Source organism: Hemitrygon akajei, chromosome 2 (genome assembly GCF_048418815.1).
Source record: "Hemitrygon akajei chromosome 2, sHemAka1.3, whole genome shotgun sequence".
Taxonomy (NCBI): Eukaryota; Metazoa; Chordata; class Chondrichthyes; order Myliobatiformes; family Dasyatidae; genus Hemitrygon; species Hemitrygon akajei.
In genome coordinates, this window is record NC_133125.1 from 194,127,427 (window position 1) to 194,251,712 (window position 124,286).

At 48.7% G+C, this 124,286-nt stretch overlaps 1 protein-coding gene across 1 annotated transcript; it reads left to right on the forward strand.

Annotated features, from left to right (window-relative positions):
- Nucleotides 1-24,404: 24,404 nt before the first annotated feature.
- LOC140721852 (uncharacterized) lies at nt 24,405-100,662 on the forward strand. The gene is made up of 14 exons (XM_073036668.1): nt 24,405-24,453; nt 26,308-26,831; nt 26,910-27,005; nt 27,423-27,656; nt 28,365-28,387; nt 28,484-28,602; nt 38,592-38,814; nt 85,788-85,887; nt 86,470-86,841; nt 87,815-87,910; nt 88,327-88,560; nt 89,264-89,286; nt 89,383-89,501; nt 99,960-100,662. The coding sequence occupies exons 1-14, from the start codon at nt 24,405-24,407 to the stop codon at nt 100,490-100,492; spliced, it is 2,745 nt and encodes a 914-aa protein (XP_072892769.1). The 3' UTR covers nt 100,493-100,662.
- The last annotated feature ends 23,624 nt before the right edge of the window (nt 100,663-124,286 follow it).

Here is a 124,286-nt window from a genome sequence, read left to right on the forward strand (position 1 = left end):
GTGGGAAGAGTGTGTGGGTGATGGGCAGATGGAAAGGGTGGGAGGAGTGTGTGGGCGATGGGTAAATGGAGAGGTGGGGAGGAGTGTGTGGGTGATGCGCAGATGGAGAGGGTGGGAGGAGTGTGCGGGTGATGGGCAGATGGAGAGGGTGGGAGGAGTGTGTCGGTGATGGGCAGATGGAGAGGGTGGGAGGAGTGTGTGGGTGATGGGCAGATGGAGAGAGTGGGAGGAGTGTGCAGACGATGCGCAGCTGGAGAGGGTGGGAGGAGTGTGTCGGTGATGGGCTGATGGAGAGGATGGGGAGGAGTGTGTGGGTGATGGGCTGATGGAGAGGTGGGGAGGAGTGTGTGGGGGATGGGCAGATGGAGAGGGTGGGGAGGGGATGTGTGGGTGATGGGCAGATGGAGAGGGTGGGGAGCAGTGTGTGGGTGATGGGCAGATGGAGAAGGTGGGGAGGAGTGTGTGGGTGATGGGCAGATGGAGAGGGTGGGAGGAGTGTGTGGGTGATGGGCAGATGGAGAGTGTGGGGAGGACTGTGTGGGTGATGGGTAGATGGAGAGGGTGGGGAGGACTGTGTGGGTGATGGGCAGATGGAGAGGGTATGGAGGAGAGTGTGGGTGATGGGCAGATGGAGAGGTGGGGAAGATTGTGCGGGTGATAGGCAGATGGAGAGGGTGGGACGAGTGTGTGGGCGATGGGCAGATGGAGAGGGTGTGAAGAGTGTGTGGGTGATGGGCAGATGGAAAGGGTGGGAGGAGTGTGTGGGTGATGCGCAGATGGAGAGGGTGGGAGGAGTGTGCGGGTGATGGGCAGATGGAGAGGGTGGGAGGAGTGTGCAGACGATGCGCAGCTGGAGAGGGTGGGAGGAGTGTGTCGGTGATGGGCAGATGGAGAGGGTGGTGTGGAGTGTGTGGGCGATGGGTAAATGGAGAGGTGGGGAGGAGTGTGTGGGCGATGGGTAAATGGAGAGGTGGGGAGGAGTGTGTGGGCGATGGGTAAATGGAGAGGGTGGGAAGAGTGTGTGGGTGATGGGCAGATGGAGAGGGTGGGAGGAGTGTGTGGGTGATGGGCAGATGGAGAGGGAGGGGAGGAGTGTGTGGGTGATGGGCAGATGGAGAGGGTGGGGTGGAGTGTGTAGGTGATGGGCAGATGGAGAGTGTGGGGAGGAGTGTGTGGGTGATGGGCAGATGGAGAGGATGGGGAGGAGTGTGTGGGTGATGGGCAGATGGAGAGGGTGGGGAGGAGTGTGTGGGTGATGGCAGATGGAGAGGTGGGGTGGAGTGTGTGGGTGATGGGCAGATGGAGAGGGTGGGGAGGACTGTGTGGGTGATGGGCAGATGGAGAGGGTGGGAGGAGTGTGTGGGTGATGGGCAGATGGAGAGGGTGGGGAGGAGTGTGTGGGTGATGGACAGATGGAGAGGGTGGGAGGAGAGTGTGGGTGATGGGCAGATGGAGAGGGTGGGGATGAGTGTGTGGGTGATGGGCAGATGGAGAGGGTGGGGAGGAGTGTGTGGGTGATGGGCAGATGCAGAGGGTGGGAGGAGTGTGTGGGTGATGCGCAGATGGAGAGGGTGGGAGGAGTGTGTGGGTGATGGGCAGATGGAGAGGGTGGGAGGAGTGTGTGGGTGATGGCAGATGGAGAGGTGTGGATGTGTGTGGGTGATGGGCAGATGGAGAGGGTGGGAGTAGAGTGTGGGTGATGGGCAGATGGAGACTGTGGGGAGGGGTGTGTGGGTGATGGGCAGATGGAGAGAGTGGGAGGGGTGTGTGGGTGATGGGCAGATGGAGAGAGTGGGAGGAGTGTGTGGGTGATGGGCAGATGGAGACGGTGGGGTGGACAGTGTCGGTGATGGGCAGATGGGGAGGACAGTGTGGGTGATGGGCAGATGGATTGGGTGGGGAGGAGTGTGTGGGTGACGGGCAGATGGAGAGGGTGGGAGGAGAGTGCATGATGGGCAGATGTAGCAGGTGGGGAAGAGGGTGTCTGCGATGGGCAGATGGAGAGGTGGGGAGGAGTGTGTGGGTGATGGGCAGATGGAGATGGTTGGGGAGGAGTGTGCAGACGATGGACAGTTGGAGAGGGTGGGGAGGAGTGTGCAGGGGATGGGCAGATGGAGAGGGTGCTGATCATTGTGGGTTATGGGCCGATCAACAGTGTGGGGAGAGTTGTGGGTGATGGGCAGATGGAGAGGGTGGGAGGAGAGTGTGGGTGATGGGCAGATGGAGAGGATGGGGAGGAGAGTGTGGGTGATGGGCAGATGGAGAGGTGGGGAAGAGTGTGTGGGTGATGGATAGATTGAGAGGTGGGGAGGAGTGTGCAGACGATGGGCAGTTTGAGAGGGTGGGGAGGAGTGTGCAAGGGATGGGCAGATGGAGAGGGTGCTGATCATTGTGGGTGATGGGCCGATCAGCAGTGTGGGGAGTGTTGTCGGGGATGGGCCGATGGAGAAGGTGGGGAGGAGTGTGTGGGTGATGGGCAGATCGAGAGGATGGGGAGGAGAGTATGGGTGATGGGCAAATGGAGAGGTGGGGAGGAGTGTGTGGGTGGTGGGCAAATGGAGAGGTGGGGAGGAGTGTGTGGGTGATGGGCAGATGGAGAGGTGGGGAGGAGTGTTGGGTGATGGGCAGATGGAGAGGTGGGGGAGGAGTGTGTGGGTGATGGGCAGCTGGAGAAGGTGGGGAGGAGTGTGTGGGTGATGGGCAGAAGGAGAGGTTGGGGGGAGTGTGTGGGTGATGGGCAGATGGAGAGGCTGGGGAGGAGTGTGTGGGTGATGGGCAGATGGAGAGGCTGGGGAGGAGTGTGCGGGTGATGGGCAGATGGAGAAGGTGGGGAGGAGTGTGGGTGATGGGCAGATGGAGAGGTTGGGGGGAGTGTGTGAGTGATGGGCAGATGGAGAGGGTGGGGGTGGAGTGTGTGGCTGATGGGCAGATGGAGAGGTTGGGGGAGTGTGTGGGTGATGGGCAGATGGAGAGGTGGGGTGGAGTGTGTGGGTGATGGGCAGATCTAGAGGTTGGGGAGGAGTGTATGGGTGATGCGCAGATGGAGATGGTGGGGAGGAGTGTGTGGATGACGGGCAGATGGAGAGGGTGGGGAGGAGTGTGTGGGTGATGGTCAGGTGGATACGGTGGGGAGGAGTGTGTGGATGACGGGCAGATGGAGAGGGTGGGGAGGAGTGTGTGGGTGATGGGCAGATGGAGAGGTGGGGAGGTGTGTGGGTGATGGGCAGATGGAGAGGCTGAGGAGGAGTGTGTGGGTGACGAGCAGATGGATCAGGAGGAGAGAGACGATTAAACAGGAAAAGTGACATAGGGAGCGACTACCAGAAGTTTGAGAAATCGATGTCAGGTTGCCGGCCACCCTGGTGGAACATGAGGAGCCGTTCCTCTAATTTATGAGACAAATGGAGCCGGGATCTCTACATTGAATCAGATTATGTCGTGGTTTTTCGTGCTTTATAAATGACCAGGAGACGCAGAAGATTCTTCAAGAAGGGTTAAACTTTAATTTGCAAATCAAAGCTGAGACAGTCATTGAGCTGGTCGCTGATTGCCCCTCGATCCTCCCTCGGACACGGCAGCTTTTATAGCAAATCTCCAGTTGCATACTGCACGTACATCATGTCCCTTTTGTTCCTATCAATTGGCTTAATCATGTTTTAATCTATAGCTACCTCTCATTAACACACCATTGTCTTCTACATTCCTAAGATTTCATTCTACTAAATTGAGCACATGCATAGAAAATAATAAACTCAGAACTGAGCAATGTTCTAATCTACATCTCTTAGCTACCTTTCTTTAACACACCATTGTCATCTTAAGACTGCAGTCTCCTACCAAATTGGGTACATGCATAGCAAATAAGAAACTCAGAACTGAGCAATGTTCTAATCTACATTTCTTTAGCTGTTTAGTTACCTCTACATTCCTAAGATTTCATTCTACTAAATTGAGTACATGCATAGCAAATAACTGACTTCATAGTTAAAGTTTATACTTTTATACTCCAATAATATTCAGTTTAAGACCATAAGATATAGTGGAAGTAGGCCATTCGGCCCATCAATTCTGCTCTGCCGTTCAATCATCGGCTGATCTGATTCTTCCAGTCATCCCCATCCCCTGCCTTCTCCCAATACCCTTTCATCCCCTGGCTGATCAAGAACCTATCGATCTCTGCCTTAAACACACCCAATGACTTGGCAACCAATTCCACAGATTTACCACCCTCTGACTAAAGTAATTTTTCCACATCTCAGATCTAAAAGGACGTCCTTCAATCCTGAAGTCGTGCCCTCTTTGTTGTAAACTTCTTTCGATCTGCCCAATGCAAAGACACCATGTACTATGGTGAAAGTAACTTTAACTCTTTATTAGCAAGTTACCTGAGAGAAACCTCCTTAAGCACTCTGTCTAGGGGGCTGCTTCGAAGGTCTCTCTCCTCTGAAGCAAATACAGTTCTTTTTATACCATGCAGTCATTACACAGATACATAGAGAACATAGAATAGTACAGCACATTTCAGGCCCTTTGGCCCACAATGTTGTGCCAACCCTCAAACCCTGCCTCCCATATAACCCCCCACCTTAAATTCCTCTATATACCTATCTAGTAGTCTCTTAAACTTCACTAGTGTATCTGCCTCCACCACTGACTCAGGCAGTGCATTCCACGCACCAACCACTCTCCGAGTGAAAAACCTTCCTCTAATATCCCCCTTGAACTTCCCTCCCCTTACCTTAAAGCCATGTCCTCTTGTACTGAGCAGTGGTGCCCTGGGGAAGAGGCGCTGGCTGTCCACTCTATTTATTCCTCTTTAATATCTTGTACAACTCTATTATGTCCCCTCTCATTCTCCTTCTCTCCAAAGAGTAAAACCCTAGCTCCCTGAATCTTTGATCATAATCCGTACTCTCTAAACCAGCCAGCATCCTGGTAAATCTCCTCTGTACCCTTTCCAACGCTTCCAACTGGACACAGTACTCCAAGTGTGGCCTAACTAGAGTTTTATAGATCTGCATCATTACATCGCGTATCTTAAAATCTAGCCCTCGACTTATGAAAGCTAACACCCCGTAATCTTTCTTAACTACCCTATCTACCTGTGAGCCAACTTTCAGGGATCTGTGGACATGTACCCCCAGATCCCTCTGCTCCTCCACACTACCAAGTATCCTGCCATTTACTTTGTACTCTGCCTTGGAGTTTGTCCTTCCAAAGTGTACCACCTCACACTTCTCCGGGTTGAACTCCATCTGCCACTTCTCAGCCCACTTCTGCATCCTATCAATGTCTCTCTGCAATCTTCCACAATCCTCTACACTATCTACAACACCACCAACCTTTGTGTCGTCTGCAAACTTGCCAACCCACCCTTCTACCTCCACATCCAGGTGGTTAATAAAAATCACAAAAAGTAGAGGTCCCAGAACCAATCTTTGTGGGACACCACTAGTCACAACCCTCCAATCCGAATGTACTCCCTCCACCACGACCCTCTTCCTTCTGCAGGCAAGCCAATTCTGAATTCACCTGGCCAAACTTCCCTGGATCCCATGCCTTCTGACATTCTGAATGAGCCTACCTTTCTGAATAAATGTGTCATCCAGTCAGGATGGTGGAACTAGGGGAGGTTTTTCTGGTGAGGGACACTGAAGTTGTGCTTGGGGCTTTTGTTCGGGGGTAGATGAAGAGAGAAGATTCTGGAGAGAACAGGTCGTGAGATTCGATCCGGTGCCGGACCGTGATTCGATAATCCGGTGCCGAGACCGATTGAGGATAGGTGAATATGGTGAAACGTTGAGCTCCAACTTGTGAACATTTAACTGTTTAATTAAAACGGCCCTTCTCTTTTTGTTTTTCTTTACTAACCCTTTAGTTAAGATTCATAAATATATTTCCTTTATTTGAATGCAGTGTACTTTCGGTTACTCCGTGGCACTAATATCTAACAGGGCAGCAAGGATGGGGGGGGGGGGGGGTGGGAAGGTGTACCAGAGTGATTCCCCACAACTCCTGCTGGACAGTGGGGAGCGGCGAGTGTGCACTTGGCATCTGTTGACACACTCCGTCCCGACTGGGTGAAAGCAGAGAGTGAGAGCGAATAACTGGAGCAATTCCGCCCCCTGCTGGCCATACCGGGTATGAAGAAAATGATATTTAAGATTCATTGAGCAAACACGAGGAAATCTGCAGAAGCTGGAAATTCAAACAACACACAAAATGCTGGTGGAACACATCAGGCCAGGCAGCATCTATAGGAGAAGCACTGTCGACGTTTCGGGCCAAGACCCTGATGAAGTTAGTCCTGACGAAAGGTCTCGGCCCGAAACGTCGACAGTGCTTCTCCTATAGATGCTGCCTGGCCTGCTGTGTTCCACCAGCATTTTGTGTGTGTTGTTTAAAGATTCATGTTATTTTCTGCTTCAAGTCAAGTCAAGTCACTTTTTATTGTCATTTCGACCATAACTACTGGTACAGTTCACAGTAAAAACGAGACAACGTTTTCAGGACCATGGTGCTACATGAAACAATACAAAAACTGCACTGAACTACGTAAAACACCACAAAAACTACACTGGACTACAGACCTGCCCAGGACTGCGTAAAGTGCACAAGACAGTGCAGGCATTACAATAAATAATAAACAAGACAATAGGCACAGTAGAGGGCAGTAAGATGGTGTCAGTCCAGGCTCTGATATCTTTTTAAATTGACATGTCGCTTGCCGAAGTGGGCCGTAAGGTCGGTCAGAACAAATCGAGCATTCGCACAATAAAGCAGAAAGAAGCTGAAATTTTTCATCCTGCATATTATTTAGCTCAGAATGACAGACCATACTCTGATCACTTTGGCTTATTGGAGCTTCAGTAAAAAATGGCATTGACATTGGAATGGGACTGCATTCCCACACTGGTGCTACAGAGATAATTAATCGCAGAACCATTAATATGAAAAAGCAAATTTGCCAGCATATCAAGCAGATAAATGACAAATTTTCTGTTGTCATTGATGAATCAAGAAGCCTGAGCATTGAGACTGTCCTAATAGTTTATTTGAAATGTGAAAGTGATAAGGAAGGTGATCCCCATTTTCTGTTTTTAGATCTCATTGAACAGCCTGATCAGAAAGCTGAAACTATTGAACTGTCTCAATAACCATGGGTTTGATGACTCTTACTTGAAACAGAACCTTGTAGCATTTGCTAGTGATGGGGTGAGTGTAATGCTTGGTGTCAAATCTAGTGTTGCTACAATTCTCAAGGAACATTACCCTGATGTGATAATTTGACCCTATCTTAATCACAGATTAGAACTTGCAGTAGGTGATTCTGTGAGAGAAGTTCATGGAATAAATCATTTCCAATCATTTAATGGACAAATTGTACTCTGTTTACAGTAGATCACCTCTAAATCAAAAGGAACTGTCTGAATGTGTCTCTCAAGTAGAACAACACATTTGCAAATCTCACTGTTGTGGAGGGAAGGAGTTGTGTTTACAGTTGTGTGTGTGGGGAGGGGTGATCCGATGGATGAATGGAGAGATTACGGGGTGTTGGGAGGGTTTACACACATGACTGGAAGAGGTCGGATCAGACAGGTCACTGGGCCTGACTAATCTGTGGAAACAGAATCAGAATCAGGTTAATTATCTCTGTTATATATGATGTGAAATGTGTTGCTTTCAGCAGCAGTGCAGTGCAGAGACATAACATCACTATGAATTATAAAATAAATAGTGCAAGTGAAGGAATAATGGGGGAATTAGTGGGAATCTGTGTGTCATCCCCGGCACAAAGAAGATGGTTGTGGTGTTTGGAGCCGATCATCTCAGCCACAGGACATCTCTGCAGGAACTCCTCAGGACAGAGTCCTCGGCCCAAACACCCTCAGCTGCTTCCTCAACGACCTTCTGTCCAAGGTTATTTTTCATATTAATGGCTCTGCAATTAATTATCTCTGTAGAACCAATGTGGGAACCCTTCCTCAGACATCACTGCCTGACACTGTGTGGTGTGATTGTCACTTGCCACCTATCAGCCCAAGCCTGGATATTGTCCAGGTCTTGCTGCATTTGTGTTGTGGGCTGCTTCATTACCTGAGGGGTGGCAGATGGTGCTGAACATTGTGTCGTCATCAGTGACCATCCCGACCTCTGACCTTACGATGGACAGGTGTCTCCAGTGTTTACTCACCCCATCCTCATTAGATCCTGTTGTTGCTCCACCCCTTCCCCACACCCGTTTCCTCTGTTATCTCCCGTCTTTCTTTCCGTTCGTGAGGTAAGGTCTCGGCTTGAATCATCGACTGTACATCTCTCTTATCACACGCCGCTTGACCTGTTGAGATCCTGGGGCTCGAGGTGTCTGAGGATCGGAAGAGTGTGAGACGGACCGGGACCCGGAGGGATCTCCCTGACACCGGGAAAAGGTTCACAGACTGGCCTCGTGTGCTGGGATCGGAGGGATTCACATCGGGGAGACATTACTGGAAGGTGGAGGTGACGGGGAATTGAAACTGGGGTCTGGGCGTCACTGCAGAGTCTGTGGAGAGGAAGAGATTGGTCACATGGAGTCTGGAACCGGATTCTGGATCATCGGGCGGGTTAATGACGAGATGTGAGTTTTCACCACCCCTGAGTCCCGTCTCCCTGCCGATCCTATCCCTAGGAGGGTGGGAGTTTATCTCAGTTATGAGTCCGGGACAGTTTCGTTTTACAACGCAGAGACCAAGTCCCATCTCCACACCTTCAGTGGGAATAAATTCTCTGAAAAACTTTATCCTTTCTTCTGGACTATCTATAAAAAACAGTGGCTGAGAATCTGCTCCGGTTCCGCTCCGGGTCTGTAAACGGGTCGGGTCCGGGACCGGAGTCAGGAGTAATTCAGTGTAAATATAAATGTGCGGAGAGTGAAATAAACACGATGTGAGAATTATCGGTCCATTAATTTTAACTCGTTCACCACATCCGTCAACGGAACACAAACACTGCGGATTCAGCAGCAGCCGCGGGCGGCGGGTCCTGAGCTCCCCGGCTCCCCTGGGTGGTAAAGTCCACCAGGACTGACAGGGTAACTGGGGTAAGTGGTGGTGGTGCTGATTGGAAGAGGGAGGTCAGGGTGAATCTTGGGAAAACAGACCATGTAGTGGTGGTAACACACAAAGCACCTGGGTCTCCCAGTGTGTCCGGTAACATCTATTGAGGGAAATGGGCAGGTGAGGGGTGGATCCAGGTGAGGGGGTGGTAGGTAGATCAGGGAGGGTGGAAGTGTGTTAGGAACTGGGAGGTGAGAGGTGTCAGTGACAATAGGGTGTTGGGGCTTGTGGATCAGGAGGAGAGAGATGATTAAACAGGAAAAGTGACAGAGGGAGCGACTACCAGAAGTTTGAGAAATCGATGTTGATGCCGTCAGGTTGCCGGCCACCCTGATGGAACATGAGGAGCCATTCCTCTAATTTACGAGACAAATGGGGCCGGGATCACTACTGAATCATATTCATTTTAAGACCATAAGATATAGAAGCAGAAGTTTCGCCTTCTATAGCTTCTTCCATTCGGCCCATCAAATCTGCTCTGCCATTCAGTCAAGGGCTGATCCGATTCTTCCAGTCATCCCCATCCCCTGCCTTCTCCCGATACCCTTTGATCCCCTGGCTGATCAAGAACCTATCGATCTCTGCCTTAAACACACCCAATGACTTGGCCTCCACAGCCGCTCGTGGCAACAAATTCCACAGATTTACCACCCTCTGAGTAAAGTAATTTCTCCACATCTCAGATCTAAAAGTTAACTCTTTATTAGCAAGTTACCTGAGAGAAACCTCCTGAAGTTCTCTCTCTAGGGGGCTGCTTTGAAGGTCTCTCTCCTCTGAAGCAAATACCATTCTTTTTATATACATGCAGTCACGTACACAGATACATGTGGGTTCACCCCCTTAGTTTCTGTACAGATGAGTATTGTTAACTTTCCTCTTGTCCTAGAATCCCCTACCATGAGAAATAACTTTACCATTACTAATCTGTTCAGGCTTTTTGACATTTGGAATGTTTCTATGAGATCCCCCTCATTCTCCTGAACTCCAGGGAATAGATAGATAGATAGATAGATACTTTATTCATCCCCATGGGGAAATACAGCCCAAGAGCTGCCAGACATTCCTCATAGGGTAACCCTTCCATTCCTGGAATCATTCTCGTGAATCTTCTCTGAACCCTCTCCAATGTCAGTATATGCTTTCTAAAATAAGGAGCCCAAAACTGCTCAAAATACTCCAGTTGTGGTCTCACGAGAGCATCAGAGCCTCAACATCGCATCCCTGTTCTTATATTCTATACCTCTAGAAATGAATGCCAACATTGCATTCACCCTCTTCACCACTGACTCAACTTGGAAATTAATCTTTAGGGTATCCTGCACAAGGACTCCCAAGTCCCTTTGCATCTCTGCATTTTGAATGATCTCCCCCTACTTAAATAATTGTCTGCTCATTTATTCCTTCCACCAAAGTGAATGACCATACACTTTCCAACATTGTATTTCATTTGCCACTTCTTTGCCCAATCCCCTAAACTATCTAAGTCTTTCTGCAGGCTCTCTGTTTCCTCAACACTGCCCACTCCACCACTGATATTTGTGTCATCGGCAAATTTAGCCAAAAATCCATTGATCCCATAGTCCAAATCATTGACATACATCGTAAAAAGCAGTGGTCCCTACATCGACCCCTGTGAAACTCCACTAGTAACTGGAGGGCAGCCAGAATAGGATCCCTTTATTCCCATTCTCTGATTTCTGTCAATCAGCGAATACTTCACCCATGCTGGTAACTTCCCTGTAATTCCATGGGCTCTTATCTTGCTTAGCAGCCTCATGTGCGGCACCTTATCAAAAGCCTAAAAATCCAAGTACACCACAGATCCTCCATCTCCTTTGTCTACTCTGCTTGTAATTTCCTCAACAATTTGCAGTAGGTTAGTCAGGCAGGATTTTCAGGTGCAACGTGTCCTTTTTGTACAGGTCGTTCCTCCCCCAGTGATCCAGGAACCCGATAACCTGCCCGCTTCACCAGTCTCTCAACCACACATTAATATGCCTGTTCGTGCTATTCTTGTGCTCATTACCACTTGACACAGGCAGCAATCCTGAGATTACTACCCCAGAGGTCCTGCTTTTCAGCTCCCTACCCAACTCCCTGAATTCTCTCTTCAGGGCCTCCTCCCTTTTTCTACCAGTGTCATTGGTACGAACGTGTACCAAGACTTCTGGCTGGTCACCCTCTCCCTTCAGAATACTCTACTCCCGATCCGAGACATCCCGTACCCTGGCACCTGGGAGGCAACACAACATGCGGGTATCTCTATCAGGCTGACAGAGCCTCCTGTCTGTTCCCCTCACTATGGAATCCCCTCTGACTACCGCATTCCTCATCTTCTTCTCTCCCTTCTGCACCACAGAACCAGGCTCAGTGCCAGAGACCCGATCACTGTGGTCATCCTCTGTCAGGGTCACCCCCCTCAACAGCATCCAAAACGGACCCAGTATATAACCAGGAAATGCTGGAAAAACACAGCAGGTTGGTCAGGATCTGTGGAGAGAGGAACAGGCTTCACGTTCCACGTCGGTGACCTGTCCCGGAATTGATTCAAATACTGCCTGCTCTGTTGTGGGTTTCAAGTAATTTCTGTTTTGTTTTAGTTCTTCCAGCATCTGATTGAAGAAAAAATGGGAGTGCAGTGTAATTTCCTCCGGAAGGGGGATAAAGGAGGAGGAATGTGATAGGAGAGGGGAGTGGACCATTAGAGAAATCGATGCTCAGGTAGAATCAGTAGATTTAAATTGTCAGGCAAATATCTTTGACACTGAAACGGGGGATCTTGATGCAGCAGAAGATTGTGAGGTGTTGGATACACTGGGATTACTCAAACACGGATGCAGGAAAACTTCCTGACTTCCCCCCTGTACAGCCCTGCTCTGATGTGAGGTCCCACTCTTCCTAATGAGACTAATGGAGGTGACAGCACACACACCGGCCCTTCGACGTAACATGTCCCTGACAACCAAGGTGGCTTCTTCAGCACGTCCCATTTGACGGCATTTGGCCAGCATTCCTCTAAACGTTTTCAATCAAGAACTTGTCCAAAAGTCTGAAAAATGTTTCAGTTCTATCAGCGTCTACCCTTTCTTCTGGCAGCTCATCCCATTTACCGACTGTTGTGAGTGAGGAAACAGACTCGATAGGTATCACAGACAAGAAGTCTGGATAGACAGTCTTCGTAGTAAAGGATTTTATTTACAGAAGGCAAACGTGGGAAAATGGCTACAGGAAAGTACACACACACACACACACACTCACACTCACACTCACACACACACACACTCACACTCACACACACACACACACACTCACACTCACACTCACACTCACACACACACTCACACTCACACTCACACTCACAATACGATACCCGCCCCCCTTGACTTGTGCAGGCACGGCTCTTCTGCTCAGGGACAATACTCACACTCCAACCCTATTCAATGCACAACTCACCGACAGCTGGGTGGTCCCTCGGAGACAGCAAAAATGACAGCGGCTCAAGCACACGTGGCTTCCTTTATAGTGCAGCAGGACTGGTGAGTCCAGCCCAGGTAATTCACAGAGAAGCCAAAGGCTCGGTGCCAGTCGGGTTAAGCTGATTACAAAGGCTAATTGCCCGAGGCCAAGTACAGGGCTAATTAAAGGAGCCAATGGTCAGGTGTGCATTGTTGGGCGAGGAGGGGTCAAACTTTGATTGGCAGGTGGTGTGTCTTTCGACCAGGTAATTGGCAGGTGACAGTCACGACCCCTCCAATACACCAACCACCGTCTGTGTGGAAAATTTGCCACTCAGGTCCCCTGCTAATCTTTACCGTCTGACCTTAAATCTATATCCTCTAGTTTAGACTTCCCTCCCCTGGGGAAAGACCGTGACCATCAACCTCATCACTGTCCTGCAGGATTTCATCAGTCACAATAATGTCAACCCTCACAACACACACAAAATGCTGGTGGAACACAGCAGGCCAGGCAGCATCTATAAGGAGAAGCACTGTCGACGTTTTGGGCCGAGACCCTTCGTCAGCACTAACTGAAAGGAAAGAAAGTAAGAGATTTGAAAGTAGTGGGGGGAGGGGGAAATGCGAAATGATAGGAGGAGACTGGAGGGGGAGGGATGAAGCTAAGAGCTGGAAAGGTGATTGGCGAAAGTGATACAGAGCTGGAGAAGGGAAAGGATCATGGGACGGGAGGCCTTGGGAGAAAGAAAGGGGGAGGGGAGCACCAGAGGGAGATGAAGAACAGGCAGAGTGATGGGCAGAGAGAGAGAAAAAAACAACTAAATATTGTCAGGGATGGGGTAAGAAGGGGAGGAGGGGCATTAACGGAAGTTAGAGAAGTCAATGTTCATGCCATCAGGTTGGAGGCTCCCCAGCCGGTAGAAAAGGTGTTGTTCCTCCAACCTGAGTGTGGCTTCATCTTGACAGTAGAGGAGACATATGCCTTACGAGCCTGACTGAGTTCTTTGGAGATGTAACAAAACACATTGATGATGCTAGAGCAGTGGATGTAGTGTGTATGGATTTCAGTAAAGTATGATGGAGCTGGCTGAGTTTACAACTTTCTGCAGCTTTGTGTGCCTGGACCTGTGAACAGCCTCGACCAAACAACCATCACGTTCCCGTCTGATCCCATCAGCATTCACCTCGATCCAATCCCAGCAAAGTGACCATCTCCATATTTCTAACTCCTACCAATAAACTCTCACTGGCCGTTCCCCACAAGGATCTCTCTAAGTGCTGTGGTGATGTTCTCCCTAATCAACATCACAACTCCCCCTCCTCTCCGTCCCCCACTTCTGTCACGTCCTTTGCATCTGGAGCACAGTGAGGTGGTTTTGATCTTATTCAATGGGAGAGCAGGTGTGAGGGGCTGAACAGCCTCCTCTTGCTGCTATTTCTGATGTTCAGAGCAGTGAACAGACTGACCGAGGGGGCATTGAAGGGGTCGGGGAATAAACAGAGGTGTAGAACTGGAGGGTGGTCCCCAGTAAAGAGACACCTGACAAGTGAGCGGCTTTAAAACTGAGTCTGAGTCTGTAAAGGTTCAGGATCAGCCTGTCCTTGTTAGAGTGAAGGGCAAGACTGGAGGGATGAGGGAACCCTGGCTGACGAGGGTTATTGAGGCTCTGGTTCAGATGGAGTCGTAATTCAGGGGAAACCAGCTGGGGTCCTTGAGGAGTAGAAGGGGTGTGGAGAACACTGCAGAGAGAAAATCAGGAGAGCAAAAGGGGACACGAGATAGATTTAGCAGGTCAGATAAAGGTGATTCCAAACAGATTCTCTGTGAGTCTGTGGGAAACAAAAGGGTAACTGGTGAGGGAATATGTCCCTTGAAGGATCAGTGTGGTCATCTCTGTGTGGAGACACAGCAGATGGGTGAGGTCTGAAATAAATACTTCTCATCTGTATTTACTGTGGAGAAGGTGATGGAAGCTGGGGAATTCCGGGAGGAGAATCCTCCGGGGATTGTGCCGGAGGATTGGCGTATTGCTCATGTGGTTCCATTGTTTAAAAAGGGTTCTAGAAGTAAGCCTGGCAATTATAAACCTGTCAGTTTGACATCAGTGGTGGGTAAATTAATGGAAAGTATTCTTAGAGATAGTATTTATAATTATCTGGATAGACAGGATCTGATTAGGAGTAGCCAGCATGGATTTGTGCGTGGAAGGTCATGTTTGACAAACCTTATTGAATTTTTTGAAGTAGTTACGAGGAATGTTGACGAGGGTAAGGCAGTGGATGTAGTCTATATGGACTTCAGCAAGGCCTTTGACAAAGTTCCACATGGAAGGTTAGTTAAGAAGGTTCAGTCGTTAGGTATTAATGCTGGAGTAATAAAATGGATTCAACAGTGGCTAGATGGGAGATGCCAGAGAGTAGTGGTGGATAATTGTTTATCGGGATGGAGGCCGGTGACTAGCGGGGTGCCTCAGGGATCTGTTTTGGGCCCAATGTTGTTTGTAATATACATAAATGATCTGGATGATGGGGTGGTAAATTGGATTAGTAAGTATGCTGATGATACTAAGGTTGGAGGTGTTGTGGATAATGAGGTGGGTTTTCAAAGCTTGCAGGGAGATTTATGCCGGTTAGAAGAATGGGCTGAACGTTGGCAGATGGAGTTTAATGCTGAGAAGTGTGAGGTTCTACATTTTGGCAGGAATAATCCAAATAGAACATACAGGGTAAATGGTAGGGCATTGAGGAATGCAGTGGAACAGAGAGATCTAGGAATAACAGTGCATAGTTCCCTGAAGGTGGAGTCTCATGTAGATAGGGTGGTGAAGAAGGCTTTTGGAACGCTGGCCTTTATAAATCAGAGCATTAAGTACAGAAGTTGGGATGTAATGTTAAAATTGTACAAGGCATTGGTAAGGCCAAATTTGGAATATTGTGTACAGTTCTGGTCACCGAATTATAGGAAAGATATCAATAAATTAGAGAGAGTGCAGAGACGATTTACTAGGATGTTACCTGGGTTTCAGCACTTAAGTTACAGAGAAAGGTTGAACAAGTTAGGTCTCTATTCATTGGAGTGTAGAAGGTTAAGGGGGGATTTGATCGAGGTATTTAAAATGTTGAGAGGGATAGATAGAGTTGACGTGAATAGGCTGTTTCCATTGAGAGTAGGGGAGATTCAAACGAGAGGACATGATTTGAGAGTTAGGGGGCAAAAGTTTAAGGGAAACACGAGGGGTTATTTCTTTACTCAGAGAGTGATAGCTGTGTGGAATGAGCTTCCTGTAGAAGTAGTAGAGGCCAGTTCAGTTGTGTCATTTAAGGTAAAATTGGATAGGTATATGGACAGGAAAGGAGTGGAGGGTTATGGGCTGAGTGCGGGTAGGTGGGACTAGGTGAGATTAAGAGTTTGGCACGGACTAGGAGGGCCGGAATGGCCTGTTTCCGTGCTGTGATTGTTATATGGTTATAGGTAAAGGAACAGCAGTAGAGATTCCGAGCAAAAAATTCCCGTTAATTCAAAATGAGATCACGAAATGAGAATACGAATGTCCTGAAACATACCGACATTACAAAGGAGGCTGGCCAGCTTAAACACAGAAACCTGAACAAATCCCGGGGTCTGATCCAGTGCATCCTCTGTCATGGTGGGAATCCAGGGAAGAAATTGCTGGGCCCCGGGCTGTGATATTTCAAACACTGAGCACAGAACAGTACAGCACAGGAACAGGCCATTCTGCCCACGCTCTCTATGCTGACCAGGATGTAACCACATTTGCCCGCAAAAGATCCATATCCTCCATTCGCTGTCTGTTCATTTCCCTGTTTAAATGTCTGATAAATATCACGATCGTATCTGCTTTCACCACTCCCCATCCCAGCCGAGCATTCCAGGAAGATACCACTCATTGTGTCCAATAACATGTCTTGAACATCCCGGTTCAATTTTGACGATCTTACTTTAAAGCTTTACCCTTCATATAGTGCCCTCGGGGAGATTACACTGACTGAGACTGTCTCAGAATTAGAAGAGGTGGTCTCACAGGGTATTGACAGGGTAGAGGCAGGAATGATCTTTCTCCTGGATGGGGTGTGGAACCAGGGGTCACAGACTCACAATCAGAGGTCGCCTCAGCAGGACAGAGATCAGGAAAAATTCCACTCTCAGTGTGTGGTGAATCTGTGGAATTCTCTACAAAATATTTCTGGATTTAAGAGGAACAGCAATGATGGGATGGTGCAGGAAATTGTCACTGAGGTCAGTGATCAGCCATGTTCTGAGTGAAGGGTAGATCAGGAGCAAGGGGCCGAATGGCCACAACTGTTCCTGTTTCTCAATTTCTTGAAACACAAATCGATTTTGGGTCTTTTAATTTTTTGGTCTTCAGTCTGTTGGATTACACAGGGGAGCGGTAACCAATGCACTCTGTGTAGAGCATCCTCTGTACCCCGTGTTGACTGTATTCACTCCACTGTCCCCAGTGTTTGTAACAGGATGCAGAGTTTGTTGTATTCATTGTTTTTGTATCCAGTGAGAAACACGTCTGTGTAAACACCCGGGACACTTTACTGCATTTACACAGCGACTGTACCTAAATACCAGTTGTTGTTGTTGTTGAATGCTGCGTCCACAACAGCTGTACATAGAACATTGAACAATACAGCACAGGAACAGGCCATTCAGCCCACAAGTCTGTGCTGAACATTGTGCCGATTCAATCTCATCCCATCTGCCTGTACGTGGTCCACAACCCTCCATTCCCTGTCTGTTCATGTGTCTGTCTGAATGTCACTGAAATGTTGTTGTTGTATCTGTTTCCACCACCTCCCCTGACAGCACGTTCCGGGCACCGACCATTCTGTGTAAAAAAAAACTTGCCTCATCAATCTCCTTTAAACCTTCTCCTCTCACCTGTCGTATTTACACCCTGTAGTATTTGACATTCTCACGCTGAGGATAAAGAGACTCTGACTGTCTATCATGTCTGTGTCAGTTGGTGACTGTTTCCTCGACAGCTGCTGAATCACTGTGTTCCAAGACTTCTGTACCTTGTGATCCCCTCAGTGTGTGAGGACCCCTCCCTGGTAAGGAGAGGGAGTGTGGACTAGACAAAGACTGCTGTAGCGTGTCAAACAACTACGTAGCGTGGCAAAGGGATGGCTGCGATTCACGGTGCAGGACCGCCACCTGCTGCTCGATGCCGGTACTGCAGGGGGAACTGAGAGTCAAGGTTAAATTTATCATCAAAGTACATATATTGTTGTCCCCATATAGTGTCTTGAGATTCATTTTCTTTCAGGAAAAAGTATGCAATAGACATTAGAAAAAAAAACTATGTTTAAATAAAGTCTGGCAAACAACCAATGTGTAAAAGAAGACAAATCAAGCAAACAAAAACAATAAAAATATAAATAACACAGAGAACATGAGATGTAGAGTCTTTGAAATCGAGTCTCTAGATTGTGGAGACAGTTCAGTGTTGTTATGAACAGCTGTCCACGCTGGTTCACGAACCTGACTGTTGTAGAGTAATAGGACTAGGCCATCCGGCCCATCGAGCCTGTTCCGTCATTCAATAAGATCATTGCTGATCTGTCCATAAACTCAGTTCCATCTACCTGCCTTTTCCCCATAACCCTTAATTCCTCTAGTATGTAAAAACCTATCGAACTGAATCTTACATATATTTAGTGAAGAAGCCTCAACAGATTCCCTGGGCAGAGAATTCCACAGATTCACCACTCTCTGGGAAGAACAGTTCCTACTCATCTCTGTCCTAACTCTTCTCCCCTGAATCTTGAGGCAATGCCCCCTAGTCCTAGTCTCATCTACCAATGGAAACAACTTTCCTACTTCTATCTTATCTATCCCTTTCAAAATTCTGTATGTTTCTATAAGATCCCCTCTCAATCTTCTGAATTCCAGAGAGTATAGTCCCAGGCGACTCAATCTCTCCTCAAAGGTTAACCCCTTCATCTCTGGAATCAACCTGGTGAACCTCCTCTGTATTACCTCCAAAGTCAATATATCCTTCCTCAAGTATGGTGACCAGAATTGCACACAGTACTCCAGCTGCGGCCTCACCAGGACCCTGTATAGTTGCAGCATGACCTCCCTGCTCTCGAATTCAATCCCTCTAGCAATGAAGGCCAACATTCTGTTTGCCTTCTTAATAACCTGTTTTACTTGTAAGCCAACTTTTTGCCATTCATGCACAAGCACTCCCAAGTCCCTCAGCACAACAGCATGCTGCAATCTCTCACCATTTAAATAATAATCTGCTCTTCTATTATTCCTTCCAAAGTAGATGATCTTGCATTTTCCAACGTTGAATTCCATCTACCAGACCTTGGCCCACTCACATGACCTATCTATATCACTCCTCAGACTCTCCACATCCTCTGTACAATTTGCTTTTCCACTCAGCTTAGTGTCATGAGGGATGCCTCAAAGCACAGTGTCCTGGTGAATTCTGACGGGCATACATCAGGACTTTGCGTTGAGGATGCCCCAAAGCGCAGTGTCCTGGTGAATTCTGACGGGCATACATCAGGACTTTGCGTTGAGGATGCCCCAAAGCGCAGTGTCCTGGTGAATTCTGACGGGCATACATCAGGACTTTGCGTTGAGGATGCCCCAAAGCGCAGTGTCCTGGTGAATTCTGACGGGCATACATCAGGACTTTGCGTTGAGCGATGCCCCAAAGCGCAGTGTCCTGGTGAGTTCTGACGGGCATACATCAGGACTTTGCGTTGAGGATGCCACAAAGCGCAGTGTCCTGGTGAATTCTGACATGCATACGTCAGGACTTTGCGTTGAGGATGCCCCAAAACGCAGTGTCCTGGTGAATTCTGACGGGCATACATCAGGACTTTGCGTTGAGGATGCCCCAAAGCGCAGTGTCCTGGTGAATTCTGACGGGCATACATCAGGACTTTGCGTTGAGGATGCCCCAAAGCGCAGTGTCCTGGTGAATTCTGACGGGCATACATCAGGACTTTGCGTTGAGGATGCCCCAAAACGCAGTGTCCTGGTGAATTCTGACGGGCATACATCAGGACTTTGCGTTGAGGATGCCCCAAAGCGCAGTGTCCTGGTGAATTCTGACGGGCATACATCAGGACTTTGCGTTGAGGATGCCCCAAAGCGCAGTGTCCTGGTGAATTCTGACGGGCATACATCAGGACTTTGCGTTGAGCGATGCCCCAAAGCGCAGTGTCCTGGTGAATTCTGACGGGCATACATCAGGACTTTGCGTTGAGGGATGCCCCAAAGCGCAGTGTCCTGGTGAATTCTGACGGGCATACATCAGGACTTTGCGTTGAGGATGCCCCAAAGCGCAGTGTCCTGGTGAATTCTGACGGGCATACATCAGGACTTTGCGTTGAGGATGCCCCAAAGCGCAGTGTCCTGGTGAACTCTGACGGGCATACATCAGGACTTTGCGTTGATGATGCCCCAAAGCGCAGTGTCCTGGTGAATTCTGACGGGCATACATCAGGACTTTGCGTTGATGATGCCCCAAAGCGCAGTGTCCTGGTGAATTCTGACGGGCATACATCAGGACTTTGCGTTGATGATGCCCCAAAGCGCAGTGTCCTGGTGAATTCTGACGGGCATACATCAGGACTTTGCGTTGAGGATGCCCCAAAGCGCAGTGTCCTGGTGAACTCTGACGGGCATACATCAGGACTTTGCGTTGAGGATGCCCCAAAGCGCAGTGTCCTGGTGAATTCTGACGGGCATACATCAGGACTTTGCGTTGAGGATGCCCCAAAGCGCAGTGTCCTGGTGAATTCTGACGGGCATACATCAGGACTTTGCGTTGAGGATGCCCCAAAGCGCAGTGTCCTGGTGAACTCTGACGGGCATACATCAGGACTTTGCGTTGAGGATGCCCCAAAGCGCAGTGTCCTGGTGAATTCTGACGGGCATACATCAGGACTTTGCGTTGAGGATGCCCCAAAGCGCAGTGTCCTGGTGAACTCTGACGGGCATACATCAGGACTTTGCGTTGAGGATGCCCCAAAACGCAGTGTCCTGGTGAATTCTGATGGGCATACATCAGGACTTTGCGTTGAGGATGCCCCAAAGCGCAGTGTCCTGGTGAACTCTGACGGGCATACATCAGGACTTTGCGTTGAGGATGCCCCAAAGCGCAGTGTCCTGGTGAATTCTGACGGGCATACATCAGGACTTTGCGTTGAGCATGCCCCAAAGCGCAGTGTCCTGGTGAACTCTGACGGGCATACATCAGGACTTTGCGTTGAGCATGCCCCAAAACGCAGTGTCCTGGTGAATTCTGACGGGCATACATCAGGACTTTGCGTTGAGGATGCCCCAAAGCGCAGTGTCCTGGTGAACTCTGACGGGCATACATCAGGACTTTGCGTTGAGGATGCCCCAAAGCGCAGTGTCCTGGTGAATTGTGACGGGCATACATCAGGACTTAAATGCATTTATTTTAATGCTAGGAGCATTGTAAGAAAGGTGGATGAGCTTAGAGCACAGACTGATACCTGGAAATATGATGTTGTAGCTATTAGTGAAACATGGTTGCAGGAGGGGTGTGATTGGCAACTAAATATTCCTGGATTTCGTTGTTTCAGGTGTGATAGAATCGGAGGGGCAAGAGGGGGAGGTGTTGCATTGCTTGTCTGAGAAAATCTTACAGCAGTGCTTTGGCAGGATAGATTAGAGGGCTCGTCTAGGAAGCCTATTTGGGTGGAATTGAGGAATGGGACAGGTGTAGTGACACTTATAGGGGTATATTATAGACCACCTAATGGGGAGCAAGAATTGGAGGAGCAAATTTGTAAGGAGATAGCAGATATTTGTAGTAAGCAGAGGGTTGTGATTGTGGGAGATTTTAATTTTCCACACATAGACTGGGAAGCCCATTCTGTAAAAGGGCTGGATGGTTTGGAGTTTGTAAAATGTGTGCAGGATAGTTTTTTGCAGCAATACATAGAGGTACCGAATAGAGAAGGGGCAGTGTTGGATCTCCTGTTAAGGAATGAGATAGGTCAGGTGATGGACATGTGTTGGGGAGCACTTCGGGTCCAGTGATCACAATACCATTAGTTTCTATATAATTTTGGAGAAGGATAGGACTGGACCCAGGGTTGAGATTTTTGATTAGAGAAAGGCTAACTTTCAGGAGATGCGAAAAGACTTAGAAGGAGTGGATTGGGACAATTTGTTTAATGGGAAGGATGTAATGGAGAAATGGAGGTCATTTAAAGGTGAAATTTTGAGGGTACAGAATCTTCACATTCCTGTTAGGTTGAAAGGAAAGGTTAAAAGTTTGAGAGCGCCATGGTTTCCAAGGGTTATTGGAAACTTGATTCGGAAAAAGAGAGAGATCTATAATAAATATAGGGAGCATGGAGTAAATGAGGTGCTCGAGGAATATAAAGAAAGTAAAAAGAATCTTATGTAAGAAATTAGAAAAGCTAAAAGATACGAGGTTACTTTGGCTAGTAAGGTGAAAATAAATCCGAAGGGTTTCTACAGTTATATTAATAGCAGAAGGACAGTGAGGGATAAAATTGGTTCCTTAGAGAATCAGAGAGGACAGCTATGTGTGGAACCAAAAGAGGTGGGGGAGATTTTGAACAATTTCTTTTCTTCAGTATTCACTAAAGAGAAGGATATTGAATTGTGTAAGGTAAGGGAAACAAGTAGGGAAGTTATGGAAACTATGAAGAAAAAAAGAGGAGGAAGTACTGGCACTTTTAAGGAAAATAAAAGCGGATAAATCTCCGGATCCTGACAGGATCTTCACTAGGACCTTGAGGGAAGTTGGTGTGGAAATAGCAGGGGCTCTGACAGAAATATTTCAAATGTCATTAGAAACGGGGATGGTGCTGGAGGATTGGCATATTGCTTATGTGGTTCCATTGTTTAAAAAGGGTTCTAAGAGTAAATCTAGCAATTATAGGCCTGTCCGTTTGACGTCAGTGGTAGGTATATTAATGGAAAGTATTCTTAGAGATGGTATATATAATTATCTGAATAGACAGGGTCTGATTAGGAACAATCAGCATGGATTTGTGCGTGGAAGGTCATGTTTGACAAATCTTATTGAAATTTTGAAGAGGTTATGAGGAAAGTTGACGAGGGTAAGGCAGTGGATGTTGTCTATATGGACTTCATATAGACCTTTGACAAGGTTCCGCACGGAAGGTTAGTTAGGAAGGTTCAATCGTTAGGTATTAATATTGAAGTAGTAAAATGGATTCAACAGTGGCTGGATGGAAGATGCCAGAGAGTAGTGGTGGATAACTGTTTGTCAGGTTGGAGGCCGGTGATTAGTGGTGTACCGCAGGGATCTGTATTGGGTCCAATGTTGTTTGTCATATACATTAGTGATCTGGATGATGGGGTGGTAAATTGGATTAGTAAGTATGCAGATGATACTAAGGTAGGTGGTGTTGTGGATAAACAAACAGGTTTTCAAAGCTTGCAGAGAGATTTAGGCTAGTTAGAAGAGTGGGCTGAATGATGGCAGATGGAGTTTAATGTTGATAAATGCTACATTTTGGTAGGAATAATCCAAATAGGATATACATGGTAAATGGTAGGGCATTGAAAAATGCAGTAGAACAGAGTGATCTAGGAATAATGGTGCATAGTTCCCTGAAGGTGGAATCTCATGTGGATAGGGTGGTGAAGAAAGCTTTTGGTATGCTGGCCTTTATAAATCAAGGTATTGAGTACAAGAGTTGGGATGTAATGCTAAAACTGTACAAGGCATTGGTAAGGCCGAATTTGGAGTATTGTGTACAGTTCTGGTCACCAAATTGTAGGAAAGATATCAACAAAATAGAGAGAGTACAGAGATGATTTACTAGAATGTTACCTGGGTTTCAGCACCTTAGTTGCAAGGAAAGGCTGAACAAGTTAGGTCTTTATTCTTTGGAGCATAGAAGGTTGAGGGGGAATGATAGAGGTATTTAAAATAATGAGGGGGATAGATCGAGTTGATGTGGATAGGCTTTTTCCATTGAGAGTAGGGGAGTTTCAAACTAGAAAACATGATTTGAGAGTTAGGGGGCAAAATTTTAAGGGTAGGACGAGGGGGAATTTCTTTACTCAGAGTGGTAGCTGTGTTGAACGAGCTTCCAGTAGAAGTGGTAAAGGCAGGTTCGGTATTGTCATTTAAAGTAAAATTGGATAGGAATATTGACAGGAAAGGAATGGAGAGTTATGGGCTGAGTGCGGGCCAGTGGGACTAGGTGAGTGTAAGCGTCGGCACGGACTAGAAGGGCCGAGATGGCCTGTTTCCGTGCTGTAATTGTTATATGGTTATACGGTTAAATATTGCAACCTGCAGGAGCCCCGACCTGACTTGAGGGTCCTGACTTCTGTAAGATCTCACTGTTGTGGAGGGAAGGAGTTGTGTTTACAGTTGAGTGTGCGTGGAGGGGTGATCCGATGGATGAATGGAGAGATTATGGGATGTTGGGAGGGTTTACACACATGATATGAAGAGGTCGGATCAGACAGGTCACTGGGCCTGACTAATCTGCGGAAACAGAATCAGAATCGGGTTAATTATCTCTGTTATATATGATGTGAAATGTGTTGCTTTCAGCAGCAGTGCAGTGCAGAGACATAACATCACTATGAATTATAAAATAAATAGTGCAAGTGAAGGAATAATGGGGGAATCAGTGGGAATCTTTGTGTCATCCCCGGCACAAAGAAGATGGTTGTGGTGTTTGGAGCCGATCATCTCAGCCACAGGACATCTCCGCAGGAACTCCTCAGGACAGAGTCCTCGGCCCAAACACCCTCAGCTGCTTCATCAACGACCTTCTGTCCATCGTAAGGTCAGAGGTCGGGATGGTCACTGATGACGACACAATGTTCAGCACCATCTGCCACCCCTCAGGTAATGAAGCAGCCCACAACACAGATGCAGCAAGACCTGGACAATATCCAGGCCTGGGCTGATAGGTGGCAAGTGACAATCACACCACATAGTGTCAGGCAGTGATGTCTGAGGAAGGAATCTCTGGGAATCATGAGAATTGGGGAAATTGCTAAATATTCAAACTAGCTGCCTTACCATTTGGGAAATTATAGTGGTTAGACCAAGGGAGAAGGTGACTGAGAGGTGACGATATGACAGTCAGGTCAGTGATTAGACAGTGGACGTGTTCAGTCAGCAAGGTGAAGCTCACTGGATCAAAGGTAAACAGGTGGAGGTCGGATTGCAGACCACGGCAGGAGAGTTTATCATCAGATAAGGAGAGTCATGGCAGGAAAACAGGGTCAGAAATGAAGACAATGAATGACAGAGAGCATTGGGAAATGGTTGTCAGTCAGATCGAGAGACACCACATAGAAAAAATCAAAGGCCAAATATTACAGAGAAATGTAGGTTTCTGATGATTTTTTGTGAAATCCACATGTCACCATTGTATAACAGGAACCCGTACGATTATTGACTCAGTGGAGTATCTTTGAGTATATCAGAGATATCTTTGACCTCTGACCTTACGATGGACAGAAGGTCGTTGATGAAGCAGCTGAGGGTGTTTGGGCTGAGGACTCTGTCCTGAGGAGTTCCTGCAGAGATGTCCTGTGGCCTGAGTATCTGGAGATCTTTGATCTTCGAAGTGTTCCCTGATGTCCACTGTAACAGGGTCTGAATAAACTGACTTGTTCCTGAAACTCCCCACTGTTGTCTGGCAGGTTCTTTCTGTGCTGCTCCATCTGAACCATATTTAAGTGGGAGACTGGTCCCCACACCCACAATCCAACCCCCAGTCCCTCTGTCCCTCGAGCTGCTGTTGTGGACGCTGCCTGATGAAGACTGTCAGACTCAGCGACGTGGAGATTGCAGAGCAACACACTCAAAATACTGGAGGAACTCAGGGGGTCAGGCAGCAGCTGTGGAGAGGATAACAGTCCTCGTTTCAGACCGAGACCCTTGAGTGCTGTTTATTCCTCTCCATATGCTGCCTGACCGGCTGAGTTCCTCCAGGATATTGTGTGTGTTGCTCTGGAATTCCAGCATCTGCAGAATCTCCTGTGTTTGTGAGTGGAGATTCCAGCCCAGTGCCCCTGCTCTCTGGGGCTGACGGGGTTTAGAAGACAGGCGGGGAAATCATTTCCACACGTGGGCCCTGTTCCGAACAAGTGAGACCAGACCTTTGGATCCGGGCAGTATGTGGTGAAGTCAAGAAGGGAAATGGAAATCAGGAGTTGAATGTTTTCCACACTGTGACGTGCAATGTCCAGTCCTGTGGTGATTCCTGCAGACACATCTTTGTCATCGGCACAGCATCAGTCTCCTCACAGCAGATTCCCTCCACATCCCGTGTCCCATACCATTAACTGATTTAATAGTTGCTATAAATTTACATTATTCATTGTTTTTACACTTCAGTCTCTCTTTAGTCCTCCAGCTAAACGAATCGTGCTTTTGGAGGAACACCGAAGGTCAGGCAGCAACTGTGGAGAGAAATGGGCAATTGACATTTCGCGTAGAGAACCTTCGTCTGGACTGTCTCAACCCGGAATATCTTCTATTTTTCTCCACAAATGCTGTCTGACTCGCTTAGTTCCTTCCAGACTCTTGCATTTACAGTCTCTGTGTCTCTCTTTTCAGGACTTGCCCTTTCAGTTCTGCCGTAGACTGAACCAAGCTCTTCTCTCCGGCTTTATCTATGTTAGACTTGTTTAATGTGTTTCTGATCGCTGTTGTGGAAATGAACACGATTCCTGTTTCACTGAAAAGGAACATTCATTCCCCAGACTGCAGCGCCCCTAGTGGTCATTCCCGGGACCGCAGGAGTTCAGCAGCTCCCCGAAAGTGAAAGGATCCTGAACCAGGAAGTACCGGGAGTTAACATGGCTTCGAAAGGACAGGTCGAGAGTTGGACCGAGGAGGCAATTTGTCCCATCTGCCTGGATTTCTTCACAGACCCGGTTATATTGGAGTGTGGACACAACTTCTGCCGCTCCTGCATCACACGGTGTTGGGAAAGGGAGGAGAGAAACTCCTGCCCGGAATGTAGAGAGGAGTTTGCGGACCGCACCCTCAAGGTCAATCGGGCCTTGGCAAATCTGTCTGAGAAAGCTCGAAAACTAAACCTGAATCCGAAAGAGAAGGAAAGTAAACTTCACTGCGAGAAACATGGGGAAGAACTGAAGCTGTTTTGTGAGACGGACGAGACACTGATCTGCCTGATCTGTGCGACTGCGCGGGAACACAAGTCTCACAACTTCATGCCGGTTACCGAAGCCGTTGAAATCTACAAGGTAAAACTAACCAGGTTTTGATCAGCTGTTTACTTAGTTGCATATTTTGGTCTAATATCTTTACTCTCTGATTCCCAGGGTCGGGTTAAATCTTCCTTAGACTCTCTCACTGAAAAGAAATCAGACTTCGAGGAAATGGAGCAACAACAGAAAGAGAAGATTTCTGGAGTTCGGGTGAGAATTCCAGAGCAGAATTTGCAAATTCGCTGTGTAGTTTTGTTCCCTTTAATGCAGAATAGCAGAATATCGCAGCTCCAGTAACCTGGGATCGATCCTGACCCCTGGAGCTGTCTGCGTGGAGTTTGCAGGTTCTACCCGTAACCAGTACCTTCCTTTAGCCGACATTGCATGGTTGAACGGTAAATTGGCGACTGTAATTAACCTTGTGACATTGGGTGGTCTGTGAATCCCGTCGGAGTTAGTGGGTCAGAGACGGAGTATATGTTTCAGGGAGACGTGGGGGAATGTGATGGAGGGGATTGTTCTAGGAAGCAGCAGAGACGTTAATGGGCTGAATGGTTACCTTCAATGTCAGAAGGAAATACAAAAAATAGCCTCAAATATTAAACTAGCCTCTCCTTTCATTGACAGGAACAGTCACACAGTCTTCAGTCCCAGATCACATCCCATTTTGCTGAACTGCGCCGGGTTCTCACTGAGAAAGAGCAGCGTGCGCTCCGAGATCTCAGGGAAGAAGAGGAGAGGATTCTGAATCCAATGGAGAAAAATCTTCGAGAGATTCAAGAGAATTTAAATTCCATCCAGGAGGAAATCTCAAAGTTACAGGAACGGATGGATAAACAAGAAAATATCACATTCCTCACGGTGAGAGATTTCAGTTTGTTTCTGTAAAAGTGCACCATCAGAAAATGATGCATTCTATCACAAATTCTGTAGTTGGAAACTGATTTCCACCAGTCAGGACATCCTGACTGTTCAGAATTGTCATTGTCCCAAACCGGCCTCCCACAACATCTGTACATCACAGGACAGTCTGCAACCTTCTCGGGAATGGGTTACTCTGATCAGAGCACTGAGCTGGTGGTCGTTTCTGTGATTCCCACGTATAATATCCCCTGAGACTCAGAGTAACACCCAGTTACAGTCACAGGCTGTGAGTGTGTTTCTGATATTCTCTTCACCACATTTCTTGTGGGATTTATTAACAACCAACTGATGCTTTATCTCTGACTTTTGGTCTCACACAAGGAGAAACATTTTCTCCACTCCCACCCCATCAAATCCATTTGGAATACTAAATTCCTCCATCTGATCCTCCCTGACATCGTATCCAGATAAAAATACACAACCTGTCCAGTCTCTCCTGTAAGTTCCATCCTCTCAGTTATGGTATAAATTTCATAAACATTCCTTGTACTTTCTCCCGTGGTTCTCCTCTTTCTCCATTCGTTTCAGTGGGAGAGAGTTAAGTGAGAATTTTCAGCAGCTTGTAATAACTTGTCTCAGATTCCTGCTGTTCGGATGCCGATGGTCAGTCTCAGTCAATTGAGATCTGTGTTTGATTTATTTCAGGAGGAAGCTCGTCGGAAGAGGAGGTAGGACATGGTCTTTACTGAAACTCTGTGTGGATTTGTAAAATAGTTCAAATATCACTGATGTTCAGTTTATAACCAGATGTATAATATTTACAGGATTAGTGATGATGCCCAGACATTGTCAGTGACAGACGGTGCCCTGCTGGTTGAAAAATTCTATCACCCCTATTTGTTCGACACAGCATTGGGAGAAGCGTTTGACGGCATTAATCGAGGTAAAACATACAGATTCATTCCGGCACCAACTCCACCTGCCGGGAGGCATCACTGCCACATGGTCAGCTGGAGATGTCAGAACCTTGAACACACCGAACCAGGGGCAAATATACAAACAATCCACTGGTCGAATCACTGCATCCTGATCCCATTTGCACTGGACAAACAAACCAATGCACGGGTTTGAATCCTGACATGGTAGCTCTGGAATTAATATTCCATTAATGTCATTAAAGAGGATAAAATCTGGTATCACTGTGGTGACGGGGATTGTCAGAATAATACACCAGTCCTTCGAGCCTCTCACCCTGTCTGACCTGTCCGTGACCGCAGTCTGATTGACTCAGCTCTGCCCCCTGCTGGACTCGCCAGTCTCACTGTTGTGATCAAACCACCACATTGAGACTGAGCCCAGACACACCAACCAGCTTTAACACTGGTGGACACAGCATAACTGGTCTGGCAAATCTCCCTCACACACATTCTCAAGAAGGTTCAGCAGATTGTAGTCAGAGTCTCAACATTGCACATTGTTAATCCCCTCAGTAACCTGGAAACTATTCTCTTCAGACACAGTGAATGGTTTCTATTTGAACAATTCACACACGTGTCACACATTGTCAACACACACTGGACATGTGAAGACACACTGTAACATCCAAATAGTTCAATATGCACACTCACCTTCATTGTGTACACACACTCACTGATATTTACCACAACCAACACACACGCACACAATGATACATTGATATATTGATAATATGCAAATGCACCATCGGAGTGGGACACATTGTCAGAGACACAGACACATTTCCGTGTGTTTGTCCCATATCCTTCTAACCATTGCCTATTGTTGTACCTGTCTAAATTGATCTTATAATATTTTAATTTTACCTCTTTCTACGGCTTCCTTTGGCAGCAAATTCCACACGTACCCACTTCCCTCACCGTGAGGAAGTTGCCCTGCAGATCCCTTGAAAAACTTTCCCCTCTCACCTTCAATCTCTGCCCTCTAGTTCTGGACTCCCCTGGAGTTCCCTGGTGTGACCTTCCAGCCCTTCTTACGGCAGCACCTGAGCCACCCTCCCGTCTTCCAGCAGCTCACCTGTGGGGAAATGTGAAGCAAATATATCTGCCAGAGTCTCTGCAAATTCATCCTCTGTCCTAATGGGGGGCTATGGGGAGAGGGTTTGTGGGAAAGGAGACCCTTAACACCCATATTCATCCCCCTTCACCTTCTGTTTCCATCTACACACACAGTTCACCACAGGCTTTCCACCCCTCCCCCATCTGGTCCTGGTTCCATCTGCCATTCATCTCTCCCCTAATGGTTCCCATTGTCATAAACAGGAAAAAGTCTGCAGATGCTGGAATTCCAAATCAACACACACAAAATGCTGGAGGAACTCAGCAGGTCAGACAGCATCTGTTGTAATGAATAAACAGTTGATGTTTTGGGCTGTGATCCTTCTTCAGGACTAAAATTGAAGTGGGGGGGAGATGCCGGAATAAAAAAGGTGGGGAGAGGGGTGAGAGGCTAGCGAGAAGGTGATAGGTGAAGCCGGGGGGGGGGGGGGGGAAAGTTAAAGGGCTGGAGAAGAAAGAATCTGATTGGAGAGGAGAGTGGACCATAAGAGAAAGGGGAGGAGGGGACCCAGGGAGTAGTGACAGGGAGGTGAGAAGAGGTTAAAGGCCAGAGTGGGGAATAGAAGAAGAGGGGAGGGAGGTGAGAAAAAATTTACCTGAAGAGGAAATCAATATTCATGCCATCAGGTCAGAGGCTACCCCGGCAGAATACAAGGTGTTCTCCTCCATCCTGAGGATGGCCTCATCTTGGCGCAAGAGGTGGCCATGGACCGACATTTTGGAATGGGAATTAAAATGTTTGGCCACTGGGAAGTTCCCCTTTGGGCAGATAGAGTAGAACCTCCTTTAGTGATCAGATTCCAGTACAGGTTAGCCTTTGTGCTCCTGTTTCTCACCCTCCCACAGCTGTCTCGACCTTCCCATCTCCCAAACTTACCTGCAACCCCGCTCCGACTAGCGATCAAAACTTTCACTGTGTTGGTCTCCACCTGTCATTCACTTCCCAGTGTCTCCCAACTCCACAGTCCACACTCCCCACCCTTCCGCTACCTGGAACAAGCTGCCTGCCATCTTTCACCAATCTTCAGTCCACAGTCACTTCAGACTCCTGTCTCATCACTCCCCTTCTCCTCTGCTCAATCTACACCCCTCATAACCTTATATATTTCTGTCAGATCACCTCCCAGTCTGTTTACCTGCATTTGGCCCTTATCCTTCTAAACCTCCCTGTCATCATTTCTCAGTCCCAGGGCTCAGCTCCTCTTCTGTGCCAGTTCCACAGGGCCCTCAATTCCCCCGTGTTACAGAAGATGATCGACTTCATTTTCTACCACATTACAGAAGCAAATGTGCTGCAGGTCCTAAAATGCAGAAGGGTCGATAAATCCCCAGGTCCTGATCAAGTGTATCCCAGGACATTGTGAGAAGCTCAGGAAGAAATTGAGAGGCCCTTTTGGAGATATGTGTGTCATCGATAACTACGGGTGAGGGGCCAGAAGACTGGAGGGAGACTAATTTTGAACATTTGTTGAAGATTGACTGTAGGGAAAAACCTGGGAAGTACAGACCGGTGAGCCTAAAGTCAGAGGTGGGTTCATTAATGGAGGGGATTCTGAGAGACAGGATCTACATTCATTTGGAAAGGTGAGGACTAATCAGGGAGACCCAGCTTGGTTTTCTGCATGGACGGTACGGTAGCATAGTGGTTAGCACAACGGTTTACAGTACCAGTGACCCGGGTTCATGTCCCGTCACTGCCTGTGAGGAGTTTGTACGTTCTCCCTGTGACCGTGTGGATTTCCTACGGGTTCTCCGGTTTCACAGTCCAAACCCGTACCGGGTGGCAAGTAAATTGGTAATTGTAACTTGCACTGTGGGGGTTTCCTTCAGGTTCTCCGCTTCTTCCCACAATCCAATTAACCCGTTCTAAATCAGGGATTGCTGGGTGGTGGGGGTCATTGTAACTTGTCCCATGGTCAGGCTCGGATTAAATCAGGGGTTGCTGGGTGGTGGGGGTCATTGTAACTTGTCCCATGGTCAGGCTCGGATTAAATCAGGGGTTGCTGGGTGGTGGGGGTCATTGTAACTTGTCCCATGGTCAGGCTCGGATTAAATCAGGGGTTGCTGGGTGGTGGGGGTCATTGTAACTTGTCCCATGGTCAGGCTCGGATTTAATCAGGGGTTGCTGGGTGCTGGGGGTCATTGTAACTTGTCCCATGGTCAGGCTCGGATTAAATCAGGGGTTTCTGGGTGGTGGGGGTCAAAGGGCTGGAAGGGCCTATTCCGTGCTGTATCTCAATAAATAAATTACAGCTGATGAAAGTGCAGTAGACATCGTCTCCATGGAGTTTAGCGAGGGATTTGACAAGGTAGCAGAGAGTTAGATCACATGGGAGACAGTACGATCTGGAATAGGATACAGAGTTGTCTGGGTGGAGTCCTGTGACCAGTGGTTGTGCTGCAGGGATCGGTGCTGGGTCCACTGTTTTTCATCATTCATATGAATGATTTGGAGAGAATGTAGGTGACGTGTTTAGTAGGTTTGTGAAGGACTCTAAAATTGGTGGTTTCATGGACAGTGAAGAGGTTATTTATTTATTTAGAGACAGTGTGAAACAGGCCGTCCCAGTCCAACGACCCGCTCCACCCAGCACCCCAACTATTTAAAACCAGCCTAATCATGGGGCAATGTACAATGACCATTTAACCTACAAACCGTTATGTCTTTGTATGTGTAACCCCTGGGTCACCTCAGGCATCGCTCAAACTCGTTCTAGTCTAGGGGGAGCAGCCTTCGGCCCCGCCAAACTGGGTAATCAGCTGGTGTGGATGCTGTGTGATGTCCCCGCCTCCCCAAAAAACACAGACAGTACACCTTATGCGATTAAATGAGTACAATTTATAAAGATTACTATAACTAAGCGATTACTAACGATACAGTATATATGAATAAGAGAGAAAAAAAGAAAAGGCGCCAAACTTATCAAAGTCCAAACCACTTCGTGCACAACCGTTGGAGCTCAATTACTGAAGTCTTCTGGTATTCGATCCCCTCCGACTTCCTCGACCCGCCTCCTGGGACCCCCACGGTGATCGACCAGTCGCTCCACACTCCTCTGTCTCCGTCTCCTCTCCTCACCGAAAACCTTGGGCCGGGGACCCCCGCTCGGGGTCCGTACCGTCGCCCAGCTTCCAGCACCCCGTCCTCTCTCTCTCACTCCATCGCGCCGACTCCCCAAAATCCCCGCCAACAATCAGTTTATAGTCCCAAACAAGCTTCCAGCACTTATCATAACAAAGACGCTAGCATTCCTACTATTAACACAGGCGCCAGCATTCCTACTTGTAACAAAACAAAGACGCCATTTTGATTACATACACAGTAACAAAGAAAAAGAAAAAAAACCCCCGTTACACTCTCCCCCCACCAAATAAAAGTCATGTCCTCATGACTATTAGATAACTCGTCACCTTTCCTGCCAACACACCATAACCCAAACACCAGCAGTGACATCTCCTCCCCACACAGTAAACCTCACGCCCTGTTCCTTAGGCGCTATATAGGCCAACTATCTGGGCGTTCCCAAACCCTTCTGAGACCTCCGTACCCCCCTCACCTAAACCCTTAGGCTAGGACACAGCTGGGGATACCTTGGGTCCACTACCAACTCCTCTTTCAATCTCTCACTCATACCCCACACTGCACACAGCTAACCCTCCCCACTACACCTGACTCAGTGGAAGAAGGGCCAAAGGTCTCTTCCTCAATCGAGGGAAAGTCAGCAAAAGGCAGCATGTACCACACATCCAGCCATCAGCCTTTGAATCCGTATTCATCCTCATTTCTTTGATCGGTAGCTGCTGTTTGATCTTCTCCAAACGGAAACACGTGACCTGCACTGCTCCTGCAGTCTCTTCAGCCTCCTGCAATTTAGATTATCATCTTCTCTGGCCCCTGGCTCAGCAGTTCTGACTCCTGCATCCCAGCCATCTCAATCTGGAATGCAGTTACTCCAACAGCTTCTTCCACCCCGACCTGAAAAGCAGCAGTTAAAGATTGGTCACCCTCCAGTTCAGTATTCACTGCACTTCTCTCCAGCTTCTTTTTTTTTTCTCCTCATGACTTCTTCCAGATCAACCTTCAGGTTTTGCACTTCATTTGAACTGTCGATGGTCATCTTCAGGTTCCCTTCAAGCTACCGCTTCCCCCTTCCGAGATTTGTCCGCAATTTCTTCACCTCCGCAAACTCCCTTCTCCAGGCTCTGTTCGCTGTGGCCCTCAGTCACACAACTTTCTTCGTTCTCTCCAACTTGTAAGTCTTTCAAATGGTTCCAGATCACTCTCTCCGGTCTCTCTGTCTTCATTTCAAACTTGATTCCGTAGAGACAGACACTCACGAGCTGCGACCTTCGCCAGCCCTGGCACGTGTCCAGAAAACACTGTAACTCTGTAGTTCTCAGCCGCTCCAGCAACGACCTCACTTCATATTCTCCTGAGGCAAATCCAAATACCAGGAGATCATCCACATACGTCAAAATTCCAAACACCTCCACACCCCATGGTCTTCCACATGCCCTGCAGGAAGGTTGCAAGGGCTCCGGAGATACCCTGTGGTTTCTTTTCGGACCGGAAAGACTCCTAGGAAACTTTTAACCGCCGTCTTCTCCTTGGCGGCCTCGCTCATTGGGATCTGGCAACATCCACTCCTCAGATCCAGCACCTTAAACCTCTTCGCACCACTCAGATAGGCCATCGCCTCTAGGGCCCAATATAATCCACACACACGCTGCCTACGTCTGCCACGCTGTAGGGGCCAGTCGCCGCAACCTCTGCCTCACCGAGGTGTCTTCAGCAGTCAACTCCCCTCCCTGGTGGTATTTCGCAGCGTCCACTAAGAGGGTCTCACCCTCAGATACTCCTCCAGGCCATACCACCACCGGCTCTCGTTTGAATTCGGTATTGGCCCAATGCTGCTACACACGTCCGCACAAGCAGCTCGAAACTCTGGGTGCATCGATAATGCCTCCAAACAGCTCTCACCCGCCTCCTCCAGGCAGGCCCCCAAGCGCACCAACAGGATATTGGTTCTCTCCATAACCGAAACGCTGCCCGTCTCAACAGTGTCCGGACACATCAGCATTAACGATTCACGAACCTCAGTCACCTCCACATTTGCCTCTAAGAAGTCCATTTTCACTGACCAACAACCGTCGTCTTTATAATCACCGGCACTGGTACCCCAAATCTCCAGTGCCGTCAATGTCATCAAGGGTAAAGGCTTCCAAAAGCGGTTATAAAACAAACTGTACAGCAACTTAACCGGTGCCCCGGTGCCGAGGATGGCTTTAACTTGACTTCCATCCATCCGTAACAACACCTGAGTGCGTGGTCCCTCTAAGCCTTCAGGAATAGGGTCTGTTCCTTGCGGGAGTTCCTTGGTACATTGCTGGGAACGTGCTCCCCCAGAGACCCCAAGCCGTTCCCCCACTGGGCCTCCTCTAAGTTTCCCGACATCTCTCGAATCAACGGAACAACTGATCCCCTTGACAGATCCCCCTGTCTCCGCAAGCAATTTATCTGCCCTCCTAACCAAAAGGGATACCCTAAAAACTTTCCACCAATCTCCTGCCACGGATATGATAAGCCCCCCAGCTGCGGCATTTGACTTCCAGTCGAACCACACGCATTTTCCCACACTTTCCCAGAACTGGCAGCTGTCACTTCGAGGTAATTGCGCCCGACAGTTCTAACAAAGCTACCAGCCCGCCTACTCAAACTTTCAACCAATCCCTGTTGCTTTCCCTCAGCCAAGCACTGCCACTCACCCAACAACTGAGCGGTCTGCTCCGCCCATGTCTCCGCCCCTTTAGGGCTGGACGTTATTCCAACAACCGGGCGGAGCCCACCATAGTTGAAACATCCCAACCTGTCACTCCTCACTCTCCAAACAGTACGGACAACCCATGGTACCACCACCATTTCGTCAGCGCTAGTCGGAACTCGAACAACGACCCCCGGGCTACCAACAGCAGCCACCCCACCCAACACACATGCAGAGATAACCGGCAATCGCACACCCACAAAGGCACACCAGCTCTTCGCCGCAGACACAATTTAAAGAGGGCGATCACACAGCTTCCACAGAAATCAATCCCGGACGAGCCCCCACAATGTAACCCCTGGGTCACCTCAGGCATCGCTCAAACTCGTTCTAGTCTAGGGGGAGCAGCCTTCGGCCCCGCCAAACTGGGTAATCAGCTGGTGTGGATGCTGTGTGATGTCCCCGCCTCCCCAAAAAACACAGACAGTACACCTTATGCGATTAAATGAGTACAATTTATAAAGATTACTATAACTAAGCGATTATTAACGATACAGTATATATGAATAAGAGAGAAAAAAAGAAAAGGCGCCAAAATCAAAGTCCAAACCACTTCGTGCACAACCGTTGGAGCTCAATTACTGAAGTCTTCTGGTATTCGATCCCCTCCGAACTCCTCGACCCGCCTCCTGGGACCCCCACGGTGATCGACCAGTCTCTCCACACTCCTCTGTCTCCGTCTCCTCTCCTCACCGAAAACCTTGGCCGGGGACCCCCCGCTCGGGGTCCGTACCGTCGCCCATCTTCCAGCATCCCGTCCTCTCTCTCTCACTCCATCGTGCCGACCCCCCAAAAGCCCCGCCAACAATCAGTTTATAGTCCCAAACAAGCTTCCAGCACTTATCATAACAAAGACACTAGCATTCCTACTATTAATACAGGCGCCAGCATTCCTACTTGTAACAAAACAAAGACGCCATTTTGATTACATACACAGTAACAAAGAAAAAGAAAAAAACTCCCCGTTACATATGAATGTCACAGAGTGATAGAAACGAACAGCACAGGCCCTTCAGCCCATCTGGTCTATACCGAAGCATTTAAACTACCTGCTCCCATCGACCTGCACCGGGACCATGGTCCTCCAACTCCGACCATCCATGTACCGTCCAAACTTCTCTTAAATGTTTAAATCAAGCTTGCTTGTACCACTTGGGCTGGCAGCTGGTTCCACACTCTCACAACCCTCTGAATGAAGCAGTTTCCCCTCATCTTCCCCTTAAACTTTTCATCTTTCACCTTTAACCCATGACCTCTAGTTGTAATCCCACCCAACCGCCATGGAAAAAGCCTGCTTGCATTTACCCTATCTATACCCCTCATAATTTTGTATACCTCTATCAAATCTCCTCTCAGTCTTCTATGTTACAGGAATAAAGTCCTAAACTATTCAATCTTTCCTTATGACTCAGGTCCTCCAATCCCAGCTACATCCCTGGAAATTTTCTCTGTACTCTTTCAAACTTGTTTACATCCTTCCTGTAGGTAGGTGACCAAAACTGTACACAATATTCCAAATTAGACCTCTGTGTTCTGCGTTCCTGTTCTCAATCGACCCAGGCTCTGTGTTCTGCGTTCCTGTCCTTCCTTGACCAAGGCTCTGTGTTCTCATCATGTCCAGGTGCCTCACCCAGCACAGGAATACCTTGCCTAGCCCGGTGCTGGGATTCTCTCGTCCTGTGCTGGGATTCCCTTGTCCTGTCCGGGAGTCTCTCGTCCCGTCCTGTGACTCTCCTCGTCCTGTAGCCACGTCTTTTCCTCACCTGGTTCTGGAGTCCGAGCCAGAGTCAAGACCCAGGTTCTGGGTCCTTGTGCAGTCTCTGGCTTGAAGCCCAAGCCTAGGCTCCTAGTTCTCAGTTCCATGTCCTGGTTCCACTATCCTCGTCTAGTCCTAGCCCAGGCCCGGAATCCTTGCCTCGTTCGGGGCCTGTGTCATCTCCAGCATCCTTTCTTCCTCACTTCCCTTGCTTCCTTCTCATGCCCAGTCCTATTCCTGGTAGTTCAGTGTCTGTGTCTTGCTTTTGGGTCCGTTCCCAACCTCCCCGCATGACAATTTTAAACTTGTTTACATCTTTCCTGTAGGTCATTGACTGAACCTGCGCAATATATTCAAAATTAGGCCTCACCAACATCTCATACAACTTCAACATAACATCCATCTCCTGTACTCAATACTTTGATTTATGAAGGCCAAAGAAAAGCTTTTTTTATGACCCTATCTACCTGTAACACCACTTTCGGTGTATTCTGGACCTGTTTTCCCCGATCTGCTGTGGAACAGAGTCCTCAGTGCCCGACCATTCACTGTGAAAGACCGACACTGGGGTCCTACCGAAGAGCAACAGCTCACACTTGTCTGCATTAAATTCCAGCTGACACTTTTCAGCCCATTTTCCCAGCTGCCCCAGATCCAACTGCAAGTAATGATGGTCTTCCTCCCTGTCCACTCCTCCCCAATCTGAGGGATGAATTGGGAGCACTCATTGGAAATGCACAAGGTGACAGGGAGAAAGTACAAACTCCTTACAGATGGTGTTGGAATTGAACTCTGAACTCCGGAACCAGCTGAGATCCTCCAGAATTTTGTGTTTGTTGATAGAGGAAAATCCGCTCTCCATGTCGAGGAAAAACCTCAGGAAGATGCCGGTTCTCCATCCGCTGTGTTTGGGTAAAACCCCGGGAAAGGGTCCTGTCGCCCACCCAACTGCGCCTGAGGCCCAGCGGCCTCTCCCCCCGGTCCCGGGGCCGCGCTGCCCGAGTCTCCCCCCGATCCCCGGGGCCGCGCTGCCCGAGTCTCCCCCCGATCCCCGGGGCCGCGCTGCCCGAGTCTCCCCCCGATCCCGGGGCCGCGCTGCCCGAGTCTCCCCCCCACCCCGATCCCCGGGGCCGCGCTGCCCGAGTCTCCCCCCCGATCCCTGGGGCCGCGCTGCCCGAGTCTCCCCCCGATCCCCGGGGCCGCGCTGCCCGAGTCTCCCCCCGATCCCCGGGACTCTCTAATTCTCTGCTTCTCCCCCCAGTCTCTGTCACCCTGGATGTGGAAACGGCGAATCCGCGGCTCGAGGTGTCTGAGGATCGGAAGAGTGTGAGATACACCGGGACCCGGAGGGATCTCCCTGACACCGGGAAGAGGTTCACAAACCGGCATTGTGTGCTGGGATCGGAGGGATTCACATCGGGGAGACATTACTGGGAGGTGGAGGTGACAGGGAATCGGCGCTGGGGTCTGGGAGTCACCGCAGAGTCTGTGGAGAGGAAGGGAGATGTCGAACTGAGTCCGGAGACCGGATTCTGGATCATCGCGCGGGTTGATGACGTGATGTGGGTTTACACCTCCCCTTTGTCCCGGCTCCCTGCCCGTCCCATCCCCGGGAGGGTGGGAGTTTATCTCAGTTACGAGTCCGGGACAGTTTCATTTTACAACGCGGAGACCAAGTCCCATCTCCACACCTTCACTGAGAATAAATTCACGGGGAAACTTTATCCTTTCTTCGGGCCTTGGAATAAAAACGAGTGGCTGAGAATCTGCTCCGGTTCCGGTCCGGGTCTGTAAACGGGTCGGGTCCCGGGACCGGAGTCAGGAGTAAGTCAGTGTAAATATAAATGTGCGGAGAGTGAAATAAACACGATGTGAGAATTATCGATCCATTAATTTTAACTCGTTCACCACATCCGTCAACGCAACAGAAACACTGTGGATTCAGCAGCAGCCGCGGGCGGCGGGTCCTGAGCTCCCCGGCTCCCCCGGGTGCTAAAGTCTACCGGGACTGACAGGGTAACTGGGGCAAGTGGTGGTGGTGCTGACTGGCAGAGGGAGGTCAGGGTGAATCTTGGTAACACGGGACATGTAGTGGTGGTAACACACAAAGCACCTGGGTCTCCCAGTCTGTCCGGTTACTTCTGTGGAGGGTAATTGGCAGGTGATGGGCGGATCCAGGTGAGGGGTAATAGATGTGGGAGGGGTGGAAATGTGTCAGAAACTGGGAGGTGAGAGGTGTCAGTGACTGAAGATTTTGGAATCTGATAGGAGGGGAAAGTGCACCCCTGAGTAAAGGGAGGGAGGTGGGGAGGAGTGTGTGGGTAACGGGCAGATGGAGAGGGTGGGGAGGAGTGTGTGGGTGATGGGCAGATGGAGAGGGGGGGAGGAGTGTTTGAGTGATAGACAGATGGAGAGGGTGGGGAGGAGTGTGTCGGTGATGGGCAGATGGAGAAGGTGGGGAGGAGTGTGTGGGTGATGGGCAGATGGAGAGGGTAGGGAGGAGTGTGTGGGTGATGGGCAGATGGAGAGGGTGGGAAGGAGTGTGTGGGTGATGGGCAGATAGAGAGGATGGGGAGGAGAGTGTGGGTGTTGGGCAGATGGAGAGGGTGGGAGGAGGGTGCGTGATGGGCAGATGGAGAGAGTGGCGAAGAGTGTGTGGGTGATGGGCAGATGGAGAGGTGGGGAGGAGTGTGTGGGTGATGTGTAGATGGAGAGTGTGGGGAGGAGTGTGTGGGTGATGGGCAGATGGAGAGGGTGGGGAGGAGTGTGTGGGTGATGCGCAGATGGAGAGGGTGGGGAGGAGTGTGTGGGTGATGGGCAGATGGAGACGGTTGGGGAGGAGTGTGCAGACGATGGGCAGATGGAATGGGTGGGGAGGAGTGTGCAGACGATGGGCAGTTGGAGAGGGTGGGGAGGAGTGTGCAGGGAATGGGCAGATGGAGAGGGTGGAAGGAGTGTGCAGACGATGGGCAGTTGGAGAGGGTGGGGAGGAGTGTGCAGGGGATGGGCAGATGGAGAGGGTGCTGATCATTGTGGGTGATGGGCCGATCAACAGTGTGGGGAGAGTTGTGGGTGATGGGCCGATGGAGAAGGTGGGGAGTAGTGTGTGGGTGATGGGCAGATGGAGAGGGTGGGGAGGAGTGTGTGGGTGATGGGCCGATGGAGAAGGTGGGGAGTAGTGTGTGGGTGATGGGCAGATGGAGATGGTGGGGAGGAGTGTGTGGGTGATGGGCAGATGGAGAGGGTGGGGAGGAGTGTGTGGGTGATGGGCAGATGGAGATGGTGGGGAGGAGTGTGTGGGTGATGGGCAGATGGAGAGGTGGGGCTGAGTGTGGGAGATGGGCAGATGGAGAGGGTGGGAGGAGTGTGTGGGTGATGGGTAGATGGAGAGGGTTGGGGAGGAGTGTGTGGGTGATGGGCAGATGGAAAGGGTGGGGAGGAGTGTGCAGACGATGGGCAGTTGGAGAGGGTGGGGAGGAGTGTGCAGGGGATGGGCAGATGGAGAGGGTGCTGATCATTGTGGGTGATGGGCCGATCAGCAGTGTGGGGAGGGTTGTGGGTGATGGGCCGATGGAGACGGTGGGGAGGAGTGTGTGGGTGATTGGCAGATCGAGAGGGTGGGAGGAGAGTGTGGGTGAAGGGCAGATGGAGAGTTGGGGAGGAGTGTGTGTGGGTGATGGGCAGATGGAGATGGTGGGGAGGAGTGTGTGGGTGATGGGCAGATGGAGATGGTGGGGAGGAGTGTGTGGGTGATGGGCATATGGAGAGGGTGGGGGAGGAGTGTGTGGGTGATGGGCAGATGCAGAGGCTGGGGAGGAGTGTGTGGGTGATGGGCAGATGGAGAGTTGGGGAGGAGTGTGTGTGGGTGATGGGCAGATGGACAGGGTGTGGAGGAGTGTGTGGGTGATGGACAGATGGCGAGTGTGGGGAGGAGTGTGTGGGTGATGGGCGGATGGAGAGGGTGGAGAGGAGTGTGTGGGTGATGGGCAGATGGAGAGGGTGGGGAGGAGTGTGTGTGTGATGGGCAGATGGAGAGGGTGGGGAGGAGTGTGTGGGTGATGGGCAGATGGAGAGGGTGGGGAGGAGAGTGTGGGTGATGAACAGATGGAGAGGGTGGGGAGGACTGTGTGGGTGATGGGCATATGGAGAGGGTGGGGGAGGAGTGTGTGGGTGATGGGCAGATGCAGAGGCTGGGGAGGAGTGTGTGGGTGATGGGCAGATGGAGAGTTGGGGAGGAGTGTGTGTGGGTGATGGGCAGATGGACAGGGTGTGGAGGAGTGTGTGGGTGATGGACAGATGGAGAGTGTGGGGAGGAGTGTGTGGGTGATGGGCGGATGGAGAGGGTGTAGAGGAGTGTGTGGGTGATGGGCAGATGGAGAGGGTGGGGAGGAGTGTGTGTGTGATGGGCAGATGGAGAGGGTGGGGAGGAGTGTGTGGGTGATGGGCAGATGGAGAGGGTGGGGCGGAGAGTGTGGGTGATGAACAGATGGAGAGGGTGGGGAGGACTGTGTGGGTGATGGGCAGATGGAGACGGTGGGGGAGGAGTGTGTGGGTGATGGGCAGATGGAGAGGGTGGGAAGGAGTGTGTGGGGGACGGGCAGATGGAGAGGGTGGGGAAGGAGGGGAAAGTGCCAGGGGGATGGGGCTGGTGGATCAGGTGGAGAGAGACGATTAAACAGGAAAAGTGACAGAGGGAGCGACTACCAGAAGTTTGAGAAATCGATGTTGATGCCGTCAGGTTGCCGGCCACCCTGGTGGAACATGAGGAGCCATTCCTCTAATTTACGAGACAAATAGAACCGGGATCTCTACATTGAATCAGATATTCAGTTTAAGACCATAAGATATAGAAGCACATTGAGTGTTCTGCCAATCAATCATGAGCTGCTCTGATTCTTCCAGCTATCTCCATACCCTGCCTTCTCCCGATACCCTTTGATGCAGGTAATGGTTTCTGATGTTCTTCAGAGCAGTGTACAGACTGACCAGAGGGAGGATAGAAGGGTCTGGGGAATAAATAGAGGTGTAAAGCAGGAGGGTGAAAAGGTGATTAAATATCAATTATTTAAATTGTCAGGCAGATATCTTCGACACTGAAATGGGGGATCTTGATGCAGCAGAAGATTGTGAGGTGTTGGATACACTGGGATTACTCAAACACGGATGCAGGAAAACTTCCTGACTTCCCCCCTGTACAGCCCTGCTCTGATGTGAGGTCCCACTCTTCCTAATGAGACTAATGGAGGTGACAGCACACACACTGGCCCTTCGACGTAACATGTCCCTGACAACCAAGGTGGCTTCCTCAGCACGTCCCATTTGACAGCATTTGGCCAGCATTCCTCTAAACGTTTTCAATCAAGAACTTGTCCAAATGTCTTAAAAATGTTTCAGTTCTATCAGCGTCTACCATTTCCTCTGGCAGCTCATCCCATTTACCGACCACTGGAAAATTTGCCCCTGCTAATCTTTACCCTCTGAGCTTAACTCTACATCCTCTAGTTTTAGACTCCCCTCCCCTGAGGAAAGACTGTGACCATCGACCTCATCACTGCCCTGCAGGATTTCATCAATCACAATAATGTCAACCCTCAGTCTCCTTTGCTTCAGGGAAACAGTCCAGGTCGATCCAGATTCTCCTGAAGCCCTTGATCCCCGGTAACATTCCTGTGAATCTTGTCTGCACACATTCCAGCTGAATGTCATCCTTTCTACAGCTCGGTGACCAGAACTGCACCCAGTACTCTGAGTGTGGTCTCCCCAATGTCTTGTACAGCTGTAACACGACAAACCAGCTCATGTACTTAATCCCCGATCGATGAAGGCCAGCGTACCAGACCCCTCCTTCACTACACTGTCTACCTGTGTCTCTACCCTCAGGAACTGTGTACTTGTTCCCCTGGGTATTTCTATTCTACAACACACCCCAGGGCCCTGACATCCACTGTGTACATTCTGTCCAGGTTTTAACTCCTTAAAATGTGTCACTTTTCACATTTCTGTGTTGAATTCCTTTAGCCATTCCTTTGCCCACATTCCCAGTTGATTGAGGTCCTGTTGTAACTTTAGACAATCTTCACTATCCACCACGTCACCAGTTTCAGTGTCATTCACAGTTTACTCCTCATGTCACCTTCATTCTTCATGAAAAACACACAAAGATACAATTATGTGATTCATTACTGGCTGAATATAATTTCAGTAAGGTATCTATCAATTCCACTTGCGATAAATACCCACAGTCTCTCAACCCTCCCAATTCTTTCTCTGTGTTTCAGTTTGAAAGCTCAGTCTGAAGGCATGAATTACATTCATTCACCCAGATGTGAACGAATCTGGGGTGTTCCATGTGTGGTCTCATTGGGACTCCCACATACAAAATGATTTCCCTTCGAATAAACTCAACTGTTTTAAAGTTAACAGGCTGATTATTAAGCAAATGCGAGGAACTCTGCAGATGCTGGAAATTCAAGCAACACACACAAAATGCTGGTGGAACACATCAGGCCAGGCAGCATCTATAGGGAGAAGCACTGTCGACGTTTCGGGCCGAGACCCTTCGTCAGGACTAACTGAAAGGAAAGATAGTAAGAGTTGCTACACCTGCCCTTACATTTCCCCCCTCACCACCATTTATGGCCCCAGACAGTCCCTCCAGGTGAGGCGACACTTCACCTGTGAGTCGGCTGGTGTGGTATACTGCGTCCGGTGCTCCTGGTGTGGCCTTTTATATATTGGTGAGACCCGACGCAGACTGGGAGACCGTTTCGCTGAACACCTACACTCTGTCCGCCAGAGAAAGCAGGATCTCCCAGTGGCCACACATTTTAATTCCACGTCCTATTCCCATTCTGATATGTCTATCCATGGCCTCCTCTACTGTCAAAATGAAGCCACACTCAGGTTGGAGGAACAACACCTTTTATTCCGTCTGTATTGCCTCCGACCCGAAGGCATGAACATTGACTTCTCTAACTTCTGTTAATGCCCCTCCTCCCCTCCTTACCCCATCCCTGATTTGTTTATTTTCCCCCCTCCCCTTTTTGTTCTCTCTCTGCCCTTCATTTTGCCTGTTCTCCATCTCCCTCTGGTCCTCCCCTCCTTTCTTTCTCCCTAGGCCTCCCGTCCCATGATCCTTTCCCTTCTCCAGCTCTGTATCCCTTTTGCCGATCACCTTTCCAGCTCTTAGCTTCATCCCTCCCCCTCCTGTCTACTCCTATCATTTCAGATTTCCCCCTCCCCCCACTACTTTCAAATCTCTTACTATCTTTCCTTTCAGTTAGTCCTGACGAAGGGTCTCGGCCCGAAACATCGACAGTGCTTCTTCCTGCTGCGTTCCACCAGCATTTTGTGTATGCGGCTGATTATTGCCTGATTTTCTTTTGAAATGTTAATCTTCGTTGGTGTTAATTCAGTCAAAAATTCAGACTGTGTACAAATAAAACACACTCCTATCCCATTATTTATACCAGCTGGTGTTGCAATATTTTAATTTCTATGCTTGGGTCCAGACCGTGCCCTGCACACAGAACACAATCCATCACAATCGGGAGACCATGATGTCCCAGTTTCCCAAGTGACTGATGGAGAGTGACAGATTGATTCTGTTTGTTTGTGTTTGAGATGTACAGCATGGGAACAGGTCCTCCGGCCCGACTTCTTCAAACTAACCAAGATGCTGTTCTGTCCATTGGTCTGTATTTGGCCTGATCCCTGGAAACCAGGGGTTCCCAACCTGAGGTCTGTGGCATTAAAATGGTTGTGAACCCCTGCTCTAAACCTTTCCTATCCATGTACTGTCGATATATCTATTAAATGTTGTCATTGTACCTGCCACTACCTCCTCCTCTGACAGCTCGTTCGATACACACCCACTGCCTTTGTGTGAGAGTGTTGCCCTTCAGTTCCCTGTCAAATATTCTCTTGCACACTAACTAACAATGCCACCTACATTGTCATCCAAACATTAATATAAATCACAAACAACGATGGACACAGCACTGAACCCACGGCTCAGCACTGGTCACAGGCCTCCAATCAGCAAAACCACCCTCAGCCTCCAAACACAAACTAATTTAGTATCGAGTTGGGCAGCTCACCTGGGACCTCGTCCAGACAGCCTGTTCCTGTGAATCAGAATCAGAATCTGGTTTAATATCACTGGCACATGTTGTGAAATCTGTCATCTTGCAGCATCAGTACCTTACAATACACAGTAATAAAACATGTACATTACTGTAAGAAGTTTCTATAAAAAAATCAAATAAATTGTGCCAAAAGGGAGGGAGGGAATGACACTGAGGAAGTGTCCATGGGTTCATCATCCACTCAGAAATCTGATGGTGGAGGGGAAGAAGTTGCTCGTGAAATGTCGACTGCGTACCTTCAGTCTCCGTACCTTCTCCTTGATGCTAACAATAAGAAGAGGGCATGCCATCGATGCTGGGGGCCCTGAATGATGGATGCCACCTTTTTGAGGCATTGCCTTTTGAAGGTTTTCTGGGTGCTGGGGAGTCCCATGTGAATCTGACTTCAATGGTGGGAAGGTTGTGGGAGAACATCCTGAGAGGCAGGATTTATGAACACTTGGAGAGACACAATCTGATTAGGGATAGTCATGGCTTTGTCAAGGGCAGGTCTTACTTTACGAGCCTGATTGAGTAAGGTGTGTAATTAGTGGAACTGGGAATGATTGGAAATTAGACGAGGGGATTGAGGCCCAATTACTGAGGTAACAGCAAGGTGGGGAATTGCCAGATGGAACCATGACACAGTTATCTGCATTCTCCCTACTGATTCTTACTGACATTTGGGATCCTATAGTACAATCCCAGCAAAGTGACCATCTCCATATTTCTGACTCCTATCAATAAACTCTCACTGGCCGTTCCCCACAAGGATCTCTCTACGTGTTGTGGTGATGTTCTCCCTAATCAACATCACAACTCCCCCTCCTCTCTGACCCCCACTTCTGTCATGTCCTTTGCATCTGTAGCACAGTGAGGTGGTTTTGATCTTATTCAATGGGAGAGCAGGTGTGAGGGGCTGAATGGCCTCCTCGCTGTTATTTCTGATGTTCAGAGCAGTGAACAGACTGAACTGAGGGGGCATAGAAGGGGTCGGGGAATGAAGGGAGGTTTAGAACAGGAGGATGTTCCCAAGTAAACAGACATCTGGCAAGTGAGCGGCTCTGAAACTGAGTTTGGAAGGGTTCAGGATCAGCCTGTCCTTGTTAGAGTGAATCGCGAGACTGGAGGAATGAGGGAACCCTGGCTGATGAAGGTTATTGAGGCTCTGGTCGGGATGGAGTTGTGTGTCAGGTGAAAGCAGCTGGGATCAGGTGAATCCCTCGAGGAGTAGAAGGGATGAAGAGGGGAAAATCAGGAGACCAAACGGAGGTGTGAGATAGCTACAGCAGATAAGATACAGGAGATTCTACAAAAGATTCTGTAGAAAGTCTACAGTACGGTCCAGGCCCTTCGGCCCACAAAGCTGTGCTGAACATGTCCTTACCTTAAAACTACGTAGGCTTCCCCATAGCCCTCTATTTTTCTGAGCTGCATGTATCCATCCAGGAGTCTCTTAAAATACCCTATTGTTTCCGCCTCCACCATTCCATGCACTCACGGCTCTCTGCGTAAAAAACTTACCCCTGACATCTCGTGAAATAAATTCTTCTCATCTGTATTTACTGTGGAGAAGGTGATGGAAGCTGGGGAATTCCGGGAGGAGAATACGAATGTCCTGAAACATGCCGACATTACAGAGGAGGCTGGCGAATTTAAACACATAAAGCTGAATAAACCTGGGGGTCTGACCCAGTGTCCTGTCTGACATGGTGGGAATCCAGGGAGGAAATTGCTGTGTCCCTGTCTGTGATATTTTGAACACTGAACATGGAACAGTACAGCACAGGAACAGGCCATTCTGCCCAACCTGTACTGTTCTTCTAATTCTGAGACCGGCCCAGTCAGTGTCATCTCTCTGAGGACACCACGTGAAGGGTAAAGTTTCAAAGTGGAATCGGGATGTTGAAGGAATGTTTCCTGCCACAATGAGTGGTTTGTTCCTGGAATGACGGCCGGGATAGGGAGTGGTGGAAACAGACACAATCATGATGTTTAAGAGGTTCAAAGGATCATTTTATTATCAAAGTTTACAGCTCTGAAATTCTTCAGTTCAAACAGGCATTTAAACAGGGAAATGAACAGGCAGGGAATGGAGGGTATGGATCATTTACAGGTAAATGTAATTTCATTAACTTGACATTCAGGAACGTAAAGAGATTGACTGTCTATCATGTCTGTGTCAGTTGTTGTTGACTGTTTCCTCGACAGCTGCTGAAACAACCATAGTAGGACTATTTCCTAAAATAAGAATAAAGTAAATTATAAATACAGTGGATTCTGTTTAATTAGGTCATTGGTTAATCATGATGGCCATTTATTTGAAGCAACTCTTCAAGGACAAAAACTAATTGAGAAAATAGCCAGGATTCCCTTTGTTTATTTGCGAGACTGCAGCTTTATCGGTTCAGGAGACTGTTGCTGGATAGGTTCTAAAGAGCCTCAGTCACACATACCTGAGTGGCCATTAGACACTATATCGTGCTTAGAGGGAACAGTTTTTAAATGATATCAATTGCATGTGTTTGTTCAAAAGCAGTAATTTTTCTTACTAGTAATTGGCAAGAAAGAGGTAGTAAGACAATTGTGTGGCTCACTGTGGTTTCAAGCATTCAGGCATGAAAGTGCCAGTAACGGCTAGAGTGAAAATGAAATGATTTCAGCAAGTTAGGAACTATGATGAAGGTGTCGGCAGTCATCTTGATCTTTACAATGAAAATTAAGATCTTGACGATGCAATCGTTGGTAGCTCTAGGTGTTTGCACTGATCTTGTTCATTACATACCTGGGTGAATTCCTCTGTCGATAACTATTACAAACTTGTACAGTTTTATAGTACTGTAGTAGTACTACTAATATTTACATTTGTTCTGTATTCTGTTTAAATGCGTAATTTGTTACTCATTTTGTTTTTTTTAACATCTTATTGACTATTTCCATGAATTTGGCTAATTGGGTCAACTGCTAAATTGGGCCAAAATGTACTTGTCCCAATGTGTCCCACTGTATCTAGGTAAAGATCCTGTTCTAATGGTATTAAGAGCAAGTCTAATCCTATGCTGTTTAGTACCAGAAAATGACTATGAACCCTTTCAGATTGGTTTATTTCAGTGAAATGTGATGAATTTGCCACCCACATCCATTTTTGATTGTACTTCCACATAGCATAGTAAACTCATAATGTACCATGAGCAGCTAGGGTTGCATAGTAATCATCACCTTGTCAAATTGATAGAATATTTAATATAAAGTTGAAGAGGTCTTGGATCGTACTCCAGGGGCAGATGTCGTTAGGTGATGACCAACCTTCATAGTGTTTCAACTGTTAACCACTGCACTCTCCAGTTGGCAATTCAGCAGTGGTGGCCAAGTTACTGCCCAACTGCTCCCGACTTCCAGCTTAACTCCTCTCGCCTGCTCCATATCCAGCAAGAGGCTCTTCCTGCTTCCTCCCCCATCCTGTGAGCGGCTTTGTTCCTTCTCTTTTCACTCGAGGCCCGGTGCAGACAGCAACCTCCATGCCGACCTTTTCGGGAACTCTCGACAGCTGATCTCCACGGGGAATAGCCACGTCTGCCGTCCTTTGTCCCTGCGCTCCTGGAGTAAGGACTGCTAATTCCGGGCCTTCCTTGCACCCTTCCTCCCTTGGTACTGCGAGCTCCACCAGGATGATTTTCTTGTCTTCGGTGGACCACAATAAGATGTTTGGTTGAAATGCGGTTTGCACCGCTTCAGTTTCCTCCCCACATCAACCCTCATCTCCTATGATTTGGCTGTTGTTGTAGATAAGATTTAGCCCTCTTTGAGGGCCCTCTCCTTGATAAAAATGACTGCCCTCTTTGCCCTCTGACAGCTGGTCCCTTTTTACACCTTTCCTGCCCCAGTGTGTTTGTAAGGGATAGAGGACCCTGTCGTGGTGTCACTTATACTGTCCTTGTGTTAAAGCTGTTCTACGTTCTTGCTGTTGTATTTGCCTATCCTTGTGGGCAATAAGGTTTCTGTACAGATTTGGAGCATAGGCAGGGGAGTTCAAATTCTGCTGTTGTAAAACATTTCAATGCGTCTAGCAGTTTGGAGGCAAGCATCCCAAACCCTCCATAGGAGCTAGTTTAATTTTTTTTTAGGAAGGAGTACTTTCAACCCACTTTGATATTGATGCAATTCCATTTGCACATTGATCTTTAATGTCAGAGCAACAAAATGGCAGCAAAATATCAGGTAAAAGGGCAGTAGGAATTTTGCTTTTGTTTTAAAATATAGCCATGTATGTTTGGTTTTGATGTTATTCTGTGTACTGTTATGTTGCTCTATAGAACTGAATGATAATGATGAGTGATCTCGGAATAATGGTGCATAGTTCCCTGAAGGTGGAATCTCATGTGGATAGGGTGGTGAAGAAAGCTTTTGGCCTTTATAAATCAGAGCATTGAGTATAGGAGTTGGGATGTAATGTTAAAATTGTACAAGGCATTGGTAAGCCCAAATTTGGAGTATTGTGTACAGTCCTGGTCACTGAATTATAGGAAAGATATCAACAAAATAGAGAGAGTACAGAGGAGATTTACTAGAATGTTACCTGGGTTCCAGCACCTAAGTTACAGGGAAAGGCTGAACAAGTTAAGTCTTTATTCTTTGGAGCGTAGAAGGTTGAGGGGGGACTTGATAGAGGTATAAAAATTATGAGAGGGATAGATAGAGTTGACGTGGATAAGCTTTTTCCATTGAGAGTAGGGGAGATTCAAACAAGAGGACATAAGTTGAGAGTTGGGGGCAAAAGTTTAAGGGTAACATGAGGGGGAATTTCTTTATTCAGAGAGTGGTAGCTGTGTAGAACGAGCTTCCAGTAGAAGTGGTAGAGGCAGGTTCGGTATTGTCATTTAAAGTAAAATTGGATAGGTATATGGACAGGAAAGGAATGGAGGGTTATGGGCTGAGTGCGGGTCAGTGGGACTAGGTGAGAGTAAGCGTTCGGCACGGACTAGAAGGGCCGAGATGGTCTGTTTCCGTGCTGTAATTGTTATATGGTTAACCGTGTTCCCGGACCTTGTAATCCCCTCACAGTGATGCTCCCTCCCTGGTAAGGAGACGGGGGCGTGTACCAGAGTGATTCCCCACAACTCCTGCTGGACAGTGGGGAGCGGCGAGTGTGCACTTGGCATCTGTTGACACACTCCGTCCCGACTGGGTGAAAGCAGAGAGTGAGAGCGAATAACTGGAGCAATTCCGCCCCCTGCTGGTCACACAGGGTATAAAGAAAATGATATTTAAGATTCGTTCTGTGTTATTTTCTGATTCAGCTCAGGGTATTCACATATACATTCACCAACAAAGCAGATGTTGCACACGTGTTCAAGGTTGTGTACGCGCGTGTGTCTTTTCTCCCTGTCTTCTCTCTCCCTTTCACTATCTCTCTCCCACCCTCAGTCTCTCTGTCTCACTCTCATCACTAACTGGTGATGTAGCCTCAGACAGAACCCTCCCATTGCACAAAGGAAATGCACCCTTTTTATACCATTTAATGTACCATCATAGCATAACATAATTATCACCCCACTATTTATCCATACCTTGGTGGTTCCAGCTGAACCCTTTTATCTCTTATGACCTTCATCCCAGACACATAATTTCAGAAGAAGGAGACAACCTGTCTGTAAGGAGGAAAACATTCTTCATCGGTATTTCGCCTTCAGGATGTGCATTCAAAAGAGACAAGACTTTGGTCAATGTGAGGGAAAACAGGCCGTTACCACATCCCAACCTGACACCATTTTGCCTTTGAACTTCCATTTTATTTTGGCATGGCTGAAGGAGAAAGCACAATCCTTACACGTGGAAACACACCGTCTTCTCCAGCAGTCTCCCAGAACTGAGGTGACTAATGAGGCCAATGTGGGAGCCACACTGTAGGCTTAGTATAAGTGGGGGTTTTTGGGAGAGAGTTGTGCAGGGATTGAAGAGACAAACAGGGAAATACTCAGGGTGTTGGGATAGGTCCATTCATATGATTGGAAGAGCTGGATCAGTCAGGTCCTTGGGAGTTTGTCAGGGGAATAATGAGAGCATGTCTGGAAAGGTGGGAATGTGTTACAGCAAGTGGAGGTATTTGGTGATTTTTTTGGGGAGAGTCAGGTAATTGGAAAAGGGAAACAAAAGGATCATTTGTGCAGTGAGGGATGTCAGGTAGCTGACAGGTGAGACTGGAAGATTAACCAACTGTTACTAACCATAGACCAGGTGATCGGGGGAGATGCTGGACAGATAATTGAATGGAGGCTGGAGGATATTGGCAGCAAGGAGTATGGGGCAATCAGCAAGGTTGGAAGGAGAAATTACACTACTTCTACCTTGGAGTTAAGACGAGCCTCAATCCCGTGTGGTGGAAGTCTGTCAGGATCAGTCAACAACTGTGTCACTACTGGGCAGTCCAGCAGGAGCCGATCAATGGGGGACCCACACTATGGGTGTTACATTCCTTATTTCCATAGGATTCAATGGAACATGATGCATTTCAGATGGATGTCCAAATACCATGGAGTCTGGCTCTTCACAATAGTGTCTCCACATCCCCAGTTTCATGCCAGTAACTAATTGAATACGTGTATAAACGGGTATTTCACCACGGTTTCACACCACTGTCTGGAGATGACTGAGGGACCCAGCTGGTCAGTCAGCATCTATGGAGGGAAATAAACAGTCAACGGATCACGCTGAGACCCTTCATCAGGACAGGTTTAATTATCATTCAACCCTACATGAATGCCCATGAATTATAATGAAGTAGGTTTTCAAAGCTTGCAGAGAGATTTCGGCCAGTTAGAAGAGTGGGCTGAACAATGGCAGATGGAGTTTAATGCTGATAAATGTGAGATGCTACATTTTGGTAGGAATAATCAAAATAGGACATACATAGTAAATGGTAGGGCATTGAAGAATGCAGTAGAACAGAGTGATCTAGGAATAATGGTGCATAGTCCCCTGAAGGTGGAATCTCATGTGGATAGGGTGGTGACGAAAGCTTTTGGTATGCTGGCCTTTATAAATCAGAGCTTTGAGTTTTTGGATGTAGTGTTAAAATTGTACAAGGCATTGGTGAGGCCAAATTTGGAGTACTGTGTACAGTTCTGGTCACTGAATTATAGGAAAGATGTGAACAAAATAGAGAGAGAGTACAGAGGAGATTTACTAGAATGTTACCTGGGTTTCAGCACCTAAGTTACAGAGAAAGGTTGAACAAGTTAGGTCTTTATTCTTTGGAGCGTAGAACATTGAGGGGGGACTTGATAGAGGTATTTAAAATTATGAGGCAGAAAGATAGAGTTGACGTGGATAGGCTTTTTCCGTTGAGAGTAGGGGAGATTCAAACAAGAAGACGTGAGTTGAGAGCTAAGGGGCAAAGGTTTAGGGGTAACACAAGGGGGAACTTCTTTACTTAGAGAGTGGTAGCTGTGTGGAACGAGCTTCCAGTAGAAGTGGTAGAGGCAGGTTCGGTATTGTCATTTAAAGTAAAATTGGATAGGTATATGGACAGGAAAGGAATGGAGAGTTATGGGTTGAGTGCGGGTCAGTGGGACTAAGTGGAAGTAAAAGTTCGGCATGGACTAGAAGGGCCGAGGTGGCCTGTTTCCGTGCTGTAATTGTTATATGGTTATATGAATACAGCCAAATGAAACAGTTCCTCCGGGGTTGGGCCAGTGTACAAAACAGGGTACTAACCATCATTCACAGCAAACTTAGCACATATAAGAAAGCATTAAGCATACATTCACACACGCATACACACTGATGCACCATCAATAACTCACGCTGAGACTTAGGAAGTGAGATATCGGCTTTTAATGACTGAAGAACAACACTACATCCTGGGAAAATGAGGGAGAGCAGCAGACCACAGTCGCCTTTATACGGGGGTCTGTGGGAGGAGCCACAGGGGCAGTCAGCAGGGTCTGTGGGAGGAGCCACAGGAGCAGTCAGACAGGTATATCTAGTTCACCACATTCACCCCCCCTTTGTTTAAAAAAAAATCCCCAAGCATATTTACAGGTTAAGTCTATCAGGTGGTCGAATCGTTCGCTGCGATCTACGTAGCTCCGGCTGCAATTGCACAGGAGCCGGAGGTGATGACGGCACAGGTGCCGGAGGTGGTGTTTGCTCCGGAGGCGGAGGTGTCAGGGATCCCTCGCGTGTGAGCGAGGTCCCTGGAATAGACGCGTACGAGATGCCTGGTACATGAGTGTCGTGAGGAGTCTGGGTGGGGCACGGTGCGTGCGGAGTCACCTCGGGTACAGGGTGCATAGTTACCGTGGAATGCTCGGGGTAGTGGTCTGCTGCTCCGGCGGGCGCCAGGTCGCGGACAGAGACCGTGTCCTCCCGCCCATCAGGCAAGACCACGTAGGCATACTGGGGATTAGCATGCAGGAGGTGAACCTTCTCGACCAGCGGTGAGTAGTTATTACTCCTCGCATGTTTACGTAGCAGCACTGGCCCCGGGGACGTCAGCCAAACTGGTAGGGTGGTCCCAGTGACAGACTTCCTGGGAAAAGAGAATAAGCGTTCGTGAGGGGTGGCATTAGTGGACGTACACAACAGGGAGCGGATAGAGTGGAGTGCCTCAGGGAGGACCTCCTGCCATCGGGAGACCGGCAACCCTTTTGACTTAAGGGCTAAAAGTATGGCCTTCCACACTGTCGCATTCTCCCTCTCCACCTGGCCATTCCCCCGGGGATTATAACTCGTGGTGCGACTAGTAGCAATGCCCCTAGCAAGCAGGAACCGGCGCAACTCGTCACTCATAAAGGAGGACCCTCTATCACTGTGGACATAGCAGGGATATCCGAACAGTGTGAAGAGCTGGCGCAGGACTTTGATGACCGACGTGGTAGTAGTGTCGGGGCAGGGAACGGCAAAGGGGAATCGCGAGTACTCGTCAATAATACTGAGAAAGTAGACATTGCGGTCGGTGGAGGGAAGGGGGCCCTTAAAGTCAATACTCAGTCGCTCAAAAGGGCGGGTGGCCTTGACAAGCTGCGCAGTGTCAGGACGGTAGAAGTGCGGTTTGCACTCAGCGCAGATCTGGCAGTCCCTGGTCATCGTCCTGATGTCCTCCAGGGAGTACGGCAGGTTCCGGGCTTTAATGAAATGATAAAACCGGGTGACCCCCGGGTGGCAAAGTTGGGCATGAAGGGCATACAGCTGGTCGAGCTGGGCACTAGCACACGGTCCCCGGGATAGGGCATCAGAGGGTTCATTGAGCCTGCCAGGCCGGTACAGGATATCGTAAGTATAGGTGGAGAGTTCTATTCTCCATCGCAAAATTTTATCATTTTTGATTTTGCCCCGCTGTTGGTTGCTGAACAGGAACGCAACCGAGCGCTGGTCGGTCAGCAAGGTGAACCTTCTGCCGGCGAGATAGTGCCTCCAGTGCCTAATAGCTTCCACTATGGCTTGGGCTTCTTTCTCCACCGCGGAGTGCCGAAGTTCAGAGCCTTGAAGGGTACGAGAAAAAAACGCCACTGGCCTGCCTTCCTGATTGAGGGTAGCAGCCAGCGCGACGTCAGAGGCGTCACTCTCTACTTGGAAGGGAATGGTCTCGTCTACCGCATGCATCGTTGCTTTGCAATGTCCCCTTTAATGCAGCTGAAGGCCGCGCGGGCCTCGGCAGAGAGGGGAAAGGTGGTAGACTTGACCAGGGGGCGGGCCTTGTCTGCGTAATGGGGAACCCATTGGGCGTAATAGGAAAAAAAACCCAGGCACCGCCGGAGGGCCTTGAGAGTAGTGGGAAGAGGGAGTTCTAACAGGGGGCGCATACGGTCGGGGTCAGGGCCAATGACCCCGTTCTCCACGACATATCCAAGGATAGCGAGTCGTGTGGTTCTGAACACACACTTGTCCTTGTTATAAGTGAGGTTCAAAGCATCGGCCACTTGGAAAAAGCGTTGGAGGTTGGCGTCATGATCCGACCAGTCGCGACCACAGATGGTGATGTTATCTAGATAGGGAAATGTGGCCGTCAGTTTGTATTGGTCCACCATCCGGTCCATCTCCCTCTGGAAGACTGAGACCCCATTTGTGACACCAAATGGGACTCACGCTGAGACTTAGGAAGTGAGATATTGGCTTTTATTGACTGAAGAACAACACTACATCCTGGGAAAATGAGGGAGAGCAGCAGACCACAGTCGCCTTTATACAGGGGTCTGTGGGAGGAGCCACAGGAGCAGTCAGACAGGTATATCTAGTTCACCACACACACAGAGCCCATAGGCCCTGAATGACATGTCTTGTAAATGCAAAGTTCAAAGTATGTATATGTCACCATGTACACTCTTGAGACTAGTCAATAAATCCAGGAAACATAATAGAATCAATGAAAGACCACACTCAACAGGACGGACAGCAGCCAGTGTACAAAAGACAGCAAACCCTGCAAATACAAAAGGAAATAAAAATAATAATAATAAATATTGAGCGCATGACATAAAGAGTCCTTGAAAGAGAGTCCATAGCTTGTGGGAACAGTTTAGTGAACTTGAGTAAAGTTATTCCCACTGGTTCAGTGCCTGATGGTTGATGGGTAATACCTGTTCCTGAACCTGATGATGTGGGTCCTGATGGCAGCGGTGAGAAGATCGGATGCCCTGGGTGGTTGGGGTCTTTGACGATGGATGCTTCTTCCATGTGATAGCACTCCCGGTATGTGCTCAGTAGTGTGAGGGCTTCAGCCACAATGGTCTGGACCATAGCCACTACTTAGTGTCGGATTTGCTATTCTTGGACGTTAGTGTTTCCATTCCAGACCACGATGTAGCTAGCCAATACGTTCCACAGCACAATACATTCTGCAGTATCTATAGAAATAATGGTGCATCGGTGCTATTGGCAAGCACAAGCGGATCTCCACAGTCTGCAGACAAATGTACACATGCACACACACAAACCAGCTTGTCTTCCACCGAGCGAACACTGAAGGGCAGCACTGATGGGAGGGGCAGCCTGCAACCGAACATGGACACTGCACCACATTGCCTCTGGTGTCTCCTCTCCTGGATTTCTGCAACATGCACACCCGCGGCTTGAGGCCTAGTCATCGCCACAGCTGAGCCACACAGCTCCTCTGCCATCTGTCTCCCCAATAAACAAGGGAAACGACCTGGCTGTATTTTACATTAACGTTATTTAACAAGGTGTTGCGATCACAACAGAAATGGTCAAGACAATCACACATTGTTTGATTGCATGCCACCTTCACACAACGACTCCTGTGCCTTTCTGTAGCGGACAGTAACACCAAGTCCAGCTCGTTCATCAATGAGCAGCTCATCAATGGCGTAGACCTTTAATACTTGAAGTTCTTCATTCACAGTATTGCCTTGTATCGTAAAAGAGATGTTAAAAAAACCAAAAACACCTTTTGTTGTCTCTGGGATGACTGCTACATCCAATCCTGGCACCATCTTACAGGAGGCTCAGAAGGAGCTACATTCAGAATAAGGATTGAAGCTGTGCTGGAGCCTGGTGGTACATGCTTTCAGGCTTTCTATATCTCCTGCCCGTGGGGAATCAGGTGAAGAGAGAATGTCCAGGGAATGCTGGGTCTTTGATTACTGAGGCAGTGAGAAGTGTAGACAGAGTCCATGGAGGAGAGGATGCTCTCTGTGATGTGCTGAACTGTGTCCACAACTCTCTGCAGTCTCAGGCAGGACAGTTCCTGTATCAAGCCAAGATGCATCCAGTTTGACCCTGATCTGATAAACAGGCAGAACAATCTTGATGGGCTGAATAGTCTCCTCAAAGTACTCTCATTCTATCTCTGGTTTGTGTGGTTTAATGTTTGACACTTTACTGCCCGACCATGTGGAAAATAGTTGGATTTTTGCTGGTCATCCCTCACTGAAAGTGACTTGAACTCATTTGAACTTTTACTTTGTGAGATCAGCTGCAGGTGGGATTTGAATATTGTGGTCCTCTGGGCCTTGCTTGGATTGGCTGACAAAGTCAGTGAGACTTCTGCCTTTTTCCTTTCACGTCCTCAGTTCAGCCAAGAAACGGCATAAAAGTTGAAACTGTGGTCAGAGGGTATCTCTGAGATGGGTCGTGGGTTCATCTCGGAGTTCTACACACATCATTGCTTTGCTGGGATGGTAAATATGTCTCAATCTGCAGCAGGAAACCCCACAAAATAGCAACTCCGCACACACTCCCCCCCCCCCCCACACCCAAGTAAGTATTCATCAACTTCCTGATTATCGACCACCTCTGTCCAAAGGCTGATTTTGCTCGGTACCAGGTTCACCCCTGCTTACCCGATCTTCTCCTAGTGTGGAACCAACTCCTGGAGTTGTGGATGACTTTCTGGTAAAGGTGAGTGCCAAAGAGCAGGAACACAGCTTACAAACATGAGATGCTCTTGGTAGCACGGTCGTATAACAGCCACCGTAACGCTTCACAGCACTAGCCATCATGGTGTAAATCCCGGTACTGTCTGTGCAGACTTCATACGGTCTCGTGTGGCCACAAGGTTTCCTTCGGGTGCTCCGGTTTCCTCCCAGCGTCTGCACACGTACAGATCAGGGTCAGTAAGATGTGACAATGCTATGTGAGCTCCATAGCATGGCAACACTTGCCCCCAGTACATCCTCGGACTGTGTCGGTCACTGACACTTGCGGGCTGCCCCCAGTACATCCTCGGACTGTGTCGGTCACTGACACTTGCGGCCTGCCCCCAGTACATCCTCGGACTGTGTCGGTCACTGACACTTGCGGGCTGCCCCCAGTACATCCTCGGACTGTGTCGGTCACTGACACTTGCGGGCTGCCCCCAGTACATCCTCGGACTGTGTCGGTCACTGACACTTGCGGGCTGCCCCCAGTACATCCTCGGACTGTGTCGGTCACTGACACTTGCGGGCTGCCCCCAGTACATCCTCGGACTGTGTCAGTCACTGACACTTGCGGGCTGCCCCCAGTACATCCTCGGACTGTGTCGGTCACTGACACTTGCGGGCTGCCCCCAGTACATCCTCGGACTGTGTCGGTCACTGACACTTGCGGGCTGCCCCCAGTACATCCTCGGACTGTGTCGGTCACTGACACTTGCGGGCTGCCCCCAGTACATCCTCGGACTGTGTCGGTCACTGACACTTGCGGCCTGCCCCCAGTACATCCTCGGACTGTGTCGGTCACAGACACTTGCGGGCTGCCCCCAGTACATCCTCGGACTGTGTCGGTCACTGACACTTGCGGGCTGCCCCCAGTACATCCTCGGACTGTGTCGGTCACTGACACTTGCGGGCTGCCCCCAACATCCTCGGACTGTGTCGGTCACTGACACTTGCGGGCTGCCCCCAATACATCCTCGGACTGTGTCGGTCACTGACACTTGCGGGCTGCCCACAACATCCTCGGAATGTGTCGGTCACGGACACTTGCGGGCTGCCCCCAGTACATCCTCGGACTGAGTCGGTCACTGACACTTGCGGCCTGCCCCCAGTACATCCTCGGACTGTGTCGGTCACTGACACTTGCGGGCTGCCCCCAACATCCTCGGAATGTATCGGTCACGGACACTTGCGGGCTGCCCCCAACATCCTCGGACTGTGTCGGTCACTGACACTTGCGGGCTGCCCCCAGTACATCCTCGGACTGTGTCGGTCACTGACACTTGCGGGCTGCCCCCAGTACATCCTCAGACTGTGTCGGTCACTGACACTTGCGGGCTGCCCCCAGTACATCCTCGGACTGTGTCGGTCACTGACACTTGCGGCCTGCCCCCAGTACATCCTCGGACTGTGTCGGTCACTGACACTTGCGGCCTGCCCCCAACATCCTCGGACTGTGTCGGTCACTGACACTTGCGGGCTGCCCCCAGTACATCCTCGGACTGTGTCGGTCACTGACACTTGCGGGCTGCCCCCAGTACATCCTCGGACTGTGTCGGTCACTGACACTTGCGGGCTGCCCCCAGTACATCCTCGGACTGTGTCGGTCACTGACACTTGCGGGCTGCCCCCAACATCCTCGGACTGTGTCGGTCACTGACACTTGCGGGCTGCCCCCAACATCCTCGGAATGTGTCGGTCACGGACACTTGCGGGCTGCCCCCAGTACATCCTCGGACTGAGTCGGTCACTGACACTTGCGGCCTGCCCCCAGTACATCCTCGGACTGTGTCGGTCACTGACACTTGCGGGCTGCCCCCAACATCCTCGGAATGTGTCGGTCACGGACACTTGCGGGCTGCCCCCAACATCCTCGGACTGTGTCGGTCACGGACACTTGCGGGCTGCCCCCAGTACATCCTCGGACTGTGTCGGTCACTGACACTTGCGGCCTGCCCCCAGTACATCCTCGGACTGTGTCGGTCACTGACACTTGCGGGCTGCCCCCAACATCCTCGGACTGTGTCGGTCACTGACACTTGCGGGCTGCCCCCAGTACATCCTCGGACTGTGTCGGTCACTGACACTTGCGGCCTGCCCCCAGTACATCCTCGGACTGTGTCGGTCACTGACACTTGCGGGCTGCCCCCAACATCCTCGGAATGTGTCGGTCACGGACACTTGCGGGCTGCCCCCAGTACATCCTCGGACTGAGTCGGTCACTGACACTTGCGGCCTGCCCCCAGTACATCCTCGGACTGTGTCGGTCACTGACACTTGCGGGCTGCCCCCAACATCCTCGGAATGTGTCGGTCACGGACACTTGCCGGCTGCCCCCAACATCCTCGGACTGTGTCGGTCACTGACACTTGCGGGCTGCCCCCAGTACATCCTCGGACTGTGTCGGTCACTGACACTTGCGGGCTGCCCCCAGTACATCCTCGGACTGTGTCGGTCACTGACACTTGCGGGCTGCCCCCAGTACATCCTCGGACTGTGTCGGTCACTGACACTTGCGGGCTGCCCCCAGTACATCCTCGGACTGTGTCGGTCACTGACACTTGCGGGCTGCCCCCAGTACATCCTCGGACTGTGTCGGTCACTGACACTTGCGGGCTGCCCCCAGTACATCCTCGGACTGTGTCGGTCACTGACACTTGCGGGCTGCCCCCAGTACATCCTCGGACTGTGTCGGTCACTGACACTTGCGGGCTGCCCCCAGTACATCCTCGGACTGTGTCGGTCACTGACACTTGCGGGCTGCCCCCAGTACATCCTCGGACTGTGTCCGTCACTGACACTTGCGGGCTGCCCCCAGTACATCCTCGGACTGTGTCGGTCACTGACACTTGCGGGCTGCCCCCAGTACATCCTCGGACTGTGTCGGTCACTGACACTTGCGGGCTGCCCCCAGTACATCCTCGGACTGTGTCGGTCACGGACACTTGCGGGCTGCCCCCAGTACATCCTCGGACTGTGTCGGTCACTGATACTTGCGGCCTGCCCCCAGTACATCCTCGGACTGTGTCGGTCACTGACACTTGCGGGCTGCCCCCAGTACATCCTCGGACTGTGTCGGTCACTGACACTTGCGGGCTGCCCCCAACATCCTCGGAATGTGTCGGTCACGGACACTTGCGGGCTGCCCCCAGTACGTCCTCGGACTGTGTCGGTCACTGACACTTGCGGCCTGCCCCCAGTACATCCTCGGACTGTGTCGGTCACTGACACTTGCGGGCTGCCCCCAACATCCTCGGACTGTGTCGGTCACTGACACTTGCGGGCTGCCCCCAACATCCTCGGACTGTGTCGGTCACTGACACTTGCGGGCTGCCCCCAGTACATCCTCGGACTGTGTCGGTCACTGACACTTGCGGGCTGCCCCCAGTACATCCTCGGACTGTGTCGGTCACTGACACTTGCGGGCTGCCCCCAGTACATCCTCGGACTGTGTCGGTCACTGACACTTGCGGGCTGCCCCCAGTACATCCTCGGACTGTGTCGGTCACTGACACTTGCGGGCTGCCCCCAGTACATCCTCGGACTGTGTCGGTCACTGACACTTGCGGCCTGCCCCCAGTACATCCTCGGACTGTGTCGGTCACTGACACTTGCGGGCTGCCCCCAACATCCTCGGACTGTGTCGGTCACTGACACTTGCGGGCTGCCCCCAGTACATCCTCGGACTGTGTCGGTCACTGACACTTGCGGGCTGCCCCCAGTACATCCTCGGACTGTGTCGGTCACTGACACTTGCGGGCTGCCCCCAACATCCTCGGACTGTGTCGGTCACTGACACTTGCGGGCTGCCCCCAATACATCCTCGGACTGTGTCGGTCACTGACACTTGCGGGCTGCCCCCAACATCCTCGGAATGTGTCGGTCACGGACACTTGCGGGCTGCCCCCAGTACATCCTCGGACTGAGTAGGTCACTGACACTTGCGGCCTGCCCCCAGTACATCCTCGGACTGTGTCGGTCACTGACACTTGCGGGCTGCCCCCAACATCCTCGGAATGTGTCGGTCACGGACACTTGCGGGCTGCCCCCAACATCCTCGGACTGTGTCGGTCACTGACACTTGCGGGCTGCCCCCAGTACATCCTCGGACTGTGTCGGTCACTGACACTTGCGGGCTGCCCCCAACATCCTCGGAATGTGTCGGTCACGGACACTTGCGGGCTGCCCCCAGTACATCCTCGGACTGTGTCGGTCACTGACACTTGCGGCCTGCCCCCAGTACATCCTCGGACTGTGTCAGTCACTGACACTTGCGGGCTGCCCCAACATCCTCGGACTGTGTCGGTCACTGACACTTGCGGGCTGCCCCCAGTACATCCTCGGACTGTGTCGGTCACTGACACTTGCGGCCTGCCCCAAGTACATCCTCGGACTGTGTCGGTCACTGACACTTGCGGGCTGCCCCCAACATCCTCGGAATGTGTCGGTCACGGACACTTGCGGGCTGCCCCCAGTACATCCTCGGACTGAGTCGGTCACTGACACTTGCGGGCTGCCCCCAGTACGTCCTCGGACTGTGTCGGTCACTGACACTTGCGGGCTGCCCCCAGTACATCCTCGGACTGTGTCGGTCACTGACACTTGCGGGCTGCCCCCAGTACATCCTCGGACTGTGTCGGTCACTGACACTTGCGGGCTGCCCCCAGTACATCCTCGGACTGTGTCGGTCACTGACACTTGCGGGCTGCCCCCAGTACATCCTCGGACTGTGTCGGTCACTGACACTTGCGGGCTGCCCCCAACATCCTCAGACTGTGTCGGTCACTGACACTTGCGGGCTGCCCCCAGTACATCCTCGGACAGTGTCGGTCACTGACACTTGCGGGCTGCCCCCAGTACATCCTCGGACTGTGTCGGTCACTGACACTTGCGGGCTGCCCCCAGTACATCCTCGGACTGTGTCGGTCACTGACACTTGCGGGCTGCCCCCAGTACATCCTCGGACTGTGTCGGTCACTGACACTTGCGGGCTGCCCCCAGTACATCCTCGGACTGTGTCGGTCACTGACACTTGCGGGCTGCCCCCAGTACATCCTCGGACTGTGTCGGTCACTGACACTTGCGGGCTGCCCCCAGTACATCCTCGGACTGTGTCGGTCACTGACACTTGCGGGCTGCCCCCAGTACATCCTCGGACTGTGTCGGTCACTGACACTTGCGGGCTGCCCCCAGTACATCCTCGGACTGTGTCGGTCACTGACACTTGCGGGCTGCCCCCAGTACATCCTCGGACTGTGTCGGTCACTGACACTTGCGGGCTGCCCCCAGTACATCCTCGGACTGTGTCGGTCACTGACACTTGCGGGCTGCCCCCAGTACATCCTCGGACTGTGTCGGTCACGGACACTTGCGGGCTGCCCCCAGTACATCCTCGGACTGTGTCGGTCACTGATACTTGCGGCCTGCCCCCAGTACATCCTCGGACTGTGTCGGTCACTGACACTTGCGGGCTGCCCCCAGTACATCCTCGGACTGTGTCGGTCACTGACACTTGCGGGCTGCCCCCAACATCCTCGGAATGTGTCGGTCACGGACACTTGCGGGCTGCCCCCAGTACATCCTCGGACTGTGTCGGTCACTGACACTTGCGGGCTGCCCCCAACATCCTCGGACTGTGTCGGTCACTGACACTTGCGGGCTGCCCCCAACATCCTCGGACTGTGTCGGTCACTGACACTTGCGGGCTGCCCCCAGTACATCCTCGGACTGTGTCGGTCACTGACAATTGCGGGCTGCCCCCAGTACATCCTCGGACTGTGTCGGTCACTGACACTTGCGGGCTGCCCCCAGTACATCCTCGGACTGTGTCGGTCACTGACACTTGCGGGCTGCCCCCAGTACATCCTCGGACTGTGTCGGTCACTGACACTTGCGGGCTGCCCCCAGTACATCCTCGGACTGTGTCGGTCACTGACACTTGCGGCCTGCCCCCAGTACATCCTCGGACTGTGTCGGTCACTGACACTTGCGGGCTGCCCCCAACATCCTCGGACTGTGTCGGTCACTGACACTTGCGGGCTGCCCCCAGTACATCCTCGGACTGTGTCGGTCACTGACACTTGCGGGCTGCCCCCAGTACATCCTCGGACTGTGTCGGTCACTGACACTTGCGGGCTGCCCCCAACATCCTCGGACTGTGTCGGTCACTGACACTTGCGGGCTGCCCCCAATACATCCTCGGACTGTGTCGGTCACTGACACTTGCGGGCTGCCCCCAACATCCTCGGAATGTGTCGGTCACGGACACTTGCGGGCTGCCCCCAGTACATCCTCGGACTGAGTCGGTCACTGACACTTGCGGCCTGCCCCCAACATCCTCGGAATGTGTCGGTCACGGACACTTGCGGGCTGCCCCCAACATCCTCGGACTGTGTCGGTCACTGACACTTGCGGCCTGCCCCCAACATCCTCGGAATGTGTCGGTCACGGACACTTGCGGGCTGCCCCCAACATCCTCGGACTGTGTCGGTCACTGACACTTGCGGGCTGCCCCCAGTACATCCTCGGACTGTGTCGGTCACTGACACTTGCGGCCTGCCCCCAGTACATCCTCGGACTGTGTCGGTCACTGACACTTGCGGGCTGCCCCCAACATCCTCGGAATGTGTCGGTCACGGACACTTGCGGGCTGCCCCCAACATCCTCGGACTGTGTCGGTCACTGACACTTGCGGCCTGCCCCCAACATCCTCGGACTGTGTCGGTCACTGACACTTGCGGGCTGCCCCCAGTACATCCTCGGACTGTGTCGGTCACTGACACTTGCGGGCTGCCCCCAACATCCTCGGAATGTGTCGGTCACGGACACTTGCGGGCTGCCCCCAGTACATCCTCGGACTGTGTCGGTCACTGACACTTGCGGCCTGCCCCCAGTACATCCTCGGACTGTGTCGGTCACTGACACTTGCGGGCTGCCCCAACATCCTCGGACTGTGTCGGTCACTGACACTTGCGGGCTGCCCCCAGTACATCCTCGGACTGTGTCGGTCACTGACACTTGCGGGCTGCCCCCAGTACATCCTCGGACTGTGTCGGTCACTGACACTTGCGGGCTGCCCCCAGTACATCCTCGGACTGTGTCGGTCACTGACACTTGCGGGCTGCCCCCAGTACATCCTCGGACTGTGTCGGTCACGGACACTTGCGGGCTGCCCCCAGTACATCCTCGGACTGTGTCGGTCACTGACACTTGCGGCCTGCCCCCAGTACATCCTCGGACTGTGTCGGTCACTGACACTTGCGGCCTGCCCCCAGTACATCCTCTGACTGTGTCGGTCACTGACACTTGCGGCCTGCCCCCAGTACATCCTCGGACTGTGTCGGTCACTGACACTTGCGGGCTGCCCCCAGTACATCCTCGGACTGTGTCGGTCACTGACACTTGCGGGCTGCCCCCAGTACATCCTCGGACTGTGTCGGTCACTGACACTTGCGGGCTGTCCCCAACATCCTCGGACTGTGTCGGTCACTGACACTTGCGGGCTGCCCCCAACATCCTCGGAATGTGTCGGTCACTGACGATTGCGGGCTGCCCCCAGTACATCCTCGGACTGTGTCGGTCACTGACACTTGCGGGCTGCCCCCAACATCCTCGGACTGTGTCGGTCACTGACACTTGCGGGCTGCCCCCAACATCCTCGGAATGTGTCGGTCACTGACGATTGCGGGCTGCCCCCAGTACATCCTCGGACTGTGTCGGTCACTGACACTTGCGGGCTGCCCCCAACATCCTCGGAATGTGTCGGTCACTGACGATTGCGGGCTGCCCCCAGTACATCCTCGGACTGTGTCGGTCACTGACACTTGCGGGCTGCCCCCAACATCCTCGGAATGTGTCGGTCACTGACGATTGCGGGCTGCCCCCAGTACATCCTCGGACTGTGTCGGTCACTGACACTTGCGGGCTGCCCCCAACATCCTCGGACTGTGTCGGTCACTGACACTTGCGGGCTGCCCCCAACATCCTCGGAATGTGTCGGTCACTGACGATTGCGGGCTGCCCCCAGTACATCCTCGGACTGTGTCGGTCACTGACACTTGCGGGCTGCCCCCAACATCCTCGGAATGTGTCGGTCACTGACGATTGCGGGCTGCCCCCAGTACATCCTCGGACTGTGTCGGTCACTGACACTTGCGGGCTGCCCCCAGTACATCCTCGGACTGTGTCGGTCACTGACACTTGCGGGCTGCCCCCAGTACATCCTCGGACTGTGTCGGTCACTGACACTTGCGGGCTGCCCCCAACATCCTCGGAATGTGTCGGTCACTGACACTTGCGGCCTGCCCCCAGTACATCCTCGGACTGTGTCGGTCACTGACACTTGCGTGCTGCCCCCAACATACTCGGACAGTGTCGGTCACTGACACTTGCGGGCTGTACCCAGTACATCCTCGGACTGTGTCGGTCACTGACACTTGCGGGCTGTCCCCAGTACATCCTCGGACTGTGTCGGTCACTGACACTTGCGGGCTGCCCCCAACATCCTCGGACTGTGTCGGTCACTGACACTTGCGGGCTGCCCCCAATACATCCTCGGACTGTGTCGGTCACTGACACTTGCGGGCTGCCCCCAACATCCTCGGAATGTGTCGGTCACGGACACTTGCGGGCTGCCCCCAGTACATCCTCGGACTGAGTCGGTCACTGACACTTGCGGCCTGCCCCCAGTACATCCTCGGACTGTGTCGGTCACTGACACTTGCGGGCTGCCCCCAACATCCTCGGAATGTGTCGGTCACGGACACTTGCGGGCTGCCCCCAACATCCTCGGACTGTGTCGGTCACTGACACTTGTGGGCTGCCCCCAGTACATCCTCGGACTGTGTCGGTCACTGACACTTGCGGGCTGCCCCCAACATCCTCGGACTGTGTCGGTCACTGACACTTGCGGGCTGCCCCCAGTACATCCTCGGACTGTGTCGGTCACTGACACTTGCGGGCTGCCCCCAGTACATCCTCGGACTGTGTCGGTCACTGACACTTGCGGGCTGCCCCCAGTACATCCTCGGACTGTGTCGGTCACTGACACTTGCGGGCTGCCCCCAGTACATCCTCGGACTGTGTCAGTCACTGACACTTGCGGGCTGCCCCCAGTACATCCTCGGACTGTGTCGGTCACTGACACTTGCGGGCTGCCCCCAGTACATCCTCGGAATGTGTCGGTCACGGACACTTGCGGGCTGCCCCCAGTACATCCTCGGACTGTGTCGGTCACTGACACTTGCGGCCTGCCCCCAGTACATCCTCGGACTGTGTCGGTCACTGACACTTGCGGGCTGCCCCCAGTACATCCTCGGACTGTGTCGGTCACTGACACTTGCGGGCTGCCCCCAGTACATCCTCGGACTGTGTCGGTCACTGACACTTGCGGGCTGCCCCCAGTACATCCTCGGACTGTGTCGGTCACTGACACTTGCGGGCTGCCCCCAGTACATCCTCTGACTGTGTCGGTCACTGACAGTTGCGGCCTGCCCCCAGTACATCCTCGGACTGTGTCGGTCACTGACACTTGCGGCCTGCCCCCAGTACATCCTCGGACTGTGTCGGTCACTGACACTTGCGGGCTGCCCCCAACATCCTCAGACTGTGTCGGTCACTGACACTTGCGGCCTGCCCCCAGTACATCCTCGGACTGTGTCGGTCACTGACACTTGCGGGCTGCCCCCAGTACATCCTCGGACTGTGTCGGTCACTGACACTTGCGGGCTGCCCCCAGTACATCCTCGGACTGTGTCGGTCACTGACACTTGCGGGCTGCCCCCAGTACATCCTCGGACTGTGTCGGTCACTGACACTTGCGTGCTGCCCCCAACATACTCGGACAGTGTCGGTCACTGACACTTGCGGGCTGCCCCCAGTACATCCTCGGACTGTGTCGGTCACTGACACTTGCGGGCTGTACCCAGTACATCCTCGGACTGTGTCGGTCACTGACACTTGCGGCCTGCCCCCAGTACATCCTCGGACTGTGTCGGTCACTGACACTTGCGGGCTGCCCCCAGTACATCCTCAGACTGTGTTGGTCACTGACACTTGCGGGCTGCCCCCAGTACATCCTCGGACTGTGTCGGTCACTGACACTTGCGGGCTGCCCCCAGTACATCCTCGGACTGTGTCGGTCACTGACACTTGCGGGCTGCCCCCAACATCCTCGGACTGTGTCGGTCACTGACACTTGCGGGCTGCCCCCAACATCCTCGGACTGTGTCGGTAACTGACACTTGCGGGCTGTCCCCAGTACATCCTCGGACTGTGTCGGTCACTGACACTTGCGGGCTGCCCCCAGTACATCCTCGGACTGTGTCGGTCACTGACACTTGCGGGCTGTCCCCAGTACATCCTCGGACTGTGTCGGTCACTGACACTTGCGGGCTGCCCCCAGTACATCCTCGGACTGTGTCGGTCACTGACACTTGCGGGCTGTCCCCAGTACATCCTCGGACTGTGTCGGTCACTGACACTTGCGGGCTGCCCCCAGTACATCCTCGGACTGTGTCGGTCACTGACACTTGCGGGCTGCCCCCAGTACATCCTCGGACTGTGTCGGTCACTGACACTTGCGGGCTGCCCCCAGTACATCCTCGGACTGTGTCGGTCACTGACACTTGCGGGCTGCCCCCAGTACATCCTCGGACTGTGTCGGTCACTGACACTTGCGGGCTGCCCCCAGTACATCCTCGGACTGTGTCGGTCACTGACACTTGCGGGCTGCCCCCAGTACATCCTCGGAGTGTGTCGGTCATTGACACTTGCGGGCTGCCCCCAGTACATCCTCGGACTGTGTCGGTCACTGACACTTGCGGGCTGCCCCCAGTACATCCTCGGACTGTGTCGGTCACTGACACTTGCGGGCTGCCCCCAGTACATCCTCGGACTGTGTCGGTCACTGACACTTGCGGGCTGCCCCCAGTACATCCTCGGACTGTGTCGGTCACTGACACTTGCGGGCTGCCCCCAGTACATCCTCGGACTCTGTCGGTCACTGACACTTGCGGCCTGCCCCCAGTACATCCTCGGACTGTGTCGGTCACTGACACTTGCGGGCTGCCCCCAGTACATCCACGGACTGTGTCGGTCACTGACACTTGTGGGCTGCCCCCAACATCCTCGGACTGTGTCGGTCACTGACACTTGCGGGCTGCCCCCAGTACATCCTCGGACTGTGTCGGTCACTGACACTTGCGGCCTGCCCCCAGTACATCCTCGGACTGTGTCGGTCACTGACACTTGCGGGCTGCCCCCAACATCCTCGGAATGTGTCGGTCACGGACACTTGCGGGCTGCCCCCAGTACATCCTCGGACTGAGTCGGTCACTGACACTTGCGGCCTGCCCACAGTACATCCTCGGACTGTGTCGGTCACTGACACTTGCGGGCTGCCCCCAACATCCTCGGAATGTGTCGGTCACGGACACTTGCCGGCTGCCCCCAACATCCTCGGACTGTGTCGGTCACTGACACTTGCGGGCTGCCCCCAGTACATCCTCGGACTGTGTCGGTCACTGACACTTGCGGGCTGCCCCCAGTACATCCTCGGACTGTGTCGGTCACTGACACTTGCGGGCTGCCCCCAGTACATCCTCGGACTGTGTCGGTCACTGACACTTGCGGGCTGCCCCCAGTACATCCTCGGACTGTGTCGGTCACTGACACTTGCGGGCTGCCCCCAGTACATCCTCGGACTGTGTCGGTCACTGACACTTGCGGGCTGCCCCCAGTACATCCTCGGACTGTGTCGGTCACTGACACTTGCGGGCTGCCCCCAGTACATCCTCGGACTGTGTCGGTCACTGACACTTGCGGGCTGCCCCCAGTACATCCTCGGACTGTGTCGGTCACTGACACTTGCGGCCTGCCCCCAACATCCTCGGACTGTGTCGGTCACTGACACTTGCGGGCTGCCCCCAGTACATCCTCGGACTGTGTCGGTCACTGACACTTGCGGGCTGCCCCCAACATCCTCGGACTGTGTCGGTCACTGACACTTGCGGGCTGCCCCCAGTACATCCTCGGACTGTGTCGGTCACTGACACTTGCGGGCTGCCCCCAGTACATCCTCGGACTGTGTCGGTCACTGACACTTGCGGGCTGCCCCCAACATCCTCGGACTGTGTCGGTCACTGACACTTGCGGGCTGCCCCCAGTACATCCTCGGACTGTGTCGGTCACTGACACTTGCGGGCTGCCCCCAGTACATCCTCGGACTGTGTCGGTCACTGACACTTGCGGGCTGCCCCCAGTACATCCTCGGACTGTGTCGGTCACTGACACTTGCGGGCTGCCCCCAGTACATCCTCGGACTGTGTCGGTCACTGACACTTGCGGGCTGCCCCCAGTACATCCTCGGACTGTGTCGGTCACTGACACTTGCGGGCTGCCCCCAGTACATCCTCGGACTGTGTCGGTCACTGACACTTGCGGGCTGCCCCCAGTACATCCTCGGACTGTGTCGGTCACTGACACTTGCGGGCTGCCCCCAACATCCTCGGACTGTGTCGGTCACTGACACTTGCGGGCTGCCCCCAGTACATCCTCGGACTGTGTCGGTCACTGACACTTGCGGGCTGCCCCCAGTACATCCTCGGACTGTGTCGGTCACTGACACTTGCGGCCTGCCCCCAGTACATCCTCGGACTGTGTCGGTCACTGACACTTGCGGGCTGCCCCCAGTACATCCTCGGACTGTGTCGGTCACTGACACTTGCGGGCTGTCCCCAGTACATCCTCGGACTGTGTCGGTCACTGACACTTGCGGGCTGCCCCCAGTACATCCTCGGACTGTGTCGGTCACTGACACTTGCGGGCTGCCCCCAGTACATCCTCGGACTGTGTCGGTCACTGACACTTGCGGGCTGCCCCCAGTACATCCTCGGACTGTGTCGGTCACTGACACTTGCGGGCTGCCCCCAGTACATCCTCGGACTGTGTCGGTCACTGACACTTGCGGGCTGCCCCCAGTACATCCTCGGACTGTGTCGGTCACTGACACTTGCGGGCTGCCCCCAGTACATCCTCGGACTGTGTCGGTCACTGACACTTGCGGGCTGCCCCCAGTACATCCTCGGACTGTGTCGGTCACTGACACTTGCGGGCTGCCCCCAGTACATCCTCGGACTGTGTCGGTCACTGACACTTGCGGGCTGCCCCCAACATCCTCGGACTGTGTCGGTCACTGACACTTGCGGGCTGCCCCCAGTACATCCTCGGACTGTGTCGGTTGTTTACGGAAACAACGTATTTCAAAGTGTGTTTCAATTTAAGCAATAAAGCTGCTCTTATCTTTACTTGAAACAAGGCAGAGTTGATTTTCTAGACGGAGAGCAAATTCAGAAATCAGAGGTGCCAAGGGACCCGAGAGTCCTTGTACAGAACTCCCTAAAGATAACTTGGAGGTTGAGTCGGTAGTAAGGAAGGCAAATGCAATGTTGGCATTCATTTTCAGAGGATTGGAATATAAAATCGAGGATCTACTGTAATGCTGAGTCTAAGTAGGTTATTGGTTCAACAGTATTTGGAGTACTAGCAGTTTTGGACATCATATTTAAGAAAGGGCGTGCTAGCATTGGAGAGGGTCCAGAGGAGGTTCAGAAAATTGATCCAGGGGATGAACGGGTTAATGTATGAGAAGCATTTGACAATTCTGGTCCTATACTCCCTGGACTTTAGAGGAATGGGCGGGCGGAGGGAGGGGAATCTCATTGAAACCTTCCGAATTTTGAAAGGTAGAGAGAGTGAATGGCAAGAGGATGTTTCCAATAGGGGGAGAGTCTATGACCGGAGGAATTAATTGCCACTGATGCCCACTGAGGCCAAGCCATTGGTTATATTTTGAGTGCAGGTTGAAAGGTTAGCGAGGTTGTCAAACATTACAGTGAGAGACAGATGAGTAGGGTTTGACAGGGAACGTAAATCAGCCATTATCAAGGTCAACTTTATTGTTACCCAAGTTACACAAGCAAATGAAACAATGTTCCTCCAGACCATGGAGCACCTAGAAAACATATCAGTCACAACAAAAACAAAATATTATCAAAAAACCAAAATATTACCACAAATAAGTAACAAACTAATGAAAAGGCGTGTGAGGTGTGTAGCGCAGGCCAACTGTCACCGGGTTCTGATATGGCCAAGTGTGGATTGAGAGACACTGAAGCTGGTCAATATTTCAGACTTTAATGTGAAGTATGTTAAAGGGAAAAAGAAAACAATGAACACTAGACCAAACAGGGCCGTTGAGTGAAACACTCAAATGGAAAACGAAGCCGGCACTGCGGCTGAAAAGAGCAACTAAGAATAAAACGAATCCCGCTCATCTTCAGAGTCAGTTGACTCGACAGTTAATCCGGCAACTCTTTCAAGAATAAAACAGACACGGAATCTGAACTTATCAAAATAAACAAAATAAACTTAAACTTAAACAGAAAGCACCAGGAAATCGCATTACAAAGATGAGTCGCTTGAGAAAAACACAAGAAACTCTAAAACCATTCATAACTGTTAAGTACAAATTAACCAATTCAGGTGCTCTGAAAACTCCAGAGCCCAAAAGCTCTGATGCCCTGCACAGGCCTGAAGAACTACAGAACACCTCTCCCTGCTTGAGTGAGGCATGGGAACCCCAACAGACTGAGAGACCAGGGAATCCTGAGGGGCCTGGGTAACTCAACAGACGGAGATCAAGAAACATCGGGCGGGGCCGAGTGGGAGGTTTGGGAGTCCGAGATGGAGGACGTTGAAAAACCCTAAACACATTAAGCCTTGGAAGCGATCGGAAAAAGTAAACCCTGGGAACATAGAGAAAACTCCTTGGGAAACCTTGAAACCTAGAGAAGGAACCTTTTCAAATCTCGATGAGTGTTCTATCTTTCACATTTTCCCCCCAGAGACAGTTAGGATATACTCCTAGTTTTACAGATCAAGACAGCAGAGACAGCTTTCTTTCATTGCTAAGCCACGAGGTTCTCTGTCGATCTGTTTAATTTGCTACATGAAAGTTCAATTTTTCCAGTCTGTATCATGACTTCCACCAAGGGGTTAAAATACTCCTGATAGGGTTACTTTCCTTGTGTGCTTGCACACTCCAGCCAGGAATCAGCTTTTGGAGTAGAGCTCTTCCAGAATCCACACTCGCGATTTTGAATCAGTTGATAAACTTGCTTGAAGCGCTGATTTGTTATGCAGAACTGAGTCATGGGACCGCAAAGCTGGGAACCTGAGCACTTATGACTTGCAAAGCTTGGAATGGGTACCGGAGAAACTCAACGCAGACCAGGGAGGCTCTGTCTGGAGACTCGGAAGTGTCGGAATGTAGGGCCAGGACATGCACTGAGAATAAAGACACCCTCTCCTCAAGCCACCAATATCAAAACGTCACTGGGTCCATTACTTGGCAAGAACCTTCTGTCAGACTGACGACAGAGGCAAGAGTTCATAGACAGGAATTCCAACGGAACATTGTTGCCTGGACCAATCACTCTGGCCAATGAGCCTCATGGCCAGGATCAGCTGCTCTCTCTCCGCTGGCTTCATCTTTGCGTGGTCAAGACTTGCTGTCACCAGGTTCGGTTATGGCCCAAGCGCGGAGTGAGAGACACTGACGCGGGTCGATATTTCACAGATTTCAATGCGAACAATCTTAAAGAAAACAATAAACGCTGGGCCGAACAGGGTCGTCGAGTAAAACACTCAAATGGAAAACGAAGCCGCTAAAAAGAGCAACAAAGAATAAACCGAAAGCCGCTCGTCTCAGTTGACTCGACAATCCAATTTACGAAGCAAGGAGGCATGCAGATAACGAGGCGTAGCTGTGTCCAAGTCTCGACACTTACTACCTCAGAATGAATGGAGTTAAATACTATCACAATGAAAAATAATTAGCTGACGCGTGCATATTTACGGGTGCAGTTGCCGAATCCGTGCTTGTGACACCAACAGTCAACAGCTCGCTGTCCTAGTTACAAGGCCTGAGTGGTAACTGTGTATTCATCATCTCACAGCCTGAGTGTAGAAATTGTTACCCAGTCTGGCAGTCCTGGTCCTCCTGGTCCTGTGCCTCCCTCCTGGTGACAGGGAGTCAAACAGATTGTGGGATGGGTAATAGGGATAGAACACAGAACATATAAATTTACAGCACATTGCAGGCCTTTCGGCCCACAACGTTGTGCCTACGATGTAACCAACTCTATTAACTGCCTAGAATTTCCCTGGAGCATAGCCCGCTATTTTGCTAAGCTCCATGTACCTGTCTAAGAGGCTCTTAAAAGACCCTATTGTATCCACTTCCACCACCGCCACTGGCAGCCCGTTCCACTCGCCCAGCACTCTGCGTAAAAAAACTTACCCCTGACATCTCCTCTGTACTTATTGCCAAGCACCCTAAAACTGTGCTGCCTCGTGTTATCCATTCAGCTCTGGGGAAAAGCCTCTGGCCATCAACACAATCAATGCCCCTCATCATCTTATACACCTCTATCAGGTCACCTCTCATCCTCCGTCACTCCAAGGAGGGAGGGCCAAGTGCATTCAATCTATTCTCATAAGGAACACAATTCAGGCAGCATCCTTGTAAATCTCCTCTTCACTCTCTCTATAGCATCCACATATTTCCTGTAGCGAGGTGACCAGAACAGAAAACAGAATTCTAAGTGGGATCTGACCAAGCTCTTTTATAGATGTTCGAACACCTCACGGCTCTAGAACTCAATCCCACGTCTGATCAATTCCAACACACAATACACCTTTTAAGAACACGTCAACCTGCACAGCAGCTTTGTGTGTCCAATTCACATGGATCCCACGATCTCTCAGATCCTCCACACTGCCAAGAGTCTTACCATTTATATTATATTCGTTCTTCAGATTGGACCTACCAAAATGAACCACTTCACACTTATTTGGGTTGAAGTCCATCTGCCACTTCTCAGCGCAGTTCTGCATCCTATCGATGTCCCGCTGTAACCTCCAACAACCCTCCAGACAATCCACAACACCCCCAACCTTTGTGTCATCAGCAAACTTACTAACTCAACCTTCTACCACTACTTCACCAGGTCATTTATAAAAATCACAAAGAGGAGGGGTCCCAAAACAGATGCCTGCGGAACACCCTGCGGACCTCCATGCAGAATATGAACCATCTACAACCACTGTTTGCCTTCTGTGGGCAAGCCAACTCTGGATCAATCAAGCAAGATCTCCTTGGAGCCCATACCTCCTTACTCTCTGAAGGAGCCTAGAATGGGAAACCTTATCAAATGCCTCACTGAAATCCATATACACTACATACACTGCTCTACTGCCATCGATGTGTTTTGTTACATCCTCAAAAAATTCAATCAGGCTCATAAGGGATGATCTGCCCTTGACAAAACCATGTTGACTATCCCTAATCAGATCATGTAACTCCAAATGCATATAAATCCTACCTCTCAGGACATTCCTCCACAACTTGCCCACCACTGAAGTCAGGCTCATTGGGCTATAATTTTCTAGGTTATCTCTACTCCATTTCTTGAATAAGGGAACAACATTTGCAACCCTCCAATCGTCCAGTCCTATTTCCATCCCTACTGATGACGCAAAGATTATTGCAAGAGGCTCAACAGTCTCCTCCCTCGCTTCCCATAGTAGCCTGGGGTATATCTCACCCGGTCCTGGTGACATATTTAACTTAGCAAAGCAGCAATGGCTGGAGTTTCTGTGGAAAATGAGGAAAGTGCCAGACAGATATATTCCGAATAAGAAGAAATTTTCAAAGGGAAGAGGGACATTACCTTGGCTGACAAGTGAAGTCAGAGCCAAAGTAAAGGCAAAAGGAAGCCAAAGATAGTGGGAAGACAGAGGATTGGGAAGCTTTTAAAAACTTGCAGAAAGAAACTAAGAAGGTCATTCAGAAGGAAAAGATGAATTATGAGAAGAAGCTGGCGACTAATATCAAAGAAGATACGAAAAGCGTTTTTAAGTATATAAAGGGTAAAAGAGAGTTGAGGGTAGATATAGGATCAATAGAAAATGATGCTGGAGATATTGTAATGAGAGATGCAGAGATGGCAGAGGAACTGAATGAGTATTTTACATCAGTCTTCACAGTGGAAGATATCTGCAGTATACCAGACATTCAGGAATGTCAGTGAAGTGAAGTTTGTGCTGTGAAAACTACAACTGAGAAGTTGCTCAGGAAGCTTAATGTCCTGAAGATGGATAAATCTCCTGGACCTGATGGAATGCAGCCTCGGCTTCTGAAGGAAGTAGCTGGAGAGATTGTGGAGGCATTAACGATGATCTTTCAAGAATCGATAGATTCTGACATTGTACCAGATGACTGGAAAATTGCAAATGTTACTCTGCTATTTAAGAAGGGTGGAGGGCAGCTGAAAGGAAATGAGAGACCTGTTAGCCTGATGTCAGTGGTTGTGAATTTGTTGGAATTGATTGGCAGGGATGAGATTACAGAATACCTGGAGGCAGATGACAAGATAGACAAAAACCAGCATGGTTTCCTGAAAGGAAAATCCTATCTGATGAACCTACTGCAATTCTTTGAGGAAATTACAAGCAGAGTAGACAAAGGAGATGCAGTAGGCATGGTGAACTATGCTTTCCAGAAGGCCTTTGACAAGGTGCCGCACAGGAGCCTGCTTAGCAAGGTAAGAGCCCATGTTATTACCAGGAAGTTACTAGCATGGGTGGAGCATTGGCTGGTTGGCAGATAACAGAGAGTGGGAATAAAGGGATCCTATTCTGGCTGGCTGCCGGTTACTAGTGGAGTTCCACAGGGGTCGGTGTTGGGACCGCTGCTTCTTACGATGAATGCCAATGATTTATACTGCAGTATTAATAAATTTCTGGTTAAATTTGCCGATGATCCAAAGATAGGTGGAGGAGCATATAGTGTTGAGGAAACAGAGAGCCTGCAGAAAGACTTAGATAGTCTAGGGGAATGGAAAAAGAAGTGGCAAATGAAATATAATGCTGGAAAGTGTATGGTCATGAACTTTGGTGGAAGAAATAAATGGGAAGACTATCATTTAGATGGAGAGAGAATTCTAAATGCAGAGATGCAAAGGGACTTGGGAGTCCTTGTGCAAATACCCTGAAAGTTAAGCTCCAGGTTGAGTCGGTTGTGAAGAAGGCTATTACAATGTGGGCATTCATTTCTAGAGGTATAGAATATAAGAGCAGGGATGTGATGTTGAGGCTCTATAAGGCACTCGTGAGACCACACTTGGAGTATTGTGTGCAGTTTTGGGCTCCTTATTTTAGAAAGGATACACTGACATTGGAGAGGGTCCAGAGAAGATTCACGAGAATGATTCCAGGAATGAAAGGGTTAACGTATGAGGAACGTCTGGCAGCTCTTGGGCTGTATTCCCTAGAGTTCAGGAGAATGAGAGAAGAGCTCATGGAAAATAATGTTAAAAGGCCTGAACAGATTAGGAATGACAAAGTTATTTCCCATGGTAGAGGATTCTAGGACAAGTAGGCATGACCAGGTTTGAGGGACGTCCTTTTAGAAGAGATGCTAAATTACTTTAGTCAGAGGATGGTGAATCGGTGGAATTTGTTGCCACAAGCTGCTGTGGAGGCCAAGTCGTTGGGTGTATTTAAGGCAGAGATAGATAGGTTCATGATTAGCCAGGGCATCAAAGGGCATGGGGTGAAAGCAGGGGAGTGGGGATGACTGGAAGAATTGGATCAGCCCGTGATTGAATAGTGGAACAGACTCGATGGGCTGAATGGCCTACTTCTGCCCCTTTATCTTATGGTCTTATTGTCTTATGTTTCATGTGCATACATTTGTCAAAATGTCTTTTAAATGGTGTAGTTACCTGCCAGTGTCACCTCCTGTGGCAGCTCGTCCGATACACCCACCACCTTTTCTGTGTAAACATTACCCGCAGGGCCCCTTTTAATTTTTTCCCCCCTTGCCTCACTTCCACAAACTTACTAACCACACACCTACACTCTCATCAAATTCATTAACATGAATAACAATCAGAATGGAGTCAGCAACGATGCCCGTGGTTCAGCGCTGGTCACGGACATCCAGTGTGAAAAACAACCCTCCACTACCACCCTCTGCCTCCAACCACAAACCAGTTTTGTATCAGCTCACCCAGGACCTCATGCCACAGGGGCTGTTGGTGTGGGGTGAAGTTCAGTATTTGATATTCAAATTATCTCAGCAAAGCCCCAGCAACTTCTTCCTTGGCTTCCCCACAAGGTCTGAGGACGGACTTGATCAGCCCCCAGGAGTTCATCCAGCTTTATGTGTTTAAGGCTTCCAGCATCACCTCTTGTTTGTCGTGTTTCAGGACAATACTATTTATTCTCTTCCCAAAATTCACCAGCTTCCATTCCAGTAAACACAGACGAGGGGAACCAGACCTCACTCATCCCTCTTTGCTCCACACACAGACACTGAAGGGGAACTTTTCTCTCACTATTTCTCTTCAGATCAATGGACAGACTGAACTGAGGGAGGATAGAAAGGGCCGGGGGTAAGAGGAGTGGAACAGGAGGGTGTTCCCAAGTAAACAGACATCTTGTGAGTGAGGATCCTGAAGAGAGTTTGGAGGGGTTCGGGATCAGCATGTTCCTGTTGGAGTGAAGGTCAGCAGCATTGATGGGATGAGGGAACCCTGGCTGATGAGGGTCATTCAGACTCTGATCAGGAAAATGACGGAGTTGTTTGTCAGGTGAAAGTAACTGGGATGAAGCGATTCCCTTGCGAAAATGAAGGAATGTAGGAGTACACTGAAGAGAGGAATTGGGAGGGCAAAAAGAAGACACAAGATTATTTAGCAGATTCTGTGAATCTGTTGGAAGAAAAAGAGTAATTAGTGATGTGTCCCTTGACGGATCAGTTTGAAGCTGGGGGTTTCAGTGAGGAGAATAGTAATGTCCTGAAACATAACACCCTGTTTCAACTTTGACCCTCTCACTTTAAAGCTTTATCCTCTACTAGTGTCCTCAGAGAGATTACACTGCTGGGCCTGTCCCAAAGTTAGAAGAATAAGAGGTGGTGTGACCGAGACAGACACAGTCTCACAGGGTATTGACAGAGCAGAGGCAGGAATGATGTTTCACCCGCCTGGCATGTGGAATCAGAGTCACAGACTCAGAATAACAGGACTGAGATGAGAAATTTCCTCACCCAGAATGCAGTGACACTTTGGAATTCTCTCCACAAGGTTTCTGGATTTCTGGGGCTCCGTGATAATGGGGATGGTGCAGGAAAGTGGCTCTGAGGTCAAAGGTCAGACGTTCTGAGTGAAGGACAGGACAGACACAAAGGGCCGAAGAGCCACATCTGCAGCTATTTCTTAATATACACATCTACATTTGTGCCATTTAATATTTTGTCCTTCGGTCTGTTGGATTACACGGGGTAACCAATGCACTCTGTGTAGAACATCCTCTGTCCCCCATGTTCACTGTATTCAGTCCAAAGTTCAAAGTAAATTTATTATCAAACTACATATGTCACCATATACAAATCTGTGATTCATTTTCTTGTGGGCATACTCAATAAATCCAACAATCACAATAGAATCAATGAAAGATTGCACAAACAGGGCAGACAACCAGTGTGCAAAAGACAACAAACTGCCAATACAAGGAGAACGAAAAACAAGAAATGGTAATAAATAAATAAATGAATAAGCAATAAATATCAAGATCATGAGATGAGGTGTACTTGAAAGTGAGTCCATAGGTTGTGGGAACAGTTCAGTGATGGGGCGAGTGAATTTGAAGTGATCTGAACTGGATCATGTGGGTCCTGATGGCAGCAGTGGGAAGAGAGCATGGGCCGGGTGGTGGGGGTGTGCAGCTTTCCTGCAACAATGGTCTGTGTAGATGTGCTCAGTGCTGGGGTATTGGTGATTCCAGACCAGACTGTGATGCAGCCAGTCAATATGCTCTCCACCACTCACCTATATAAGTTTGTCAAGGTTTTAGATGTTGTGATAAATCTTGGCAAACCCAGGAGGAAACAGACATGCTGTCTGCTTTCTTCGTAATTGTGCGGGGCCCCGGTCAGTTCCTCTGAAATGATAACACCGAGGAATTTAAAGTGGCCGACCCTCTCCACCTCCGATCCTCCAGTGTGGACTGGTTCTTGGAGCTCTAGTTTCCTCTTCCCAAAGTCAATAATCAGCTCCTCAGTCTTGCTGACATTAGGAGGTTGTTGTTCTGGTGCCTCTCAGCCAGATTTTCAATCTCCTCTGATATGCTGATTCATCACCACCTTTGACTGGCCTGAGATAGTGGTGTCACCAGCAAACTTAACCCTGGCATTGGAGCTGTGCTCAGCCACACGGTCAGGAGTGTAAATCGAGTTGAGCAGGGTCCAAGAACACAGCCTTGTGGTGCATCTATGCTGATGGAGATTGTGGAGGAGATGTTGCCAATCTGACCTGACAAGGGTGTGCAAGTACACAAATTGAGGATCCAATTGCACAAGAAGTTATTGAAGCCAAGATCTTGAAGTTTAGTGATTAGATTTGAGAGGATGACAGTATTGAATACTGAGCTGACTTTGATAAAGAGCATCCTGATGTGTTCATCTCTGCTGTCCAGATGTTCCAGGTTTGATTCAGGAGCCAAAAAAATGACATTTGCATCAGCTGCGTTACATGTAACCGTGTGCAGAGTTTGTTGTGTTCATTGTTTTTGTATCCAGTGAGAAACACGTCTGTGTAAACACCCGGGACTCTTTACTGCATTTACACAGCGACTGTACCTAAATACCAGTTGTTGTTGTTGTTGACTGCTGCGTCCACAACTGCTGAACATAGAACATTGAACAATACAGCACCGGAACAGGCCATTCGGCCCACAAGTCTGTGCTGAACATTGTGCCAATTCAATCTCATCCCATCTGCCTGTATATGGCACACACCCCTCCATTCCCTGTCTGTTCATGTGTCTGTCTGAATGCCACTGAAATGTTGTTGTTGTGTCTGCTTCCACCCCCTCCCGACAACATAGGCACCTACACCGACCATTCTGTGTAAAAAATAAACTTGCCTCATCAATCTGCTTTAAACCTTCTCCTCTCACCTTATATTCACTCCCTGTAGTATCTGACTTTCCCACGCTGAGGATAAAGAGACTCTGACTGTCTGTAATGCCTGTGTCAGCTCTTGCTGACTTTTCCCTCGACAGCTGCTGAGTCACCGTGTTCCCAGACTTCTGTACCTTGTGTAACGCCCTGGGTCACGTTTTTACTGTTCTGCGGTAGGTATTTCATTCAGCAGCTCTGTGAGATCAGTCTGTTCTGCTCTCAGCCTGTTCGGCTCATTGTTCAAGATAAGGGATGATGAGGAATGTGTGTCATCCAGTCAGGATGGTGGAACTAGGGGAGGTTTCTCTGGTGAGGGACACTGAAGTTGGGCTTGGGGCTTTTGTTTGGGGGTAGATGAAGAGAGAAGACACTGGAGAGAACAGGTCGTCAGATTCGATCCGGTGCGGGACCGTGATTCGATGGTCCGGTGCCGAGACCGATTGAGGATGGGTGAATATGGTGAAACGTTGAGCTCCAACTTGTGAACATTTGACTGACATTTGGAAAACAAAAAGAGAAGGGCTATTTTAATTAGTTTTTCTTTACTAACCCTTTAGTTAAGATAAGGTTCATAAATATATTTCCTTTATTTGAATCCAGTGTACTGTCGGTTACTCCGTGGCACTAATATCTAACAGGGCAGCAAATTACACAGCATCCACACAAACCGGGGTTTGGGTGGGAGAGCCGACTCAATCTCACAAATTTGACGGGACTGGACAGTATCTTCCTGAGATTTACTGTTATGAGTGATGAACAGACCTGTTGGACAATGGGGTACAGAGTTAACCATCCCCCTCCCTGAGAACCATGAACTATTTCTGTTGCTATGCTGCTCATAGGAGAGTGAGAGACGAAACACAGGCAAAAATATCTGCGACAGATAAGAGAGAGGGAGGCTGCTGATTTATTGTATTGTGACTCTTCCTGGATTGTTTACCTTTCCGCTACAAGGACATTATTTTGCTCGTTAACATTCCTCAGGAGACTGCAGGAGTGGCCTGATTTGATGGACACAGTCATTCAGAGTTGATGGATAGCTGAGACCCCGTTAGTAGGGATAAAAGACAGGTCTGGAGAGACACCCCTCAGACACACCAGTGGACCCTGACTGAGGGTTGTGAACCCACAGAAAGGTGGGGGCATCGGAGACCGAATCAGGAGATCGGTTAGTAAAGCTCTCAGTGTAACGGCAGGACAGGTGGGGACTTGTGTGTGTGTCCACTCATGCCAGAGTGATGAGTCCACCACAGAAGAACGGTCTAGCTGAAGGACAGAGGGGTCATAGCCGAACGACCACAACGGTACAACGGAATCAAAAAGCCACAGAAAGGTTTGCCTGCTGCAGCTGTTACATCTCTCTCTCTCTCTCTCTCTCTCTCTCTCTCTCTCTCTCTCTCTCTCTCTCTCTCTCTCTCTCCAACGATTACCACACCACAACTATACCTACCTCAGTGCATGAACTGAACTGAACTTTATACTTTTCTATGACAATTCATTTACCCCTAGACATCGATAGAGCTTGTTGATTATTACTTATTATTATTCCTACACTTTTAGGTTTATTATTGCTAACTTGTGTTATATGTATACTTGCATTATTGGTATTGTTTTGCTTACTTTACTAATAAACACTTTTGAATATAGTACCACCAGACTCCAAAGGATACTTCTATCTTTGCTGGTCTGACACCCAGTTACGGGTTACGTAACATTACACAGCCAAGGAAATAAGAGGGTTTCGATTGTGATACCCTCAGTCTGTGATGCTCACTCCCTGGTAAGGAGACGGGGGCATGGACCAGAGTAATTCCCCACAACCCCTGCTGGACAGTCCGGAGTGGCTAGTGTGCATTTGGCATCTGTTGACACACTCTGTCCCAACTGGGTGAAAGCAGAGAGTGAGAGCAAATAACTGGAGCAATTCCACCTCCTGCTGGCCGGACAGGGTATAAAGAAAATTATATTTAAGATTCAGTCTGTATTATTTTCTGATTCAGCTCAGGGTATTCACATATACATTCACAGATAAAGCGGATGCTGCACACGTGTTCAAGGCCACAAGAAAACACCTCATTAGAACCAACACAGATGCAATACGAATAGAAATATCAAAAGTCTGCAGTAGTTGCAGAACAGAAACAAAATAATTCTTATCATTCAACACACACAAAATTTAGGAAGAAGGTCCTGTTCAGAACAAGCGAGACTGGACGTTTAGAGTTTAGTGGTGAAGTCAAGAAGGGAAATGGAAATCAGGAGTTGAATGTTTTCCACACTGTGACGTACAATGTCCTGTCCTGTGGTGATTCCTGCAGACACATCTTTGTCATCACCAAAGCATCAGTCTCCTCACAGCAGATTCTCTCCACATCCCGTGTTTCATACCATTAACTGATTTAATAGTTGCAATACATTTACCTTTCACCACCGTATTTACACCTCTGACTATCTTCAGTCCTCAAACTAAACAAAATGAGCTTTTGGAGGAACACCGAGGGTCAGGCAGCATCTGTGGAGAGAAATGGACAATCGACATTTCGGTTTGAGATCCGTCACCTGGACTGTCTCAACCCGGAATATCTTCTGTCCATTTTTCTCCACAAATGCTGTCTGACCCTCTGAGTTCCTCAGCTGCTCTATTCTCCGTCCAGATTCCTGCAACCACAGTCTCTGTGTCTCTCTCTTCATGAGAACATAAGGAATCGGAGCAGGAGGCCATTCAGCCCATCGAGTCTGCCCCACCATTCAATAAGATCATGGCTAATCTGTCCATAAACTCAGCTCCATCTACCTGCCTTTCCCCCATGACCCTTAATTCCTTTACTGTGTAAAAACCTACCTAACTCTATCCTAAATATATTTAGTGAAGAAGCCTCAACTGCTTCCCTGGGCAGAGAATTCCACAGGTTCACCACTCTCTGGGAAAAACAGTTTCTCCTCATCTCTGTCCTAAATCTTCTCTCCTGAATCTTGAGGCATTGCCCTCTAGTTCTAGTCTCACCTACCAATGGAAACAACTTTCCTACTTCTATCTTACCTATCCCTTTTGAAATTTGGCATGTTTCTATAAGATTTTCTCTTATTCTTCTGAACTCCAGAGAATATAGTTCCAGGCAACTCAATCTCTCCTCATAGGTTAACCCCTTCATCCCCAGAATCAACCTGGTGAACCTCCTCTGCATTGGTTCCGAAGCCAGTATATCCTTCCTCAAGTATGGAGACGAGAACTGCACACAGTACTCCAGCTGCGGACTCACCAGTACCCTGTATAGTTGCAGCATGACCTCCCTGCTCTTGAATTCAATCCCTCTAGCAATGAAGGCCAACATTCCGTTTGCCTTCTTAATAACCTGTTGTACCTGCAAGCCAACATTTTGCGATTCATGAACAAGCACTCCCAAGTCCCTCTGCACAACAGCATGCTGCAATCCTTCACCATTTAAATAATAATCTGCTCTTCTATTATTCTTTCCAAAGTGGATGATCTCGCATTTACCAACGTTGTATTCCATCTGCCAGACCTTGGCCCACTCACATGACCTATCTATATCCCTCTGCAGATTCTCCACGTCCTCTGTACAATGTGTTTTTCCACTCAGTTTAGTGTCATTGGCAAATTTTGCTACGCTACACTCAGTCCCTTTTTCCAAATCATCAATGTAAATGGTAAACAGCTGTGGGCCTGGCACCGACCCCTGCAGCGCCCCACTCACCACTGACTGCCAACCCGAGAAACACCCATTTATACCAACTCTCTGCCTTCTATTTGTTAACCAATCCACTATTCACGCCAATACACTTCCTCCGACTCCACGCATCCGTATCTTATTTATCAGCCTCTTGTGCGGCACCTTATCGAACGCGTTCTGGAAATCCAAGTATATGACATCCACCTGTTCCCCTCTATCCACTGCATTCATTATGTCCTCAAAGAACTCCAGTAAGTTTGTCAAACAGGACCTGCCCTTTCTGAATCCATGCTGTGTCTGTCTAATGGAACCACTCCTTTCTAAATGTTTTGCTATTTCTTCCTTAATGACAGCTTCAAGCATTTTCTCGACTAATGATGTTAAGCTAACTGACCTACAGTTGCCCATCTTTTGCCTACATCCTTCTTTAAAAAGTGGCATGACATTTGCTGTCTTCCAGTCCGCCAGGACCTGCCCAGAGACTAGAGAGTTTTGATAAATGATTGCCAACGCGTCTACTATAACCTCCGCCAATTCCTTAAGCACCCTGGGATGCATCCCATCAGGACCAGGGGACTTACCAACCTTTAGACCCTCTGAATCATTATCTCCTTAGTGACAGTGATCTTATCGAGGTCCTCACCACCCACTTTGTTAGTAACATCCGTCTTTGGCATATTAGATGTGTCCTCCTCCATGAAGAGTGACACAAAATAGTCGTTCAATGCCTCAGCCGTTTCCTCATCACTCAATATCAATTTCCCATTCTCATCTTCCAAGGGATGCATGAGCTTTAAATTTGATACTATCTTTTATTTCCTCAGTTATCCAAAGCTGGCTCTCCCCACACTTACTGTTCTTACTTTTGATTGGAATATACTTTTGTTGAGCACTGTGAAAAAATCTATTTGGAAGAATTCCACTGTTCCTTAGCTGTCCTACCAAATAGCCTGTGCTCCCAAACCACACTAGCCAACTCCTCCCTCATCCCGTTGTAGTCTCCCTTGTTAAAGCATAATGCACTAGCTTTAGATCTAACTATTTCATCCTCCATCTGAATGCGAAATTCAATCATACTATCATCACTCTTTCCAAGAGGATCCCTGCCTACAAGATCGTTAATCTTACCTGTCTCATTGCACAGGACTAGATCTAAGAAAACATTTACCCTTGTAGGTTCGCTAACATGCTGCTCAAGAAAGCCATCACGGACGAATTTTATGAAGTCCTCTTCAAGACTTCCTTGACCAACCTGTTTCACCCAATCTTTGTGAAAGTTAAAACCTCCCATGACAACAGCCGTTCAGTTCTTACAAGCCTCAGTTACTTCCTGATTAATCACCTCTGCCACTGCCAATAGACAACACCATGATTTTTTCCCTTCAACAATCTGCTCCGTAGATCTTATATCGTCTCACACAATCGCCCTGATCTCATCCCTAATCAAGAGCGCCACCTCACCTCCTCTGCCTTCCTGCCTATCTGTCCGTGTTACCTGATACCCTTGGATTTTTAATTCCCAGGCATCTCCACCTTGCAACCAGGTTTCTGTAGTGGCCACTAAAACATATTTTCAGGACTTGTCCCTTCATTTCTGCCATAGACTGAACCAAGCTCTTCTCTCCGGCTTTATCTATGTTAGACTTGTTTAATGTGTTTCTGATCGCTGCTGTGGAAATGAACACGATTCCTGCTTCACTGAAAAGGAACATTCATTCCCCAGACTGCAGCGCCCCTGGTGGACAATCGCGGTACTGCAGGCGTTCAGCAGCTCCCCGAAAGTGAAAGGATCCTGAACCCGGAAGTACCGGGAGTTAACATGGCTTCGAAAGGACAGGTCGAGAGTTTAACCGAGGAGGTAATTTGTCCCATCTGCCTGGATTTCTTCACCGATCCGGTGTCACTGGAGTGTGGTCACTACTTCTGCCGCTCCTGCATCACACGGTGTTGGGAAAGGGAGGAGAGAAACTCCTGCCCGGAATGTAGAGCGGAGTTTGCGGACCGCAGCCTCAGGGCCAGTCGGGCCTTGGCAAATCTGTCTGAGAAAGCTCGAAAATTAAACCTGAATCCGAAAGAGAAGGAAAATAAACTTCACTGCGAGAAACATGAGGAAGAACTGAAGCTGTTTTGTGAGACGGACAAGACACTGATCTGCCTGATCTGTGCGACTGCGCGGGAACACAAGTCTCACAACTTCATGCCGGTTACCGAAGCCGTTGAAATCTACAAGGTAAAACTAACCAGGTTTTGATCAGCTGTTTACTTAGTTGAATATTTTGGTCTTTCTTTTTCAATACTTTTATTAATATCTACATAAAAGAATACAGGGTACAGTAAGATATATGATATATATCGATTACAATATACTGAAATCACAGATTATGTGTAATTGCTCTATATCCATATGGATTAAATTTAAACATAAAATTGAAAAGAAATAATTTCATTATACAAAAAATCTAAACCGACTACCAGAAAAAAACAGCTGTTTGCTTAAAAAAAAAGAAAAGGAAAAAAGCCTTAACATATAGTGAAACATATTATTAGCCAACATCTGTACTTAATAGCAAATCAAAGATTTTGAAAGTAATTTAAAAAAGGTCCCCACAGTGTTAAAAAATCTTGTCCAGGTTCAGAAATTGAACAACGAATCTTCTCTAAATTTAAGCAAGACATAACATCATGTAACCAATGAGTATGAGTAGGCAGAGTGGCATCCTTCCACATAAGCAACAATGCCCTCCCAGCTATTAGAGAAATAAAGGCCAAAATATACAAATCATGTGTCTCCAAAATAATATCATTTCCTCCAACAATACCAAATAAGGCAGTCATAGGATTACGTTTAAAATTTACTTTAAAAAGCACCGAAAAAGTTTGAAATACTTCCTTCAATATTTTTTAAGACTCGGACAAGCCCAAAACATATTGATTAGTGAGGCGTCTCCATTATTACATCTATCACAATAGGGAGATATATCCGAATAAAAATGAGACAGCTAGTCTTTAGACTTATGGGCTCTATGAACCAGTTTAAATTGTAGAAGAGAATAATGGGCATATAACGATGAGGTATTAACCAATTTAAAAAATTTCATTCCAAGTGTCCTCAGAAATTGAAATCTGTAAATCTTGTTCCCAAAGGTTTTTAATTTTATCTAAAGGAATATTTTGGTCTAATTTCTTTACTCTCTGATTCCCAGGGTCAGATTAAATCTTCTTTAGACTCTCTCATGAAAAAGAAATCAAACTTCGAGGAAATGGAGCAACAACAGAAAGAGAAGATTTCTGGAGTTCGGGTGAGGCTCCTGAGCAGAATTTACAAATTCGCTGTGTAGTTTTGTTCCCTTTAATGCAGAATAGCAGAGTATCGCAGCTCCAGTAACCTGGGATCGATCCTGACCCCTGGAGCTGTCTGCGTGGAGTTTGCATGTTCTCCCCGTAACCAGTACCTTCCTTTAGCCGACATTGCATGGTTGAACGGTAAATTGGCGACTGTAATTAACCTTGTGACATTGAGTGGTCTGTGAATCCGGTCGGAGTTAGTGGGTCAGAGACGGAGTATATGTTTCAGGGAGACGTGGGGGAATGTGATGGAGGGGATTGTTCTGAGAACCAGCATAGACTTTAATGGGCTGAATGGTTACCTTCCATGTCAGAAGGAAATACAAAGAATAGCCTCAAATAGTAAACTAGCCTCTCCTTTCATTGACAGGAACAGTCACACAGCCTTCAGTCCCAGATCACATCCCATTTTGCTGAACTGCGCCGGGTTCTCACTGAGAAAGAGCAGTACACACTCCGAGATCTCAGGGAAGAAGAGGAGAGGATTCTGAATCAAATGGAAAAAAATCTTCAAGAGATTCAAGAGAATTTAAATTCTATCCAGGAGGAAATCTCAAAGTTACAGGAACAGATGGATCAACAGGAAAATATCACATTCCTCATGGTGAGAGATTTCAGTTTGTTTCTGTAAAAGTGCCCAGTCACAAAATGATGTAATTTATCACAAATACTGTAGTTGGAAACTGATTTCCACCATGTCAACGTCTTGACTGTTCAGAATTGTCATTGTTCCAAACCGGCCTCCCACAACATCTGTACATCACAGGACAGTCTGCAACCTTCTCAGGAATGAGTTACTCTGATCAGAGCACTGAGCTGGTGTTCGTTTCTGTGATTCCCACGTATAATATCCCCTGAGACTCAGAGTAACATCCAGTTACAGTCACAGGCTGTGAGTGTGGTTCTGATACTCTCCTCACCACATTTTTGTGGCATTATTAACAACCAACTGATGTTTTGTCTTTGACTTTTGGGCTGACACAAGCAGAAATATTTTCTCCATTCCACCCCATCAAATCCATTTGGAATGTAAAATTCCCTCATCTGATCCTCCCTGACATTGTATCCAGATAAAAATACACAACCTGTCCAGTTTCTCCTGTAAGTTCCATCCTCTCAGTTATGGTATAAATTTCATAAACATTCCTAATACTTTCTCCCGTGGTTCAGTCTCCCTCTTTCTCCGTGTGTGTCAGTGGGAGTAAGTGGGAATTTTCAGCAGCTTGTAATAACTTGTCTCAGATTCCTGCTGTTTGGATGCCGACGGTCATCTCAGTCAATTGAGATCTGTGTTTTATTTATTTCAGGAGGAAGCTCGTCGGAAGAGGAGGTAGGACATGGTCTTGACTGAAACTCTGTATGGATTTGTAAAATAGTTCAAATATCACTTATGTTCAGTTTATAACCAGCTGTGTAATATTTACAGGAGCAGTGATGATGCCCAGACATTGTCAGTGACAGACGGTGCCCTACTGGCTGAAAAATTCTATCACCCCTACTTGTTCGACACAGCATTGGGAGAAGCGTTTAATGGCATTAAGCGAGGTAAAACATACAGATTCATTTGTTCTTGTTTCAGACACAATTAATTAATAATTGGACACAAAATTTGGTTGTAATAATAGGGAAGTGAAGTGTATTCTGGCCCTAACCCCACCTGCAGGGAGGTATCACTGTCACATGGTCATCTGGAGATGTCAGACCCCTGAACACACCAACACTGGGGCAAAATATAACCAATTCACGGGACTGTCAGATGAACCACTGCATCCTGATCCCATTCATACTGGGAAAATATGTCAATGCATGCGCTTGAATCCTGCCACAGTAGCTCTGGAATTAACGTTTCATTAATTACATTAAAGGGGTTAAAATCTGGTATCACTGTGGTGACGGGGATTGTCAGAAAAATACACCAGTCCTTCGAGCCACTCACCCTGTCTGACCTGTCCGTGACCGCAGTCTGATTGACTCAGCTCTGCCCCCTGCTGGACTCGCGAGTCTCACTGTTGTGATCAAACCACCTATTGAGACTGAGCCCGGACACACGAACCAGCATTAACACTGGTGGACACAGCATAACTGGTCTGGCAAATCTCCCTCACACAGATTCACAAGAAGGTTCAGCAGATTGTAGTCAGAGCCTCAGCATTGCACATTGTTAGTCCCCTCAGTAACCTGGAAACTATTCTCTTCAGACACAGTGAATGGTTTCTATTTGAACAATTCACACATTGTCCTTCTAACATATCCTTCTAACCATTGCCTATTGTTGTACCTGCCTAAAGTGATTTTATAATATTTTCTTTCTTTCTTTCTTTTTCTTTTTAAATCTTTTTATTGATTTTTAGAACATAACATAAGTAAAATATAGTACAAAAAACATTTGAGAGTACACAATAGATTGATTAATAATCAATTATATATTATCAATGTAAAAAGTCTCCCAAACTTATAATATTAATATGAAGAATTTAAGACAAAAAGCACAAAAAAAAACCCCCAAAAAGAAGAAGAAAAAAAAAACAATATATAAAAAAAAACTAACATGGGCAATTGTATAATGTTAAGTACACACAGCAGTGCCAATGACTCCGAACCTCCATTTATACAATTCAGGATGGTAGCAATAAGGTTCAGGATCAGACCATTTAACTCACATGAAAATGTTGAATAAATGGTCTCCAAGTTTCCTCAAATTTAACTTTATAATATTTTAATTATACCTTTGGCAGCAAATTCCACATATACCCATTTCCGTCAAAGTGAGAAAGTCTGTTTTGGGATGTGATCTTTCTTCAGGACTAAAATTGTTGAGGGGAGATGCTGGAATAAAAAGGTGGGGAGAGGGGAGAGAGGCTAGTGAGAAGGTGATAGGTGAAGCTGGGGGGGGTGGGAAAGTTAAAGGGCTGGAGAAGGAGGAATCTGATTGGAGAGGGAGGTTTGCTAGTGCTATTGGGGAGGGTTTAAACTAGATTTGCAGGAGGATGGGAACCAGAGTTCCAGAGCAGATAGTGGGGCGGGGGTGAAAATAAGTTATATTAAAAGTTCATGCAAAGTCAGAAATAGAAGGGTTGTGTGTGGTGGTAATAATCTTCGGAGGTGTGTCTATTTCAATGCGAGGAGTGTTGTGGGGAAGGCAGACGAGCTGATAACGTGGATTGACACATGGAATTATGACATTATAGCCATTAGGGGCAGGACTGGCAGCTTAATGTTCCAGGGTTCCCATGTTTCAGACGTGATAGAGGCAAAAGGATGAAGGGGGGGTGGCATTGCTAGTCAGGGAAAATATTAAAATGTTACAGCAGTGCTCAGGCAGGACAGATTAGAGGGCTTGTCTACCGAGGCCATATGGGTGGAGCTGAGAAACAGGAAAGGTATAACACCATTAATGGGGTTGTGTTATAGACCACCCAATAGTCAGGGAGAATTGGAGGAGAAAATCTGCAGAGAGATAGCAGACAACTGCAGGAAACATAAAGTTGTAATAGTAGGGGATTTTAATTTTCCACATATTGATTGGGACTCCCATACTGTTAAAGGTCTAGATGAGTTAGAGTTTGTAAAATATATTCAGGAAAGTTTTATAAATCAATAAATAGAGGTACCAACTAGAGAGGATGCAATATTAGATCTCCTATTAGGGTACGAGTTAGGACAAGTGACGGAAGTGTGTGTAGGGGAACACTTTGAGTCTAGTGATCATAACGCCATTAGTTTCAACTTGGTCATGGATAAAGATAGATCTGGTCCTCGGGTTGAGGTGCTAAACTGGAAAAAGGCCAAATTTGAAGAAATGAGAAAGGATCTAAAAAGCGTGGATTGGGACAGGTTGTTCTTTGGCAAGGATGTGATAGAAAAGTGAGAGGCCTTCAAAGGAGACATTTTGAGAGTTCAGAGTTTGTATGTTCCTGTCAGGATTAAAGGCAAAGTGAATAAGAATAAGGAACCTTGGTTTTTGAGGGATATTGAAATCTGATAAAGAAGAGAGAGTTTTATGACAGGTATAGGCAACAAGCAGCAAATAAGGTGCTTGAGGAGTATAAAACGTGCAAGAAAATACTTTTCTCTTTTTACAATATTTTTATTCAGAAGAAAAAAACCAAGATTTACAGAGTGCAACACATAGATACATCTCAACATAACTTGTGTACATTCATATATTGTAATAAAATTGATCAAAATGTTATAGCATAACACATAAAGGTATACCACACTGTAATCAAAAACATCATAAAATAAATTTTTTATATAAAAAAAAGTCAACCCCCGACCAACTACCAAAGAAAAAGCTGATGGATGACAATGGATAATTAGGGGGGAAAAAAGACATATTCACTTAAGAAGAGAAGATAAAAATATACATAAAAGTCTGTGCACTGTTAAACTTTATAAATTGGAAAAGTAATTTAGGAAAGGTCCACAGGAAAATGCTTAAGAAAGAAATCAGGAGGGCTAAAAGAAGACATGAGGTTGCTTTGGCAGTCAGGGTGAAAGATAATCCTAAGAGTTTCTACAGGTATGTTAAGAGCAAAAGGATAGTAAGGGATAAAATTGGTCCTCTTGAAGATCAGAGTGGTATGGAGCCAAAAGAAATGGTGGAGATCTTAAATGGGTTTTTTTGTATCTGTATTTATTAAGTGTAGCCCCCTGGTAAGCCTCAGGCTCGCTCAGCTCATTTCCGTCTAGAGGGAGCAGCCTTCGGCCCCGCCAAACTGGGTAATCAGCTGGTGTAGATGCTGTGTGATGTCCCCACCCCGCCAAGTAACAGACAGAACACCATATGCAACTAAATGATTACACTTTATAGACCTTACTGGAGCTATGTACTTAATAGAGACACAATATGAAAGGAAAAAAAAGGCGCCAAAGTTATCAAAGTCCAACCACTTCGTGCACAACCCGTTGGAGCTCAGTTAACAAAGCCTTCTTGCCACCATTCGATCCCCTCCGACCTCCTCGACCCGCTGCCTGGGACCAACAACAGTGGTTGACCAGACGCTCCACATGAATCTGTCCTCGTCTCCTCTCCTCGCCGAAAACCCTGGGCCTCAGACCCCCTCTCGGGGCTGTTCCATTGCCCAGTTTACAAAATTGCTTCTTCTCCTTCTAACCCCCTCGTGCCATCTCCTTAAAAGCCCACTCTACACTAGCTTACAAACCCACAAGAAAGTATAACCTCTATCCCAATTGGTAAACAAACGAATACAATTCTCGTTATCAGTAATTATAACCCAAACAAGCTTCAAGAGAAAGCACTCTCTCACCAGTTAGCATAACAAAGAAGCATTTGTACTTTTAACAAACAAGAAGCCATTTTGATTAACACACGCAGTAACATAAAGAAAGAAGAAACCCCCTTACATAAGGAAACTGGCAATGAGTCTATGGAACTAAGGCAAACAAGTAGTCAGCTCATGGAACCTATACAGATTGAAGAGGAGGAGGTGCTTGCTGTCTTGAGGCAAATCAGAGAAGACAAATCCCCAGGACCTGACAGGGTATTCCCTCGGACCTTGAAGGAGACTAGCGTTGAAATTGCAGGGGGCCTTGGCAGATATATTTAAAATGTCAGTATCCATGGGTGTGGTGCCGGAGGATTGGAGGATAGCTCATGTTGTTCATTGTTTAAAAAAGGCTCTAAAAGTAATCTGGGAAATTATACGCCAGTAAGTTTGACATCAGTAGTAGGTAATTTATTGGAAGGAGTTAGGATCTACAAGTATTTGGATAGACAGGGACTTACTAGGGAGAGTCAACATGGCTTTGTGCGTGGTAGGTCATGTTTAACTAATCTATTAGAGTTTTTCAAAGAGGTTACCAGGAAAGTGGATGAAGAGAAGCAGTGGATGTTGTCTACATGGACTTCAGTAAGGCCTTTGACAAGGTCCCGCATGGGAGGTTAGTTAGGAAGATTCTGTCGCTCGGTATACATGGTGAGGTAGTAAACTGGATTAAACATTGGCTCAATGGGAGAAGTCAGAGAGTGGTAGTGGAGAATTGCTTCTCTGAGTGGAGGCCTGTGACCAGTGGTGTGCCACAGGGATCAGTGCTGGGTCCATTGTTATTTGTCATCTATATCAATGATCTGGATGATAATGTGGTAAATTGGATCAGCAAATTTGCTGATGATACAAAGATTGGAGGTGTAGTGGACAGTGAGGAAGGTTTTCAAATCTTGCAGAGGGACTTTGACCAGCTGGAAAAATGGGCTGACAAATGGCAGATGGAGTTTAATGCAGCCAAGTGTGAAGTATTGCAATTTGGAAGGACAAACCAAGGTAGAACATACAAGGTAAATGGTTGGACACTGAGGAGTGCAGTAGAACAGAGGAATCTGGAAATACAGATACATAATTCCCTAACAGTGGCGTCACAGGTAGATAGGGTTGTAACGAAAGCTTTTGGCACATTGCCTTTATAAATCAAAGTATTGAGAATAAGAGTTGGAATGTTATGGTGAGGTTGTATAAGACATTGGTGAAGCCGAATTTGGAGTATTGTGTGCAGTTTTGGTCACCGAATTACAGGATTCAAGATTACAGGGATTACAAGGTTGAAAGAGTGCAGACACGAGGAAATCTGCCGATGCTGGAAATTCAAGCAACGCACACAAAATGCTGGTGGAACGCAGCAGGCCAGGCAGCATCTATAGGAAGAAGTACAGTCGACGTTTCGGGCCGAGACCCTTTGTTTCAGTTAGTCCTGACAAAGGGTTTCGGCCCAAAACGTCAACTGTACTTTTTCCTATAGATGCTGCCTGGCCTGCTGCGTTTCACCAGCATTTTGTGTGTGTTGTTTGAAAGAGTGCAGAGAAGGTTTATAAGGATGTTGCCGGGACTTGAAAAACTGAGTTACAGAGAAAGGTTGAATAGGTTAGGACTTTATTCCCTGGAGCGTAGAAGAATAAGGGGTGATTTGATAGAGGTGTATAAAATTATGATGGGTATAGAAGAATGAGTGCAAGCAGGCTTTTTCCACAGAGGCTAGGGGAGGAAACAAAAACAGGGCATGGGTTAAGGGTGGAGGGGGAAAAGTTTAAAGGGAACATTGGGGGGGGGTGCTTCTTCACACAGAGAGTGGTGGGAGTGTGGAATGAGCTGCCAGATGAAGTGGTAAATGCGGGCTCACTTTTAACATTTAAGAAAAACTTGGACAGGTATATGGATGAGAGGTGTATGGAGGGATATGGGCCAGGTGCAGCTCAGTGGGACTAGGCAGAAAAATGGTTTGGCACAGCCAAGAAGGGCCAAAAGGCCTGTTTCTGTGCTGTAATGTTCTATGGAGAGTGGACCATAAGAGAAAGGGAAGGAGGAGGGGACCCAGGGAGTAGTGATTGGGAGGTAAGAAGAGGTTAAAAGCCAGAGTGGGGAATAGAAGAAGAGGGGAGGGGATGAGAAAAATTTTACCTGAAGAATAAATCAATATTCATGCCATCAGGTCAGAGGCTACCCAGGCAGAATACAAGGTGTTCTCCTCCATCCTGAGGATGGCCTCATCCTGGCGCAAGAGGCGGCCATGGACCGACATTTTGGAATGGGAATTAAAATGTTTGGCCTCTGGGAAGTTCCCCTTTGGGTGGATAGAGTGGAACCTCCTTTACTGATAAGATTCCAGCACAGGTTGGCCTTTGTGCTCCTGTTTCTCACCTTCCCACAGCTGTCTCCCACCTTCCCATCTCCCAACTATCCCCGCAACCCCGCTCCGACTAGCGATCAAAACTTTCACTGTGTTGGTCTCCACCTGTCATTCACTTCCCAGTGTCTCCCAACTCCACAGTCCACACTCCCCACCCTTCCGCTACCTGGAACAAGCTGCCTGCCATCTTTCACCAATCTTCAGTCCACAGTCACTTCAGACTCCTGTCTCATCACTCCCCTTCTCCTCTGCTCAATCTAACCCATCATTACCTTATATATTTCTGTCAGATCACCTCCCAGTCCATTTACCTGCATTTGTCCCGTATCTTTCTAAACCTGCCTGTCATCATTTCTCAGTCCCAGGGCTCAGCTCCTCTTCTGTGCCAGTTCCACAGGGCCCTCAATTCCCCCGTGTTACAGAAGATGATCGACCTCATTTTCTACTACATTACAGAAGCAAATGTGCTGCAGGTCCTAAAATGCAGAAAGGTCGATAAATCCCCAGGTCCTGATCAAGTGTATCCCAGGACATTGTGGGAAGCTCAGGAGGAAAGTGTGGGGCCCATTTTGGAGATATGTGTGTTATCGATAGCTGTGAGTGAGGGGCCAGAAGACTGGAGGGAGACTAATGTTGAACATTTATAGAAGATCGGCTGTTGGGAAAAGCCTGGGAAGTACAGACCAGTGAGCCTAATGTCAGTGGAGGGTTCATTAATGGAGGGGATTCTGAGAGACAGGATCTACATTCATTTGGAAAGGCGAGGACTAATCAGGGATACCCAGCTTGTCTTTATGATTTGGATCACTCTGTACAGTGCTGGTGATCTTTCTACAGGAAGGATGTTATTAAACTGCGAGAGTATAAAACAGATTTACAAGGATGTTACTGGGACTGGAGGGTTTGGGTTATAAGGAGAGGCTGGATATTCTGGGATTTTTTCCTGGAGCTCAGGAGGCTGCCAAAGCAAACCGTAGAGGTGGATACAGTTACAGTGATTGAAAAGACATCGGGACAGGAAAGGCCTCAAAGCTCTCCGTTTTTTCCTGGGCACCAGAACTAACCAGTTCCCCTCCACCACCACTCTCCTCCGCTCAGCGGAACATCCTCAATCTCAACAGTTTCTCCTTGGGATCCTCCCGCTTCACTTAGACAGAAGGTGTAGCCATGGACACTCACGTGGGCCCCAGTGATGCCCACCTGTTTGTTGGCTACATGGAACAGTCTATGTTGCAGTCCTACACTGGTGACTTTTCCTATGCTACATCAATAACTGTATTGGTGTTGCTTCGCACTTGTGCTGAACATGTTGATTTCATCCACTTTGCCTCCAACTTCCACCCTGCCCTCAAATTCGCCTGGTCCATTTCCAATACATCCCTTCCCTTTCTTGATCTCATTGTCTCTATCTCTGGTGACAGCTTATCCACAAATGTCTAATATAAATGGACTCTCACAGCTACCTGGACCATACCTCATCCCACCCTGCTACTTGTAAAAATGCGAATCCAATCTCTCAATTCCTCTGTCGCCTCCGATTCTGCTCTCAGGATGAGGTTTTTCATTCTACAACAAAGGACATGTCCTCCTTTTTCAAAGAAAGGGGCTTCCCTTCCTCCACCGTCAACACTACCCTCAACCGCATCTCTTTCATTTCACGCACGTCTGCTCTTACTCCATCCTTCACCACCCTACCAGGGATAGGGTTCCTCTTGTCCTCATCTACCATCCCACCAGACTCTGCATCCACCAAATAATTCTCTGAAACTCTGCCACCTCCAATGAGATCCCACCACCAAGCATTTTTTTTCCCTCCTGCCCCAGGCAACTCCCTTCTCTGTTCGTCCCTCCCCACAGATCCCCATCCTGGCACTGATCCTTGCAAGGGTAACGTGCTACACCTGTCTCTACACATTCTCTCGCACTACCATCCAGGGCCCTAAACAGTCCTTCCATCTGAGGGGACACTTGATCTGTGAGTCTGTTGGGGTCAGACACTGTGTCGGGTGTGGCCTCCTTTGTATCGGTGAGACCTGACGTAGTTTGGGAGACCGCTTCACCGAGCATCTACGCTCCATCCGCTAGAACAAGATCTCCCAGTGTCCACTCCCGATTCCCATTCTGATATATCCTCTACTGTCAGAATAAGGCCACACTTGGGTTGGAGGAACAACACCTTATATTCCATTTGGGGAGTCTCCAACCTGATGACAAGAACATCATTCTTAAACTTCCGGTAATTCCCCCAAACCGCACCTCCCCCTTCTCTATTTCCCATCCCCTTTTCCCTCTCTCAGCTCATCTTGCCAATTAACTTACCAGCTTGTTACTTCATCCCTCCTCCTCCAGGTTTCACCCACATCTCCTCCATTTCCCGCACTTCGGCCCTCACCCCATCCTCCCGTCACCACAACAGGGACCGTGTCCCCCTTGTCCTCACCTACCACCCCACCAGCCTCCGGATCCAGCATATTATCCTCCGCAACTTCCACCACCTTCAACAGGACCCCACCACTAAGCACATCTTTCCCTCTCTACCCCTCTCTGCTTTTTGCAGGGATCGTTCCCTCCGCGACTGCCTGGTCCACACGTCCCTCCCCACAGATCTCCCACCTGGTACTTACCCCTGCAAGCGTAAGTGCTACACCTGTCCCTACACCTCATCTCTTACCACCATTCAGGGCCCCAAACAGTCCTTCCAGGTGAGGCAACACTTCACTCGTGAGTCTGTTGGAGTCATCTATTGCAGCCGGTGCTCCCGGTCTGGCCTCCTCTACATCAGCGAGACCCGACGCAGATTGGGGGACCGCTTCGTCGAGCACCTCCGCTCCGTCCGCCACAACAGACAGGATCTCCCGGTTTCCACCCACTTCAACTCTGCTTCACATTCCCATTCGGATATGTCCATACATGGCCTCCTCTACTGCCATGATGAGGCCAAACTCAGGGTGGAGGAGCAACACCTCATATACCGTCTGGGTAGTCTCCAGCCCCTGATATGAACATCGAATTCTCCAACTGCCTATCACCTCTCTCCTGATTCTGTCTTCTTCTACTACCCATAGTGCTTTCCCCTTACATTCCTTCTTCACCTCTCCGGCCTATCCCCTCCCTGCTTCCCCTGCCCCCCCTCGATCTTTCCCCTTACTGGTTTTTCACCTGGCACCTACCAGCCTTCTCCTTCCCACCCTCCCCCTTCCTCTTCAGTCCTGATAAAGGGTCTCAGCCCAAAACGCTGACTTTACTTTTTTCCGTGAATGTTGGCCTGGACTGCTGGGTTCCTCCAGCATTTTGTATTTGTTGCTTGGACAGGTACGTGGGTAGGAAAGCTTTAAAGGAATAATGGCAAATGTAGGCAAGTGGAACTAGATCAATAGAATAAGTTGGTCAGCACGAATGAATTCGGCCTCAGCTCCATTTTAAATGTTCATTCACCTCATCCAGCTGTTGCTCCATCCATTCCTCACATCTATCTACTGTTATCCCCCTTTCTTTCCATTTTTGAGGAAATACCTTGAAACCTTGAAACACTTAACACATGCTGCTTGACCCACTGAGCTCCTCCAGAATTCTGTGTGTGTTGATCGGGAAAAATCCGCTCTCCATGTCGAGTAAATTCTTGGGAAGATGCTCGTTGTTCATCCGTTGTGTTTGGTAAAACCCCGGGAAAGGTTTCTGTCGGCCACCCGACTGTGCCTGAGGCCCAGCGGGTCCCCGGGGCCGCGCTGCCCGAGTCTCATCCCGATCCCCGGGGCCGCGCTGCCCGAGTCTCCCCCCCAATCCCCGGGGCCGCGCTGCCCGAGTCTTCCCCCCAATCCCCGGGGCCGCGCTGCCCGAGTCTTCCCCCGATCCCCGGGGCCGCGCTGCCCGAGTCTCCCCCCGGTCCCGGGGCCGCGCTGCCCGAGTCTCCCCCCGGTCCCGGGGCCGCGCTGCCCGAGTCTCCCCCCGATCCCCGGGGCCGCGCTGCCCGAGTCTCCCCCCGATCCCCGGGGCCGCGCTGCCCGAGTCTCCCCCCCGATCCCCGGGGCCGCGCTGCCCGAGTCTCCCCCCGGTCCCGGGGCCGCGCTGCCCGAGTCTCCCCCCCGATCCCCGGGGCCGCGCTGCCCGAGTCTCCCCCCGGTCCCGGGGCCGCGCTGCCCGAGTCTCCCCCCCGATCCCCGGGGCCGCGCTGCCCGAGTCTCCCCCCGGTCCCGGGGCCGCGCTGCCCGAGTCTCCCCCCCGATCCCCGGGGCCGCGCTGCCCGAGTCTCCCCCCGATCCCCGGGGCCGCGCTGCCCGAGTCTCCCCCCGATCCCCGGGGCCGCGCTGCCCGAGTCTCCCCCCGATCCCGGGGACTCTCTAATTCTCTGCTTCTCCCCCCCAGTCTCTGTCACCCTGGATGTGGAAACGGCGAATCCGCAGCTCGAGGTGTCTGAGGATCGGAAGAGTGTGAGACGGACCGGGACCCGGAGGGATCTCCCTGACACCGGGAAGAGGTTCACAATCCGGCTTTGTGTGCTGGGATCGGAGGGATTCACATCGGGGAGACATTACTGGGAGGTGGAGGTGACGGGGAATCGGGACTGGTATCTGGGAGTCGCCGCAGAGTCTGTGAAGAGGAAGGGAGGGGTCACACTGAGTCCGGAGACCGGATTCTGGATCATCACGCGGGATTATGACGTGATGCGGGTTCTCACCTCCCCTGAGTCCCGTCTCCCTGCCGGTCCCATCCCCGGGAGGGTGGGAGTTTATCTCAGTTACGAGTCCGGGACAGTTTCATTTTACAACGCGGAGACCAGGTCCCATCTCCACACCTTCACTGGGAATAAATTCACGGAGAAACTTTATCCTTTCTTCTGGACTTGGGATACAAACCAGTGGCTGAGAATCTGCTCCGGTTCCGCTCCGGGTCTGTAAACGGGTCGGGTCCGGGACTGGCGTCAGGAGTCAGTCAGTGTAAATATAAATGTGCGGAGAGTGAAATAAACACAATGTGAGAATTATCGATCCATTAATTTTAACTCGTTCACCGCATCCGTCAACGGAACAGAAACACTGCGGATTCAGCAGCAGCCGCGGGCGGCGGGTCCTGAGTTCCCCCGGGTCCTAAAGTCCACCCGCACAAGTACAGGGCAACTGAGACAAGTGGTGGTAACATGCAAACCACCGGTGTCTCCCAGCGTGTCAGTTAACATCTATGGAGGGAAATGGGCAGGTGATGGCTCGATCCAGGTGAGGGAGTGACAAGTAGTTGAGGGAGGGGCAGAAATGTGTCAGATACTGGGAGGTGAGAGGTGTCAGTGACAAAGGGCTGAAGATTTTGGAATCTGACAGGAGGGGAAATTGGAGCCTGGAATAAAGGGAGGGAGGTGGGGAGGAGTGTGTGGGTGATGGGCAGATGGAGAGGGTGGGGAGCAGTGTGTGGGTGATGGGCAATGGAGAGGGTGGGAAAGGAGGGAAAAGAGATAGGGTGATGGGGTTGGTGAATCAGGAGGAGAGAGACAATTAAATAGGAAAAGTGACAGAGAGGGAGCGACTACCGGAAGTTTGAGAATTCAGTGTTCATGCCACCAGGTTGCAGGCTGCCCAGGCAGAACTTGGGAAGCTGTTATGAGACAAATAGAGCCAGTATCTCTGCTTTGAATCAGATAGACCATGACATAGGAGCAGAATTAGGCCATCTAGCCCATTGAGTCCGCTTCGCCATTCAATCATGGCTGATCATTTTCTTTCTCCTCCTCCACCCCAGTTCCTGGCCTTCACCCCGTAACCTTTGATGCCGTGTCCAATCAAGAACCTATCAATCTCTGCCTTAAATACACCCAATGATCTGGCCTCCATAGCTGCATGGGGCAACAAATTCCACAAATTCAGCACCCTGTAGCTAAAGAGATTTCTTAACATTTCTGTTTTGAAAAGGCGCCCTTCTATCCTGAGGCTGTGCCCTCTTGTCCTAGACTCTCCCACCATGGGAAACATCCTTTCCACATCTACTCTGTCTAGGCCTTTCAACATTCAAAATGTTTCAATGAAATCACCACCCCCCCCCCCCACCCATCTTTATGAATTCCAATGAGTACAGACCCAGAGCCATCAAACGTTCCTCGTATGATAACCCTTTCATTCCTGGAATCATCCTTGTGAACCTCCTCTCCTCTGCTGGACCCTTCCAATACCACCGCATCTTTTCTAAGATGAGGGGCCCAAAACTGTTCACAGCATTGAAGGTGAAGCCTCACCACTGCCTTATAAAGCCTCAGCATCACATCCTTGCTCTTGTATTCTAGACCTCTTGAAATGAATGCTAACGTGGCATTTGCCTTCCTCACCACAGACTCAACCTGCAAGGAAACCTTCAGGGTGTTCTGCACAAGGACTTCCAAGTCCCTTTGCATCTCAGATTTTATGATTTTTTTCCCATTTACAACTCATTTATTTCTACTACCAAAGTGCATGAGCATGCATTTTCCAACATTGTGTTTCATTTGCCACTTTCTTGCCCATTCTCCTAATCTGTCTGTCCTTCTGCATCCTACCTGTTTCCTCAACGCTACCTGCCCCTCCACCAATCTTCATTTCATCTGCAAACTTGGCAACAAAGCCATCTATTCCATCATCTAAATCATTTATATACAGCATAAAAGAAGTGGTCTCAACACCGACCCCTGCAGAACACCACTAGTCACTGGCAGTCAACCAGAAAAGGATCCTTTTATTCCCACTTGCTGCCCCCTACTAATCAGCCAATGCTCTAACCATGTTAGTAACTTTCCTTTAATACCATGGGCTGTAATTTGGTAAGCAGCCTCTTGTGTAGCACCTTGTCAAAGGCCTTCTGAAAGTCCAACATCCACTGCATCCCTTTATCTGTCCTACTTGTAATCTCCTCAAAGAATTCCAACAAGTTTGTCAGGCAGGATTTTCCCTGAAGGAAACCATGCTGACTTTGTCCTATCTTGTCCTGTGTCACTAAGTACTCCATCACTTCATCCTTAACAATTGGCTGTAACATCTACCCAACCACTGAGGTCAGGCTAACTGGTCTATAATTTCCTTTCTGCTGCCTTCCTTCTTTCTTCAAGAGTGGAGTAACATTTGCAATTTTCCAGTCCTCCGGCACCATGCCAGAATCTAATGATTTTTGAAAGGTCATTTCTAATGCCACCACAATCTCTAACCTACCTCTTTTAGAATCCTAGGGTGCAGTTCCTCTGGTCTGGGTGACTCATGTACCTTTAGGTCTTTCAGCTTTTAGGTCTCTTCAGCTTTCACCTTTTCTCTCATTTCATTCATCAGCCATCTCCTTGACCCCCATCATTATTTTTCCTGCCTCACTTTCTAGCGGTCCTATATCCACTCTTACTTTTTCTTTTATTTTCAACATACTTGAAAAAACTTTTACTATCTGCTTTGACATTATTTGCTAGCTTGCTTTCATATTTAATCTTTTCCCTTCCAATGATTTTTTCAGTTGCTCTTTGTAGGTTTTGAAAACTTCCCAATCCTCTACATTCCCACTAATTTTTGCTTTCTTGTGTGCCCTTTCTTTTGCTTTTACAATAGCTTTGACTTCCCTTGTCAGCCATGGATGTACTATTTTACCATTTGAGTGGAAGGGAACCAGAGTGTTAGAGCAGATGGTGAGGTGGAGGAGGATAAAGGTCATACGAGGACTTCTTGTGTGGACAGAAATCCAGGGTTTGTATGTGATAGAAATATTCTCAGGTGCCAAATAGAGGAGACTGGGGAAGAGGCATCTGGCTCTCAAATAGAGAAAGATAGGAGACAGTGTGTGAGATAGATAGATAGATAGATACTTTATTCATCCCCATGGGGAAATTCAACTCCCATGGGAGGCGCTCAGACCGAAGACTTGAGATGTGTCTATTTTAACGCAAGGAGTGTTGTGAACAAAGCAGATGAGCTTAAAGTGTGGATCAGTACTTGGAGATATGATGTGGTGGCCATTACAGAGACTTGGATAGCTCAGCAACAGGAATGGTTACTTCAAGTGCTGGGTTTTAGATGTTTCAGAAAGGACAGGGAGGGAGGCAAAAGAGGTGGGGGTGTGGCACTGTTGATCAGAGATAGTGTCACGGCTGCAGGAAAGGTGGATGTCGAGACATTGTCTACAGAGTCTCTGTGGGTAGAAGTTAGGAACAGGAAAGGGTCAATAACTTTACTGGCTGTTTTTATAGGCCGCCCAATAGTAATAGGGATATCGAGGAGCAGATAGGGAAACAGATCCTGGAAAGGTGTAATAATAACAGAGTTGTCATGATGGGAGATTTTAATTTCCCAAATATAGATTGGTATCTCCCTCGAGCAAGGGATTTAGATGGGATGGAGTTTGTTAGGTGTGTTCAGTAAGGTTTCCTGACACAATATGTAGATAAGCCGACAAGTGGAGAGGCTGTACTTGATCTGGTATTGGGAAATGAATCTGGTCAGGTGTCAGATCTCTCAGTGGGAGAGCATTTTGGACATAGTGATCATAATTCTCTCTTCTTTACCATAGCATTGGAGAGAGATAGGAACAGACAAGTTAGAAAAGCATTTAATTGGATTAAGAGGAATTATGAGGCTATCAGGCGGAAAATTGGAATCTTAAATTGGAAACAGATGTTCTCAAGGAAAAGCACAGAAGAAATGTGGCAAACGTTCAGGGAATATTTGTGTGAAGTTCTGCATAGGTACATTCCAATGAGACCAGGAAGTTATGGTAGGATGCAGGAACCGTGATGTACAAAGGCTGTAATAAATCTGGTCAAGAAGAAAAGAAAAGCTTACAAAAGGTTCAGAGAGCTAGGTAATGTTAGAGATCTAGAAGATTATAAGGTTATTAGGAAGGAGCTTAAGAAGGAAATTAGGAGAGCCAGAAGGGGCCATGAGAAGGCCTGGATGAGATGTAACCCAGGCTACTTTGGGAGGTGAGGGAGGAGATTGGTGAGCCTTTGGCGATGATGTTTGCATCATCAATAGGGACGGGACAGGTTCCAGAGGACTGGAGGGTTGTGAATGTTGTTCCTTTATTCAAGAAAGGGAGTAGAGATAGACCAGGAAATTATAGACCAGTGAGTCTTACCTCAGTGGTTGGTAAGTTGATGAGAAGATCCTGAGAGGAAGGATTTATGAACATTTGGAGAGGTATAATGTGATTAGGAATAGTCAGCATGGCTTTGTCAAAGGCAGGTCATGCCTTACGAGCCTGATTGAATTTTTTGAGGATGTGACTAAACATATTGATGAAGGAAGATCCGTAGATGTAGTGTATATGGCATTTGACAAGGCATTTGATAAGGTACCCCATGCAAGGCTTATTGAGAAAGTAAGGAGGCATGGGATCCAAGGGGACATTGCTTTGTGAATCGAGAACTGGCTTGCCGAAAGAAGGCAACGAGTGTTTCTAGATGGGTCATATTCTGCATGGAGATCGGTGACCAGTGGTGTGCTTCAGGAATCTGTTCTGGGACCCTTACTCTTCCTGATTTTTAAAAATGACCGGGATGAGGAAGTGGAGGGATGGGTTCGTAAGTTTGCTGATGACACTAAGGTTGGAGGTGTTGTGGATAGTGTGGAGGGCTGTCAGACGTTACAGCGGGACATTGATAGGATGCAAAACTGGGCTGAGAAGTGGCAGATGGAGTTCAACCCAGATAAGTGTGAAGTGGTTCATTTTGGCAGAATATATTATTAATGGTAAGACTTTTGGCAGTGTAGAGGATCAGAGGGATCTTGGGGTCCGAGTCCATAGGACACTCAAAGCAGCTGTGCAGGTTGACTCTGTTGTTAAGAAGGCATACAGTGTATTAGCCTTCATCAATCTTGGAATTGAATTTAGGAGTCGAGAGGTGATATTGCAGCTATATAGGACCCTGGTCAGACCCCACTTGGAGTACTGTGCTCAGTTCTGGTCGCCTCACTACAGGAAGGATGTGGAAGCCACAGAACATGTGCAGAGGAAATTTACAAGAATGTTGCCTGGATTGGGGAGCATGTCTTATGAGGATAGGTTGAGTGAACTCAACCTTTTCTCCTTGGAGAGACGAAGAATGAGAGGTGACCTGATAGGGGTGTATAAGTTGTTGAGGGGCATTGATTGTGTGGATAGTCAGAGGCTTTTTCCCAGGGCTGAAATGGTTGCCACAAGAGGACACAGGTTTAAGGTGCTGGGGAGTAGGTACAGAGGAGATGTCAGGGGTAGGTTTTTTACACAGAGAGTGGTGAGTGCGTGGAATGGGCTGCCGGCAAAGGTGGTGGAGGCGGATACGATAGGGTCTTGAAGAGACTTTTAGATAGATACATGGAGCTTAGTAAAACAGAGGCTATAGGTAAGCCTAGTCATTTCTAGGGTTGGGACATGTTTGGCGCAACTTTGTGCTGTAGGTTTTCTATGTTTCTATTTGAGTATTTCTTCTTTTTTGGAATATACATGCCCTGCACCTTCTTAATTTTTCCCAGAAACGCACACCACTGCTGCTCTGCTGACATCCCTGCCAGCAGCTCTTTCCAATCTACTTTGGCCAACTCCTCTCTCATACCACTGTCATTTCCCTTACTCCACTGAAATACTGCTACATCAGACTTTACTTTATCCCTATCAATTTTCAAGTTGAACTCAATCATACTGTGATCACTGCCAGTAGGTGGATTAGATTCTTTCCAGTATAGCAAGATACTAGTCAATAATTCATCTATCTGCACACGCCATACCTTAATTCAATTTAAGTTAGAACCATATCTTTGGCCCATATGTCCAAAGATAAATTGGCGCATATTTTTCCTAATATTATCCCTATTTGTGACAGATGTAATGCAGAAGTGGCTACTCTAACTCATATATTTTGGTCATGTGTAAGCTTAAACCATTTTTGGAGGGATGTGTTTGGAATATTATCTAAAGTTATAGATGTGGATGTTCAACCCAATTCACTTACAGCAATTTTTGGGATTATTCCAGAGGAAGCAAGCAAAGTGTCTGCTTCCGCTCAACATGCGATAGCGTTTTCAACTTTACTGCCTAGGAGAGCTTGCTGTTTCTTAACTCCACCCACAAGGATTCAACATCTTCTGATCCTATGTCACATCTTTCTACTGATTTGATGCCATTCTTTACCAGCAGAGCCACACCACCCCCTCTGCCAACCTTCCTATCACTCCGATATAATGTGTAACATTGGACATTCAGCTCCCAGCTACAACCATCCTTCAGCCACAATTCAGTGATGGCCACAACATCATACCTGGCAATCTGTAATATGCCAGAAGATCATCCACTTTATTTCTTGTGCTACGCGTATTTAGATACAACACCTTGCTTACCATATTTGCTGTCCTTTCTGATTCTGCATCCCTAAAGTTTTGATACTCAGCCTGTTGGCTGCAACTGAGTCCCATCACCTGCCTGTCCTTCCTGACAGTCTGACTGCAGGCTATCTTTACTTCTTTACCATCTGTGCTATCCGGAGTCCCTTCACTTTGGTTCCCAACCCCCTGCCAAATTAGTTTAAACCCTCCCCAATAGCTCTAACAAACCTGCCCGCAAGAATATTGGTCCGCCTCGGGTTCAGGTGCAACCCGTCACTTTAAAACAGGTCATACCTCCCCCAGGGGGATCCCAATGATCCAAGAACCTGAAGCCTGCCCCCTGCACCAGCTTCTCAGCCACACATTTACCTGCCAGATCATCGTGTTTCTACCCTCACTGGCACGTGGCACAGGCAGCAATCCAGAAATTACTACCTGGGCAGTCTTGTTTCTCAGCTTTCTACCCAGCTCTCTAAATTTTCTTTTCAGGACTCTCTCCAAAATGTTGACAGGATATGTGACATCCCTGACCCTGGGTCCCGGAGGCAACCCACCATCCGGGTGTCCTGTTCACTTCCACAGGATCTCCTGCCTGTTCCCCTCACTATCGAGTCCCCTATCACTTCCGCACCCTTCTTCTCTGTCTTTCCCTTCTGCACCACAGACCCATGCTCAGTGCCTGTAACCCGGTCGCTGTGGCATTCTCCCAGGAGGTCATCCCCACAAAAGTATCAAAAGCGGTATTCTTGTTTTTGAGGGGGTGCTCACTCTAACTGCCTATTCCATAACTGCATATTCAGTTTTGGACCCACTTTTGGATGCATGAGAATCACAACAGGTCAGTCAGGATCTGTGGAGAGATGAACAGAGTTTGCGTTCCACGTTGATGTCCAGGAATTGATTCAAACGTTGCCAATTCTGCTGCAGATTTCAAGTATTTTCAGTCTTGTTTTGGTTCTTCCAGCATCTGATTCAAAATGAAATGGGAGTGCAGTCTAATTTCCTCCTGACTAAGAATTAAGAAGAAGGAATCTGATAGGAAAGGAGAGTGGGCCATTAGAGAAATCAATGTTCTGTTTGGACATGCTATTTTGGTGTCAGAGTGAGACAACACATGCAGGCTGATCCCAGCACAATCCTCAGACAGACTGTGTTGGTCATTGATACAAAACAACACCTTTCAGTGACATGTGCAGTTGACAAATAGAGCTAAGCCTTTTACATTTTTTCTTTCTCTTTTTCACTGTTATTAATGCCCTGAATCCAAGTGTTGAAGGCAAGGTTGAGAACGGAGTCTGTGGCCTAATGACAGAGCGAGTTATTTGCTGATGTCGCTGATAAAACTATCAAGCAAGATTGAAATTGTCAAGGACAAGAGCGGAAGGCGAGTGGGTGTTCAGCGCTGTCTGCCTGCACTTGACTGATCTCCCTCCCTCTCGCTGGCTGATGACAGATATTGATCGTGTGGATAGCCAGAGGCTTTTCCCCAGGGCTGAAATGGCTAACACAAGGGGACATAGTTTTAAGGTGCTTGTAAGTGGGTACTGAGAGAATGTTAGGGGTAAGTTTTTTCACACGAGAGTGGTGGGTGCGTGGAATGCAGTGCTGGTGGTGGTGGTGGAAGTGGATACAATAGGGTTTTTTAAGAGCCTCTTAGACAGGTACATAGAGCTCAGAAAAATAGAGGGCTATGCTCCAGGGAAATTCTAGGCAGTCTCGAGAGTAATTCTTGGCATTCTCTCAAGTAGGTTACACGGTCAACACAGCATTTTGGGCCATAGGGCCTGTAATATGCTGTAAATTTCTATGTTTTATGAAGCTGCAGAATCTTGTGTCTTAGGCATTGTTTGATTGATGTAGCTTGTTGATTGGTCTCATTTATAGAGGACTCTAGCATTCATGTTCCATGTGTTTCTGGTTTATAGTTCCTCTTTTTTAAAAAATTGATATTTTGAGCAATTTAGTCCAGGGCATTTTGATGTGGACTGTCTCTGTGGCCTGCAGTCAGTGATGGCACTGTGCTAAATTGAACGGCACGGAATTACACCGAACATTCCTAGACCATTTGAAGGACTCTGCAGTTTGATGCTTAATATTCTGTGTGTTATTTGATCATTTTTTGCTGTTTCTACAATTTCTTTGTTTCGCACTTTGGTTGTTTGTTTTCTTTGAACATGTTTCATGTTGTTGTTTAGTTTCCTGGCTGCCTGCGGGAAGTTGGACCCCAGGGTCGTACACTGCAACATACTTTGAGAAGAAATGTACTTTGATGCTGGAATCCAGCAATGCAGCCTAATTTCTTCCCGAATCATGATCTTGGCCACCTCCTTGTCTCCACTGATACTGCCTGACCCACTGAGATGTCCCAGAAATTTAATTTTTGCTCCTGAAGAAGATCCCGCTAACTGCTGTGTGACACCGAGCATTTCCAACTGAGACAGGAATACTGTCCAGGAGTGTGCTGAGAACCAACCTTCTGTCCCACCCAATCGGGAAGTTACCGAATACTCAGTTACAGTCCCCAGCCTGTTCCCCGCATCCCTTTTATTTGCCCACAGCCCAAGAGTTACCTGATTAGATCCCATTGACAGAGTTCCATCTGACCAAGAATTACAGATGCAGAAACCATTTGTTTTGCTTCCACCGTCATCACCTCATTAAACCGTTTACTGCCTGATTTTCTGCTGGAAACTATCCTCCATTAAACCGTTCATGACGTGAAGCTCCTCTGTTCACTCTCCCCTCATCCTTTCGAGAACACTTTCTTCACTGCCGTGTATAATTTTTGTAGGATTTAAGTTTTCTGCCGTTGTCTGCATCTGTGATGCTGCTGCAGGTAAGTTTTCCATTGCAACACCTGAGCTGCTGGAGAGGAGTTGGTGGGCGACAGCATTTGGGTTCTCACCAGCGGACTGGTCAGGCAGCATCTATGGAGGGAGATGGACAATCAACATTTCCCCTCAAGACCCTTCCTCTGAACAGAACTGGACTGTCTGTTTCCCTCCACAGATACTGCCTGCCCCGCAGACTTTCCTCCAGCATTTTGTGTGTTGCTCTGTATTCCTGCATTTGCAGTCTCTCGTGTCTCCAGACTGTAATGGCGCCTTGTACCCACGACAATAAATTCGGTACAACTTCACTTGAACTTTCTTCGCTTGGAGGACAGCGCTCTTCCCTCCCGTCTCCCCCCACCCCCCGTCTTTATACACAATCACAATCCCTCACTCATGCCACCTTCTACAGATGTACCACAGACAGCATTCATAATCGTTGCATCACTGTCTGGTTTGGATGTGTCAATGTATGTGTTGTCAGATTTCTGAATGAACCATCAACAGTCCCACACTATCCTGTACCACCTATTTATTTTCTTACTGTAATGTAAAATTACTTACTGTACTGTCCTGCTGCCGCAGAACAATAAATTTCACAACAAATATCAGTGATAATAAATCTGATTCTGATTGTAATTCTTGACCCACACTGGGAAATCCTGTCTTCCTAAAGTGTGGTCCCTAGAATTGGAGCCAAGTCTCTGTCGCTCAACTGCAGAGATGTTCCTGTAGTTTGTGATCTCCCCTCCAGGGGGCGACCTGCCATAGGTTCTGTTTTTCTCTCAGCTGCGCTTCCTTATTCGCTAGTAGTCTCTTTCAGAAGAGATATGACTCACCAGTCTCCCCCACCCCCACGCATAGTGCTAATCGATTTTTCTCTTGTCCTCTGTCTCACCAAATAACTTGGCATTCTAGTTGTTAATCATTACACCTTTTTGTGTGGGTTAAGTCTGGTAACACACGACTGTAATTCTATCCCGTTGCCTTCTCATTCTGAAACTTGACTTCCTTCAAAACCTGTTGACCTAAATTTGCAAGTACATGTATATATTTTAAGGCTATATATACGTGACATTTGAAGTCAGCTGTGATTGTGTTCGAACCCTTGCATCTGGATTAATTGACCAGACCTGTTTTTCCTAAGGAGTGGGGACTAAAGAACTGATCGGTATAAAGTTGGAGGGGAGAGATCTAACAGGAATCTGAGGGATAAATAGTTCGCACTGAGGGTGGTCAGCATAATCCATAGGAAGAATTTCCCAGGGCAGCAATCTCTAATACGAGGCGGCATCATTTTAAGGAGATTGTTGAAAAGTCTAGGGGGGGATGTCAGATGTAGATTTTTACACAGAGATTGGTGGGGGCATGAAATATTCTGTAAGGGTGGTGGTAGAGATATATACATTTGGGACATTTAATACACTCAGACAAGAACGGGGATGGAAAAAATGGAGAGCAATGTGAAAGGGAAGGGTTATATTTATCGTAGAGCAGGTTAAAAGGTCAGCACTGCATCATTGGCTGATATGTTTGACCATAAGATATAGGAGCAGCAGTAGGCCATTTGGCCATCGAGTGTGCTCTGCCATTCAGTCATGGGCTGATCCACCTCATCCAGTCATCCCCCTCCCCTGCCTTCTCCCCGTACCCTTTGATGCCCTGACTAATCAAGAACCCATCTATCTCTGCCTCAAATACACCAATGACTTGGCCTCCACAGCCACTCGTGGCAACAAATTCCACAGATTTACCATCCTCTGACTAAAGTAATTTCTCTGCATCTCAGTTCCAAAAGAACATCTGTCAATCCTGAAGTCCTGCCCTCTCATCATAGAATCCCCTACCATGGGAAATAACTTTGCCATATCTAATCTGTTTAGGCCTTTTAACATTTGCAATGTTTCTATGAGATCCCCCCTCATTCTGCTGAACTCCGGGGAATACAGCCCAAGAGCTGCCAGACTTTCCTCATTCCTGGAATCATTCTCGTGAATCTTCTCTGAACACTTTCCAATGTCAGTATATCCTTTCTAAAATAAGGAGCCCAAATCTGCACACAGTATTCCAAGTGTGGTCTCACGAGTGCCTTATAGAGGCTAAAAATCACATCCCTGCTCTTATATTCTATACCTCTAGAAATGAATGCCAACGTTGCATTCGCCTTCTTTGCAAATGGCTCAACCTGAAGGTTAACCTTTAGGGTATCTTGTACAAGTACTCTCAAGTCTCTTTGCATCTTTTAGATCTCCCCATCTAAATAATAGTCTGCCTGCTTATTTCTTCCACCAAAGTGCATGACCATACACTTTCTAACATTGTATTTCATTTGCCACTTCTTTGCCCATTCTCCTAAACCATCTAAGTCACTCTGCAGGCTCTCTGTTTCCTCAACACAACACACTCCATCACCTATCTTAGTATCATCGGCAGATTTAGTCACAAATTCATTAATAGTCCAAATCATTGACATAGATCGTAAAAAGCAATGGTCCAGACATCGACTCCTGTGGAACTCCACTGGTTACCAGCAGCCAGCCAGAATAGGATCCCTTTATTCCCACTCTCTGTTTTCTGCTGTCCAGCCTATTCTCCACTCACGCTAGTAACTTCCCTGTAATTCCATGTGCTCTTATCTTGCTAAGCAGCCTCATGTGCGGCACCTTGTCAAAGGCCTTCTGAAAATCCAAGTGCACCACGTCTACTGCATCTCCTTTGTCTACCCTGCTTGTAATTTCCTCAAAGAATTGCAGGTTTGTCAGGCAGGATTTTCCTTTCAGGAAACCATGCTGGCTTTGGCCTATCTTGTCATGTGCCTCCAGGTACTCTGTAATCTCATCCCTAATAATCAATTCCAACAACTTCCCAACCACTGATGTCAGGCTAACAGGTCTATAGTTTCCTTTCAGCTGCCCTCCACGCTTCTTAAATAGCGGAGTAACATTTGCAATTTTCCAGTCATCTGGTACAATACCAGAATCTATCGATTCTTGAAAGATCATCGTTAATGCCTCTGCAATCTTTCCAACTGCTTCCTTCAGAACCTGAGGGTGCATTCCATCAGATCCAACATTTTTTCACCCTCAGACCATTAAGCTTCCTGAGCACCTTCTCAGTCTTAATTTTCACTCACAAACTTCACTTCCCTGACACTCTTGAATATCCGGTATACTGCAGACATCTTCCACTGTGAAGACTGATGCAAAATACGCATTCAGTTCCTCTGCCATCTCTGCATCTCTCATTACAATATCTCCAGCATTATTTTGTATTGGTCCTATATCTACCCTCGACTCTGCTTTACCCTTTATATACTTAAAAAAGCTTTGATATTAATTGCCAGCTTCCTCTCATCATTCATCTTTTCCTTCCGAATGACCTTCTGCAAGTTTTTAAAGCTCCCCAATCCTCCATCTTCCTTCTAGCTCTGGCTTCCGTGTATGCCCTCTCTTTTGCTTTTACTTTGGCTCTGACTTCACTTGTCAGCCGCGGTAGTGTCATGGATGGTCTGGTCCGTGAAATCCGCATTCCGGTTCACAGTCCGGTCCATGTTCCTTATTCCAGGTTTTCCAGTTTTCCCCAGTTTCTGTTGAGGCAGCTGATTTCTGTTTGGGCTGGTCTCATAAATAGCTTCAGGGTTCAGCCTCTGGCTGCTGGATTGTTCCTGTCCAAACCTCCTGTCTGTATCCCTTCCCTTCGCCTTCCTCCTGGAGCCTTGCCTTCACCGCTATCAAGTTCAACCACCGGAGCAAGATAAGGAACTGTCTTTCGCTGTTTTGAACTGTCTCTGTGTCCACACCTTCGCTAGGTAGGTCTGGCCATCTGCCACTACCTTGTGTTGGGAACAGTCTCATCGTATTCTGCATTCTGTGTAATGAGTCCTGGCCCTACGTCCTGTACCTAAGGAAGGGTCCCGGCTCTATGTTCTGTGTAACGAGTCCCGGCCCTTTGTCCTGTTTCCAAGGAGGGGTCCTGGCTCTGTGTTCTGTGTTCCTGTCTCTCCCTCGACCAAGGCTCTGCGTTCTTGTCTCTTCCTCGACCAAGTCAAGGCTTCGGGCTCACGTTCAGTCATCGCCACGTCCAAGATCCTTGTCCGGTCCAAGCCATGCCTTTGTGTTTATATTTTGTGCTAATTTACTTTCATACTCTATCTTCCCTTTCTTTATATCTTGTTTAGTAATTCTCTGTTGCTTTTAAAAGTTTTCCCAGTCCTCCAGTCTCCCACTACTCTGTGACTTTGTACACATGAGCTTTTAATTTGATACTATCTTTTATTTCCTTAGTTATCGAAGGCTGGCTCTCCCCACACTTACTGTCCTTACTTTTGACTGGAATATACTTCTGTTGAGCACTGTGAAAAGTTGCTGTAAGTATTCCACTGTTCCTCAACTGTCCGACCAAATAGACTGTGCCCCCATCCACATTAGCCAACTCCTCCCTCATCCATTGTAGTCTCCTTTGTTCAAGCCTAATACACTAGCTTTAGATCTAACTATTTCATCCTCCATCTGAATGTGAAATTCAATCACACTATGATCACTCTTTCCAAGAGGATCCCTGCCTACAAGATTGTTAATCTTACCTGTCTCATCATACAGGACTAGATTTAAGAAAACATTTACCCTTGTAGGTTCACTAACATGCTGCTCAAGAAAGCCATCACGGATGCATTTTATGAAGTCCTCTTCAAGACTTCCTTGAACAACCTGATTCACCCAATCTTTGTGGAAGTTAAAATCCCCCATGACAACTGCCGTTCCGTTCATACAAGCCTCAGTTATTTCTTGGTTCATCTCTTCTGCCACTGTGATATATTTATTAGTTGGCCTATAGACAGCTCCCACCAGTGATGTTTTCCCTTTACTATTCTTAAACTCTACCCAGACTAAGGCTGATGTTAATGGGATCAGACAGGAACTTGGTGATTGATGGGTCGAGGCTGGTTTATGGTAGGAGGTAGAGGGTGCTGCCCGGGCCGACTGCCTGTCCCTTTTCTGATGATACGTTTATGCCCGGCCGTCCTTGGAGAGTGAGCACACGGGTGTGATGGGTACAGTGGGGGGACTTCTGAGAGTGGTGGGCCCTCCAGGGTATTGACTGTTTTATAGACAGTAGTAACCATATTTTAATCTGAGTATACTTTCTGTCTTGTAAATATTGAATATCTGTACCTTCTGTATATGTGCTGTAGATAAACTTTTACAGTTTTTTAAAAAAAAAGCATGGAGGGTTGTTTTGCTGATTGAAGGCTGCGACCAGTGCTGAGCCGTGACTTCAGCACTGTGATGTCCATCGTTGTTTGTGATTTCTATTAATGATTTGGATGACAATGTAGGTGGCATTGTTAGTCAGTGTGCAAGAGAATATTTAATAGGGAACTGAAGGGCAACACTCTCACACAAAGGCAGTGGATGTGTATCAAACGAGGTGTCAGAGGAGGAGGTAGTGGCAGGTACAATGACAACATTTAATAGATCTATCGACAGTACATGGATAGGAAAGGTTTAGAGCAGGGGTTCACAGCCATTTTAATGCCACAGACCTCAGGCTGGGAACCCCTGGTTTCCAGGCATCAAGCGAAATACAGACCAATGCCCAGAACAGCATCTTGGTTAGTTTGAGGAAGTGGGGCCGAAGGGCCTGTTCCCATGCTGTACATCTCAGACACAAACAAAACAGAATCAATCTGTCAGTCTCCATCAGACACTTGGGAAACTGGGACATCAGTCACCTCAATAAGGACAGCAAGGTCCCCGAGCCTATTTCTTTGGCAAGAACACCCCACCCTGCAACGATGACTCTTTCTCCAATCTTCAGTCCTCCTCCTCTTCCTGGACACCCCGCCCTGGTCTCTGCCTGCTCTGGAACTTTTCATTGCCAACTCTGGAACTTTTCATTGCCAACTGCCGACAGGACATGAACTGTCTGGACTTCAACACTCCTCTCTCCTGTTCCAACCTCACTCCTTCCAAACGCTGAGCTGTCCACTCCCTCCACATTAAACCTAACCTCACCATCAAACCTGCAGATAAGGGAGCTGCTGTAGTGTTCTGGCATACTGAACTCTATCTTGCTGAGTCTCAGCACCAACTGTCAGACAACTCCTCTTACTTACCCCTTGAACAGGACCCCTCCAGGCCATTGTCTCCCACACCATAGAACATAGAATAGTACAGCACATTACAGGCCCTTTGGCCCACAATGTTGTGCTGACCCTCAAACCCTGCCTCCCATATAACCCCCCACCTTAAATTCCTCCATATACCTGTCTAGTGGTCTCTTAAACTTCACTAGTGTATCTGCCTCCACCACTGACTCAGACAGTGCATTCCACGCACCAACCACTCTCTGAGTGAAAAAACTTCCTCTAATATCCCCCTTGAACTTCCCTCCCCTTACCTTAAAGCCATGTCCTCTTGTACTGAGCAGTGGTGCCCTGGGGAAGAGGCACTGGCTGTCCACTCTGTCTATTCCTCTTACTATCTTGTACACCTCTATCATGTCTCTTCTCATCCTCCTTCTCTCCAAAGAGTAAAGCCCCAGCTCCCTTAATCTCTGATCATAATCCATACTCTCTAAACCAGGCAGCATCCTGGTAAATCTCCTCTGTACCCTTTCCAATGCTTTCACATCGTTCTGATAGTGAGGCGACCAGAACTGGACACAGTACTCCAAGTGTGGCCTAACTAGAGTTTTATAGAGCTGCATCATTACATTGCGACTCTTAAACTCTATCCCTCGACTTATGAAAACTAACACCCCATAAGCTTTCTTAACTACCCTATCTACCTGTGAGGCAACTTTCAGGGATCTGTGGACATGTATACTTTGTCCAGTGGCAGGATACTTTGCCTTGGAGTTTGTCCTTCCAAAGTGTACCACCTCACACTTCTCCAGGTTGAACTCCATCTGCCACTTCTCAGCCCACTTCTGCATCCTATCAATGTCTTTCTGCAATCTTCGACAATCCTCTACACTATCTACAACACCACCAACCTTTGTGTCATCTGCAAACTTGCCAACCCACCCTTCTACCTCCACATCCAGGTCGTTAATAAAAATCATGAAAAGTAGAAGGCCCAGAACAGAACCTTGTGGGACACCACTAGTCACAACCCTCCAATCAGAATGTACTCCCTCCACCACAACCCTCTGCCTTCTTCAGGCAAGCCAATTCTGAATCCACCTGGCCAAACTTCCCTGGATCCCATGCCTTCTGACTTTCTGAATAAGCCTACTGTGTGGAACCTTGTCAAATGCCTTACTAAAATCCATGTAGACCACATCCACTGCACTACCCTCATCTGGTCACCTCCTCAAAGAACTCTATCAGGCTTGTTAGACACGATATGCCCTTCACAAAGCAGACTGTTCCTGCTCAGGAACTTCAGACTGTTCCTGATCAGGCCATGATTCTGTAAATTCCCATAGATTTGATCTCTAAGAATCTTTCCCAACAGCTTTCCCACCACAGATGTAAGGCTCACTGGTTTATAATTACCCGGACTATCCCTACTACCTTTTTTGAACAAGGGGACAACTTTCGCCTCCCTCCAATCCTCCAGTACCATTCCCGTGGACAATGAGGACATAAAGATCCTAGCCAGTGGCTCAGCAATCTCTTCCCTCGCCTCGTGGAGCAGCCTGGGGAATATTCCATCAGGCCCCGGGGCTTATCCGTCCTAATGTACTTTAACAACTCCAACACCTCCTCTCCCTTAATATCAACATGCTCCTCACTTAACATCAACCTCACTCATATCATCCTCACCGTCATCAAGTTCCCTCTCATTGGTGAATACCGAAGATAAGTATTCATTGAGGACCTCGCTCACTTCCACAGCCTCCAGGCACATCTTCCCACTTTTATCTCTAATCGGTCCTACCTTCACTCCTGTCATCCTTTTGTTCTTCACATAGTTGAAGAATTCCTTGGGGTTTTCCTTTACCCTAATTGCTAAGGCCTTCTCATGCCCTCTTCTTGCTCTTCTCAGCCCCTTCTTAAGCTCCTTTCTTGCTGCCCTATATTCCTCAATAGACCCAGCTGATCCTTGCTTCCTAAACCTCATGTATGCTGCCTTCTTCCACCTGACTAGATTTTCCACCTCACTTGTCACCCATGGTTCCTTCACCCTACCGTTCTTTATCTTCCTCACCGGGACAAATTTATCCCTAACATCCTGCAAGAGATCCTTAAACATCGACCACATGTCCATAGTACATTTCCCTGCAAAAACATCATCCCAATTCTCACCCGCAAGTTCTAGCCTTATAGCCTCATAATCTGCCCTTCCCCAATTAAAAATTTTCCTGTCCTCTCTGATTCTATCCTTTTCCATGATAATGCTAAAGGCCAGGGAGCGGTGATCACTGCCCCCCAGATGCTCAGCCACTGACAGATCTGTGACCTGACCCGGTTCGTTACCTAATACTAGATCTAGTATGGCATTCCCCCTAGTCGGTCTGTCAACATACTGTGACAGGAATCCATCCTGGACACACTTAACAAACTCTGCCCTATCTAAACCCTTGGAACTAATCAGATGCCAATCAATATTAGGGAAGTTAAAGTCACCCATGATAACAACCCTGTTATTTTTGCACCTTTCCAAAATCTGCCTCCCAATCTGCTCTTCTGCTGCTACCAGGGGGCCTATAGAATACCCCCAGTAGAGTAACTGCTCCCTTCCTGTTCCTGACTTCCACCCATACTGACTCAAAAGAGGATCCTGCTACATTACCCACCCTTTCTGTAGCTGTAATAGTATCCCCGACCAGTAATGCCATCCCTCCTCCCCTTCCCCCCTCTCTATCCCTTTTAAAGCACTGAAATGCAGGAATATTGAGAATCCATTCCTGCCCTGGTGCCAGCCAAGTCTCCGTAATGGCCTCTACATCATAATTCCATGTATGTATCCAAGCTCTCAGTTCATCACCTTTGTTCCTGATGCTTCTTGCATTGAAGTACACGCACTTTAGCCCTTCTACCTTACTACCTTTACACCCTTTATTCTGCTTCTCTTTCCTCAAAGCCTCTCTATATGTTAGATCTGGCTTTACTCCATGCACTTCTTTCACTGCTCTATCGCTCCGGGTCCCATCCCCCTTGCAAATTAGTTTAAATCCTCCTGAACCATGCTAGCAAACCTACCAGCAAGGATATTGCTCCCCCTCGAGTTCAGGTGCAACCCATCCAATCTGTACAGGTCCCACCTTCCCCAGAAGAGATCCCAAAGGTCCAAAAATCTAAAACCCTGCCCCTTGCAGCAACTCCTCAGCCACGCATTCAACTGCCATCTCCTCCAATTCTTACCATCACTATCATGTAGTACTGGCAGCAATCCTGAGAACGCCACCCTTGAGGTCCTGTTCTTCAGCCTTCTGCCTAGTTCCCGAAACTCACACTTCAGGACCTCATCCCTCTTCCTGCCTGTGTCGGTGGGGGTGTTATGTGTGAAGCCAAGCAGAGCTGCAGAATGGTTGCTGCTAATAAGAGAGAGGTAAAGGAGAGCCATCCAAAATGCTAATAAGAGGGAGATAACGAGAGAGAGACACACATAATTCAGTATTTTGGCATCTGCAGTGATACTGCCATGGACATTTGCTTTGAACATGAACTGCTCGTTAACATTCCTGCTGAGACAACAGGAAGTGGTGAAGTTTGATGGACAGGTGATACCCCATCGGGGGGGATAAAATAACGGGTTTGCTAAGACACAGGAGACACGCCACGAGACCCTGGAGAGAGCATTGTGCCCCCACAAGTTGGTGGGAGTTTGGAGGACCGATTCGCGGGAATCGGTCAGAGGCTCACAGGGTGTAAAGGTACGACTGGTGGGGACCTGTTGTGTGTCCACCCTTGGCTGCGTGACGAGTTCACCACGGAAGAACGGTCGCATCTGGAACGGAGGGGTCACAGTCGGTGACCACAACGGGAGGTTTGCCTGAAATTTCAGCTGTATCTCTCAATCTCTCTCTCTCTCTCTCTCCAATGGTACCACCTCAACTACCTCGAACTACACAAAACTGATCTGAACTCTTCTTCACGTGAAGACTGATCATTTACCCCTAGACTTCAATAGAGCTTGGCGGATTCCTATTCCCATATTTCTGTGTATATGTGTATATTATCATTGCTAACCTGTTACATTTATATCCTTGCATTTAGTGTACTATATTATTTAATTTACTAATAAACTTTATTAGTTTCTAGTAATTACAGACTCCAACAAGTGTTTCTGTTTCTGCGGTTTTGACAATTCAGTTACAGGGTACGTAACAGTACCAACATGTATCACGACTTCTGATTGCTTTCCCTCTTGTACCAGGATGTCATCTCTGTCCTTATTGACTTCGGGGATCTCCCATCCACCACCACGAACCTCACAGTTCCCGCAGCCCACGCCTCCCGCTTCTATCTCCTACCCAAACTTTGCAAACCCGCTTCTGCATAGTTTCAGCTTGTTCCTGCTCCACTGAACTCATATCTGAAAACCTTGACTCTGTTTTATCCCCCGGTTCAGTCCCTTCCCACCTACATCCGCAACACCTCACATGTGCTGGATCTTTCAGGTTCCCTGGCTCCCATCATCTTATTTTTACTATGGATGTCCAGTTCCTATACACCTCCATCCCCCAACAGGAAGGCCTCAAAGTGCTCCACGTCTTTCTGGACACCAGACCCCACCAGACCTCCATCATCACTCTCCTCTGCCTAGCAGAACTTGTCCTCACTCTTAATAATTTCTTGTTTGGCTCCCCTCACTTCCTTCAAAGAAAAATGGTAGCCATGCCTGCCTGTTTGTCAGTTACGTGGAACAGTCTATGTTCCAAGCTTACACTGGTGACCGTCCCGCACTTTTCCTGCTTCCTGCACCCGTGCTCAGCTCGTCAATCTCATCCACTTTACATCCAACTTCCACCCTGCCCTCAAATTCACTGGTCCACTTCCAACATCTCTCTTCCCTTTCTCAACCTCACTGTGGATAAGCTATCTTCGGAGACAGCTTATCCACCAATGTCTATTATAAACCAACACACTCTCACTGCTACCTGGACAAAACCTCATCCCACCGTGCTACTTGTAAAAATGCCATCCCCTTCTCTCAATTCCTCTGCCTCCTCCACATCTGCTCTCAGGATGAGGCTTTCCACTCTATAATGGTGATGTCCTCCCTTTCACCATCAACGCCACCCTCAACCGCATCTCTTTCATTTCATGCACGGCTGCCCTTACCCCATCCTTCCACCACCCTACCAGGGATAGTGTTCCTCTTGTCCTCACCTACAACCCCACCAGCCTCCGCGTCCAGCACATAATCCTCCAAACCTCCACCACCTCCAACTGGATCCCACCACCAAACACATGTACCCTCTCCCCCACTTCCTCCTTTCCACAGGGATCGCTTCCTACGCAACTCCCTTGTCTGTTCGTTCCTCCCCACTGATCTCCCTCCTGGCACTTATCCTTGCAAGCAGAACAAGTGCTACCACTCAGGGCCTCAAACAGTCCTTCCAGGTGAGGCAACACTTCACCTGTGAATTTGTTGGGGGTCATATACTGTGTTTGATCTCCCGGTGTGGCCTCCTGTGTATCGATGAGACTCGACGTAGATGGGAGACCGCTTTGCCAAGCTTCTATGCTCCATCCACCAGAACAAGTGAGATCTCGCAGTGCCACCCATTTTAATTCCTCTTGCCATTCCCATACCAAAATGTCTATCCATGGCCTTCTCCACTATCATGATAAGGCCACACTTTGGCTGGATGAACAACACCTTATATTCCGTTTGGGTAGCCTCCAACCTGATGGCATGAACATCGATTTCTCAAACTTCCAGTAATGCCTCCTCCCCCCTTCACCATTTCCCATCCCCTTTCCCTCTCTCATGTTGCTTCCTTGCCCACCCATCGCATCCCTCTGGTGCTCCTCCCTCCCGTCTTTCTTCATAGCCTTCTGTTTCTTTCACCAATCAAGTTCCCAGCTTTTGCTTCATCCCTCCCCCTCCAAATTTCACCTGTTGCCTGGTGTCTCTCTCTCCCCTCCCCCCACCTTTCAATTCTACTCATCAGCCTTTTTCTTCAGTCCTGCCGAGGGATTTCAACCTGAAACATCGACTGTTTATTTCCACACAGATCCTGCCTGGCCTGCTGAGTTCCTCCATCACTGTGTGTGTAGCATGGGCTGCCAAGTATGATAGTTTGTGTTTTGTGTGCAAGGCACGATCTGGACCCGGGGATGGAAACTAAAATATTGCAACACCAGCTGGTTTAACTATTGGGATAGGGGTGAGTTTTACATGTAAACAGTCTGAGTTTTCTACTGAAATAACATCAATGAAGATTAAGAAAATTAGGCAAAAATCAGTCTGCTAACTTTAACGCAGTTGAATTTAATCCAAGGAAAATCATCTCATACATGGATGTCCCGATGAGATAACGCACAGAACACCTAAAACAGTGAATGAATGTAATTCAGGCATTCAGAATGAGATTTCAAACTGAAACTCAGAGTAATAATTGGGAAGTTTGAGAGTCTGTGGGTAGTTTTTGCAAGTGGAATTGATAGATACCTTACTGAAATTATATTCAGCCAGTAATAAATCACATAATTGTATCTTTGTGTCTTTTTCACTGAGAATTCTGGTGACATGAGGAGTAAACTGCGAATGACACTGAAATTGGTGATGTGGTGGATAGTGAAGATTGTCTAAAGTTACAACAGGTCTTCAATCAACTAGGAATGTGGGCAAATGAATGGCAGAATAACTTTAACTCAGTCATGTGCGAAGAGTTGTACTTTGCGAAGTTAAAACCATGGCCGAATATACACAGGGAATGTCAGGACCCTGGGATGTGTTGTAAAATTGAAATACCCAGGGGAACAAGTACATAGTTCCTGAGGGTAGAGACACAGGTAGACAGTGTAGTGAAGAAGGGGTCTGGTACACTGGCCTTCATCGATCGGGGATTAAGTACATGAGATGGTTTGGCGTGTTACAGCTGTACAAGACATTGGGGAGACCACACTCAGAGTACTGGGTGCAGTTCTGGTCACCGAGCTGTAGAAAGGATGACGTTCAGCTGGAATGTGTGCAGACAAGATTCACAGGAATGTTACCGGGGCTCAAGGGCTTCAGGAGAATCTGGATCGACCTGGACTGTTTCCCTGAAGCAAAGGAGACTGAAGGTTGACATTATTATGATTTATAAAATCCTGCAGGGCAGTGATGAGGTCGATGGTCACAGTCTTTCCCCAGGGGAGGGGAGTCTAAAATTAGAGGATATAGACTTAAGCACAGAGGGTAAAGATTAGCAGGGGACCTGAGTGGCAAATTTTCCACAGAAACAGTGGTCAGTAAATGGGATGATCTGCCAGAAGAAATGGTAGAGGCAGATAGAAATGAAATATTTTTTTAAGACATTTAGACAAGTTCTTGATTGAAAACGTTTAGAGGAATGCTGGCCAAATGCTGTCAAGTGGGACGTGCTGAGGAAGCCACCTTGGTTGTCAGGGACATGTTACGTCGAAGGGCCGGTGTGTGTGCTGTCACCTCCATTAGTCTCATTAGGAAGAGTGGGACCTCACATCAGAGCAGGGCTGTACAGGGGGGAAGTCAGGAAGTTTTCCTGCATCCGTGTTTGAGTAATCCCAGTGTATCCAACACCTCACAATCTTCTGCTGCATCAAGATTCCCCATTTCAGTGTCAAAGACATTTGACTGACAATTTAAATAATTGATATTTAATCACCTTTTCACCCTCCTGCTTTACACCTCTATTTATTCCCCAGACCCTTCTATCCTCCCTCTGTTTGGTCTGTACACTGCTCTGAAGAACATCAGAAACAGAAGCAAGGAGGCCATTCAGCCCCTCACACCTGCTTTCCCATTAGACATGATCAATACCACTTCCCTGTGCTCATGCTGTTTCTACTGATTCACTTTGTATCCAAAACTCTATCCACGTCTCTCCTCAACATAGTTAATGTGTAAATGTGCAGAGCCCTATTAGATTATGAGCTGGTAAGTACATTTATTCACCTCTGAATGGTTGTCCCCTCACTGAGCCTCCTTATCCTGACACTCCCGTTACCAGAAACATCATCCCTGCATCTACCTGGGGAGCCTGGAGCAAGTCTCAGACTCTCTCTCTGTCTCCACCATACACAAATAAACACGGAGAACTCAGACATTTGCCTCTTCTTCACTTCCACTCAGCCTCACCTGGAACTCTCTCCTCATCCGTGTGTTTCCTATCCTTCGGGATTTCCCCTGTTGCTTATCCTCAGTCTATCCTTCCTCGGACATCTCACCTCCAACACTTCCACACCCCTCTATTTATTGGACCCTGCTTGCACTACTTGGCACTCTCCAGCCGAGACTTTTCCTTCCCATCACTGGCCTCTCTGCCTCCGCACTACTCCTTCCCTCTCTCTATATCCTATGGTCTAAGGTAGGTGGAGCTAAGTCGTGAGTGAGTTGAGAACCAGAGGGCACAGCCTCAGAGCAGAGGGAATTCCCTTTAGAACAGAGGTGAGGAGGAATTAATTAACCAGAAGATGGTGAATCTGT

Bases quoted from the DNA above. Each gene is read 5' to 3' on its own strand.
- LOC140721852 (XM_073036668.1), top strand. From the start codon at position 24,405: ATGGTCACTGATGACGACACAATGTTCAGCACCATCTGCCACCCCTCA. The intron at 26,832-26,909 runs GTAAAACTAACC...TCTGATTCCCAG, and splicing joins AAGCCGTTGAAATCTACAAG to GGTCGGGTTAAATCTTCCTT. The intron at 88,561-89,263 runs GTGAGAGATTTC...TATTTATTTCAG, and splicing joins AAAATATCACATTCCTCATG to GAGGAAGCTCGTCGGAAGAG.